This window comes from Colias eurytheme, chromosome 22 (assembly GCF_061535395.1).
Source record: "Colias eurytheme isolate Ceu_HAF_F1 chromosome 22, ilColEury1 Martin Lab GWU primary, whole genome shotgun sequence".
NCBI lineage: Eukaryota > Metazoa > Arthropoda > Insecta > Lepidoptera > Pieridae > Colias > Colias eurytheme.
The window spans coordinates 1,500,080-1,619,307 of NC_143001.1; the positions used below are offsets into that span (position 1 = coordinate 1,500,080).

Sequence of the window (119,228 nt, forward strand, 5' to 3'; positions counted from 1 at the left end):
ATGTTACTATGTTAACCTAACGTTTACCTAATAAGTTTAGTATGTGGATACATATATGATTTAGATTATCGTAAAAGGTTTATGTAGATACATACTAAACCTATTACCATATTGTAATACTGTGCTATTACTTTATCCTACTTCATCCGTGCGTCACCGTAAAATTGTTAACACCTTTACATTGTAAGTAATATATCTCGCGAGATTATAATCTTTCGAATGTGTGAACCATATAATGCGAAATTGTGCATTTTAACTAACTAACTTTGCATATATTTCGTCGTACCTATGACCTATCTATTTATATTTTGACATATGTATTTTGATGTTCAGGTTGTTGAGACTTCCATGAAATTCAAATGCTTTTGAATTTTGAAATTTCGATTTCTATCAATGAATTGAAAATTCAAATTCAAACATTTATAATACATATTTATTCAATAAGACTTCTTCTAGAAGCACTTTTGAATCCTCATAACATTTTTAACGTATGCAATCGATTCGGAAAGCAGTACCTATCTATTGAGAAGAAAAAACACAGTTTGATCTCACTAACTAGTATTATTCACTTTCTTTTAAAATATAATTATTTATTATTATAACATATAGTTAATGTGTGCAGTTTAGTTGATAAATTAAGTGGCTTTCTAAACATGATATTTTTGCACGCAACAAAGCGTAGTACAAATAAATAATAGAACAATGTAAGTAATACCAACTAAAATTACTTACTAATAACTAATTTGTTTTAGTATAAGGTTGGGTCGCCTAAGATCGGACGCATATGCCGAAAATTTTATACGTACTGTATTTTTTATTTTATTTCTCATGATTCGATGTCGTTTTTCTGTTGCGGTCAACTGTAAATTGATGACAAGAAAATATTGTTTAACCCCTAATTTTTTGGTTTGCGTAGATGCTATCTATCTAAGCAAATTTAGAGCCTAAAAAGCAGACTTTTTTCGACTTACCATAGTGAAGAAAATAACAGTTCGGCCGAAGATCGGACTATGTAGTATCTTCACTTCTATGCGTTTAATAATAATGTTAACATTAGGAAAACATCCGGACTTACGTCCATACATTGAGCATCAATGATTGAGTCAGGAAATTCCTCAAAAAATTTGACAAAGAAGTTTTTTTTTTTATTGCGTTTTTTTAGTCCGGTCTTCCCTCCTCATCCTAATTTAGTTTCTCAAACTTTTATCCTCCGTGTTCTAGGACTAAATAATGAAAATGTACCTAAGGTCTGATAGTCATAGCATCATTGGATAGTTAAATATATTAAAAGTTAATAATTATTGCGCATTATTGCATAAGGCACAGTCAAGAGCTAAACTTCGGTCCGATCTTCGGCATTGGGAGGGAAGATCGGATCTTGGGTTGTGAACGTCCTAGGCGTAATCAAAGTATACAGATGGAAAGAGGATTCGCTAATTCTGCCCCAAAATAATTAATTACATTATTTCAATGAAAGTACTCTCCACAATGAGCCATCAAAATTTTGTAGGTAAGATCGGATCGACGATTTTCGCCACAAAATACACCTTTTCTGCTGAATCACCTGTGTACACGTCCCGTCTGGTCACTGGCCGGCCGCAGAGTGAAGAGAGGGGCAGAACAAAATGGCGGATCTAGTAGTGTTGGTAACAGTAGAGAATATTGCCTAGTTTGCGAGTTATTCCATGCATCCGATCTTATGTCACATACGATCTTAGGCGACCCAACCTTAATTGGACATTTCTAAATAAAAACCTATGGATTATGATTATAATTTGTCGACAAGATGGCACAGCCCTTGTACTTAAATAATACCTATCAATTTGAGAAACACATCTTCGACGAATCACGAATGAACGAATGAATTAACAAATACTATTTCCAATATCTTTATTCTATATACTAATTAATTAGGTTCAGGTTTACAGCGTTCTTTAAAATACATTTCTACCGTAGCGTAGGTTTCAGTCACAGGATTCAGTCTATTAAAATATTAGTATTGGCTACAGATAACTAAACAGTAGCGATTGTTTATTGTATCTGTTATTCTATTCTGCCTATTATTTTATTTACATCAATTTCTTAGTAAATGACGATACTTTACATCTATATTCAAAACAATTCGCTTTCTTTTGAATAAATCAATGAAAACTATGAGAACTGCATTGAAAGTAGGCAAATTATACGAAATAATAATAGCTACGTATTTTTGCGTGACTGTAGCCTAGATACAAATCACAAACCATAAACGGTTTATTTTTTATTTTTTTATAAGACGTGACATTTTGGAAGTTTCACTGAGAACTTTCTATGAAATAAGTTTAACTTGAACTGAAATTGCTTGCTTACAACGCGACGTTCCTAAATCCTGAATATCCTGTCTACAGCTTTCGTAAATGACGTCATAGTCGCAATTATAAGTAAGTGATTAATTCCGAATTCGTAAATAATTATAACAATTTTTAAATTTGTGGACGTTGCGTTGGTACGTTATATTCAATTATTAATTACTAGCGGTCCGCCCCGGCTTCGCCCGTGGTTCATATTTCGCAATAAAAAGTAGCCTATGTCCTTTCTCGGGTATCAAAATATATCCATAACAAATTTCATGTAAATTGGTTCAGTAGTTTAGGTGTGATTGAGTAACAGACAGACAGACAGAGTTACTTTCGCATTTATAATATTAGTATGGATTATGCTTCCGGTGTAAAATTGTTACTAGAGAAATAGAAACTAAGTATTAAAATGGAATGTATTAATGAAAAACTTGAAAATAATCACGTAGGTACTGTGTAATGATGTACAAATTGTATTAGTTTAATTAATTGCTGCTATTTCATAAACTAGCGACACGTATAGTTTCTGGTTTTGTATTTACTGAGCCGTGACAAATTATTTAATCAACCTTTTTGGAGTTACGTAAAATTTCAAGTGTTATTTTCCTCACCAAGTGAACGCACTTAATAACAATAGTCTGAAAGTCTTTTGCCACAAATCAATTATAAGGCAAAGAGAGTATTGTAGGCCTAATTATATAACTATTTACAGTTTTTTTATATCAAAGTATTGAGTTCATTTTTAGCTCTAAATTGTGCTGAAACAACTGACATTTTTTTTAAGTTAGGTACATAATTTTCAGTAGATAGGTACAGGTCAGGATTGAGGGGGTAAATATTTGTAAAATAGATCTAAAAGTCTATTGATATTAATATAAAATAATAATTATACGTATATTAAAGCTTGTGAAAGCTTTACTTTACAAGGTACGGAACTAATTATTATTACAAAATTTTGCGCACTTTGTAAGTCTTGAACAAGTTAAAATTTTGTTTAGATGATTCAAGTTTTTAACTTAAAAAAATTAATATTAACAAAATTTAAATCAAACGAATGATCATATAAATCAAATGATTGACAAAATTGATAAAAAAACAGATTATATTACGATACAATAAATAAAGGGTCGAAATATAAAGGCTAATGAAGAACTATTTGTAAACAACCTTTTTATTAAGGAAGCTGTATTACTTCTGATTACTACATTATTATAATATATAAGATTGCCTTGAAAAATACAGTTTTTTGTAAATTTTCGAATGAATGGAAACTCCTGTATTTTATTAGTTTTTGTCTCGCTGATTACACGACCTGTTTTTATGAATTTTATTTGAATAATTATCTCAATTTATACAAGATTTATTATTCGGTGTAATCTTTTGTGATCATCTTTTTGATGTTCAGTGGTGTAAATTTCTATAAGGAACATAATTATTATATAAGTCGTGGCCGTGAATTTGGTAACGTGATTTTTTCCTGTAGACTGTAGAGAGTAACGAATAATTTTTTAATTTTTTTTCAAATGTACGTTTATTTTCAGAACTGATGATCCACCATGATATCTGGCTATCAAATCGGATATATTATTTTCTCCTTATATTAAACAATGACTAATATTACCTTTGCCGTGTTTGGCATATTTAATTTATAACAACAAATTGTTTCGTAATGAATTTCTTGCTTTGTCTTTTAATCTTTTGTATGTAATTATTTGTTTAAACTGTTATATTCTGCGATTAAATCTGTTTATTTTTTGCGTCTTTGTTTATTTTTAATTTTAATTATTCAAATATAAATAGTGGATTAATTTTATATTTAATTGACCTAATTGTACAGACCTCTAAAAATAAAATTTATCCTGTTCTTGTATACTTAATATTGATATTTTTTTCCCCTATTCGCCTCCCTATCTATTATATTTTGTCTTTATTGTTCTTGGTTATAAGTAGTACTTATTATATTCACTTGCATTGGTACACTATGGTGTTTTGATTGAGAAAGTCTTTACTAATGTCGGTCAAAACATGTTGGTTTACTGTATATTATGCTACCTTTTTACACGCATGCCTCAGAGATTTTCGGAGATAAACATATTTGTTAAATGAAACACGTGCCGGTTTTTCAACTCTCACTTTTGTAAGTCGTATTCAAGCCTCATGTTAATGATGTTAGAGATTTGATACAGGTAAAGTATTATGTTATCTGTGATAAAGACATAAATCATATGACATAAAATTAATAGGTAATAATGGAGACTGTCTTTTTGGGAAGGGAGTAGACCGATACGAATTGACGAAGGAATTGTGTAGATTGAGAAAAAAAATTTTAGAGCATTCAAATGTAATTTATTAACACATATAGGTAAGCGAAATCCTGCCCCCACAATTATATTTTTGTACACTTTCGTATTCTAATTCAAAGGAAGTAATTATACGTGACTCATCTAACTTTCAAGTAATTAAAATTCATTGAATTGCTTTTTAAAATGTAAGCTGCAGTTTTAAAAAAGAAAAATGTTTTGGCGGGAAGGCCATTACGTAACGTACGTAAAAAAGTTTGATTTTTTTCTCTCCTATGGCAATATTAGTATATAACACCTATTTGCCAGAGTCAAATAAAAAAAAAAAATTGCCGTTTCGGCGCGAAAATCTTTCATAACAATATTGGATGCAAAATAGCGTCAAGTTATTACTTAAGTATTAAATTAAATAATAAATACATATTGTAGATTGATTGATTATCTTTAGGTTAAGCTTTTGTTTGCAAGTCAGGGCTGGTTCATGGATCGGATAAGGCCATACGGAAGTGCAGAGGAAATAACAAGTTGCATTATTTATCTTGTGTTATCTGTTTTAATAGATTGTTATTTATCACACGCGTGTTTGTTTTTTGTTGATAATGTTCACAGATTGCTGCGATAACAAGGAAATTACCTAATTCTATTATTTAAAATTTAAAGAAGTTGGTGAACCTACATTGGTGAAAAAAATAACATTCATTATTTCTAGATAATAAAACCAACTAAAATTTCTGAATCAAACCTCTTGGCTCTTTCAAAGGAATTTAAATTTCCAAATACCTACGATGAATTATTTCACCCCTGCTTTGCTCGCTTTGTCCAAAACTCGAGAATTTTTAAAGCATTTTTATAGGAATAGACAGACAGCTTACAAAGACTGAACCGACTTGAACCGACTTTAAAAAATAAAAGATTCTCGATTCGGCAATCGGTTGCAGTTTTTTTTAACGCTGCAGCTGGTTCCTCATTATTTATATTATGTGATAGTAGGTAATCAATATTTTAATAATTGTAATCTGTGGTAATATTAATTAAGATGCAATTTATACATTATCGATAATTCTCGATATCGGAGTCAGAGCGGTCACGGCCGTGTCACGGACGCGTCGAGGTCAAAAGGAAGTGTCGCTTGACGCATTTTGCATGTAAAGTTTTTGGCAATTTATTTCATTTTATCTCTCTATGTTGAAGATTTTACAGTACTATATTTATGTGTATTTGTGATTGGGGTAATGTTAATTGCGTATTTTTTGTTGTAAGGGGAAAAGAAGATAAAATTTTCTGTAAAAATTCGTTTTAAACCATTGAGTTTGTATGTACCTAGGTACTAAGTAGTACATAGTACTCAATGGTTTAAACTTTAAACCCTGTATTATGAAAATATTAAAGAAGACATATTATATACAGTGCTTTTTATTTTACCTTTGTCATCCTGTTGTTAAGGTACATGTGTAAAAGTTAATTTTGTTCTTCTCAATTGCTATCGTCTATATTTTCTCACTTAAGGTTAATGCTACGGTCTGTTCCCAGCCAATGTCCCGCTAGTTAACATAGTTACTAGCTGCGCTCCGCGGTTTCACCCGCGTGGGCGTGGCTCCGCTTCTGTTGGTCATAGCGTGATGATATACCTATAGAGCCTATAAAAAAATAAAAGTAGCAGTACCAGTAGTTCTTGAGATTAGCGCGTTCAAACAAACAAACAGACTCTTCAGCTTTTTAATACCAGGTATACATATGTAGTTATAATAAAAATTAGCAACTTTTCATGACCGAATGGAATAAATTTTTTTTCGTTTAAGTATTTGTTCACAAAACTGCGTCAAAATGAAACGCAAATATCAACTGAGATTATTTTTGTAAACAAATCGAATAAAAGTATTACAAACGACTTTGCCCTTAGTGTTGACATTTAAATCCATTAGCAGGAGGATTCTCAAGCGGATTTACATCGTAAGATGAAACAAAATTGGACATTTAATAAATTGTAAATTTTTATTTAATTAACTGTGAAGATAAAAAGTAAAGTTTAATTTTTTAAAGTAGCTACAGCCTACAGGTACTTTATAATATATTGATTTTACTTCAATAAAATTAGTTTATGATCGAATGTTCCTTTATTATTTTTATACATAGTTTATACTAGCATATATTTTATACTAGCTGCACTTCGTGGTTTCACCCGCGTGTCTCCGCTCCTGTTGGACTTAGCGTAGGTAAAGATATAAAGCCCCATAGCCTTCCTCGATAAATGGGCTATCTAACACCCAAATATTTTTTCAAATCGGACATTATCAATCCTGAGATGAGCGCGTTTAAACAACCAAACAAACTCTTCAGCTTTATAATATTAAAAATAAAGTAACTATAGATTTATAATTTTATAAGAGGAAGGATCTATATTATAGGAAGGATCAAATTAAAATTTTTGTAAATCTTACCTTAGTAGGAAATTCCTGTTTGCCCAATCGATAATATTAGAAATCTATAAAAGTAAGTGCGTAGCTTCCTGTTTGTTACAGACGTTTTCCTTGCAATGGCCCTCAATTTTTTCCTGAGACTTTGCGATTCGGGGCGAGCATACTAATGTTCATACATTAATATCTGACGCACGTTTATATTTGCATAATTAAATAGTCATAAACTTATACTCAAAGAAAATACATTCGTTTGAAGATACAGCTTCTTCGAAAAAAAAGAACGAAGAAGCTGTATCTTGTTCTTATTTCAAAATTGGCGCCAATGCCAATTTTTTTTGCATTTTTTTTTTGAGAACTGACTTCCTTATAATTTATAATATTTCGTAAAATTATTAATGTGTACGTAATGTTTTGTTAATAAGTAATTTTGCAATTAATCGCGTTATTTTCACCAACTTATTAGAAAACTTATTTCATCTGCTAACTTTATGACCACTTCTATATATGTAAATGAAATGTCCCCAATGTATTCGAAAAATGTTTTTTTATTGAATTTCTTGACATAAATGTTCTTTTATTGAATTTCTTGACATAGGCACAGAATACTTAATAGTTGATACAGACAAAGGGTAATAATTCATACAGCCAACTTACATCATTTACCTATTTTTTAACATCAAGTTATCAACGTGTAAGTATCTAAAATTATGACTGATCAATAAATAAAATAAGAATCGATTTGTGATTGTGTATCATGTAATAAGTAGTTAGGTATTTATAACATTCCGGTTACGTAACGGTTCAACGATCTTTTTCTTTATTGTGTTGCTATTTTATTATTAGTATTTTAAGGCGACGTTTGATCTTATTTATTTTATAAAATTTATTTTAATTTGTTACTAACATCCTCTTGCGATATTTTGTTAAATGAAATAAATTTGACTGTTTGTAACTGTGTCGCATAAATATTTATGGATTTGTCCACTTATTTCAATATTCATATACATACTTAGAATAGAAATGAAATAAATACAAATTTACACGAACATCCTTCATGTAGTTTGCAGTTAGCAACACACAAATCAATACATTTAAATATTAATATTTAAACTTTTCTGTTAATTAAGTACACACATGCGAATACGAATTGCTTTCACATCGATTACTACAAGACATTCAGTCACTACAAAGGGCGGGCATTCGCCTTAACATAAAGATTGGTGTTGGGTTGAAATAGTTGACTTTCACCGATGGTGATCTACCCACTTACAAACATTGCAGTAATTATAGTACAATAACTAAAAGGATGTAAATAATTGCGATAATTTTTTTATGTACTTTTGTCAGATTACACGTTGTCTGGTAAAATTATTATTATAGTATTTAGGATCAACCTACAAATTACAATGAAATATAGGTTGACGATAGACACCTATGGGAAATTTAATGAATTCCAAAGTAAAAGACCATTTCCATATTTTTTTAAAAGTAAGAGTGGGTAAGGTAAGAAACCTAAATCGGAAAGCTAGTACATACCTATATATAGAAAAGACTAAAAATTTAAATACTCTTTTCGTTTCTTAAGGTATCTATCAAAATAAGTATCGCAATAATTTTATAGGTCGTAAAATTTACAAAACAAAATACCTAGCATATCATTAGTCCGGCTAATTTATTTATGGATATGTAAATGGATAGATTGTGAATAAAATATATTTAATCATAGTTTATCTTTATTTTCTCGACGATAATTTTATCAACAGCGTGTTTTGCTGCATAGTAAACATGCATTGTGCATCGATGTCTCCATGCGGTCAACGCATGCATATAGATGCATAGGAAAAGTTTAGTCATGATCATTACGTTACATATATATAAACAACTACTTACGTATTTCTACAATCATCCATGCGTGCAAAGTGAAATTGTTGTTGTTAATTATCAGAATCTACAACATACTATTGCAATATTAATTAAAATACTATAAAATTTAAATGTTATCATAACTGAACAATCGCTGCCAATATTGTTTTGTATTATTATGTTTATTTTATCATGATACTTAAGAAAATTGGTTTCAGAGCCATCTACCGTGAATTAGCAGTATTAAAAATGTACATAGCTTCCACTATTGCACACAAGATGTCACTGCACACATTCTTTGGGTAAATTATTCTACAATTAAATTAATACTGTTGTTTATTTTATTAAACTAATATTACTTATGTATAAATTCTTAATAAAAATTTAAACAAAAAACATATGTAGTTGAGAATAAACATTTTTCATTGAATGATATTTTTACTCACTTTTTCTAATATGGTAACACGACTGTCATCTTTAGTTTATGTCGCAACCGCTGTATGACAGCTGTGCTGTGTTAGAAAATTGGAAATTATGAAGTAGATTTATTTCTAAATTAGTGAGTTTAAATGACAGTTGGAAAAGAAACCATGGGGTAAGTTTAATGTTCTTTACACTGCCAGCGACTCTGGAATAATATGCACCGATTGAGAAAATTGGGAAAATTTCATTTCCCTGATCCTAGATATTTTTAGGGAGGGGATGCAAGTTACCCATGCAAAGGGATATTATAGGCCCTTATTATTAAATTATTATGATGTATATCAGCTTAAATCCTGCACGCTATTTGATAAATATAAATAGTACATAACTTATAATTTTTGCGCAAATATCTTTCGCAACCCGCAATTCGCACGAATGATTGCACTTTTGCATTGATTGTATCCGATTGAGCGCTCTTACCTCGGTAATAAGGACGAGGGTGCGAGCTCTCTCGGCTATTTATAATTCCCCGGTATACTTAGAAATTATAAGCACAGAGACTTGAGAGCAAAATGCAAATAAACCACTACTGGTTTCTTATCTTACATCTGGTACATACTTCAGTTGCTAAACTATTTTGTTTGTTTATAATAATGCATAATAAATACGTAAGAATATTAAAAGAATTATAACAATTTTGTATAAGTAGGTATACAATTTGAAATAGGACTACAACCCAAGAGCAGATACAATTACCTATATTGGTATTTGAGCTGTATGCTTTGAGTCTTTAAATTAATAATTAGATATTTATGTAGTACATTAAAATGAGTACATAAATGTTTTGAATATCAGTAAATTATAGTTAATCCGTCAGTCCTCGGATCACAGACACAATAGAAAATCTATTGTGTCTCGGCCCGATCGGGCCGCTCGGTGGTCAATGGGTTAATATACTCATTGAATATAAGTACTTATTATAAGTAGAAGTTTTAACATACTTTGAAAGGTTTAGAGATAAATTTGTGGAAAATATACTTTGTCTTAGCATGATAACAAATACATAACATAAATAACACCACACCCTTTAACAATTGAAACTTTTGAAAAGTAAATATTGTGTTAGGATTTTTATTCCAACAATATGTTGAATACATTTTTTATTAGAAACAAATACTGTGCTATAGTCCAATCATCATAATATAGTAGAAAACAAAGTCACTGTTTCTGTATGTCCATCCATATGAATGCTTAAATCTTTAAAACTGTGCAACAGATTTTGATGCGGCTTTTTTAGTAGAATAGAGTGATCGTCGAGGAAGGTTAATGGAATGTAATGTTAGTACAAAGCATTAGTTTGTAAGTTAAGGTGTTGAACATTATGCATGGAAGACTTCTTAATATGTATCTATTGGAAATTCCCTATTAACTAATTTATACTTGGATATAATACTTTTTAATACGTATGAGCAAAAAAAATTGGTTGTTTGTAAAGTAGGTTTACGATCGAGATGTTTACATGATAACATAATGCAGTGGCAGCGCTCGAGATGAGACGGGAGATCGGTCCGTCTCTCTCTCGTTATACCTGCAATCGCGCTCGTGAGGTTTTGGTGTGACACAAGTTTCTGAACATGTCACCTGACTAAAACGATTTTAAAAACGTTAAGTATCACGTTAAAACCATTTTGGACGTCCACTATACAAGATATTCCTCAACTAAGTAATTTTAAAAGCTTTGTATAAAATTTGGATAAGGGGTTATTAAAATGAATACAATTGTTAACATATTAATTTAATTTTTAACCAATTTTAACAAATTTTAAGTTGCTTTACAAATATTACAGTATGGTAAAATTCACAGTTAGATAAAAAAGCACTTGATTCTGTCTCGGTATCGTTGGAAAGACTTATCTAATACATTCCTTACATTTTGTTTTGTAACATGTCGTTATGACAGGTTTATCAATGTACACTCGACTGTACGGGATTTGTGCTAAATCTCAGGTATTTTTGTTACATTTGTAAGGTGGTCAAGTATAATTTTTCATTCATTTATAAAGACTGGAAATGAATAAAAAAAAATTTATAAAGAAAATGAAATGAAAAATTTTAATAAATAATTATACATTTCTATATATAAATATGTCTACATTAATATTATGAAGAGGAATTTTGTTAAGAGGAATAGTTATTAAAGAAAAAAAGGTGCTTGACCGATTTTGACGAAGTTTTCTTTATTTTTCTTATCTTACTTTCAGTAAATTATTATTCTGTGATGCCTAATGCCTATTCAACCTTCGACCTATCTATTTTGTTTATATTTACATACACTTTGTTTACCTATTTAAAAAAATGGCGACTTGATTAAAATCTATTTAAAGAGAAGCTTACGCGCGTAATTAAACACGCAAATACGCGTGTAATTCATCTTTGAAGCAGCGAAGAATAGGTTACAGGAATAGATTAAAAAGTTAAATGTATGTTGTTCCTGACTTTGTAGATGTGTTCATTATTTTGTTTTATTATGAAATAATCAAAAAAGTATATTCTCAACGAAGAAATTCTTATCTGCGTTCTTACAGTACGGAAATTAAAAAAGAAGTTGATTTTTTTTTAATTTCCTACTACATTTCCGTAGCACCGACCTATCTAGCACGTATAGTCAGATTGATTGACTTACAATAGCTTAGAAATAGGAGGAAATTAATACATCTTTCTATACAATATCATCTGGATGAATGAGATGAATCCCTATTTTCCTTGGTCATGGCATCACGCGTGCTTGACTGAACCGATTTCGATAATTCTTTTTTGATGTATTCACTGCATGCATTATTGTCGGGCAAAGGATCTTATTAAACTTAAGAAATTTTCTGCGAATTATTAAAATAAATGAGAAGGCAGGACGTCTGTCGGGTCAATTAGATAATTTATAAAAACATCATCATCATCATCAGCTCATATACGTTCCCACTGCTGGGACACGGGCCTCCTATGAGGGTACAGGACATAATCCACCACGCTGGCCAAGTGCGGGTTGGCGGATGACACATGGCCTCGAACTTTTGATTCTTCGACATGTCTTTATTTTATTTTATTTTTATTTTATTCATAAAAGGTACCTTACAGCTGTTGATAAGATAAATTATACTAATTACATATAAAAACGCCAATTACAAGGCACACCGATAATAGTAAAATTGTGTGACAAAAAACGGCAAATTACAAAGGTACAATAATTGTTTTCTTTTACTTTAACAAAAAATACAATTTATAAAATACCATGGGAGATTTACGCCTTGTTTTGGTATTATCATGGAGCAAGGGTGATATTATAAAGCATATTTTCAATACCGAAGTAGCATGAGCAAGTGTAAGTAGCCGTCTTCTAGTCAAGTGTGTAGTTACGTGAAGTTATTGAAGTTTCGATCTCAACACCAATTAATAAGGGATTTGCGTTCGAAATGTCTGTCTGGTTTCCATAGAAACTAACGAATGAGTATGACACACAATTACCGAGTTTTAACAAGGTCATGTGTCATGCTATTTTACTATTAGCAAGGACTCAATTATGCTCATTTGCACTTTACATAATGCGGTGTGATGAATAATTAATGGACTGTTATATTTTAAATTGAATCTTCCGTTTTTTGGAGATGGATCTCGAAAATTTGTTGATTCGTTTATGGAAAGATTTAATAAAATAAAATAATTAAAGATCGCCTGTCAGATGTTTTGAGTAAATTAAGTAGCTTCAGGCTAAGGCTGCACATACGATTTTTTCGGCGGCAAACCGCAAAATGCATCTGAGGTGCACATACTGTCAATTAAGCATATAGATATTAGTTCTATGATCTTCTTATTTTGGCGCAGATTCGCGGATTTTTTCCGCTAGCCAATTTTAAATAAGTCGCGGTTTTAAAATCAGGCGCGAGCAAAACCCATTTCCACTATACACAAGATTACGCGGTAAAAACTGCGGCGGCTTAGCCGTAGTGCGGCCTTAGTCTAATAATACTTTTTAGTTTATTATTTGTGATAGATATAGCCCTTTGTTCAATAATGGACGTCTCTAGATATACATATAGACTGGCTATTCTAAATAGCTATTTAGGCTAGCATTAAATTTACACTACCATGTAGGACACATTTGTTACTATTGTTATTATGTATTTTTGTAACGGCTACTGGACCTCAAAACACAGCAAACAACGATGCGAGTTATTGCAATTGTTTAAAACAAAGGATTAAATATATACATATTTCAACATATGTGTATTTCTGCATGATAGTGATACATATTGTTTATATATTATCATGTAATTTGAAAATTCGAATTAATCTTAACAAGTATTTCTCGTATATTTTACCTCTGTGACAAAAAATTAGTTATTATTATTGACCACGTTAACACAGGCATTGGCAGTTTTCCATCAACTGCTTATCGTCCACCACCTTCAGGAAACAACCTAATTTCAACTCGATTATATAAACTTACACCCATATCTCAAACAATCCACTTCTTATACTGAATTGAACATCTAAATTCTGACCGTCTACTAGTTTTTATAGCATTCAAATGCTTTATAAATGAGGTATTTTTAAATAATAGTGTAGTGTGAGCATATGCAAAAATACGCGGGTTCGAATCTGGCCTCGTAATGAATTTTTTTCTACTCTTTAAAAATTTTCTGACCAGTATCATAACTGGAAACTTAACACCCACTGTTCAATTTTCAGGGAGCAGCCAATCTTCACGTGCAAGGCGCACGTGTTTCACATAGACCCGAAGACGAAAAGATCGTGGATGTCGGCCAGCTCTGCGGCGGTGTCGGTGTCGTTCTTCTATGATTCCTCGAGGAATCTGTATAGGATCATTAGCGTGGAGGGGACTAAGGTGAGTTATATTTTAGGGTTAGATTTCCCCATAGTCCGGAGGCCTTTTAACAAACCCATTTCAAGAAATTTATGTTCGTCACTCCTTTCCTTATCCCCTTATCCATTAAAAGTGGGCAATACATTCAAAAAGGTCCTAGTTCTGTAAATGTTTATGTTATGATCGTGGTCGACTATCAAGAGACCCAGTAGTTTTTCGCTAATAAAAGTGATAAACATTTCTGTATAGCGGATAGGACTATGGGAAATGTTACCTAGATGGTTAGACTTTACAATATCTTACCAGCAATTATTGCAGAAGTACAATTGAGGTAGATATTGGTCACACTTCTTTACTTATTACAAATCGCATCTGCAGTTCATCGTATATAATATTGTGTTCGAAATATAATGTCCTTACGTTTTGTAAGGAATTCTGTTTTCGTTGTAAAGATAAACATTTTATATAGATAAAGAAGATAAATAATAACAATCATAATATGATAAAGACATCAATAACAGGGGAAGCCGTATTTCGGCACGAATTGGGTCACATGGGAAGTAGCCAGTGCTGCGGAAGCGAACGTTAAACTAGTATTCCATCATTATGATTTATGCTATCGTTGTACATATTTTGTATGAACGAGGCTGATCTTTCAAACCATTTGATATTGGTAACATATTTTCGTCGTGTTATTTAGTAGTGCAATTTTCCATACGGTCAACTTATTTGCTCGTTAAAATATATGATAGATTATTTTTACTAAATAACTATCTACTTAAATTTTGTTGTAGTAGGAATAATAATTATTTTCTTTTGCACTAAGAGACAAATTGTAGTTGGAAGTATATTGTCCAATTTATTTTTCAATATATAATTTTAAGAGAAATCTTCACCAATATTGCTAACCTTACATTTTAATAAATATATTTTTAAAAGTCCTTGAGATGAGTGCCTTCAATTAATACACGCTGGTGAACAAAATCTCTATTAAAATTTACAATATAAACATAATTTAAAGACGAACCCAGAACCGAATTAAAAATTCGTTTCCGGAAGCATAAAGGAATTTCGCGCCTTTATTAAAACCGCGTCGCCATACATCATCCGCGTTGTTTGTCCTTTTCTGACACCAGAGGACGCGACGAGCGCACTTGGCACATTTTATGAGTGCACCACGTTGTTTTGTTAGCGCTCTTAGTGTTTATTCAAATACAATTTTTCGTTGTTATTATTCGAATAAACACCAAGCGTAGTTGCTCAGTTGTTTGTTGTATCGATGTTGTTATACCTATATTAAGAAGAGCTGGAACGTCAACACATTTACACATTGCACATGTTAGGCCGGGAGATACTGACACAAAATTTCGGGTCATTTGTAACAGGATGGCGGTCTAGAGGCGTCTTAGTACGCAATGACAAAAAGAAAAATGATGGTCACAACGCTGGTACCGGTAGACTAGTCGCGTGGGCGTTAGTCACACTCGTCCGATAAATAGCGAAAGTCCAACGATTTGTAACACAAAAATTTTAGAATTTACCGATAGCCCTTAAAAAAGATGTAGGCGGTAGTGTCATGCCATACTTTTACGATGTGACTTACAGTCCGCCTTACCGACGTGAATGCGTTGATTTAAAAAAACAATTCAACCATTTGTACCGGGCTAACTTTTGCACAGGTAACCATCGTCGTGCAGCCATTTACTAAAATCGCCATGCCATACTTTTCGGACGATTCCAAATAGTCGCCATACCGCGGAAAATCTGCAAATTTTTGAATTTTTTTTTCTCGCCAAACGATTTGTACCACCCTACATTTTTTTTTCAACAACTCCTGAATGATTATAAATAGAAGTGTGATAATGCCATACCTGTGGGAGGTGGCGAATGTGTATAAGATTTTTTTCTTATTGTAAGATTTTATTCGTAGTTACACCGGAAAAGTATGGCATGACACTACCGCCTTCATCTTTTTTATGGGCTATCGGTAAATTCTAAAATTTTTGTGTTACAAATCGTTTGACTTTCGCTATTTATCCGACGAGTTCGACTAACGCCCACGCGACTAGTCCGCCGGTACCAGCGTTCTGACCATCATTTTTCTTTTTGTCATTGCGTAATAAGACCCCTGTAGAACCGCCATTCTGTTACAAATGACCCGAAATTTTGTGTCAGTATCTCCCGGCCTATGTGTAGCTTTTATTTTGCAATTGTTTATAAATACAGGGTGATGTCATTGGTGTAGTACGAATATCTAAAAATCTATGAAGAATTTTGTGATACAGTAAATGGAAGAATTATAGACTATTTTACAGTATTTAATAAAATCATTTAATTTTTTGTTCATTTTCATTAGAAATGTCAATTTTTCTCACCAATGTGGAAATTTGGATGATAAGGATCTTGTTAGAAAAATATAAATTTTGACTAAAATCGGCATTTTTTTTTCAAAAATCAAATAACTAATTAATAATCAGAGTTATCACCATTTACATTAATTTACAAACGATATCGGTTGTTCTTACTTAAAATTGAATACCAATGTCTTATTGCGGTATATGTTCTTTGGAAGTGTTCGTAAAGTTGTTGATCCGTAATTAAATTTTGCGCAAAATCTTTTAGAGCGCTTAGTTGTGACATATAGGTTTAGAGACATTTATTTTCAAAGAATTTTACAATTCACTTATTCTAAAGTTTCACAGTATTTTACAAAGTTGTACACCTTGAAAAAAAAAATTAAAAAATTTGCGGGTGAGTGGAGATTATTTTGTGCAATAATATCGTCTTATGACGGTATGGCTGTGTTCGTGAGGAATATTTACACGGATATAAAGCAACTAAATGTGACATCGATTGCATGAACTAAAATAAATATTAATTGTAAGTTTATTTAAAAATTAGAGTAAATAGTAATTTAGTGTTGACTTAGCTATTAAGTAATTTAATTAATACAATCTTGTTTTTTTTTTTTATAATATGTATAAGTATTAAGTATAATAATTCATAATATGATGTAATGATTTTTACTCTTTATTTTAAAATAATCATAAAATATGTATATACTTTTTATGTTATATTTAACACTTTATATTAGTTATATTAATTTATTTTTTGAAGTAATTTTACTTTTGATTTTTTTAAACTAGGTAAGTAAGTATGTGATCGTTGTTATTTTTATTTATATTGCTGATTTTATTTTATTCACTTATATTTTTAAGTTGTATACACGATAGTTATTTCAGGGCATATTTTCATTTTGTAGTATATGAAGTTTTAATTTCTTTTTGAATAATCCTAATGATTTTACTTGTTTTATATCTGTAGGTAGGCTATTATATATTTTAACTCCGTCATGAAGTAAATTTTTTGAGCCATAGTAGGTACGGGCTGGATGGATATTTAGGTGGTCAATACATATATTTTGTCGTAGATTAGAATTTCGCTTCCTCTTAGTTAAAGTGATATCTGTATGAATTTCCTTATTAAACAATTTTCGTATCAGAATACAAGTATTATAGACGTAAATTTGCGAAATATGCATTATTTTAGTGTCTTTATATATTTTCTTTGTTGGAGTGAGATAATTATAGCAAAAAAGGGTTTTTATTAATCTATTTTGGGCTATTTGTACTTTGTTCATGTTAGTTTTAGCGGATGTTCCCCACATCGGTATTAGATAATCTAAGTGGGATTTAATTAAGGAGTTATAAATTGAATATCGAACAGTATTTGGAAGACATTTTGCAAATCCTCTTAATGCACCAGACAATGAAACTATTTTTTTCCTGACTTTTTCAATATGCGGTTTCCAGGTCATATGACTATCCAATACTAGACCCAGATATTTTTCTTCATTAATCTGTTTAATTTGTTGATTATTTATAAAAAGAGGGGCATGTGTTGGAACTTTTTTAGATTTAGGTGAGAATATAATATAATTAGTTTTTTCAACGTTAATTGTCAGTAGATTATTTTGTAGCCAAGTGTTAAGGAGGGTCATATCGTGTTGAGCTTCCGATATCAAAGAGTGTATTGACTGTCCATAGTAGAATAGGCTGGTGTCATCAGCATATAGACTTATGTCACCTTTGAAGGGAAGCTCATATACGTTGTTTATGTATACTAAGAACAAAAGTGGACCTAGAATAGAGCCTTGTGGTACTCCATAACATATCGGCAAGGGATCACTTTGACATGATCCAATTTTGACAATTTTGACAACGGTTTGCGAGGTAGGATTTAATTAATTCATGTGCTGTTCCCTTGATACCAATGCATTGAAGTTTTGTTAGCAACGAGTCATGGCTCACGGTATCAAACGCTTTTTTTAGGTCCACAAAAATGCCGACCGCGATATTTCTATTGTCTAAATTACTAATAAGTTTTGTTATAAGATCTGACGTGGCTGTTAATATATCTGTTTCAGCTCCCTGACCTGTTAAAGCACCTGTAGCAGCTCCCTGTCCTGTAAAAGCACCTGTAAAAGCTCCCTGACCTGTTAAAGCACCTGTAAAAGCTTCCTGACCTGTTAAAGCACCTGTTACAGCTTCCTGACCGGTAAAAGTAACTATTATAGCTCCCTGACCTGATAAAACGTTTAAGCACCTGTTATAGCTCCCTGACCGGTATAAGCATCTGTTATAACTCCCTGACCTGTTAAGTCATCTGTTATAGCTCCCTGACTTGATAAAACATCTATTAAAGCTCCCTTACCTGTTTAAGCACCTGTCAAAGCTCCCTGACCTGTTAAAGCACCTGTCAAAGCTCCTTGCCCTGTGAAAGCACTTGTAAAAGCTCCCTGACCTGTTAAAGCACCTGTTAAAGCTCCCTGACCTGTTAATATATCTGTTTCAGCTCCCTGACCTGTTAAAGCACCTGTAGCAGCTCCCTGTCCTGTAAAAGTAACTATTATAGCTCCCTGACCTAATAAAACATCTGTAGCAGCTCCCTGTCCTGTAAAAGCACCTGTTAAATATCCCTGACCTGTTCAAGCACCTGTAAAAGCTCCCTGACCTGTTAAAGCACCTGTTAAAGCTCCCTGACCTGTTAATATATCTGTTTCAGCTCCCTAACCTGTTAAAGCACCTGTAAAAGCTCCCTGACCCGTTAAAGCACCTGTAGCAGCTCCCTGACCTATAAAAGCACCTGTTAAAGCTCCCTGACCTGTTAAATCACCTGTTACAGCTTCCTGACCGGTAAAAGCAATTATTGTCGCTCCCTGTCCTGATAAAACATCTGTTTCAGCTCCCTGACCTGTTCATGCACCTGTAGCAGCTCCCTGATCTGTTAAAGCATCTGTTAAAGCTCCCTGACCTGTAAAAGCACCTGTAAAAGCTCCCTGCCCTGTGAAAGCACCTGTAAAAGCTCCCTGCCCTGTGAAAGCACCTGTAAAAGCTCCCTGCCCTGTGAAAGCACCTGTTAAAGCTCCCTGCCCTGTGAAAGCACCTGTAAAAGCTCCCTGCCCTGTGAAAGCACCTGTAAAAGCTCCCTGACTCGTTAAAGCACCTGTTAAAGCTCCCTGACCTGTTAATATATCTGTTTCAGCTCCCTGACCTGTTAAAGCACCTGTAGCAGCTCCCTGTCCTGTAAAAGCACCTGTAAAAGCTCCCTGACCTGTTGAAGCACCTGTTAAAGCTCCCTGACCTGTTAAAGCACCTGTTACAGCTTCCTGACCGGTAAAAGTAACTATTATAGCTCCCTGACCTGATAACACGTTTAAGCACCTGTTATAGCTCCCTGACCGGTATAAGCATCTGTTATAACTCCCTGACCTGTTAAGTCATCTGTTATAGCTCCCTGACTTGATAAAACATCTATTAAAGCTCCCTTACCTGTTTAAGCACCTGTAAAAGCTCCCTGACCTGTTAAAGCACCTGTCAAAGCTCCCTGCCCTGTGAAAGCACTTGTAAAAGCTCCCTGACCTGTTAAAGCACCTGTTAAAGCTCCCTGACCTGTTAATATATCTGTTTCAGCTCCCTGACCTGTTAAAGCACCTGTAGCAGCTCCCTGTCCTGTAAAAGCACCTGTAAAAGCTCCCTGACCTGTTGAAGCACCTGTTAAAGCTCCCTGACCTGTTAAAGCACCTGTTAAAGCTCTCTGACCTGTTAAAGCACCTGTTACAGCTTCCTGACCGGTAAAAGTAACTATTATAGCTCCCTGACCTAATAAAACATCTGTAGCAGCTCCCTGTCCTGTAAAAGCACCTGTTAAATATCCCTGACCTGTTCAAGCACCTGTAAAAGCTCCCTGACCTGTTAAAGCACCTGTAAAAGCTTCCTGACCTGTTAAAGCACCTGTTACAGCTTCCTGACCGGTAAAAGTAACTATTATAGCTCCCTGACCTGATAACACGTTTAAGCACCTGTTATAGCTCCCTGACCGGTATAAGCATCTGTTATAACTCCCTGACCTGTTAAGTCATCTGTTATAGCTCCCTGACTTGATAAAACATCTATTAAAGCTCCCTTACCTGTTTAAGCACCTGTCAAAGCTCCCTGACCTGTTAAAGCACCTGTCAAAGCTCCTTGCCCTGTGGAAGCACTTGTAAAAGCTCCCTGACCTGTTAAAGCACCTGTTAAAGCTCCCTGACCTGTTAATATATCTGTTTCAGCTCCCTGACCTGTTAAAGCACCTGTAGCAGCTCCCTGTCCTGTAAAAGTAACTATTATAGCTCCCTGACCTAATAAAACATCTGTAGCAGCTCCCTGTCCTGTAAAAGCACCTGTTAAATATCCCTGACCTGTTCAAGCACCTGTAAAAGCTCCCTGACCTGTTAAAGCACCTGTTAAAGCTCCCTGACCTGTTAATATATCTGTTTCAGCTCCCTAACCTGTTAAAGCACCTGTAAAAGCTCCCTGACCCGTTAAAGCACCTGTAGCAGCTCCCTGACCTATAAAAGCACCTGTTAAAGCTCCCTGACCTGTTAAATCACCTGTTACAGCTTCCTGACCGGTAAAAGCAATTATTGTCGCTCCCTGTCCTGATAAAACATCTGTTTCAGCTCCCTGACCTGTTCATGCACCTGTAGCAGCTCCCTGATCTGTTAAAGCATCTGTTAAAGCTCCCTGACCTGTAAAAGCACCTGTAAAAGCTCCCTGCCCTGTGAAAGCACCTGTAAAAGCTCCCTGCCCTGTGAAAGCACCTGTAAAAGCTCCCTGCCCTGTGAAAGCACCTGTTAAAGCTCCCTGCCCTGTGAAAGCACCTGTAAAAGCTCCCTGCCCTGTGAAAGCACCTGTAAAAGCTCCCTGACTCGTTAAAGCACCTGTTAAAGCTCCCTGACCTGTTAATATATTTGTTTCAGCTCCCTGACCTGTTAAAGCACCTGTAGCAGCTCCCTGTCCTGTAAAAGCACCTGTAAAAGCTCCCTGACCTGTTGAAGCACCTGTTAAAGCTCCCTGACCTGTTAAAGCACCTGTTACAGCTTCCTGACCGGTAAAAGTAACTATTATAGCTCCCTGACCTGATAACACGTTTAAGCACCTGTTATAGCTCCCTGACCGGTATAAGCATCTGTTATAACTCCCTGACCTGTTAAGTCATCTGTTATAGCTCCCTGACTTGATAAAACATCTATTAAAGCTCCCTTACCTGTTTAAGCACCTGTAAAAGCTCCCTGACCTGTTAAAGCACCTGTCAAAGCTCCCTGCCCTGTGAAAGCACTTGTAAAAGCTCCCTGACCTGTTAAAGCACCTGTTAAAGCTCCCTGACCTGTTAATATATCTGTTTCAGCTCCCTGACCTGTTAAAGCACCTGTAGCAGCTCCCTGTCCTGTAAAAGCACCTGTAAAAGCTCCCTGACCTGTTGAAGCACCTGTTAAAGCTCCCTGACCTGTTAAAGCACCTGTTAAAGCTCTCTGACCTGTTAAAGCACCTGTTACAGCTTCCTGACCGGTAAAAGTAACTATTATAGCTCCCTGACCTAATAAAACATCTGTAGCAGCTCCCTGTCCTGTAAAAGCACCTGTTAAATATCCCTGACCTGTTCAAGCACCTGTAAAAGCTCCCTGACCTGTTAAAGCACCTGTTAAAGCTCCCTGACCTGTTAATATATCTGTTTCAGCTCCCTAACCTGTTAAAGCACCTGTTACAGCTTCCTGACCGGTAAAAGTAACTATTATAGCTCCCTGACCTGTAAAAGCACCTGCAAAAGCTCCCTGACCTGTTAAAGCATCTGTTAAAGCTCCCTAACCTGTTATAGCACCTGTAAAAGCTCCCTGACCCGTCAAAGCACCTGTAGCAGCTCCCTGACCTGTTAAAGCACCTGTTAAAGCTCTCTGACCTGTTAAAGCACCTGTTACAGCTTCCTGACCGGTAAAAGTAACTATTATAGCTCCCTGACCTGATAAAACATCTGTAGCAGCTCCCTGTCCTGTTCAAGCACCTGTTAAAGCTCCCTGACCTGTTAAAGCACCTGTAAAAGCTCCCTGACCTGTTAAAGCACCTGTTAAAGCTCCCTGACCTGTTAATATATCTGTTTCAGCTCCCTGACCTGTAAAAGCACCTGTAAAAGCTCTCTGCCCTGTGAAAGCACCTGTAAAAGCTCCCTGACCTGTTAAAGCACCTGTAAAAGCTCCCTGACCTGTTAAATCACCTGTTACAGCTTCCTGACCGGTAAAAGCAATTATTGTAGCTCCCTGTCCTGATAAAACATCTGTAGCAGCTCCCTGTCCTGTAAAAGCACCTGTTAAATATCCCTGACCTGTTCAAGCACCTGTAGCAGCTCCCTGACCTGTAAAAGCACCTGTAAAAGCTCCCTGACACGTTTAAGCACCTGTTAAAGCTCCCTGCCCTGTGAAAGCACCTGTAAAAGCTCCCTGCCCTGTGAAAGCACCTGTAAAAGCTCCCTGCCCTGTGAAAGCACCTGTAAAAGCTCCCTGACTCGTTAAAGCACCTGTTAAAGCTCCCTGACCTGTTAATTTATTTATTTATTTATTTATTTATTTATTTTGAAAACTACACAGCTTACAGTTTGACTTACTCTACTTATATCTATGATACAATACGCCAATTACGAGTTTTACAATTATTATCAATTATATGTATATTTAAAACAGTAACTTATTAAAGAGTGGTGAGTTGTGTGTGTGGGTGAGTGCGTGCGTGCGTTTGGGTATGATTGTGTGTATATATGTGTGTGTGTGCATGATTAAAATGTGTTAGGTACGTTAGATAATATTTTAATTACATTGGTTTTAAAACGATTGCGAGGGCAGTTAAATATGTCAAGAGTAGAAAATTTTTGATTGTATATCGAAGGTAGGCGATTAAAGAGTGAGTTCTTCATATATTGATTTTTTGTACGTGGTATAAAGAATAAAGGAGTATTACGTGTTCGAGTTAGAGGGGTGTTAAAATATATATTTTCTGTTAATTGGGGGCAGTCTAGTTTGTTGTTTAGGAGATCATAAAGAAACATAATATCTGAAAGAGTACGTCTGTCTTCGAGAGTATTCATTTTAAAGAAAATGCAGGATTCTTTGTAGTCCTTAAAGTTATGTTTTGCTTTAAAACTAAGATGCTTCATAAATATCTTTTGTATTTTTTCAATTTTGTCTTTATATTTTTTAAAAAATGGTCGCCATATTATACTTCCATATTCTAATATGCTTCTGACGTAACTATGATAAAGCATTTTTAAACACTGAGGGTTTTTAAAAGGTTGACTTGTTCTTAGGATGAAACCAAGGGATTTGTAAGCTTTACTGGACATGTACTCAATATGGGCGTCGAAGAAACATTTATCGTCCAGAAGGATGCCGAGATCCTTTACTGAAGTTGCTCTATTAATTAACTGATTATTGATACTATATTCGAACAAAATAATGTTACGTTTACGAGAAAAGCTTATGGTTTGGCATTTTTGAATGTTTACACCGATGTTATTAATTTTAAAATATTCTCCGAGATTATCTAGATCAGATTGGAGTAGATTACAATCGGCGGTACAAGTTACTTTACGGAAAATTTTGTTATCATCGGCATACAGTAAGCAATTTGAGTTCTTAATACAATGTGTTATATCGAAAAGGAAAATGTTAAAGAGTAAAGGTGATATATGGGATCCTTGTGGGACTCCAGAGGTGACGTTTATGAAGTTAGATTTATGACTTCCTATGACTACTGCCTGACGACGGTTTCTAATATAAGATATTACCCATCTATGAAGATTACCCTTAATACCTACAGCATTTAGTTTCCCGGCGAGAACATTATGGTCTACTCTATCGAAAGCCTTTTCGAGATCGGTATAAATAACGTCAATCTGAGCGCCGTCACTTATGTTAGTTAGTAAATAGTTAGTCAATTCTGAAAGGTTTGTGTTAACACTCCGAGACTTAAAAAATCCATGCTGAGATGAAGGAAGACATTGCTTACAATAGCTATACATAAAATCATTAACTATACTGTCCATAACTTTACCGAAAATATTTAAAATTGATATACCCCTGTAGTTAGTAATTTCATTTTTTGAACCTTTTTTAAAAATGGGGATTACACGTGCATCTTTCCATTGTTTGGGGTAGACACCTTCATCCAAAGATCGTTGAAAAATCAATTTTAAGGGAACAGCAAGCCCGTTTACGCATTTTTTAACAAATATAGCTGGAATCCCGTCTAAGCCTGCGCCCTTTTTACTATCTAGTTTTTTAACCGCATTTGTTATCAGTTTATCTGAAATTTTAATTGAATTAATTACGTTAGAATGGGGCTCCTCTGCGTATGGTTTGGGATCGTAGGAAGAAGATTGTATGAATACGCTTTGGAAAAAGCTATTAAAAGCGTTACATATATCTGCACCACAAGAATAAGTCACTCCATTATATACCATACGACATGGCAAGCTGTTGTTTTTGCGTTTGTTATTTACAAAATTCCAAAACTCTTTAGGATTATGAATTATATCTTTTTCGCACCTATTAATATAATTTTTAAAACATTCTTCTTGTAAAACTTTAATCCTATTTCTTAGTAAAGCAAATGCTGCGTAATCATTCGGGTTTTTAAATTTTTTCCAATTTTTATGAAGTTTAGACTTTTCTTTAATGATATTAATTAATGATGGGGTGTACCATTGAGGGTACTTAAAACGTCCTGAAACCCGCGCAGAGGGTACGTATTTTTCTATGATTGAGTTAAGCTCTTTGTAAAAACCATTAACTGCATCATCAACGGTCCCGTTAGTAAGAATTCGGTGCCATTCAATCTTCCCGAGTGCCGAGTTAATTGACATATAATCAGCTTTAAAAATTTTTTTTATGATCCGTGGATTATTACGAAGGGGTTTTATTTTATAGTTTTTGATGTTTATAAGTAACGGGGGATGAAATTTATCGATATTCACTAACGCTGGGTCGCATTGTTCGCAAATTAATGAAAGATTTGAAAAAACAAGGTCAAGAATATTTCCGCAACAATTATTAGTGAAGTTATACTGTGAGAGTCCGGATAAATACATAGAATTCATAAAATCGTCGGCGGTTCGCATCAAGAATGTATTAGAACTATTTTTATTCAAGTGCCCGTCAGGCGTCCACGCGAGAAAAGGTAAATTAAAATCTCCGATTAATAAAAATGAGTCATTCGGCCTCCTCGAATGGAAGTTAACGAAGGATTCGTTGAAGTCGACCAATATACTGGCCGCATTGGAATTCGGTGGAATATATATTGCTCCCACGTGAATATCCGCGTTTTTTGAATATTGATTTAATAGCGTACTACTTAGAACATGACCATGAATCGTAATCCAAATACATTCAACGTTACCAACGTGGGTCTCGTTTGTTAGAAATGCGGAATAACATCTTTTTATACAAATCATAACTCCGCCTCCCTTCATATTATTGCGTCTACGATCATGCCTAAATACGTCGTAACGGCTATCACATATTTCTGAGTCTAACACTCCCTCACACAACCAAGTTTCAGTTATAATTATGATATCATAATTGTTCGCTTCGATATTTTTGTAAAAGTTTGATAATTTAGTTCTGAGTCCACGAGTGTTCTGATAGTAAATGTTTAGAAATTTCATTTTTTAAGAATGTATAAAAGTGAAATCACAAGTAGAAAAAAAAAAAAAAAATAAAGTTGTTATGAGGGTGAATTGAAATTAAAACGCTGAGGACTCGAAGCAAGTTAAGCGAAACGGGTATGTGTGATTGGAGTGCAGCTGCTCGCAACCTTTTATTGAAAATTATCTGCAATATAATTAAATGTAATATTATAATATATATGTGTTTATAAATGATGTATGTGTATGTGTGATGTGTCGGTATGTTATACAAGAATATTATTAATATTATACAAATTTGAGATTTTACATTGATATAGTAATAATATAAAATAACAAAATGAACACTACAAATACGCAAAATTAAGTACATCAATAGTTTTTTGATAAATATTTTTCTAATTCTTCTTCGGTGCTTATAGCTATTGGGGGCGATTTTTCGTTCATGCGCATATAAATGGTACAGTTTTTTATCCATATATATTTGATGTTATTATCTTTCGCACGAAGTCGACATTTGTTAAATAGAATTTTATTCGCAATTGTTAAGTGTTCATTTATAAATATCTTTGATGAATTACCTTCAAATCCGAGGTCGCTAGATGTTAAACCCTTATTTTTATTTGCTTTGCGAAAGTTGGCTATTATATTATTTTTAATATTCCTTGATTTTAGTTTGGCTATGATTCTTCTTGGCTTATTGGGGTTTGAGTGAAGCGGCTGGACCCTGGTGATAAATTCGATGTCGTCTTTTTGTATGTTGACATTTATTGAAGTTGCAATTTGTAGTAGAAGTTGTGGAAGATCTTCTTTCGATTTTTCCGGCACACCAACAACTTCAATATTTAGGAAACGACATTGCTGCTGTGAATATCTGTGTTCTTTTTCAATAGTATTTGATTTTTTTTGCAGGTCTTTTATTAAGTCGTCACGCAATGCTAAATTTTTTTCTAGGTTAATAATACGATTTTCACATACTCCAATTTTTAATTTGAATGTATCTACTTCCTTTGTCAAATTGTCTATTATTATTAATTTAGAGTCTATATTATCTAGTTTTGTACTCAGCTCTTCGATTCTTTGAAAATCAATGCTTGTTTTTAGGTCACCTAGCTCCGAGCGTAACTGATTCACTTGTTGCGGTAGATGTGCCAAAGTTTGTAAAAGCGTTTCAATCCTTTCAAGGGCGGGCTGGTCAACCGACGATTCCGTGACTTTCTCTGTGTCGAGATCTTCAGATGGAGTAGGTCTTGGGGAGGCTATGTGTAATTTAGGTTTACATTCCGAGCATGTCCACGACGCTTGCCTGTCGGCTCCAAGTCTTCGCCAACCGATTTCCGTTAATGAGACACAGTTATAATGGAAATGTGTACGGCAAATGGAGCAATGTGCACCTTCTATGACTTTATTGTCGCAGCGTTTGCATGTTATGTTATTCATCGTGAAAAAGGTTGACAATCTATGATTTAGGTTGATGTTATAGGCATGAGATAACGACTCACCGGTGACACGCAGAAACGGCCGTTGTAGCAGAGAGCGAGTCAAAAAATATCGGACTTCTTCTTTACTCGAAGTGGAGCGGGAGGCTGTCGCCGTGATGCGTTCATATATTTAATGTATTACGGCGATAGAAAAATGATCAAAATGGTTATTACTATATGGGTCAGAATACTTTGTATATTGAGTTGTGATTTTATTTGCAACAATTAACACGTCCACTCTCAATAGTTACAGAATTACGAATGTGTTAATATATCTGTTTCAAACTCAAACTCAAACTCAAACATTCATTTATTCAATTAGACTACTATTTAGTAGCACTTTCGAATCGTCATTACATAGTATTTTAACATTTACCACCGATTCGGAAAGCAGTATCTATGGAGAAGAATCGGCAAGAAACTCCATAGTTGCTCTTTTAAATAATGTCAATAAATTTACATAATATGTAACTTATATCTACCTAACTACATAATATGCCAAAGAACTGTCCTGTGGTTTTTACGCGACAACCCTCCATGGGTCTTTATCGTCCATATATTCCTGAATACTGTAGTACGCTCTCTGAACTAGTACATTTTTTATGTAAGTTTTAAATTTAGTACTACTAAACTCTTTAATATTATGAGGAATTCTATTGTATAAGCGTATACCTTGACCCATAAATGAATTTTTAACTTTAGCTAATCGGAAAAATGGCATTTCAATTCTATTCTTGTTCCTTGTGCCATAATCGTGTCTATCTCCTACTCTTGTGTGTAAGTCAGAGCTTTTGTGTACATGCAAAATATTATTAAATATATACTGTGATGGTACAGTAAGGATACCAGTATTCTTAAAATGATCTCTTAGTGAGTCCCGAGCACGTAAATTATATATAGAGCGAATGGCTCTTTTCTGTAAGATAAATATAGTTTCTATATCTGCAGCCCTGCCCCACAGTAGAATTCCATAGGACATAATGCTATGAAAGTAGCTGAAATAAACCAATCTGGCCGTATCTTCATCGGTGAGATGCCTTATTTTTCGGACTGCATATGCAGCAGAACTGAGCTTACCTGCAGCGGTGTTGACATGGGCTCCCCACTGTAGTTTCTCGTCCAATGTTAACCCTAGAAATACAGTAGACTCAGTAGGATGCAATACCTCCCCGTTCAAGGTAATATCTCTGTTCAACTTTTTTACATTAGGAAGTAAAAATTCAACACAAGTGGTTTTTTTGGCATTTAATAATAAATTATTGGCAGTAAACCATTCAGATATGTGTAAAAGAGCACTGTTCACTTCGTCAACATTTGGGTCATGCCTATCCACATTAAAAATTAATGAGGTATCATCTGCAAACAGAACTATTTCACACCTATCCTGCAAATAATAGGGAAGATCATTGATATATACCAAGAACAAGAAGGGACCTAAAATTGACCCCTGTGGAACACCAATGTTAATTGACGCACCGCTAGAACGTTCTCCATTAACAACTACAGTCTGTATCCTATCATGCAGGTATGACGCTATGAGGTTCTGGGCTTTTCCTTTAATTCCATAGTGATTAAGTTTACGTAACAAAGTACAATGTTCAACGCAGTCAAATGCCTTGGAGAGGTCACAAAATATCCCTAGAGCATTTTTTGAGTTTTCCCATGCCTTATATATATGTGTTAGAAGTGCAACTCCAGCATCTGTGGTTGAGCGCCCCTTTGTGAAACCAAACTGTTTGGTGTGCAGTAAATTATTATTTGCAAAATGACTACTCAATTGGTTTAATATTAACTTCTCGAATACTCAAACTCAAACTCAAACTCAAACATTTATTTATTCAATTAGACTTCTTCTAGAAGCACTTTTGAAACGTCGTTAAGTACATATTTTTAACATTTACCACCGATTCGGAAAGCAGTATCTACGGAGAAGAATCGGCAAGAAACTCCATAGTTGCTCTTTTTAATCATGTCAGATTTACAATTTTACAAATTACATAATATGTAATATCATAATATGCCAAAGAACTGTCCTGTGGTTTTTACGCGACAACCCTCCATGGGTTTTTATCTTCCATATATTCCTTAATACTGTAATAGGCTCTCTTGACAAGTACATTTTTTATATAAGATTTAAATTTAGAACTACTAAACTCTTTAATATTATGAGGAATTCTGTTGTAAAAGCGTATACCTTGGCCCATAAATGAATTTTTAACTTTAGCTAGCCGGAATAATGGCATTTCAATTTTATTTCTGTTTCTTGTGTCATAACAATGTCTATCTCCTACTTTTGTGTGTAAGTAAGCGTTATTATGTACATATAAAATATTATTAAATATATACTGCGACGGTACAGTAAGGATACCAGTATTCTTAAAGAGATCTCTTAGTGAGTCTCGAGCACGCAAATTATATACAGAGCGTATGGCTCTTTTCTGTAATATAAATATAGTTTCTATATCTGCAGCCCTGCCCCATAGCAGAATTCCATAGGACATTATGCTATGAAAGTAGCTAAAGTAAACCAATCTAGCCGTTTCTTCATCGGTGAGATGCCTTATTCTTCTAACTGCATATGCAGCTGAGCTGAGCTTAGCAGCGGTGGTGGTGACATGGGCCCCCCATTGAAGCTTCTCATCCAATGTCAAACCAAGAAAAACAGTCGATTCCACAGGGTTTAATACCTCCCCGTTTAAAATAATATTCCTTTTCACCTTTTTTACATTTGGGAGGATAAATTCTACACAATTTGTTTTTTTTGTATTTAATAGTAAATTATTAGCATTAAACCAATTGGATATGCGTAAAAGAGCAGAGTTTACTTCGTCAACATTTGTGTCATGTCTATCCACATTAAAAATTAATGAGGTGTCATCTGCAAACAGTACTATTTCACACATATCCTGCAAATAATAAGGTAGGTCATTAATATACACTAAGAACAAAAACGGTCCTAAGATAGATCCCTGCGGAACACCTATGTTAATCGGCGCACCGCGAGATTTCTCTCCATTAACGACAACGGTTTGTACCCTGTTCTGAAGATATGAAGCTATGAGATCCTGAGCTAAACCTTTGATACCATAAAAATTTAGTTTCCGTAATAGAGTGGAATGTTCTACACAGTCGAAAGCCTTAGAAAGGTCGCAGAATATCCCCAAAGCATTCTTTGAATTTTCCCATGCTTTGTATATATGTGACAAAAGAGCTACTCCGGCATCAGTGGTAGAGCGCCCCTTTGTGAATCCATACTGTTTGGCGTGCAGTAAACCATTTGATGCAAAATGACTATTTAATTGGTTTAAAATTAGTTTCTCGAAGACTTTGCTCAAAGTTGGTAATATGGAAATTGGCCTATAGTTATTACTGTCTTCTTGGTCACCACTTTTAAATAAAGGAATAACTTTGCTAAACTTTAGTAAATCAGGGAATATACCACAGTCGCAACACTGATTAAATATAAACGCTAGTTGATTGGCAATGTTTTCTATGATATTATTTACTAAATTTACAGACATACCCCAGAGATCACATGTTTTTTTTAAATTTAATGTTTTAAAAGTTTTAACAATTTCATCAGCAGTCACGTGTCGCAATTCAAATAATTTGTTACACTCAGCAACGTGATCCCTCAATAAAGACTCTGCAAGCGCTGAAGACGAATTTAAATTCTTAGTTAAACTAGCAGGGACACTACTAAAGAAATCTTCAAAAGCAAGCGCAACATCAGCACTTTTGTCAATGACCCTACCAGAGTTGACAAGTTTTATGGTACTATCGTTTGATCGGATTTTGCCCAATTCACCATTAATAATTGTCCAAACCGTTTTAACTTTATTGTCAGAGTTGCGTATTTTGTCTCTGATATACAAACTCTTGGCAGTGAAACAAACTTTTTTAAATGTTTTTGAATAATTTCTAACATAACTAAGAAATGACAAGTCTTTGTTATATTGTTTCATACCATATAACTCGTAAAGAACGTTCCTGCATCTGTGTATACTAGGAGTTGCCCATTGGCTGAATGGTAAATCCTTGTTAATAGTTAAAGATTTAATTTTAAATATTTTTTCATATTCACTATGAATGAACTTAAAAAGATTTGTAAACATTTCACAAGGATTTTTATGAAAGGATTGATTATTCAGGTCAGGTAGTTTATTATCAATATTATTTCTAAATGTATGAATGCCTTTTCTAGTTATAGGCCTAACATTAATTCTTTTAAATGTTGGTATGCAATCCCATTCAAAAACTACTTTCTGGCCACAGTGATCCGAAGTTAGCGTGTTGAGAATATATTTTTCTAAACATTTGCAATCACAGTATATATTATCAATACAAGTTGCAGAAGTAGGTGTTATTCGTGTGGGCTCATCAAAAAGTTTATACAGATTAAATGAATGAAACAAATTAACTATTCGTGTTGCCGTTTGTGTGTGTGAAAGTAAATCAATATTAAAATCACCACATACTATTACCTTCTTTTTACTCCTGCCTAAACGCTTTAATATTTCTTCCATGACTGTCTCAAACAAATTGTAGTCACTGGAAGGAGGTCTGTATACGCAAACAATAATGTAACGCTCAAGCTCAACACAGGACAGTTCAATGGTGCGTTCTACAGAAAGGCTAACAATGTCAGTTCGTTCCTTGCATTTTAAACTATTGTGTACAAAAATAAGAGAACCTCCATGAATAGCATTTGTCCTAAAGTATATACTTTTTAATTTATAATTATCAATATTTATTAACAACTGACATTGTTTAAGCCAATGTTCTGTTACACAAAATATTTTAATTCTATTATGATTTAAAAATAATTCTATTTCTAATAATTTGCTAGCCAAGCCTTGAATATTTTGATGTACAATAGAAAAAGGCTGCTTAGCTGTTGTCTTACATACTAGTTTAAATCTAGCTTAGGGCTAGTTTGTCTATCAACACTTAACCTAGGTTGATGTATATAATTACTACTACATAAAATTATAGTAGATCGATGGTCTGCTACTGAACATGTATCAGACTGGTTAATAATTTTATATGCTATTAACATAGCAAGTTCTCTCTTATATCTAGATGGCAGATACACTGTATTCTTTGTCAAACAAAAAGATTTTGTACAAGAATTTATGTCAAAATATATAAATGCATCACTATGATGATTTGTTAAATTATATAATTTTAAATTAATATTATAGATAAATTTGTTTTGATTTTGTGTCAAACCAGGCAAATATGGCAATGTACACAACATAAATTTGCATTTTGTCTCACTACTAATTTTCAACATTTTTTGAAATCCTATATCAATGTCATGTTTTTTTAAATTAAAACTATCTCCGTATAATATAATAACAATACTATTTTCCTTAAAACTAAAATTATCTAACGAATTCATGATATATGTAAATGAACTATTAGGAGTGCAAAAATTGGTTACTTTATGCCCTAAGTTGTTAAGCAAAGCGCCAAATCCCTGACCTATATTATCTGACAACACAACAATTTTCTGCATGGAAAGATGTTTTGTTTTACTAGATGAAATTGTTGCCGTTGGTTGGATACTATGTATGTCAGTGCAGTCAATGGTCTTATGGGGCGACGGTTGCTCATTGTCACTTATGGAACACTGACATACATAGTTATTGGTCATGGACTCGAAGCGATCCATATTTTCATTGCTTAACTTTATTAAGTAATCTGCCTCTTTTATGTGTTCAGTAATTTGTAACTGGGCAGCACAATATTCTTGTTTGAGGTCATGTAATGTATCATTTAATGAGTCTATTTTCTCCTGAAGTTCAGTAGTTTCTACTTCATATATCATTTTATAATGTTCTAAGTCCCTATGATATCTATCTAACTCTTTTAAAAGGCTTTTATTTTTATTTTGCAAATGTGCTACATTTTTTAATGAAAACCTATTTCTAATAACTAATTTAGTGCGTTTAATAAACCTACTTAATTTGAGATATTTTTTTAATTTATTGTGTGAATTTAACTTGATTTTTCTATTGTTTTCAAAGCCACTTAACTGTCCACATTCAAGCAGTTCACCAAAAAGACTGTTGGATGAATTGCATAGCCGCTTGGAGTTATCCTCCTGAACCTCCATTAAACTGCATTCCAGTTCAACGATACGACTGAGAGCCTTCTCGTGGTCATTGGAACACTGTTGGAAGCTGTCAACAAGGTCTTGAAGGGCTGTACATTTGTTTTGGCTGTCCATATATTGAGTGTGGAGTTCAGCTAGCTCGGCCTTCAGACTAGTATTCTTATTTATTATTTGCTGGATTTCTACCTCGTGTTCCTCTCTTTCCAGCAAGAGTTGTTCACACAGGGATTGAGAAGCCTTTAAATCCTGTAGTGTGGCCTTTAGTTTGTTTTCCATATCTTTGGCCACTGCCTTGCGGGTCAGCATGTTGTAATTTTAGTTGCTGAAACAGGTGAAATAGATGTTAAAAAGTGTATATAATAATATGATGCAATTAAAACAATTTGCTTGTGTTAGATAGGCTTAATATGGTTTAATTATAAGAAAAGAGTAGATAGTGAATGGATAAGATATAGGTTTTGTATTAGAACTGAAGTATATTTTGTCTGGAGCTATTAGTTTTTGTCCTCTAAATTGCTTCCAACTTGTCAAGCAAAGTGAGACGATAACTATGCGCTCATGTATTTATTGTGACGTTACTCATAAAATATGAGCAGTGTTATTAGTTTAAATGAATGTGAATGTTGTGTGTATCTATAAATAAGATATATTAAAACTAGTACTCCCCTGGTTTTATCCAAGAAGAAATTCGAATTTGAATTTCCGTTGCCGTTGACATCCACGTTATACAAAACGCAGCTTCAGTCACGTAATTATACGTATTTCACATTAAATAACACTTGTACGTTGATAAGATAGTTAACTATTACTAATTTATACTGTTTTTACAAGTAATTATTGAATTTAATATGATTTTTTTAATTTAAAACTAAGGAGCTGATATTCACTCAGCTGTTGACATCTGTCATCTCTTAATATCTTACATACCCCTTACCCATATCTCTTAATACCTTACTTAATGTTGGTAAAATAGAGATAGGTCTATAATTGTTACAGTCTTCTTGATCGCCCTTCTTAAATAAAGGTATAACTTTACTAAGCTTTAGTAAATTAGGAAATGTACCATAGTCACAACACTTATTAAATATGGAAGCTAAATTTTTCGCAATATTTTCTATTATATTATTAACTAAATTTACGGACATTCCCCAAAGATCACAAGTATTTTTAAGATTAAGCGTCTTAAAGGCAGTAACAATATCATTAGCAGTTACGTGTCGTAATTCAAATAATGTACTGCACTCCGCAACATGGTCCCTCAAAAAGGTCTCTGCAAGTGCTGAAGACGAATTTAAACTATTAGTAATAGTAGCAGGGACACTACTGAAGAATTCTTCAAAAGCAAGCGCAACATCAGCACTTTTGTCAATAACCCTGTCATTATTTACAAGTTTTATGGTATTACTTGATTTGCTTTTACCCATTTCACCATTAATAATTGACCAAACTGTTTTAACTTTATTATCAGAGTCGCGTATTTTTTCTTTGATATACAAACGCTTTGCAGTGAAACAAACTTTTTTAAAAATTTTTGAGTAATTTCTAACATAACTAAGAAAAGATGGGTCTTTATTATATTGCTTCATACCATATAATTCATAAAGAATGTTCCTGCACCTATGTATACTAGCTGTCGCCCATTTACTAAATGGTAAATCCTTGGTAATATTTAAAGATTTAACTTTAAATATTTTTTCAAATTCTTTATGTACTAAATTAAAAAGATTTTTAAACATTTCACAAGGACTATTAGGATAGGATTGATCATTTAGTACGGGCAGGTTTTTATTAATATTATTCCTAAATTTATTAATGCCTTTTTTAGTTATAGGCCTAACATTAATCCTTTTAAATGTAGGTATGCAATCCCATTCAAAAACTACTTTCTGGCCACAGTGATCCGAAGTCAATGTATTGAGAATATTTTTCTCTAAACAGATGCAGTCACAGTATATATTATCAATACAAGTTGCAGAAGTAGGTGTAATTCGTGTGGGTTCGTTAAAAAGTTTATATAGATTAAATGACTGAAACAAATTAACAATTCGTGTAGCCGTTTGTGTTTGTAAAAGTAAATCAATATTAAAATCACCACATACTATAACTTTTTTTTTACTCCTGCTTAGACGCTTTAATATTTCTTCCATGACTGTCTCAAACATATTATATAGAAAAACACTGCTTAGCTGTTGTCTTATATACTAGTTTAAATCTAGCTTAGGGCTAGATTGTCTGTCTACACTTAATCTAGGTTGATGTATAAAATTACTACTACATAAAATTATAGTAGATCGATGGTCTGATACCGAACATGTACCAGACTGGTTAATATTATATGCTATTAACATAGCAAGTTCACGCTTATATCTATATGGCAGATACACTGTATTCTTTGTCAAAGTAAAAGATTTAATACATGAGTTAATGTCAAAGTAAATAAATGCATCACGATGATGATTTGTTAGGTTATACAATTTTAAATTCATATTATAAATTAATCTATTTTGTTCTTGTGTCAAACCAGGTAGGTATGGCAAGGTACACAACATAAATTTACATTTAGTCTTACTACTAATATCTAACATTTTTTTTAATCCTACATCAATATCCTTATTATTTATATTTAAACTGTCCCCATATAATATAATTACAATATTATTCTTATTAAAGCTGAAATGATCCAGTGATTTGATTATATATTTAAATGAACTGTTAGGCGTACAAACATTAGTAACTTTAAGCCCTAAGTTGTTGAGCATAGCGCCAAATCCCTGACCAATATTATCTGACAACACAATTATTTCCTGCTTTGAAAGGTATTTAGTATTACTGGTTGGAATTGTGGTAGTGGGTTTAACACTATGTATGTCTGTGTAGTCAGGCTTATGGGGCGACGGTTGCTCATTGTCATTGTTTGAACACTGACATACATATTTATTGGTCAGCGACTCAAAACGATCCATATTCTCATTGCTCAACTTAATAAGATAATCTGCCTCTTGTATATGCTCATTAATTTGCATTTGGGCAGAAGAGTATTTCTGGTTCACATCAGTTAACATTTGACTTAAGGAGTCTATCTTCTCCTTAAGTTCAGTTGTTTCTACATCATATAAGATTTTATAGTATTCTAGATCCCTATGATATTTATCTAACTCCTGAACAAGGTTTATGTTGTCTTTCTTTAGTTGAACTATCTTTTTTAAAGAACTCTTTCTAACAATAGATTGCGTACGCTTGATGAATTTACTTATTCTAAGATATTTTTTTAACTTCTTATGCGAAGAGAAATTGAATTTTTTAAAGTTTATAGAGCCACTTAACTGTCCACATTCAATTAATTCATCATGAAGACTACTTGGTGTGTTGCATTGCCGCTTGGGATTGTCCTCTTGCGCTTCCATTAAGCTACATTCCAACTCAGCGATACGGCTAAGAGCTTTCTCATGGTCACTAGAGCACTGCTGGAAGCTGTCCACAACGTCTTGTAGGGCTTTGCACTTGTCTTCACTATAAATGTATTTCATGTGTAGTTCAGCCAGCTCGGCCTTAAGAAGAGAGTTCTTTTTTATAATTCCTTGAATCTCTAATTCACTTTCATCCCGCTCTTGTATGAGTTTTTCACATAAAGATTGTGAAGCTTTTAAATCATGGAGTGTAGCTTTTAATTTATTCTCCATGTCCTTAGCTACTGCCTTGCGGGTCAGCATGTTGTACTTTTAAGTTACTGAAACAGATGAAAGGAAATGTATGAGATAATTATTCCTGAATACTATTATGATAGAACTGAATGTTGATATTAAGTGATTAACGGTATGATGTAGTAAAGAGTAAAGAATAATATTGTCTGGGGCGATAAGTTTTGTCTTCTAAATTGCTTCCAACTTGTCAAGCAAAGTGAGACGGTAACTTTTATGCCAATGTATTTATTGTGACGTAGCTCATTAAATATGAGCGGTGTTAGTATTACAAATGAATGTAGGTGTCGTATATAATTAAATATGAAATTTTAAAACTAGTACTCCCCTGGTTTATTGGAGAAGATGTTTGAATTCGGATAACCGTTGACACGTTGACCTCCGCGTTATACAAAACGTTGCGTAGATCACATAGAAGGTGTGTTTCACAATTATTTTCACTTTTATATCAATAAAATAGTTAATAATTACTAATATTTACTATTTTAGCACTAATTAATTAATTTTAATGTAAATTTAAAATCTAACAGCTGATGTTAACTCCGCTGTTGACACCTGTCAAGTCCAGCTTCAGATAAGCTCCCTGACCTGTTAAAGCACCTGTAGCAGCTCCCTGTCCTGTAAAAGCACCTGTAAAAGCTCCTTGACCTGTTGAAGCACCTGTTAAAGCTCCCTGACCTGTTAAAGCACCTGTTACAGCTTCCTGACCGGTAAAAGTAACTATTATAGCTCCCTGACCTGATAACACGTTTAAGCACCTGTTATAGCTCCCTGACCGGTATAAGCATCTGTTATAACTCCCTGACCTGTTAAGTCATCTGTTATAGCTCCCTGACTTGATAAAACATCTATTAAAGCTCCCTTACCTGTTTAAGCACCTGTAAAAGCTCCCTGACCTGTTAAAGCACCTGTCAAAGCTCTTTGCCCTGTGAAAGCACTTGTAAAAGCTCCCTGACCTGTTAAAGCACCTGTTAAAGCTCCCTGACCTGTTAATATATCTGTTTCAGCTCCCTGACCTGTTAAAGCACCTGTAGCAGCTCCCTGTCCTGTAAAAGCACCTGTAAAAGCTCCCTGACCTGTTGAAGCACCTGTTAAAGCTCCCTGACCTGTTAAAGCAACTATTATAGCTCCCTGACCTGCTAAAACATCTGTAGCAGCTCCCTGTCCTGTTCAAGCACCTGTAAAAGCTCCCTGACCTGTTAAAGCACCTGTAAAAGCTCCTGTAAAAGCTCCCTGCCCTGTGAAAGCACCTGTAAAAGCTCCCTGACCTGTTAAAGCACCTGTAAAAGCTCCCTGACCTGTTAAAGCACCTGTTACAGCTTCCTGACCGGTAAAAGTAACTATTATAGCTCCCTGACCTGTAAAAGCACCTGCAAAAGCTCCCTGACCTGTTAAAGCATCTGTTAAAGCTCCCTAACCTGTTATAGCACCTGTAAAAGCTCCCTGACCCGTCAAAGCACCTGTAGCAGCTCCCTGACCTGTTAAAGCACCTGTTAAAGCTCTCTGACCTGTTAAAGCACCTGTTACAGCTTCCTGACCGGTAAAAGTAACTATTATAGCTCCCTGACCTGATAAAACATCTGTAGCAGCTCCCTGTCCTGTTCAAGCACCTGTAAAAGCTCCCTGACCTGTTAAAGCACCTGTTAAAGCTCCCTGACCTGTTAAAGCACCTGTTAAAGCTCCCTGACCTGTTAATATATCTGTTTCAGCTCCCTGACCTGTAAAAGCACCTGTAAAAGCTCCCTGCCCTGTGAAAGCACCTGTAAAAGCTCCCTGACCTGTTAAAGCACCTGTAAAAGCTCCCTGACCTGTTAAAGCACCTGTTACAGCTTCCTGACCGGTAAAAGTAACTATTATAGCTCCCTGACCTGATAAAACATCTGTAGCAGCTCCCTGTCCTGTAAAAGCACCTGTTAAATATCCCTGACCTGTTCAAGCACCTGTAAAAGCTCCCTGACCTGTTAAATCACCTTTTACAGCTTCCTGACTGGTAAAAGTAACTATTATAGCTCCATGACCTGTAAAAGCACCTGCAAAAGCTCCCTGACCTGTTAAAGCACCTGTAAAAGCTCCCTGACCTGTTAAAGCACCTGTTACAGCTCCCTGACCTGTAAAAGCACCTATAAAAGCTCCCTAACCTGTTAAAGCACCTGTTGCAGCTCCCTGACCTGTTCAAGCACCTGTAAAAGCTCCCTGACCTGTTAAAGCACCTGTAAAAGCTCCTTGACCTGTTAAATCACCTGTTACAGCTTCCTGACCGGTAAAAGTAACTATTATAGCTCCCTGACCTGTAAAAGCACCTGCTAAAGCTCCCTGACCTGTTAAAGCATCTGTTAAAGCTCCCTAACCTGTTATAGCACCTGTAAAAGCTCCCTGACCCGTCAAAGCACCTGTAGCAGCTCCCTGACCTGTTAAAGCTCTCTGACCTGTAAAAGCACCTGTTACAGCTTCCTGACCGGTAAAAGTAACTATTATAGCTCCCTGACCTGATAAAACATCTGTAGCAGCTCCCTGTCCTGTTCAAGCACCTGTTAAAGCTCCCTGACCTGTTAAAGCACATGTAAAAGCTCCCTGACCTGTTAAAGCACCTGTTAAAGCTCCCTGACCTGTTAATATATCTGTTTCAGCTCCCTGACCTGTAAAAGCACCTGTAAAAGATCTCTGCCCTGTGAAAGCACCTGTAAAAGCTCCCTGACCTGTTAAAGCACCTGTAAAAGCTCCCTGACCTGTTAAATCACCTGTTACAGCTTCCTGACCGGTAAAAGCAATTATCGTAGCTCCCTGTCCTGATAAAACATCTGTTTCAGCTCCCTGACCTGTTAAAGCACCTGTAGCAGCTCCCTGTCCTGTAAAAGCACCTGTAAAAGCTCCTTGACCTGTTGAAGCACCTGTTAAAGCTCCCTGACCTGTTAAAGCACCTGTTACAGCTTCCTGACCGGTAAAAGTAACTATTATAGCTCCCTGACCTGATAACACGTTTAAGCACCTGTTATAGCTCCCTGACCGGTATAAGCATCTGTTATAACTCCCTGACCTGTTAAGTCATCTGTTATAGCTCCCTGACTTGATAAAACATCTATTAAAGCTCCCTTACCTGTTTAAGCACCTGTAAAAGCTCCCTGACCTGTTAAAGCACCTGTCAAAGCTCTTTGCCCTGTGAAAGCACTTGTAAAAGCTCCCTGACCTGTTAAAGCACCTGTTAAAGCTCCCTGACCTGTTAATATATCTGTTTCAGCTCCCTGACCTGTTAAAGCACCTGTAGCAGCTCCCTGTCCTGTAAAAGCACCTGTAAAAGCTCCCTGACCTGTTGAAGCACCTGTTAAAGCTCCCTGACCTGTTAAAGCACCTGTTAAAGCTCTCTGACCTGTTAAAGCACCTGTTACAGCTTCCTGACCGGTAAAAGTAACTATTATAGCTCCCTGACCTGATAAAACATCTGTAGCAGCTCCCTGTCCTGTAAAAGCACCTGTTAAATATCCCTGACCTGTTCAAGCACCTGTAAAAGCTCCCTGACCTGTTCAAGCACCTGTTAAAGCTCCCTGACATATTAATATATCTGTTTCAGCTCCCTAACCTGTTAAAGCACCTGTAAAAGCTCCCTGACCCGTTAAAGCACCTGTAGCAGCTCCCTGACCTGTAAAAGCACCTGTTAAAGCTCCCTGACACGTTTAAGCACCTGTTATAGCTCCCTGACCTGTTAAATCACCTGTTACAGCTTCCTGACCGGTAAAAGCAATTATTGTCGCTCCCTGTCCTGATAAAACATCTGTTTCAGCTCCCTGACCTGTTCATGCACCTGTAGCAGCTCCCTGATCTGTTAAAGCATCTGTTGAAGCTCCCTGACCTGTAAAAGCACCTGTAAAAGCTCCCTGCCCTGTGAAAGCACCTGTAAAAGCTCCCTGCCCTGTGAAAGCACCTGTAAAAGCTCCCTGACCTGTTAAAGCACCTGTAAAAGCTCCCTGCCCTGTGAAAGCACCTGTAAAAGCTCCCTGACCTGTTAAAGCACCTGTAAAAGCTCCCTGACCTGTTAAAGCACCTGTTACAGCTTCCTGACCGGTAAAAGTAACTATTATAGCTCCCTGACCTGATAAAACATCTGTAGCAGCTCCCTGTCCTGTAAAAGCACCTGTTAAATATCCCTGACCTGTTCAAGCACCTGTAAAAGCTCCCTGACCTGTTAAATCACCTGTTACAGCTTTCTGACCGGTAAAAGTAACTATTATAGCTCCCTGACCTGTAAAAGCACCTGCAAAAGCTCCCTGACCTGTTAAAGCATCTGTTAAAGCTCCCTAACCTGTTATAGCACCTTTAAAAGCTTCCTGACCCGTCAAAGCACCTGTAGCAGCTCCCTGACCTGTTTAAGCACCTGTTAAAGCTCTCTGACCTGTTAAAGCACCTGTTACAGCTTCCTGACCGGTAAAAGTAACTATTATAGCTCCCTGACCTGATAAAACATCTGTAGCAGCTCCCTGTCCTGTTCAAGCACCTGTAAAAGCTCCCTGACCTGTTAAAGCACCTGTAAAAGCTCCCTGACCTGTTAAAGCACCTGTAAAAGCTCCCTGACCTGTTAAAGCACCTGTTTAAGCTCCCTGACCTGTTAATATATCTGTTTCAGCTCCCTGACCTGTAAAAGCACCTGTAAAAGCTCCCTGCCCTGTGAAAGCACCTGTAAAAGCTCCCTGACCTGTTAAAGCACCTGTAAAAGCTCCCTGACCTGTTAAAGCACCTGTTACAGCTTCCTGACCGGTAAAAGTAACTATTATAGCTCCCTGACCTGATAAAACATCTGTAGCAGCTCCCTGTCCTGTAAAAGCACCTGTTAAATATCCCTGACCTGTTCAAGCACCTGTAAAAGCTCCCTGACCTGTTAAATCACCTTTTACAGCTTCCTGACTGGTAAAAGTAACTATTATAGCTCCATGACCTGTAAAAGCACCTGCAAAAGCTCCCTGACCTGTTAAAGCACCTGTAAAAGCTCCCTGACCTGTTAAAGCACCTGTTACAGCTCCCTGACCTGTAAAAGCACCTATAAAAGCTCCCTAACCTGTTAAAACACCTGTTGCAGCTCCCTGACCTGTTCAAGCACCTGTAAAAGCTCCCTGACCTGTTCAAGCACCTGTAAAAGCTCCCTGACCTGTTAAATCACCTGTTACAGCTTCCTGACCGGTAAAAGTAACTATTATAGCTCCCTGACCTGTAAAAGCACCTGCAAAAGCTCCCTGACCTGTTTAAGCATCTGTAAAAGCTCCCTAACCTGTTATAGCACCTGTAAAAGCTCCCTGACCCGTCAAAGCACCTGTAGCAGCTCCCTGACCTGTTAAAGCTCTCTGACCTGTAAAAGCACCTGTTACAGCTTCCTGACCGGTAAAAGTAACTATTATAGCTCCCTGACCTGATAAAACATCTGTAGCAGCTCCCTGTCCTGTTCAAGCACCTGTTAAAGCTCCCTGACCTGTTAAAGCACCTGTAAAAGCTCCCTGACCTGTTAAAGCACCTGTTAAAGCTCCCTGACCTGTTAATATATCTGTTTCAGCTCCCTGACCTGTAAAAGCACCTGTAAAAGCTCTCTGCCCTGTGAAAGCACCTGTAAAAGCTCCCTGACCTGTTAAAGCACCTGTAAAAGCTCCCTGACCTGTTAAATCACCTGTTACAGCTTCCTGACCGGTAAAAGCAATTATTGTAGCTCCCTGTCCTGATAAAACATCTGTTTCAGCTCCCTGACCTGTTCATGCACCTGTAGCAGCTCCCTGACCTGTAAAAGCACCTGTAAAAGCTCCCTGACACGTTTAAGCACCTGTTAAAGCTCCCTGCCCTGTGAAAGCACCTGTAAAAGCTCCCTGCCCTGTGAAAGCACCTGTAAAAGCTCCCTGACTCGTTAAAGCACCTGTTAAAGCTCCCTGACCTGTTCATGCACCTGTAGCAGCTCCCTGACCTGTAAAAGCACCTGTAAAAGCTCCCTGCCCTGTGAAAGCACCTGTAAAAGCTCCCTGACCTGTTAAAGCACCTGTAAAAGCTCCCTGACCTGTTAAAGCACCTGTTACAGCTTCCTGACCGGTAAAAGTAACTATTATAGCTCCCTGACCTGATAAAACATCTGTAGCAGCTCCCTGTCCTGTAAAAGCACCTGTTAAATATCCCTGACCTGTTCAAGCACCTGTAAAAGCTCCCTGACCTGTTAAATCACCTTTTACAGCTTCCTGACTGGTAAAAGTAACTATTATAGCTCCATGACCTGTAAAAGCACCTGCAAAAGCTCCCTGACCTGTTAAAGCACCTGTAAAAGCTCCCTGACCTGTTAAAGCACCTGTTACAGCTCCCTGACCTGTAAAAGCACCTATAAAAGCTCCCTAACCTGTTAAAACACCTGTTGCAGCTCCCTGACCTGTTCAAGCACCTGTAAAAGCTCCCTGACCTGTTCAAGCACCTGTAAAAGCTCCCTGACCTGTTAAATCACCTGTTACAGCTTCCTGACCGGTAAAAGTAACTATTATAGCTCCCTGACCTGTAAAAGCACCTGCAAAAGCTCCCTGACCTGTTAAAGCATCTGTTAAAGCTCCCTAACCTGTTATAGCACCTGTAAAAGCTCCCTGACCCGTCAAAGCACCTGTAGCAGCTCCCTGACCTGTTAAAGCACCTGTTTAAGCTCTCTGACAATAAAAGCACCTGTTACAGCTTCCTGACCGGTAAAAGTAACTATTATAGCTCCCTGACCTGATAAAACATCTGTAGCAGCTCCCTGTCCTGTTCAAGCACCTGTTAAAGCTCCCTGACCTGTTAAAGCACCTGTAAAAGCTCCCTGACCTGTTAAAGCACCTGTTAAAGCACCTGTTAAAGCTCCCTGACCTGTTAATATATCTGTTTCAGCTCCCTGACCTGTTCGTGCACCTGTAGCAGCTCCCTGACCTGTAAAAGCACCTGTAAAAGCTCCCTGACACGTTTAAGCACCTGTTAAAGCTCCCTGCCCTGTGAAAGCACCTGTAAAAGCTCCCTGCCCTGTGAAAGCACCTGTAAAAGCTCCCTGACTCGTTAAAGCACCTGTTAATGCTCCCTGACCTGTTAATATATCTGTTTCAGCTCCCTGACCTGTTAAAGCACCTGTAGCAGCTCCCTGTCCTGTAAAAGCACCTGTAAAAGCTCCCTGACCTGTTAAAGCACCTGTAAAAGCTTCCTGACCTGTTAAAGCACCTGTTACAGCTTCCTGACCGGTAAAAGTAACTATTATAGCTCCCTGACCTGATAACACGTTTAAGCACCTGTTATAGCTCCCTGACCGGTATAAGCATCTGTTATAACTCCCTGACCTGTTAAGTCATCTGTTATAGCTCCCTGACTTGATAAAACATCTATTAAAGCTCCCTTACCTGTTTAAGCACCTGTAAAAGCTCCCTGACCTGTTAAAGCACCTGTCAAAGCTCTCTGACCTGTTAAAGCACCTGTTACAGCTTCCTGACCGGTAAAAGTAACTATTATAGCTCCCTGACCTAATAAAACATCTGTAGCAGCTCCCTGTCCTGTAAAAGCACCTGTTAAATATCCCTGACCTGTTCAAGCACCTGTAAAAGCTCCCTGACCTGTTAAAGCACCTGTTAAAGCTCCCTGACCTGTTAATATATCTGTTTCAGCTCCCTAACCTGTTAAAGCACCTGTAAAAGCTCCCTGACCCGTTAAAGCACCTGTAGCAGCTCCCTGACCTGTAAAAGCACCTGTTAAAGCTCCCTGACACGTTTAAGCACCTGTTATAGCTCCCTGACCTGTTAAATCACCTGTTACAGCTTCCTGAGCGGTAAAAGCAATTATTGTAGCTCCCTGTCCTGATAAAACATCTGTTTCAGCTCCCTGACCTGTTCATGCACCTGTAGCAGCTCCCTGACCTGTAAAAGCACCTGTTAAAGCTCCCTGACTTGTTAAAGCACCTGTTAAAGCTCCCTGACCTGATAAAACATCTACTAAAGCTCCCTGACCTGTTAAAGCACCTGTAAAAGCTCCCTGCCCTGTGAAAGCACCTGTAAAAGCTCCCTGACTTGTTAAAGAACCTGTTAAAGCTCCCTGACCTGTTAATATATCTGTTTCAGCTCCCTGACCTGTTAAAGCACCTGTAGCAGCTCCCTGTCCTGTAAAAGCACCTGTAAAAGCTCCCTGACCTGTTAAAGCACCTGTAAAAGCTCCCTGACCTGTTAAAGCACCTGTTACAGCTTCCTGACCGGTAAAAGTAACTATTATAGCTCCCTGACCTGATAACACGTTTAAGCACCTGTTATAGCTCCCTGACCGGTATAAGCATCTGTAATAACTCCCTGACCTGTTAAGTCATCTGTTATAGCTCCCTGACTTGATAAAACATCTATTAAAGCTCCCTTACCTGTTTAAGCACCTGTAAAGCTCCCTGACCTGTTAAAGCACCTGTCAAAGCTCCCTGCCCTGTGAAAGCACTTGTAAAAGCTCCCTGACCTGTTAAAGCACCTGTTAAAGCTCCCTGACCTGTTAATATATCTGTTTCAGCTCCCTGACCTGTTAAAGCACCTGTAGCAGCTCCCTGTCCTGTAAAAGCACCTGTAAAAGCTCCCTGACCTGTTGAAGCACCTGTTAAAGCTCCCTGACCTGTTAAAGCACCTGTTAAAGCTCTCTGACCTGTTAAAGCACCTGTTACAGCTTCCTGACCGGTAAAAGTAACTATTATAGCTCCCTGACCTGATAAAACATCTGTAGCAGCTCCCTGTCCTGTAAAAGCACCTGTTAAATATCCCTGACCTGTTCAAGCACCTGTAAAAGCTCCCTGACCTGTTAAAGCACCTGTTAAAGCTCCCTGACCTGTTAATATATCTGTTTCAGCTCCCTTACCTGTTAAAGCACCTGTAAAAGCTCCCTGACTCGTTAAAGCACCTGTAGCAGCTCCCTGACCTGTAAAAGCACCTGTTAAAGCTCCCTGACACGTTTAAGCACCTGTCAAAGCTCCCTGACCTGTTAATATATCTGTTTCAGCTCCCTGACCTGTTAAAGCACCTGTAGCAGCTCCCTGTCCTGTAAAAGCACCTGTAAAAGCTCCCTGACCTGTTAATATATCTGATTCAGCTCCCTGACCTGTTAAAGCATCTGTAAAAGCTCCCTAACCTGTTAAAGCACCTGTAGCAGCTCCCTGAACTGTAAAAGCGCCTGTAAAAGCTCCCTGACACGTTTAAGCACCTGTTATAGCTCCCTGACCGGTAGAAGCATCTGTTATAACTCCCTGACCTGTTAAGTCATCTGTTATAGCTCCCTGACCTGATAAAACATCCATTAAAGCTCCCTGACCTGTTAAAGCACCTGTAAAAGCTCCCTGACCTGTGAAAGCACCTGTAAAAGCTCCCTGACCTGTTAAAGCACCTGTTACAGCTTCCTGGCCGGTAAAATTAACTATTATAGCTCCCTGACTCCATCCTATTGAAACTGTCCTGGCTTGTCAACTAGCTAACTAGTTTTCTAGCTTAGAAATGAATCTAGTTTTGTCTACACGAAGCCTTGCTAGCTGACTGACACTAGCTTGCTATCATAGCATAAAAAACTAGCTTTTTGGATCTCGGGCATAAGGGAAAAGCATTCCTAAGCATAGATAATATTTTATTTCATAGAAAAACTTCTTCCAAATTTACCACCTCAGTCAGTTTTAGTACTCGATAATGCGTCATACCACAACGTCGTATGAAGTGCCCACATCGAATTCAAGAAAAAATGACATGTTAGCTTGGTTGGACAAACATAATATACCATATCCAGAAAGAAACACAATACCTATTCTTTATGACATTATTAAAAAAAATAAGCCAAACTATACACAATTTTTACTTGATGCAATCCTCAAAGATCATGGACATAGTGTATTGCGCCTTCCACCATCCAGAACTCAACCCAATAGAGTTACTATGGGGCATAATTAAAGGGAAAGTAGCATCACAAAATGTGAACTTTATCTTGAAAACTGTGGAAGAATTATTTAGAAAGGAAGCAAATGCTATTAGTCTGGATATGTTTAGTGACGTTTGGAGAAAGACGCGAACATGAGGAAAGAAATCAATTAGAACCAAAAGTAGATAATTACACTGACTCATTTATAATAACATTAAGAAATTCCGACAACGAAACATCGAGTTCTTCGAGCGATGAAAGTTTCAGTGAAGTAGAAGATTACGATTATGATTAAATAGATTCTTCTTCTTCTCTATAGATACTGCTTTCTGAATTGGTGGTAAATGTTAAACTGTTATGACGATTCAAAAATGCTTCTAGAAGAAGTCTAATTGTATAAATGTTTGAGTTTGAGAAAACCAATAGTGTGAAAATTATACAATAAACATGTAGGTAACACATATTTGTTAGCGCGTATTGGTAGGTATTACGAACTTACTACAAATATAATATTTCTTAGATATCTTTACTCGACCAAAGTCAGGACAAGACTGCTCCGCAACTGCAGAAGACGTCCGTTATTTAAATCATTATCAAAACAACCATCCGTGTGTTGGGAGTGAGCGTACACGTGTTATTTGTATTGTTTTTATGACCTGAAATTTAATTATTATTTGATAATTGAATGATTATTAATACTTTTATCCAATTGATTATTATTAGAATAAATAATTAAGTTCATCAATTGATTTACTTTTAAATTATAATTTTACAGGTAAATTATGAGAGCTTTCATAATTATATTTGCATATATTTATCTACATCGCACCATTTTACAATTCAAGTCTAAAATGAAACTAGAGTCGCATTTATTTTTGAACATACTGTAAGTGAAATTGCATAAGTGTGAGTACTGTGAACATGCCAGCTTGACCGATAAAGTTGAAGGGTATTTTGAGATTTAGGGAGGAGAACTTTTTTGGGTTACGCGTTATTTGTTTTGGAATTGACTGAAATAAAAGGTTCTCAATTTGACTGTATTTTTATTTGGATTTGTTACCTCAGAATGTTCGATTGACTCATCAGATTTTTATGATTATTTTCTATATGAAAATGGTCCATTATCCAGTTGGTTTTATTTAAATTTTGACTAGTTCTGAGAATTTGAAGTTTTTTGTTAAAAAATAATTATAATTTTAATAATATAACTTGTAATTAGCAACAAGTATCAATTCTATGACAAAATAAAAAGTAAATTATTCTTCGTTTGTTTTGCGAATTAGGTTTCTGATATAAGTAGGTCGATATGAGTACACGTTGGTACTTCACAGTGTTTTCGTTAAAATAAAGAAGGGAATAATGAGGAGATCTAATGTGGAAAAATTTCACGTCTGTTTTTTTACCTAAGCTAGTAATTATATATTAAAATTAGGACACATCCGATCGTATTTATTTGCGTCAGTATCAGTAATATTTACAGAAACTTCGTCGTAGTGAAATAAATTTCTTGACATAGGCAAAAGTATCCACCCATATTGTTAACATAGGTGGGTTAAATGAATAAAGCAATTAAATGCATAAATTACAATTAACCACTATGTTATTATGTATTAAATATTAATACTTTATTAACTTGACGCACACATTAAAACACTCTAATCACCATTCCAGGCGGTAATAAACAGCACGATAACAGCGAACATGACGTTCACGAAGACGTCGCAAAAGTTCGGACAGTGGAGCGACGTGCGAGCGAACACCGTGTACGGGCTGGGTTTCGCGTCCGAGGCGGAGTTGGGGAAGGTATGTAGAATCTATACTAATATTATAATGCTGAAGAGTTTGTTTGTTTGTTTGAATACGCTAATCTCGGGAACTACTGGTCCGATTTGAAAAAATTCTTTCGGTGTTAGATAGCCCATTTATCGAGGAAGGCTATTCTTAATGTTAATACTATTATAAAGGCGAAAGTTTGTATGGATGTATGGATGTATGGATGTTTGTTACTCTTTCACGTAAAAACTACTGAACCGATTACAATGAAATTTAGCACACATATAAAGGGTAACTTGGATTAACACATAGGATAGGTTTTATCCCGGAAATCCCACGGGAACGGGAACTATGCGGGTTTTCCTTTGAAAACGCGGGCGAAGCCGCGGGCGGAAATCTAGTAGGCTATATATCATCTCGCTAAGACCAACAGGAGCGGAGCACTGCGGGTAAAACCGCGGAGCACAGATAGTAATGTATATAAAACAAAACAAAAGAAACACGCTTATTGATAGAATCAACTAAAAATATATATTATACAGCAAAAAAAATACATTTTATAGGCATATTAAAAGGATGGATAGCATGGCAATAGTGATATCTTCAAAAATGTATGAGAAATTTACGTATGATTTTTTTTAATATTATAGTTATACCAAAAAGAACAGTCTTTAGTCTTTACCTATATAAATAATGGGGTGAAAAAAGATGGATGGATGTACTCTGTCTACGCATAAAAGTTTGAGCAAATCTGAATGAAAATAAATGCGATGAAACAACTGACTAGAAATAAGTTAGGTGTAATGTAGTATTGCCAAATAAATAATTGAGGGTGGGAAAATTTGTATAAAGAGGAAATAACATTTACTATACTTGCTTTTTGGGACAAAGCGTGGGACAAACCTTTGTTACTATTGTTCAAAATTCATAACAGACGTAAAATCGATTATTGTGTTGTGTATGTATGTTGACAACGTTAATGTTCAACATGATTGTTCTGTGATTCATGTTCAACATGAATCACAGAACAATCTTGACATAGAAACGAGGGTACTTGGGTTACCTCGTGTTCTGTTATATTTTATTGTAATAAAAATTCTAATATGTATACATATCAAGTTGAGTTTAATTTTCCCCTCATAACGTAGAGTAAGAAATAAATGTATTTATATACCTTTTTATTTTATTTTACTGCTTTTATTTTATTAGCCAGTTGAATTTTACTTTCCTACTCATAATATTGTAAACTCGAAGGTTTGTAATAACGTTTGTTGTCAATGATGAGGATACATACAATTGATTGATGAAACTTGGGAGTGTGCCGTAGCTTATATGTATACCAAAACAACAATCTATAAAAATACGTGCTTTTTTCGTTATTCTTAGTAGTAATCATACATATACGTCGTGTTTGCAGTTCATCGAAAAGTTCCAAGAGGTGAAAGAAGCAATACAAGCTGCGCAATGCGGTAAACCGACCAACGGTTCCGGTGCGGCCACGCCAGTAGCGTCCGCTACTGCGTCGCCGTTGTTAGCAGCGCGAGCTGCGGGGGACGAACCGCCCGCACAGCTTTCGCCTGCACAGGTGAGAGATTTGCAGGGGAATAGCACGCACACTGCGCGGTGTGGTGTATGTACGACGGCCACGCAGCGCTCGCCGCGCAGGTAAGGGACTTGGTGGGTTGTAGTGTGTGTATTGTGCGGACAGGTGTAAAGCGCGTTGCCGCTAGCAGCATACGTTGCTGGGGACGAACCGCCCGCACAGCTTTCGGCTGCACAGGTATGCAACTACCTTAGTTACAGTACGCGCAATGCGCGGTCGGGTGTAAGTATGCCGTCCGCGCAGCAGTGTGTGTATTGTGGAGACAGGTGTACAGCCGCCTGCGCAGCTTTCGCACGCACAGGCGAGGGAGGTGGACGAGAACAGTGTGCGTGCTGTGTGGTCGGGTGTAAGAGTGCCCTCTGCACAGCGCTTGCACGCTTATATACGGGAATTGTGCGTGTGCAGAATGCAATTTTAAGAAAAAATCTAATACGAAGCTAGTTTGGATTCTGTGCCGATCACCCGTAAATGGGTAATTATATTTCTCTGGGTAAATATATATCTACTCTTTCGGTTTTATGTGTCTAAGTGACACCCTATGCCATATATTATGATGATCACGAGCCTGGTTCGAATCCCGCCTCGTGATCGTATTTTTTTTTATATTCTAAAAAAATCAGGAATGTGCGAGTAAAATTAAATAAAGTGAAATATAAATTATATGATTTTGTTGCAGCCAAAAACAGAAAACGACGAAATGAATGTACATCAGCGGGCGCATTCAGTCTCCTCTACTATTCAGGTATGCACATAAATATAGTATTTAAAATATAACATAACTTAATAAATAATACATGCCCAGAGTGCCTTTTAATTAATTTTGAATGGATTTTTTTATTCCTTTAAAATTGTTGTTATTCGAATATTATTTATTCAATTAGACTAGATTAGAATCGTCATTATATATTTTAACATTTACCACCGATTCGGAAAGCAGTGTCTACGGAGAAGAACCGAATAGATTATGATACTGTGGATTTTTCGCAGATATTATATTTACTATATTTCATTACAACGGTTTATTTTACCCACAGCACAAAAAAAAAAACAATGTTATCGACCAAGAAAATAACCACATTTAGGGCTTTCAAGACCGCCTCCTTGGTACAGTGGATGACGCGTGAGCGTAGAACCGAGGGGTCCTGGGTTCGATTCCCGGTGGAGACGAAGAGAAAAAAATGTCTCGGTCTGGCTGGACATAGAAGGCTGATCACCTACTTGTCCCTAAAGAAAACCGATCAGTGAAACAGGTGTATAATGCATCTGCCCCTTACCCCACTAGGGGACATGGGACTTCACTTAGAGCTATTACGCACTGTCGACCAGTCGCCGGCGACTCAGTCGCCGGCGACTGGTCGACAGTGCGTAATAGCTCTTAGGGCTTTCAAGAAAATTCAAAGCTTCTTCATGGCTAAACAAGCAACTACTTTGCTCGAGGTAAAGAAAACTAACTACAAATGGTTGAAGAATCATTATTTTACAATTAGCGTATAAGATATCTTATCGTAAACTTATCTGTAGATAAAAATACGACACACATTATTTAATCATGTTATACACAAATGTCTAGTTAACATTACTTACAATTCAAGTTTAGAAATTTCATAGTGAAATTTTAATTGTTAAAATAGTAGTATTTAGCGGATTATTATTATTAATTGAATTAGTGACTTTTTGTGCAAAAACAGTTCATATTGAGTTTGAGAATATTGCCCGTTCAAAAATAGTGTCATAATAGTGAATTATTGGAAAAATGTGTTCTTTTACACAGTGAACTTTGGTGATGAAAAAACGTTATTGACTTTACTGTAAAGACAATTTCTAGTGAAAAATACAGTTTTTATCACCTCAATAGTGTAACACACATAAGTGGACCTTTTTGGAAAAAAAAAAACACATAGTACACACACAAGTGGCCTAACATAGTGGAAAAAAAATTGTTTTTCAATTTTTCAATATCTACAAGTACACAAGAAGCCTTACATAGTGAAGGAATAAAAAATATTCACCACCACAGTGTAACCGACCAAAGTGGACTTTTCATAGTGAAAAAAAAAGACGGGTTGCACTCCGGGAGTGCCGGCAGAAGTGAAAACTTGAATTTTAACGTTCAGCATGTTTGATATTTTGGAATGGTATCCGTCTTACGCATGAAATATAAGGGCTTAAAAAAAAAAACATCCGTCTTACGCTTTTTCGATCAGGTCACGTGTCCTGACGCGAGTTTAAGATTTTATACCCAACGCCGCTAAAGAAGTTTTCACTTCAGAAAAATTTTTTTTTCAAAATTGTTTGTCATTTTTCGTCACTATCCCAATGCAGGGCGGTTACGCGACAGTGGGTCGAGCTGCTCGAGGTCCGCTAAGTTCTTCCGCGGGAACCGAACCCGCACCCCCCGACACAGCTGAGCAGCTGCGGTATGAAAACGATCGGTTGAAGCTTGCGCTCGCGCAGAGGTGAGTGTTTCTTGTATTGTATTGTATTATATACTCATCTATACTAATATTATAAAGCCGAAGAGTTTGTTTGAATGCGGTAATCTCAAGAACTACTGGTCCGATTTGAATAATTCTTTCGATTTTGGATAGCCCATTTATCGAGGCTATAGGCTGTTTATCATCACGCTAAGACCGACAGAAGCGGAGCCATGCGGGTGAAACCGCTGAGCGCAGCTAGTATTACATATTTTAATTAATGAAATCTGGAAGAGGTGTTTAAATAAAAAACAAATAAACAATAAAAAAAAGTTTATTACAAGATTTTTGTACAATACTTATTATCTACGAATTACAGTCTCATCAATTCAAGGGAATACAAAAATCACAAATAAATAGCGTAACAAGAAATACTCATTTTACAAGAGTCTACTCGTTCATTTTTTTTGTCTTATAAAGAATTCATAAAACTTATTCAACCAAAAGAATTAAAATTATATAACGATATTATATATTTTTACCAATGGTATAGGCCAATTTTTTTGCATTTTTTTCTATTTTTTGAAAACTTAAAGCAATATTTATAAAGTAATATAACAATTTTAATGTCGAATATCATAACGACGTTCATTAACAATAACAATAAGCATAAAAATATATAAAAATGTTCTTATTTTTAGTGCAAACAACTATTCTGCTTATAATGTTTATGGTAATTTTTCAGGATTGATCATTCAAGCCAATTTCGACTTTATATTATCATTAGGTTGATTATTCCAGATGACTGTAGGAGTATCATACGATAGCATACTCATTTGATAAAAAACTAACAAATCTAATTTTCTGTCCTATTTTCCACCGTTCTAAATCTTTTACTCAGAAAATAAACATAATACCATCTCATGTCATGCAAAACAAAAGAAAGAGACGGCTTATATATTTTCTATCTCAGTAAAGTTAGTTGACACTGTAATAGGCCCTTGCCTAAAATATATAAAGAATTTTTTTCTTAATTTTATTGTTAGTTTTTATCAAAAGAGTATTTTGCTTGTAAGAATTACAATTATTCGTTCGGAAGTTCTGTAAAATGACTAAATATATATTTTCTATAATATATAACATGTTCAAGACATTGATATAAGTATTGTCGATCAAATTACGTAAATAATACTGTTTGTAATATAAGTAATCAGTTATATCTAAAGCCATTTTGGGTTTCTGTAACACAGATTAAATGACGCGGAAGTACGATGGTGAAACAAAAGATCTTTTATGTTCTTTGATACTAGAATATTCTAGAATGGGATTGTTTGACAGACATGAATATTTGGGCCTGGTTAGTATGTCCATATAGGACATATTCAGTAGTAACGTAAGGGGCCTCTAAAACTTTTTAAAATCTAAATACACTGTATAAATTGTATGGATATTTTTTCCAACATGTAATTTAGCAAAATATGAAGTATTTATTTTAGTTTTGGTTTCTAGTCAGACATTTAAAAATGGTGTAATATATTAAATTAAACGTACCTGTAAACCTCTCTAAGTGACCTAACTACTATTGGTAGCTAGTATTTAGAGAGGTTTCAGGGCGTTTGTCCAACAAAAATATCCATTAACTAATATAACAAAAAAAAAGACGGGTTGCACTCCGGGAGTGCCGGCAGAAGTGAAAACTTGATTATTAACGTTGAGCTTGTTTGATATCCATCCGTCTTACGCTTTTTCGATCAGGTCACGTGTCCTGACGCGAGTTTAAGATTTTATACCCAACGCCGCTAAAGAAGTTTTCACTTCAATAATATGTCATTTAAAATCGCCAAAGTCAAGACAAAGGTTCATAAATTCAATAGCTTTATCGCTAAGTAAGACTCCATACATTAAATATAAAGTAATTCAATTCATACTATCTACTTAAAAACTCAGCAAAAGTGCCTAAAGTTCACATGATGTAGCTTACCCTAATTCTTATTCATGTCAGTATCCCCCTATTCTAGTACCAAAGATAGCCAATTTAATGTCTATGATCATAACCAGTCATAGGAACGAATCCGCTTTCATAGTGCTGTTGGAATTCTTCCTGATATTGTGGTTCGTATACTGGTTTGGCTACGTTAAATTCTTCATGTTCTATCTCTTGTTTGGGATGGCCAATTCTGTGGACGACAGCGTTGAAACCGTTTTTGTCATCTGCTTCGTATTCTACTATGCGCTTCGTGCCGTCTGTTTCCATTAGGGTGTAGGAGCCTGTGGGTTTAGTTTTATAAAACGTAAATATTTGGGTTTAAATTGGGAGATAGTATAAGTGGAATATAAATTGTGGGTAAGGATAAAATCCTTGATGAACTTGTAATAAGTCGGATTGACGAGTAATAGTAATTTTTTATGTTTTTTAAATGATACTGAAGGTATATAATGCAAATATTTATTTATAGGTCGAATTGGTATTTCTATAATTGCAAATACATTTAGGAAGAATTATTTGAATGACGTGATGTTTCATTATGAGTTTTTTATAGGATAAAGATATTAGAGTTTTTTAATTACCTTTAACTTTGTCACCATCTCTAGTCTCCCAATGTTCCTTTTCGTCGCCAGTGTGAGGGTCCTTAACCGAGTAGTCGAACGAGTATTTTGGGTGTGCCTGTAATTGTTATATATTGTATTTACTACTCATGTGAGTGCTATTTATTAATGCTGTTATTGTACTAGTAACTTGTATCAGTATTATACAATATTTTGTTATGTAATGATCCTGTTCATACTGTTGTTACTTCTCATAATTATTATTTATAATCCGTCGTGAATATCGCATGTTAGAATTGTCTGGTTATTAAAAAAAATGATAAATAGGAATTTAAAAAACCTTTAGGATTCACAATACGGCCATACGCTTTAGCTTGTTTTGCACTATATTTCATTCTGATTATTAACAGAAAACATTTCTTTAGTTTTGTATATCTTCGTATCCATTGTATGTTAGTTTTTAATTTGTACAGTGCAATTTGAAAATTTTTGTTATCCTTGGGCTAGATGCGGATTTGAATCCCGCCTCGTTTTCGTTTTTTTTGGTTGTTTAAAAATTTTCATCACTTCACAAGTACTACCAAGTTAATTACCATTTATAATAAAGAATTACTTACATGATAATCTACATCATATTCATCATTGTGCTCGTCCAACGCGTGGTGAACCAGTGGCTTGTGGTAGTCCTCGTAGCTTTCGAGACCGTAGCCTCCGTACTGGGCCATTGAGCAGGATAGTAGGGCGAATAGGGGTAGTAGTTTCTGGAAAGATATGGGTGTGTTAGAGATAATACCTATAGCTTTATTATCTTTATCCTTACTGATATTATACATGCGAATATGTGTTTGGTTGTTTTTATTCCACTACGCAACGTAGCGTTTTTATTGCGTAGCGTTGCAATTAGTAATGCATCTTATATAAATACCTATAAATCTTCTTCTCTGTTGCGTAGTTTTTATGATCTAAACATATAATATAGGGACAGATAGCGGGAAGAGCCTCAGTTTTATACTATGAAATGATATAGATTTTTATGTAATTATGATAATTTAAACTAAGAGTTCTAACACACGAACGGCAAGTTGTGAACGGCAGAGGCTACTTCAGCCGTCGACATTCACATGACCACATTCATATTGCGGCTCTAATAAAAACAACGATTTGTGGAAAAGCCATGGGCCTGCCTGCCTTTCTGGACTAAGAATTGTAATGAAGAAGTAACATTTGTTAGGAATCGTAACTCAATCAAATTTAATTGTTCTGACGTGACTCGTCTTTGTTTCCTTCAAGTTCTATTAATTCCAATCGAATAACTGTCATTATACGCATAACTTACATGACAAAAACTTAACGTTAATCTCCTTTAAATACGGTATTATTTAATTAATGAATTGTATAATACATTCATGAATGCACACGATAATTGTTTTGATTCGTGCAATCAACCTGTTTAATTAAATCATAATAGACTAGCGTAATATAATAGCTAATAAGATATAATTATGACGTCACAAGCCTTTATTGGGAACAACGTTAAAAGCTCTGAAAGGAAAGCTTTCACTGAAACTAGAAAATTGAGTTTTCATATCACTACATATTATAAAACAAAGTCGCTTTCTCTGTCCCTATATCCCTATGTATGCTTAAATCTTTAAAATTACGCAACGGATTTAGATGCGGCTTTATGTAATAGATAGAGTAATTCTCGAGGAAGGTTTTAGTATGTAATTTTTTAGGTTTTAGACAAGCGGACAAAGCTGCGTGCGGAAAGCTTGTTTATCAATATAGTAGTTATTCCGAGAACTAAGTATATTGTATAAGTACCAGGGCGTCATGTTGTTAAAAATAATATTCTGTATAAACTATTTATTAGCTTTGAATATAAAGCTTTTCGTGCCAGTATTCCAAAGTAACATTTGGAAAATACCACTCCAAAAATTGATTGGTAGATAATTCGATCAGTCATCATAATTAATATAGTTAAACAAACTAAAAAACACGCTTAAATTCATGAAAATTATTCTATTGTCAACGATCCTTTATAAAGTTAATAAAGTATAAAGTTCCTGTATAAAGTTTGAATTAAATCTGACCATTTAAAATGGGTCAAAATCGACTCCTGTTACTTACAAACGTACAGGTGAAGCTTAATAAAAGCGCGTTAAAAATGAAATAATGAATTCGTAAGTAGAGCTTGTCGAATGATCAAGCAATATTGATAATGACTTCGCAATTAACCCGCCATTGGTGACGTGAATTTGACTTACAGCGTTGGTGACCCCGGTCTCACGCACCGGGGTTTTTGACTACGAGTTTATCGGTAATTTACGGTTCATGCTACTTTTCATTGGGATAGATATAAAATTTGATCTTTTATTGTCAATAAAACATAGGTATTTAATAAATTAAATCTCTTTTATTAGCATAAGACAACATCTTTGAAATAACTAAAATTGTCAAGTATTTTAACAAAGTTTTTTTAAAACTCAAAAATAAAGCATCAATCTTAATTATTTAACAGTAAAATTAGGCTTAGTCAGTCTTATGACACTGAAAACATAAAATGAAGTAACATAAATGGTAATACTTCGACCAAAAAAAAAAAATACAACACTAAAATCACTCATCTTCAACAGCCAAACAACTAGAGCAAGTTATTGGTACTACGTGCGATCTGGTTCGAAATTATCTGGTTCGAAGTCACTTCCAGATTCACTTTCCGATGACGTTTGTAATCTGTCCTCATCAGATACTGCTTCTTGCAAAAGAGCCTCGAGACGACACTGATTACTTTCGTAAGACATGCTGAAACAGTGTTCACAATTTGAACAAAAAACACGGAATTTCTTGTAAAATATCGATCAAATCTAGCAAAACGCTTACTAATAATAGAATTATATGATTAAACTATAAATTACAACAACAGCTTTATCAAAATAAGTAAAATAAAAAAAATACACAATAACCATTTGACTTACTTAGTTGGTGACGCTGGTCTCACGCACCGGGTTGGGGCCAGAACTCAGTAACGTGTGCCCGCGTCGCTGTCGTGGGGTAGGGGTAGGGTAGGGGGCCCGAAATTAGGCAGCTACTCGAAACCACAGTGCAATTCGATAAACGGTGACAAAAATATTTGGGTTTCTTTAACTGCCCGGTCTCACAGACATATGAGGTCACCAATGGCGGGTTAAGCGTAAAAGTTTACGCTCATACGTGAAATGACATAATGTTTGACGTTTACGTGCATAATAATATTATGGCATTATGTGAAACGCCGCATCATTGCGTGAGCATTCGCATAATAATTATAGGAATGTCATAATTTCGATAAATGCAATGGTAATTGGTGCGTTTTATTGATATGAGTGGTTGGGGATTATTGAACTTATTGTCGCATTTTAAACGTTTTTAGCGAGTCGTAGGCATTTCGTTTGTCGTAGGTTTAAGGTACGAACTACGAAGCAGTAAGCGTGGCTTTGTGAAGATTTGTTTTAGGAAAGTGTAAAGCAATGTCCAGGTTCGGTACTGAGATGATAATCGTAAGGATTGCGAGAACTTTTTAATTCACATTTCAACGGTAATTACATTTTTTTTGTTGTTCGTAAACAGCATTGGTACGAATGTGATAATGATCCCATTTTAAAATAAAATTGCCTATTCAATCATAAATAGGAACAGTATGGCATCGTATTAACATATCTGAAAAGGTCTGCAGCAATTACAGAGTCAATTGACAAGGTGTAATTACAGTAAACAGGAATTAACAAATTACATTTCTTTTAAGAAATACGGCCATAAATATATAATAAGTCCGGTCGCGATGTCGTCGCGCTAAAATAATAATAGTTTCCTCAATCGAAATGAACTTTATTTCCTGTAAATCGCGTGCGCGTTGTTACGCCTCGGCAAATTGGATTTCACTTGACATCTTTTAATTCGTTTGTTACATGTGATGTTATATCATAGTGGAGTTGGCGATTAAATAATAAAATTGCTAATGAAGCTATGCAATACACTGGGGTTTTATTGTTTAGTATGCTAATAAGCGGAGCGGGTCTTGGGCCGTGGCATGTACTCCTTTTTACTCGACACTAAACATCTATAAGTAGTGTTAATTCATGTTATTTAATAGGTTTGAAGTATTTCGCGTCTAGAATTTTGCTTGTAATTTATTCTACTTCTAGGAAATCTACTTTATCTCTATCTCTCCACGTTACATTGAATACGAGGTAAACTAATCACTTTTCAAAAGCGTGCAAATCTTTTATTTACAAGAATAAGAAACAGCTTTTCCATCTTATAAGGTTCTTGAAAATAGAAAGACTTTACTGTTCTTCTAACCGAATATGATCACGACTGTCAAAATCAGTCACGATTTGCTAACCTGATTGATGATATAGGACATATGTATAGGCACAATAGTGCACTCCCTATTCTATCAATCTCATTCTCTCAGTCAGAAAAGTGCACATATATTATCCATACTAATATTATAAATGCGAAAGTAACTCTGTCTGTCTGTCTGTTACTCAATCACGCCTAAACTACTGAACCAATTTGCATCAAATTTGGTATGGAGATATTTTGATACCCGAGAAAGGACATATAGGCTTTTTTTTACCCCGGGAAATAGGATAGGTTTTATCCCGGAAATCCCACGGGAACAGGAACTATGCGGGTTTTTTTTTGACTGCGTGGGCGAAGCTGCGGGTGGAAAGCTAGTTATAAATAAAGTTTAAATCTATTTTTTCTCACGCCACTATCGGAAGCGCTTATCGCGCGTTTTGCACAAACTGGCGCGCCGTAGCGTGACCGGCCGCCGGAATGAAGCGATCAATTTGCACGATCCATTGCCTGACATATTTATTTAACTTCCGGATATTAGACATAGTAATTTTGTTTTTTTTTAAATAATGGATTGGTGTCTGAGATAGGAAGGTTCTAAAAACTGTCTCTGAATGAACTATACATCCATCGAGCATCAACTCGCTTAGATTAGTTAGATTGATTAATAATTTGTTTAGTTTGATTTAGATAGATCATCATTTTGGAAGAATACATCCAAATTTTACATACAAGTATTTTTTATTACATTTACAAATCGCAAGTTAAACAAAAACCTTATACATTCGGTTAAAATAGAAAAAGAAATATCAACACTGATTCCGTAGCAGTCATGCGTAGCTCAAAAGTAGAGAAGATAAATTTTGCCTGTCTTCAAAATTTCTTCGTGCCTATGAATGATTATTTGTCTTGTAAACGTTTTTAAATATCAATTTATATTGACCCGCACGATTAGTAGTAAGGATAGAAGATAAAGCTTAATATTTTTCAAAATTTTGTTACTTACCTAAAAAAAAATTCTGTAAATGGAATTTCTCATACGGCACGATTAAGATTAAGTTTCTATGTTAGTAGAGATTTAGTTTAACTAAGTTTCTATGTCACTAGTGATGTGTGATGAGTTAAACATTAATATCGCATTATTAAGATATTCTCTATAGTGTAATGATGTCATTATGGTGTTCGGTGTGTGAGTGAAATTTTGTTTCCATACGTTTTTTTGGTAGCAATAAGCATCGACTCAGCGGTTCGTAGCGTATGATATATCATATAATACATATTATGAATGAATAATACATACAATCTGTTTGTCTATTAAAATATTCAAGAGTAAAGAATCAGGTAGTGTGAATAAAAAAGCTGCCGAATAAAATGTACTTATTTTAAGATTAAACAAGTTATTGTTTTATAAAAATAGTTGCTTTATAAAATTAAAATTTTAGGTTTTTTTACTGGCTAACATGAAATTTATTAAAATATCAGTATGATATAAAATAGGAATTTAGTTGTTAATTTAGATTATCAATCAGGAATAGTTATCTCATTATGTTTTTATTTCTTGTATTGATAATAATATTAATTGGATATAAGATTTTATAAAAAAAAAACAATGCTTTTTCTATTGTAATACTCTAATATATTTAAATTAAAAATTACTCACAAGGAACTCCATTGTTTTTGCACACACACAAATAAAGCACTTCTCTATAATATTTCACTAACGAAAGTAAATTATTTTCAACCTACTATCAACTTATACGCATGTATATGCTATCCCTACTTTTTATATGCGTTCCGGGGATTGCTCATTGAACGGTGAGTTTTCAACTCTACATATATGGGAATAAGAGTTAATTTTAACAGTCAGTTTTTCCGTGGCCGTGTTTTATATTTTATTGATAAGGATTTCGCGATATTTGAACAGAGAAAGGATTGATGTATTGATTAATGGCTGGGAATTTTATTGTGAACCCTTTTTGGGTGGAAACTGAAAATCAATAGTGTTTGTGCCATCAATCTTCCGAAGAGGTTTAGTTTGTTCTATTTAGGATTGTGGATGAATATTAATGATGATTCCTTTGGAGATTAGAGTAATGAAAGTATTACTGCAGCATCTTTCGCGTTGGTTGTGCTTTTTTGATTGCGTTTATACTTGTGTGAAGTGTTGAAGACTGCTTGGGAGAAATGGCTTTGAGCTGAGAATTATGAGCTTATTTGAGAATGATAAGGCCGCCATTTCTCCAGTAAACTTTAGCATAGTTTTTTTCTGGTTTTTTGTAAGACCAACAAGAGTATGATAGAGAGTAAATCTTATATATAAAAATGAATCGCAAAATGTGTTGGTAAGCGTATAACTCGAGAACGGCTGAACCGATTTCGATAATTCTTTTTTTATTATATTCCTTGAAGTACGAGGATGGTTTTTACGTAGAGAAAACGTAAATATGTATGTACCACGGGCGAAGCCGGGGCGGACCGCTAGTCTTATATATAAAAATGAATCGCAAAATGTGTTGGTAAGCGCATAACTCGAGAACGGCTGAACCGATTTCGATAATTCTTTTTTTATTATATTCCTTGACGTACCAGGATGGTTCTTATGTAGAGAAAACATAAATATGTACCACGGGCGAAGCCGGGGCGGACCGCTAGTAAATAATAATTATTAAAGTTTATGTCGTTCATATACTCATTTCACATTTCAAAAAATTATGAGAAACCGAACGTCATTTTATTTGCTTTTTCTGAGGATTTAAAAATAATTAAATACTGATTGACTGATTGTCTGCGTTTCCTACTGTTCAAGTTATCAGTACCTACCTAGTCTATCGACTTTATACATTTGCAAGTCTTCCCTTTGAACTTGTTCTAGTATTCCATATCTTGCAGCTTGGTTGTATCGTAAATTATAGGAAGAAACTGTCTGTTTTCTTTGCAATAATTTCATCTTACAACTGTTGAGATTCCTTAGGGCCGTTTTGCCATTTTATCAGCATATTAAAATGTTATTGCGCAGTACAAAGAATTTACTGTCCATCAACGCGTAACGATCAATAACAAATTATTGTTTAAATAATAAAAATATTACAAAATGGAACAACTATTACAATAATCAGATGTATCAATAAGTAGAGTATAAAGTTTTATAACTTGACCACAATGCGTATTAATGTTAATTGTTATATGTTGCAAAAACTGCAATATATAGGTAGGTAGTGCATTGACTGTTTGAAAAGGAAGCTATAAAGATATAATTAACGAGACAACGATTGCGCGACATTAATAGTATGTAGAGTTTATGAAGCGTTTGTAATTGAAGCATACTCAAAAAATATGTACGGCCATTGTACCGCGTACTTGCTACCAGATATTTTGAATGGACTACTACGACACTATTATGAACATAAAACTCGTGTGTTGTTGTGTAAAAAGCAGTGGTGGCTCAGTGGTAAGGACTTGGGACTTCAAAACGATAAATCGGGCGTTCGAGACCAGGAGAGCTTGCAGGAAATAAATTGATATTTCAATAAATTGGTATTTCAATTTATCTGCGCAAGATGCGCATCATTACTGCTTGAACGGTGAAGGAAAACATCGTGAGTAAACCGAATAAGTCGAAGAATAAAAAGGTTGACATGTGACATCCGCCAACATGCACTTGGCCAGCGTGCTGAGTAGATAATTTTCTATTTGTCAATTTATTAGTGAAGCGTAGATCCTCCTCGTTTTTTGAACTCTTTTCTCTTCATTTTCACTACTTCTTAAAAATATTCATAATTGTTTGGTAAGTTCACGTAAAATAATTTATAGTAGATAATATATAACCAACATAAAGCAATTATCGGTACCACCCCCTGATATTATTATAACCGCATGGCCGCGTCTCTCATATAGCATAATCCGCACCAATTATATCCGTAACAGAGTGGGCAAGGAAATATTCCGGCATTATAATTTAATCGCTTCATCCATCATGTGTAGTGTAGGTATGTAAGTTGGATTGGTGTTATGAGACAGCATTATTTTATATAGCAGTTTAGTAAGAAGATGATAGTATTATGATAATTAACATTTACAGTAAGTAAAGTAAAAACACTTTATTGCACAGTACACACAAAAATAGTAATAATTTACATAAATAATAGTTTAAAACAAATGTACAATTTGGCTGTTTAGTTTTACTCGTTGGTTTGACTATAGAAGATTACGAGGTTTTATTATATTGGCCGGATAGAAATTTTTGATATTGTCAGTCGTGATACTGTACTTTAGTACAGTTTTACGAAGTTTTTTCTTAAGATCTTTTACTGATATAGGGTTTTGATGAAGTGAAACAATACCTATAGGTATATAATATATATACCTATTATATTTTGTAACTTCTACAAAACAATACAATGAAAATAAGTACATTCAGTAATTATTTTAACTATTGTAGATATGCGAAACACCTAATTATTTTGAAAGTCAGGGATTAATTATTTCCTTTATAATAATTATGTGTTCTTTGGTAACTTGAAGAGTTCGCAAGTAATTAAAAAGTTGCCAAATTTGAGGGTATTTCTGTTTGAAACTCTATGGGGTTAAGTAATTTAAGATGCTTGTTCTGTTGCTATGGCAACGACAATTAATTGCGGAAGTTGTTGTTTATTACTGATACCCACCTATTATACATTTTTGTATATAGTTTATTATACATCTTGTAAACAATTCGTCTTCTTGTATGTTTAATATTATAAAATTTACTTTGTTTATTTTGCACGGCGGGTGCAGGGTGGTATATTACTTATTAATTATTTGAATTGGTAACTTCATTTTAGAACAAAAATTTATTCAAAGTCAAATGATAAGATCATCATCATCATCATCAGCCTATTATGTTCCCAGTGCTGGGACACGGGTCTCCCGTGAAAGGGATCGAACCGTAATCCACCACGCTGGCCAAGTGCGGGTTTGTAGATGACACAATATGTCGTCGAACTTTTTGACATGTCGGTTTCCTCACGATGTTTTCCTTCACCGTTCAAATGATAAATACTTGGATTAATACTTCAATTCACCACACTCGATCACCATAATAATTCACGTAACAGCACTTATAGTGCAGTCGGGAAATTGTTCCATCTTCACGCTGTTTATTAGAATATCCGGAAAATTCGATCGTTATGTCACCCGTGCATTACATTGTTTCGTATAACGCAAGTATGTACTATGTAATAAATCGTGAATTCAATAATAGCTTGTATCATGTGAGAGAATTGTTTCTATAAAATATATTATACTAGCTGCGGTTTCACCCGCGTGGCTCCAGTCCTGTTGGTCTTAGCGTGATGATATACATATATGTATATTATATAGCCTATTAGCCTATAGCCTTCATCGATGAATGGGCTATGTAACACCGAAAGAATTTTTCAAATCGGACTAGTAGTTCCTGAGGTTATCGCGTTCAAACAAACTCTTCAGCTTTTAATATTAGTATAGATAAATATAATAAAAAGCGCGATGCGGAAATTTTAAGAATGAAATGAAAATATGTATATTTAAATTTAATTAACTTAGTTTGTAAACTGGGTTGAGTTGCTACGCCACTTATAAATGATAAATTTATTTGAACACAAGAGTCTTAGTACTTTTATTTCATTCAATTGTGATTAATAAAGCCTCCTATCATCTTATTCTTTACTAGAGGTCCGCCTCGGCTTCGCCCGTGGTACATATTTCGCAATAAAAGGTAGCCTATGTCCTTTCTCGGGTATCAAAATATCTCCATACCAAATTTCATGCAAATTGGTTCAGTAGTTTAGGCGTGATTGAGTAACAGACAGACAGACAGAGTTACTTTCGCATTTATAATATTAGTATGGATTTAAGATATCCCTTAACTATGTTTATTACAGGAAATATAATAAACAAAACAACGACTTATTTTCGTGACGTATGCCGCTACGGTCAATAACTCTTCAAGATAATGACTGAACTATTTTACGTAATTATTACAAAAAAAAAGAGTTTTAATACCGATGCGAAATGAATGGCCGTATCAATTGCACGTACAGAGCAATTAGAGCACATAGCGGGAATAATTCGAGATGTGCGCACACGCAGCGCGGGCGATCGATGACGTCACTCTATTGGTGGGTCTATACTCTATAGCCTCACTATCATATATCTTATATACCTATAAAATTCTCGTGTCACAATGTTTGTCCTCAATGGACTTCTAAACCACTTAACTGATTATAATAAAATTCGTACACCATGTGCAGTTCGATCCAACTTGAGAGATAGGATAGTTTAAACATGTAGATACCACGGGCGAAGCTGGGGCGGACCGCTAGTATATGTATATTCTGTGCTATGGGTAATGGTAATTTTGATGTTATTGGAAGTAAGATGTTTTCGGTTTTTTTCTGATATATGTACTTGGGTAAATTTTATAGGTACGTTTAGCTTTAAACGAGCTTCTATAATTCGAGATGTGCGCACACTCAGCGCGAGCTATATCCATAACTAGCTGCTCCGCACGGTTTCACCCCCGTAGCTCCACCCCTGTTGGCCGTAGCGTGATGTTATATAGCCTATAACCTTCCTCGATAAATGGGCTATCTAACACCGAAAGAATTTTTCAAATCGGACCAGTCGTTCCCGAGATTAGCGCGTTCAAACAAACAAACAAACAAACTCTTCAGCTTTATAATATTAGTATAGATACATGGGTTGATCCAAAAGTAATGATAATCGACATTAAGCAACTTGATTATTGTTAAAATATTTATGCATATCTCTAGATAGTCCTCTTAATAGAAAATGTACTTCATTCATTTTTTTCTAAAATCAGAATTTCCTTAGAAAAAAAAACTTTGACAACACCCTATCGTCTTTAAATTTCTTGCTTTCCAAGGTGTTTCTTGTGCCGAACAAAGAGATAGAAATCGCTAGGAGTTAGATCTGACAAATCGGGTGAGTATTCAAGCAGTTGCAGTACCGATTTTTGAATGGCAGCCATCGCAACTGACGCCTTGTGATCCGATCTTCTTCTCGACGGGTAACATTCTCGGCATCCAACGTGCGGAGACCTTTTTCATTTGTAATTAGTGTTTGAGAATGCTTTGAACGCTCAAAAACTAATTTCCTGTGTCCTCCACTATATGCCTGATGGTTATACTCTGATCCACCAACACGATATCTTCTACTTTTTTACATTATCTTCAGTGAGGGACGAGGATGGGCGACCTTTGCGATGTTCATCTTCCATGGATGATCTGACCTGTTTAAACTCCTGGACCCAGCGTGCAACGATGGAATATGGAAGAGCATACTCCCCCAATGTATCCACCAAGTGGATGTTTACGTCTTTGATACATATTTTTTTCAAACAGAGGTGCTCAATGATAACTCTAATCATTTATCGCCGCTTTTGATGCAATCTCTTCAACAGTTCGTATTCAAATTAATGTAACTCCTTGGAAACATAGCCTGCTGATAAGATTTTTTTATGCTAACTTAGTGAGTAAACGAGCAAGCAAAAAACATTTACTTTTTATTTTTATGTGCACAGGAAATACCCGATTATCATTACTTTTGGATCAACCTAGTAAAGTGGGAGTTATTTAGTTCTCAAATTTTTCTGATATAGGTAGGTTCCTGCTTTGATAAAAGTAGGCAGGTATTTTTCTGATGTAGTGAGTAACCTGCTAATTAAAACGTTGTTAAATTGGTGTGTTGTTTTGTTGAATACATTTTTAAGTTTACGTAAAATATGATTTTTAATATAATTGAGGCCATAAGATATGGAATTATGCGAGTGTTACATTATAAATTACGTCAATTTTAATATGTTTTTATAATCTAAATAAATTATAAGTCTACTATCTGTTGAAAATATGTTTTGAGCATTAGTAATATATTATTTATTATCTTTCACTCAGTAGTTGTGAAATCAATATTTTAAAGTGAGCAATTAACGTATTCAGAGCACTTAACAATGATTAATAAAATTTTAATTATCCATTTCCACAATGTATTTATTTTGCAACACATTGTGCATTTTAATAGCTCTTAATTAATAAAGTATATTATAAAACTAATGTAATTATATTGTATAATGTTTAATCTTCAACAAATTATTATAATTATAATCATAATTACAGTACTCCAAAATTAATAATGCGCATGCAAATCTTCGCTAATTGTCGTATTTCCAAAATGTATTTCATTTGACTTAACAAATTTTACTAAATTATGCATGAAGAAAATGCATTTAACCACTCTATATACATATCGTCTTCGGACGCTCCGGGAATATGACAGTTACCGAATAGTGACGAAGATTTCTATGCGCATTATCACTTTTGGAGTACTGTATGTACACGCATCCGTATTTTTATTTGGAACTTCGAATAGCGTATACGTACATTATCAGACCTTAGGTTTGTAGCTAGATTATATGATAGGTACTCGTAATATGTAAATGCAACATATAATAATATGTTAATTGTTTATTACCATAATTTGATCGGAATCGGCTCAGCTGTTTTTGCTTGTTCGAGGCACGGTTTTCACATTCATGTAAATAAAATAATTAAGTAGAATTTATTTTAAGAAATATTTTCCATATTTTAAGGTATTTCTATCATCTACAAAATGTAAGTAGATGTCTACTAGTTTTTAGTCTGTATCTTATGATATACAGTCTATGTAATTTCTTTTGATCAACAAAAAAAATTCTTACCAATTTTATATATGCCGCGGTAAAGCTATTGCAATTAGCATGCCTTCAAGCCACACCTCCGTGTCCGTCGGAGTGGGGAGCGTGAGGTTTTTTCGTTTTAATTAAGCGTTTGTAGCTTATAATTTACTTGTGAAATTGATAGACGGAAAACTGTCGTAAATAGCTTTATAAATTAGTAAGGATATTCTGTACGCTCTATTTAATATATGAATATTGTCGCATTAATCTTTAAATACCACTTTTGTCCCATATTATGTCATTTTCAAGTGCAGATATCAACACAGTTTATTGTGATATCAATTTTGTGTAATAAAGAATTTAAATAAATTATAATAATAATACCCTGAAATTAAGCATACTTTATACTTCAAAGGACGATTAGTCATATATTTGTGTGGAAATGAAAGAAAAATTTTGTATTCGTCTAATTCAATGATACATTTTCTTTGCAAGAAAACGATCAATCTTCAGTGCGCTGATAGTTCTTGGCTTTTTATAAGTCCTAGAGCAGATCCTCGTTGTTATATATATATCATTGGTGACTGGAGAATAAGTTCTATTTATCTGTTACAATTATTTATACTAGCTGTGTCTGGCGGCGTTACACGCATTGATCCGCTCCTACTGGTCTTAGTGTGATGATATATAGCATTCATCGATAAATGGACTATCCTACAGTGAAATAATTTTTCAAATCGAAGCCGTGATTCCTGAGATAAGCGCGATCAAGCAAACAAAAAAGTCTTCAGCTTTGAAATATTAGCATGGATAAGATACAGTATTTAGACAAAAGTAAGTAGATAGGTAAAAATTTAACTATAACAAAGTTTTAAAGTTTAGTTTAGATACCAGTTAATACTTAATGCATCGCTTAAAAGACCATACTCCGAAAAGCTGAGCAAGTCAAATATCAAATAAATAACTATCAAAAGTTTTATTAAATATCAATTGAGCACTCATTAATAAACAGTTTGTAAATATTATTAATAATAAAAATACAAGTATTCATAAATAACATTTATTAAATAATTTGCCCATTCACGAATTTAAATAGAATGACGGAACAGAATATTTTTATTCACCGCGATGATAACGTTCGCGGTATGGTTACGTGCAAAAAGCGCGAAGATTTGTTACGCAACGTTAAATATTGCGGTGTAATGAAAGTGTTTGCCGGTCACACTTGACCGTTTACGTGTGATGGCTGATGAGTGCTTATTTATAAAAATGTATGAAGAATATGATAGGAAATCTGTGTATAGTGGAACAAGTATAAGAGAGGTTTCGAGTAATGTTAGCTCGTCTTAAAACAATTTAAGCTACTGTGGAAACAGGATAATGTTTCAATAATATACTTTCCAATTCTATGTTATTTGTATATATCGATCTATGGTGAGCTTTAAACTACATGCAATGCGGGGTATATTAATAGAGACATTATCTCCAAAACGAAACAATTTCATCGTGTTTAATATTATTTATGCTATTTTTTAACGAATTGTATAATAATTATTATGATGTGCTTAATAAGCGTTCACGTTTATTATGTAATTATAAATCTAATCGAATACTATTTTGTATTAAAAAGAGTTCGTATTTTAGTGGAGAAATAGCAATTAACTACAGTACATTATGTCCATTTCAATTTCAGTTCAGCGAACGCAAAGAAATGGGAGGTCGAACTGGCGACCCTCAAGAGCAATAACCTTCGGCTAACAGCCGCTCTACAAGAGAGCACTGCCAATGTGGACGAGTGGAAACGGCAGCTTCACCAGTATAGGGAGGAGGTGGCAAGAGCGAGACATTACGCTGGCAAGGGTGAGTCGGAAACTATCATTCCGATCATTCCGTAACTATAACAGATATTAAAAACTTTAAACTAATATCTTAAGTACTTTACCTAATGAGTAAAAATAACACCTCTTAAAAATCAAACGAAATAGGTATATCGTATCAAGATATAATATTTTGTAAATGCCCTGCCAGTGCCCAGTGATTTGGCAGTAGAGTCAAATATTTCTGCAAAACAAAAATAATTCGGTGAAGGAGTGCCTCAATCTGCATATCCAAGTTTGAGCTAAATCAAGGGATTAAAATTAAAATAAGGATTTTTAATGTAAGAATAACAAACATCCGTACAAGTTTTCTCGTTTAAAATAGTAGCAGGATGTTGTAAATATAATACTTTGGTGATTTTTTTTCTTTTTCTACCTTCCTTTTTTATTTTTACAAATAAATATTGATATAGGTGGAGATGCCAATGAAGTGGAACAACTGAGACAGCGCGTTGCCCAACTCGAGGCGGAGTTGACGCAGAAGAACGAGGAATTGGCGCAAATCACCAAGTCCAAGAAGAGTGAACAGGTAAATATATATTACTAGATTTCAACAACCTTATTATCAAGATAGCGTTAATTGCACAGCATCCCTTTTGGTCTATACCAAAATAAACTTTATTATAAGCAAACAGGGTCTAAAATTGCTCACAACCACAATATTTCATTAAAATACAACAATGAACCTTATCATCTATACACAGATATTAAAATAGCACAACATGCAACGCATTCCAAAAAAATGTTGTGTGGTTTTATGAAACCACGGTAAAAGTGAAACTGTTCGAACGGTTCCGAACACTGCTTTGTGTAGCGCATGTCGCGTGACGGTCGAATGCCGAGTAGGTATACCTACTCGGCAGCCGCGATACACGCCACATGCGCTACAGACCAAAAAGTTTGAGACGATGTAATAAAAGTTTCACTTTAAAAATTATTCCATACAAATTTAATGATTAATTTCCATACAATTGTCAACCGTATCACAAGAACGCAGAGTTTATAATTGCACAAATACGTTAACCTAACCAATTTACTTCAATACAATACTCAATAGGTAATTGAAATAGAACAATGAACCTTATGATCTATACACTAAGTTTAAAATAGCACAACCGCGTCCCAAAAATTAATTCCATACAAATTCAATGACTAATTTTCAAACAATTCTAAACCGTATCACAAGAACGCAGAGTTTATAATTGCACAAATACATTAACCTAACCTGACAATTTACTTCCATACAATACTCAATAGGTAATTAAAATACAACAATGCACCTTATGATCTATACACTAAGTTTAAAATAGCACAACCACATCCCAAAAAATCAATTTCAATACAGTAAATTCAATTATTGCTGCCATACAATTGTCAACCGTATCATAACGACGCAGAGTTTATAATTGCACAAATACATTAACCAAACCTGACAATTTACTTCCATACAATACTCAATAGGTAATTGAAATAGAACAATGAACCTTATGATCTATACACTAAGTTTAAAATAGCACAACCGCGTCCCAAAAATTAATTCCATACAAATTCAATGACTAATTTTCAAACAATTCTCAACCGTATCACAAGAACGCAGAGTTTATAATTGCACAAATACATTAACCTAACCTGACAATTTACTGCCATGCAATACTCAATAGGTAATTTAAATACAGCAATGAAACTTATCTATACACTAAGTTTAAAATAGCACAACCTCGTCCCAAAAATTAATTCCATACAAATTCAATGACTAATTTTCAAACGATTCTCAACCGTATCACAAGGATGCAGAGGCGAAAATGGCGCAGAGCCAACTGGAGTTAGCGATGGCGGCGCAGGACGGACAGCGGCAGGTCATACAGGCACTGAACGATCAGCTGGCTAGGCAGATTGATGAGCTGGTAAGTTTATTATATGAAAAGCTTTAGAATAAAAAAAATTTTTTAATAAAAATTAAAAAAAAATATCTAAAATTTTATCTACTACTCAATGCTAATGACCATTTTATTTCTGAACAAACAATCCACCTTTCATATAATGTGTAGTATGTTGTACCCATAGAACAGTAAAGTAGATAGAAGTGTGATGTGGGCGTGGCCCACGTGTCAATGATAAGTTTAGATCACCTAACTTGCTCTCAGTTGTGCGCAGAAAAATATTCGAGTCGGTTGTCAGCTGTCAAACCTTTTTTCCATATTTATTCATTAATTAGGACGTGTTGTTCGGTATAAAGAGTGCAAAAATGATAGCAGACGAAATAATATCAGCAATGAAGGCATTTCATACCGTCGGTAAGTCTTATTTTAATTTATTTTAATTATATTTTATGTTATAACTTCGCTTGTCGTAATTTGTCAAAATTGTATACAAATATCTAGTCAAAATGAACCTTAATCCATAAGAAATTAGTACTATTATAGATTGAACAGCAAACAAGACTTTCTGGAATATTATTGCAATAAACAAACGAATGTCGCATTAGTGATGCTTGTGGTGCATATCGACAGTATCGATACTTTAGAAAAGACAAACATTATAAATATTAAATTTTATTTTATTTTTCCTTAGCTTTCATTTGTCTAATTTATTTATAGATTTCCCAAAGAGGCTAATTTAAAAGAGAAATGGATAAATGCAACGTGACGAGTTAACTGGATGCCGAACAGTACTAAGCGGTCTAACAAAGGCCACCGATACATCAAACCTACGGCAGTTCCAAGATTTAAAATAATGCATATTTTCTGTTTGTATTTTGTAAATATAGATTTATACTATTCTATTCCGTTTTTTATTTAATAATAATAATATAAAAAGACGTACTTAGTAGTAATAAACATACTCCAAAATGTGACGCATTATACTATACTCATATAAAAGAAAGAAAAAAAAATACACAAAAAATATTTATTTGTGAATTATCGATAACAAGGCTGACATCCCTCAGAGCATAGCATCAGTTAAATATCAAGTTAATGTCATTAATGCTGAGTGACACAAATTTCAACCTTATCTCTATGTGTTGCGTTTCAAATTTATATCTATCGAAAACTAACGCCCTCTGTTGTGGAGTAGCTGAATGTTTTCGAATTTGAAATTTCTGTGCAATGAGAAACAAAGCAGCTAATATACCTAGGGATGTTATACTAAAATAAACCGTAACATGGTGCGTTAGGGTACATATTGAAATGCTGAATTTATAACCTAAGTCAGTTTTTACTCAAATTAAGCTGTCCAATCAAAGGCATAGTTTACTTGTAGTGTACTGTAACTATCGGTTTAAATGTGTGGGTTTGGCGACACTGGTTTTCATACTAATTAGACATTACAGCACTTCTATATGTTTTTACTGTTCTGTGGTTGTACCTAAGCCTCATAATAAATTATATCAATAATTAACGATTTTTAAAAATTCTCCTGGCAAGAGAATTTTTAAAAATTGTTTCGTTGCATATATTTTTAAAACGGAATGTTTAATTTCAGCAAAATTTGCTATCTCCAATATTTCAAGTCTTGTAATTTCAGAAAAATTTTGCTATAGGTATCCAGAATTTTACTCTGTATAACATATACGTGTATTGTGTTTCCAGTCAACAATCCACCGCGAGATAAACACGGCGCTAGCGACATGAGGCGCGGCGCGCGCGGGCCCGGGCGCCGTGCCGCTGCCGCTGCTGCTGCGCGCTGTGCCCCCCGCGCTCACACACACCACACACGTGCATACAGGTGCAGTACATACAGGTGCAGTACATGCAGGTGCAGTACATACAGGTGCAGTACATGCAGGTACAGTACCGGGCCCGGGCGCCGTGCCGCTGCCGCTGCTGCTGCGCGCTGTGCCCCCCGCGCTCACACACACCACACACGTGCATACAGGTGCAGTACATACAGGTGCAGTACATGCAGGTGCAGTACATACAGGTGCAGTACATGCAGGTACAGTACCGGGCCCGGGCGCCGTGCCGCTGCCGCTGCTGCTGCGCGCTGTGCCCCCCGCGCTCACACACACCACACACGTGCATACAGGTGCAGTACATACAGGTGCAGTACATGCAGGTGCAGTACATACAGGTGCAGTACATGCAGGTACAGTACCGGGCCCGGGCGCCGTGCCGCTGCCGCTGCTGCTGCGCGCTGTGCCCCCCGCGCTCACACACACCACACACGTGCATACAGGTGCAGTACATACAGGTGCAGTACATGCAGGTACAGTACCGGGCCCGGGCGCCGTGCCGCTGCCGCTGCTGCTGCGCGCTGTGCCCCCCGCGCTCACACACACCACACACGTGCATACAGGTGCAGTACATACAGGTGCAGTACATGCAGGTGCAGTACATACAGGTGCAGTACATGCAGGTACAGTACCGGGCCCGGGCGCCGTGCCGCTGCCGCTGCTGCTGCGCGCTGTGCCCCCCGCGCTCACACACACCACACACGTGCATACAGGTGCAGTACATACAGGTGCAGTACATGCAGGTACAGTACCGGGCCCGGGCGCCGTGCCGCTGCCGCTGCTGCTGCGCGCTGTGCCCCCCGCGCTCACACACACCACACACGTGCATACAGGTGCAGTACATACAGGTGCAGTACATGCAGGTACAGTACCGGGCCCGGGCGCCGTGCCGCTGCCGCTGCTGCTGCGCGCTGTGCCCCCCGCGCTCACACACACCACACACGTGCATACAGGTGCAGTACATACAGGTGCAGTACATGCAGGTGCAGTACATACAGGTGCAGTACATACAGGTGCAGTACATACAGGTGCAGTACATGCAGGTACAGTACCGGGCCCGGGCGCCGTGCCGCTGCCGCTGCTGCTGCGCGCTGTGCCCCCCGCGCTCACACACACCACACACGTGCATACAGGTGCAGTACATACAGGTGCAGTACATGCAGGTGCAGTACATACAGGTGCAGTACATACAGGTGCAGTACATGCAGGTACAGTACCGGGCCCGGGCGCCGTGCCGCTGCCGCTGCTGCTGCGCGCTGTGCCCCCCGCGCTCACACACACCACACACGTGCATACAGGTGCAGTACATACAGGTGCAGTACATGCAGGTGCAGTACATACAGGTGCAGTACATACAGGTGCAGTACATGCAGGTACAGTACCGGGCCCGGGCGCCGTGCCGCTGCCGCTGCTGCTGCGCGCTGTGCCCCCCGCGCTCACACACACCACACACGTGCATACAGGTGCAGTACATACAGGTGCAGTACATGCAGGTGCAGTACATACAGGTGCAGTACATGCAGGTACAGTACCGGGCCCGGGCGCCGTGCCGCTGCCGCTGCTGCTGCGCGCTGTGCCCCCCGCGCTCACACACACCACACACGTGCATACAGGTGCAGTACATACAGGTGCAGTACATGCAGGTGCAGTACATACAGGTGCAGTACATGCAGGTACAGTACCGGGCCCGGGCGCCGTGCCGCTGCCGCTGCTGCTGCGCGCTGTGCCCCCCGCGCTCACACACACCACACACGTGCATACAGGTGCAGTACATGCAGGTGCAGTACATACAGGTGCAGTACATACAGGTGCAGTACATGCAGGTACAGTACCGGGCCCGGGCGCCGTGCCGCTGCCGCTGCTGCTGCGCGCTGTGCCCCCCGCGCTCACACACACCACACACGTGCATACAGGTGCAGTACATACAGGTGCAGTACATGCAGGTACAGTACCGGGCCCGGGCGCCGTGCCGCTGCCGCTGCTGCTGCGCGCTGTGCCCCCCGCGCTCACACACACCACACACGTGCATACAGGTGCAGTACATACAGGTGCAGTACATACAGGTGCAGTACATGCAGGTGCAGTACATGCAGGTACAGTACCGGGCCCGGGCGCCGTGCCGCTGCCGCTGCTGCTGCGCGCTGTGCCCCCCGCGCTCACACACACCACACACGTGCATACAGGTGCAGTACATACAGGTGCAGTACATGCAGGTGCAGTACATACAGGTGCAGTACATACAGGTGCAGTACATGCAGGTACAGTACCGGGCCCGGGCGCCGTGCCGCTGCCGCTGCTGCTGCGCGCTGTGCCCCCCGCGCTCACACACACCACACACGTGCATACAGGTGCAGTACATACAGGTGCAGTACATGCAGGTGCAGTACATACAGGTGCAGTACATGCAGGTACAGTACCGGGCCCGGGCGCCGTGCCGCTGCCGCTGCTGCTGCGCGCTGTGCCCCCCGCGCTCACACACACCACACACGTGCATACAGGTGCAGTACATACAGGTGCAGTACATGCAGGTGCAGTACATACAGGTGCAATACATGCAGGTGCAGTACATACAGGTGCAGTACATACAGGTGCACGTACATACAGGTGCACGTACATACAGGTGCACGTACAACCAGGTGCACGTACAACCAGGTGCACGTACAACCAGGTGCACGTACATACTGGTGCACGTACATACTGGTGCACGTACATTCTGGTGCACGTAAATACTGGAGCACGTACATTCTGGTGCACGTACATACAGGTGCACGTACATACAGGTGTACGTACATACAGGTGCACGTACAACCAGGTGCACGTACAACCAGATGCACGTACAGCCAGGTGCACGTACAACCAGGTGCACGTACAACCAGGTGCACGTACAACCAGGTGCACGTACAACCAGGTGCACGTACATACTGGTGCACGTACATTCTGGTGCACGTACATACTGGTGCACGTACATACTGGTGCACGTACATACTGGTGCACGTACATGCAGGTGCACGTACATACTGGTGCACGTACATACAGGTGCACGTACAACCAGGTGCACGTACATACTGGTGCACGTACATACAGGTGCACGTACATACAGGTGCACGTACATACTGGTGCACGTACATACAGGTGCACGTACATACAGGTGCACGTACATGCAGGTACAGTGTACACAGGTGCAGCGTACACAGCCGGTTTGCTTGATTGGTAGTGACCCTGCTTTCCAAGCCACTGGTCGTGGGTTCTATACCGGGGCTAATAACAAGCGACGATTGACAAGCGCCGATAAGCGCTTATAAGTTTCAAGCTTTCTTTCTGAATACGCCCTTAGACCACATCTTAGCTTTCCATCAGGCGAGATTGTGGTCAAGCGCTTCCCTATCTAAAAAAACTATTTACCTAATGTTGTAATGAGACAAATAAAGTTATATTTAATTATTTATTTCCACAGGTACAGCGCACACGCACGCCCCGGAGCCGCACTACGTGGCGCTGCCGCCGCACTACTGAACTGAGCTATCGGTATTCCGCGTGCAGGACATGTTCTAGCGTTCCATTTTTGAATTTGAATTTTTTTTTCGACTGGTGTAGTGTTTTTTTTTTCTTTGTGAACTGTTTTCAGCCAGTGATATAACCTGATAATTTTGTAGTTTTTTTTGGAGTACTGTTTTTTTTTCTGAACTTTTGTTTTCAGACTGATCTCGCGTGATGGGTTTTCACTATGGGCGTTGAATTTGAATTTTGTGTGTTTTATTCTGACGAGCATTTATTGGGCCAACGATGGCCATTGTGAAGAATGCCCATGATGTTAAGCGCAGATGCGGTCCAATTAGCGTTTTTGTTGCTTTTTTTATATTTTGTGTGCCAAGTTGGGATGGTTATGATTTTTTATAGGTGATATAGTTTTTTTTTGTAGAATTGTTAGATTTGATTTAATATTTAATTTTATAGCATTCAACTGCTTTATAAATTAGATTTTTCCCCGCCCGCCTCATGATGGAATTTTTTCTTATTAGTAGGTTGGGTTCGCAATATAATCTGTGCAATATAATTATGTGTGTGAATAAATGTTTTAATTTTTCTTTGCAATATGATGAGTTTGGTTTTTTTGGAAGTGTTTTTAAATTAGTTTATAATAGTTGTTTGTTGTGTTGAATTCTTACAATTTTAAAATGCATAATAATATGACTCGCTTCAATACAAATCAAAGAAAAAACAATTAATAAAAAAAAAATCGCAACCATCCCAATGCACACGGTTTTATATTTAAAAATGTATTTGTTTTTAAATATTTAAAATACATTTTATTTGTATTATTCTTTTTTTCGTCCAATTTTGTGAACTAACCGTGACAATCATAATTTATAACTTTCTCTTTGCCAGATTTATATTGTATTGTATAGAAACTTTTCTCATATTTTACTTATTTCTATGTAGATGTTTTAATTTTGAATTATATAGTTTTTAATGCTGAATTTGATTATGAAATATGAATATTAATTTCTAATTCCTGTAGATACTATTGGTCAAACTAAGGAATTTCAATAGTCCATTTGCATTTTTTTATTTATATCATTTTTTTAATATGCACTGGTTTATTATATTTTGAAACATGTTGCAATACGATACATCCTTATTATCATCTAAAAAAATTAAGCTCATATTAAAAGATATAACTTTTAAGATCCAAAAGTAATAAAAAAGAACTAGAATATTCAAAAACATCATTTAGAATTCCTTTTTCTTAATAAAAAATAATTAAAACCTTCTATGTGCAATTTAATCTTTATATGTATTTCAGTTTTAGAATTAGATTTATAAAATGTTTTCAACAAAAAGTTCATATTATATCGTAGTGTTCTAGTGAATTTTTAATACGTATTTTTTTCTTATTAGTATTTTAATGTTTTACAATATTGTACCCACCTCTGTTTGTAAATAAATTTATTATTTAATTATTATCATTATTAAAAATTAACGTAAGTTTTTATGTATGTAACATGAACCTGCGTAGCGGAATATCGATACTCTATAGCATTTTATTAGTAACTTAAGTACTGTTAGCAAAATAACGAATTTAATTATTATAGGGAAATTTGAAGTTTTTTTTTATTGCACACCATACAAGATAGCTTTCACAGCTCAATATATAGTATTTTTTTAATTTAAAATAGCAATTTGTTAGTTTTTTCCGCGTATATATTTTTATGAGGCTTAGTTATTTTGCTAACTGTACATATTTTATTGTCTTTATATTTCGCGATTGTGTCATTATTTTCTAGTTTATCATTTTAATTAAGTTTTACATTCAATCGCGTCTATAAATCAATAATATTAAAATATTATTTAGTTTGTCTCTATAGTTATTGTACCCTATGAAGTTTTAATGTAGATAATGAATGTAGATGTGACAAACATACTGTAAGATTATTTATTATATATATAATTATATATTAAATAATATAGCTCTTCCTCGAACTTTGATCTGTTTCAAGTTTCTTTGTAAATTTAGGTGTATCTGTTAATAATTATTATAGTGTACCTATTGAAATCTAACTCGAAATGTCTTAGTGAATTTAGATATTTTTACGTGTATGGGACTCTTTAAATTTATCCTTGTCGTATTGATATGGAAATATGGAAAAATATTGAATGTTATAAGAGGTTTATAAGATTTTCTTTGTGTATTTCAGATTAATGTAATTTAGTGTTATAGATATACTTACTCTAGAAGTATATTCTCAATATTCTTTAGTTTTTTAGGGTGTAAAAATCTTTGGAAAAACCGAAGATCGTTGGATAAGATATAAAATATGCTTTAACCCATTGACCACCGAGCGCCCCGATCGGGGCGCGACACAATAGATTATCTATTGTGTCTGTGATTCCGGGGACTGATGGATTAAAATTACATTAATCGCGTATAAATAATATCTTGTTGGGGTGAAGACATTTTATCCAAAACATCTCGAATATTCGATACGCACGGATAAATTTAAAGAGTCCCCGAATTACCATTTCCTAGTCGTAAGTTTAAATGTCATCTGTATCCGTCTACCAGAGATAATTATTTCCTTCTATTTATTTATTTATTTTATTTCTTTACAAAACCCTGTATCGAATAGATCCCTTAGCAAATTAGAATTTCGCACGGATAACATACCACAGACTAAAAAAAAAATGGCGCGTTTTACCGCCATATTGTCTATGTACATCTCTATAATCTATGTCTGCATATGTTATCTGTGGCGGAGTGAATAATAACGAAAACAAACGATATCATTAAAAAAGGCTGAGGACAAACAATTTTTTAAAAATAAAATAATATACAACTGTGGTATTTGGTACGTACCACTTAAGTGCAAAATGGTGATTTTTGAGTATGAGCGTTTGAAAGTTTTCACGGTTGCTACCCTGTTGCTACAGATCGGAATAAACTCTTGAGTAAAACAAATTTATGATATTTAAATGTCTATTATGTTCAAGTTTTGAACACTTACAAAAAAAATAAAAAAAATGTTCTAGTTCAAGAGTAATTGTTACTTAACATGTTTGTACCAAAAGAAAAAAATGTGAAAATGATGTGAAAATGTCTAAAACGTGTGTACTTAAGTGGATTAGAGCATATTTATTTGTACTCTTAATTAGTATTTATTCCTATTTTTACCTTAATTGAAAGGATTTTTCATTTTTTTTTTCGACGGAAACATAAACAGACATCAAAAAACAAATATTATGGGGAAACGTCTTCCATACAAATAGATTTAACCATATATAAACACAAAAACGAATAGGAATGTGATTTGCCACAAATAAGTACTCATAAAAAAGCCAGGAAATATTGTGATTTTCGTGCAATATGCAATTCTCTGATACTCTCTCTACAAAGTAAAATCCTAAAAGTAGTGTGTGTGTGTGTGTGTGTGGTTCAGAAGTCACGGTAGTTCGCTTGCCTGCCGTGCTAGATGCTGCGGGATCGATCCCATCAACCGACATGTACCAATGTGTCTTTTTCGGATGCATAAGTAGAAACTCTAATAACCAGAGATACATCTTCTATAACAAGAAAACATCATCATTTCTAATAACAGGAAAACATCGTGATGGCAACCGGGATTTTGGTCTGAAATCACCAACCAGCAGTGAGCAAGCGTGGTGATTACTGCTCATGCCTTCTCCTTGTGAGAAGATGCCCTTACCCTGCAAATAGTAACGAGCTGGATCAAGTCAAATAAAATTTGTTTGTAAAACGTACCATTACAACATTCATTCATAGTCGTCATCACTGTCACTGAAAGTCATAAGATTGTTTCTAGTCGGACCATGAGACAATGATTTGAAATAATCATCATAAATTGGATCACTTATTGGCAGGAGATCTAAGAGATCTTTGAATTTCAGAGCATCGATATGGATAGGCTCATTAGAGGCCAATGGCAAAGCCACTTCGGAGACTTCTCTCTTTTCTCAGTTCTCTTAAAAGAAATACAGAAACTCTTCATTTTTACTGAAAGAGTATTTAAAATCTACGTGCTGTTTTTTTTATGAATGAATCTTTCAATATCTGCTTAACAGGCAAGATATTATACCGTTTTTGACCTGGACAACACTGAATATAAAATAAGCTACTCTACTTCTTCTGCCAAACCGTTAATAAAATGCCATAAGCATGATGCGATTTCATCCGCACCTCTTTGAGCTATTCCTTCATATATAACATAATGGAATGTTCGTTTAGTAGTAACTTTGCGGATTTTTAAATTAAAAGTCCAAAGTTTATTTTATAAAAGGCTACAGATGCAGTTAAATTTGGAATCTGTTAACAAACAGCCTTTATCTTTTAGTTGCATAGTGAAATGTTGCCTTATGCTCCGATTTTTCTAAATCTATTCTAATCTGACACGAAAGAATGAATTTGAAGAGACAAAGAATCAAACCTTGTGCATGTAGGTATCGTTACTTGGCTTTTTAAACGTTTACCAATCTTTAATTCGATTTAAAGATTGGTAAACGTTTCTGAACACACTAAGTCTAAGAGATCTTGCATCACATGCATGTTTCTTTATAGATAACTAGTGGTCCGCCCCGGCTTCGCCCGTGGTACACATTTCGCAATAAAAGGTAGCCTATGTCCTTTCTCGTTTATCAAAATATCTCCATACCAAATTTCATGCAAATTGGTTCAGTAGTTTAGGCGTGATTGAGTAACAGACAGACAGACAGAGTTACTTTCGCATTTATAATATTAGTATGGATGGGCTTCAGACCTAATGTCTGAAGATTTAAATTATGTGCCAAATAACGTTATATTTAAGTAAGGGAGACCGGAGAAGACCTGTTAAGTTCACAAATAATTTTATTTGATTTGGTACAAATAAGTTAAGTGATGATAATAATTATTCAAGTTTGGTCTAATTATGTTAAGTGCTCTTACGTTGTAAATGACCGTTCGTTGATTGAGTATTCGTTTTACAAGTCTATGTTAAGTTATATTAATATATTTGTATCAAATAAAAATATATTTTTTTGTACTTAAGGGGTTTTGATACAACCTATTTAAGGTATTTCTACTATCAGTAGGCTTATGTGACATAGACCAAACGAAAGAGGACGTTTTTATCAGTATAGATGGCCAGAAAACAAAAAATGGCCATTTTTGCACTTACGAGGTATATACCAAACACCACAGACAATGTCTTCTAAACAGGGTATTTCGTTTACTGTTTGTGCGTTTTATGAGACACGTTGTTATTCGATTTTGAACTTCGCTAAAATTAACTTCCCGCTTCGTGCGTGAGTCGTGGACTGGTTGCGATACGATTTATCGTGTCCGTATCGTTGAGTAGAAAAATTTACTATTATTGTTAAACTATGCTATGACTTGCTTTTTCTTGTTTTAGGATTTTAGATTTGGGACATGTATTATGTAGTTTTAATCCCGATTCTGAACGTGAAGAATAACTCTAATCCTCACTATTTCATGATTAACTGCAAAATTCATAAAAAATATGAAAATTATGACGTTCTTTATGACAAAAAACATGACATTTTTCATACTATATTATTCTAAAATTTATAATTAACTCGGTTTTACGACTCACGACACAGCCCTACAGTTTAGGCGTTTCCCTACTGAGTGATTATTGAAATTTAAAACTACGTGAGTGTGTCTAACTCTTTAGTAGATATATCTTGTAGGTGTAAGTTTCGTTGCTATATATGCAAGGTTGTTAAGTGTATACATGTTATGGATGAAAAAGAAGTGCGACAATTTTAAAATATAGGTAAAAAATAATAATATAAATAAAAAAAATGTAGGATTTTAGTTATCTCTTCTGTAAAAGACATGAGTTATAAGCTTAATGATAATATAAGTAAAAAAGTGAGATTGGCTTAAAGCGACACGTTGAAATGTGGCTATTTAACCAGAATTGACTTCAGTTGTCTCTTTTTCGCACAAGATAGTTGAATCTTGCCATCTCACTTTGACGTCTTATCGTGTGTGTGTTAGTGAACCGTTTTTAAAGATCAAATGTTGTGTATTTACACTTTTTACTTATAATATCATTTATAGAAATATAAACATAACTACATAATTACTCGAATCTATTTTATACCTTTTACAAATTTTAAAAACATGGATAAATCAAGTTTTTAAAAATTGCACGCACTTCTAATTCATATCGTAACATAGTCACAAATAATTTTATTTTGTAGTCAAAGTTTGATGTTGGATTCGTGTTTATTGATAACTAGATTTCCGCCCGCGGCTTCGCCCGCATTTTCAAAGGAAAACCCGCATAGTTCCCGTTCCCGTGGGATTTCCGGGATAAAACCTATCCTATGTGTTAATCCAAGTTACCCTCTATATGTGTGCTCAATTTCATTGTAATCGGTTCAGTAGTTTTTACGTGAAAGAGTAACAAACATCCATACATCCATACATCCATACAAACTTTCGCCTTTATAATAGTATTAAGATTAAGATATTTCATGACTGTATGTTTGTATGACATATTATTTTACATAATGTATCACTTAATAAAAGAAAAATAAGACAATTTTACTATATGAGGCTATTTACTTTTAGGTATTGATTTATAAATGATTAATTAATAAAATAATAATTTAAAAATCTTCAAGGTTTTTTTATACATTATTGTCAGTCAGAAAAGCTTGTATGTTTCTTAATTAAAGTAATACGAATCCAACAATCAACAATGCTTTAAGGGGATGTCCACTTGGTTTTTCTATATTTTGTTAGATATTGCATAATCAATGTAAAATAAAATAAAAACTATTTAGAATATTATTTAACTGTTTTATATTTAAAAGTTGACTGATCTCTAGCAGGCAAAACAAATAAATTGATGATATTATTTATCTATAAAACTTGAGCAAATGGCATTTACAAATAAAATTAGTTTTTATTTTCTGCAAATGTCAGAAATAGAAATAAACTTATTGCACTAAAGAATAAGTGGACATCCCTCGTATATAACGTTAAGCTTAGAAAAATATATATGTTCTATGTATTTCAGTATTTATTTGTAAATGTATAACGTTTTACACATTATTATTGAGTATAGTGAAGAAATTATGTAGACACGATTGATCTGTTGCTATTTGAAAGTGTATTTAATGTAATTTTGTAGTTTAAGTGTTGTTTTCGTGATTTGTGAACTTGTGACGTAAGAGAAGGTTTTTAGGAGACCTCAATAGCTGCTTAGATTTTGTAAAATGTTGCTTAAAATTGATTATTTTTTTAGTATTTAGTAATATTTCGTATCTTCGTTCGTATTTTTCATTGTATAAGATAGTTGCAAGAATAATTAAACTCTAAAAAGTAAATGGAATATCATGTGGTCAATTGGTAGGTAAATTTCAGTTTTCAAATATGCAAGTCTAGTATCCTTATAATTTTAGAAAAATCCTAGGTTTTCTATTAAAAATACATGCCAAAAGAGCCTTTCACTTACGTCACTGCTTCATAAATTTGGTATGTAGTTTGAAAAATGTAATCTGGCTGGGAGATGACATTTTTGTTATCGAGATGAAAATATAAAGTTAATTGTACCAAAACAATCGGTCCGCGGCAACCCACCGATGTGTATGTTTGCCTGTGCCAATACCGAGAACCGATAGCCCGGACCGATGTATGGTGAATAAATAGGATAAAATTTGTTGTATTGTAATCGCATTTAGGGTATAATTCAATATTGTATTATGTGGTCTGCGTTGTTGGAAATAAATAAATAAAACAACAAATCAACAGTTTGGAATGTATTTATTTATTAAATTAATTGTCAATAAAGTATAAAAATGTGTTTAAAATTTCCTATTTTTAATTGTAGGTAAAATAATGTTGTTAACACAATGCAGACTATGTTTTACGTTAACTTCCATTAGATGCGTAGTCGCTGTGAGCTACCATGTGCGTATTAACAATAAATAAATGAATTAATATCAAATTATTGTGTGCAGTTTTATTTATACCAACCATAGTATTTATCATATACTATGTGCTCCGCGCGGTTTCACCCCCGTGGCTCCACTCCTGTTGGCCATAGCGTGATGATATATAGCCTTTAACCTTCCTCGATAAATGGGCTAGCTAACACCGAAATAATTTTTCAAATCGGACCAGTAGTTCCCGAGATTAGCGCGTTCAAACAAACAAACAAACTCTTCAGCTTTATAATATTAGTATAAATTAAAATGTTTGTCTGAATGTACTTAATAGAATCGTAAACGAAAGATTTCTGAAGTATCGTCGACACTGTAGCACAGACGAAGTTGGGGGGCAAAGCTAGTAATATAAAAACACGATATTCTGGTCTGAATGTATGGCTGTTTGTAACACATTAACGGCTGAAACAGCACAAACTGACACAAAAACTTAAAGGGAAAATTATGAACATGATTTAATCATCGGGGTAAACTGCGGGGCACAGCTAGTTTAATTATCCATATTATCATGGATATTATACTATTTCTAAAAATAACCATTCAGAATACATCATCATAACGTAATTCCACGAAACTGATGAACCGATTTTCTAGTCGTTATTCGTTAAGTCTAAATATATTTTCAACTTTAAGCGCATCACACACGGTGAAGATACTATGTATAATATTTTATGTAAAGATTCTCTAATATAAAATATTACGATAAGCTCGTGAGGGATTTGAACCCCCGACCTTCTCTATTATAAATAGATGGATGCTCTAACCACTGAGCTAACGAGCCATATTTATAATGTGTGAATAATGCATATGTTTAAATTACAAATTACGTTAAACAATACGCGATAGCACAGACTAATAATAATATACTACGGCGATAGCCAAAGATACAATTTTGATAATGAAATTCTGTGAATAGATCAATAAGAGTGTGCCCGTACTTTTGCATACCCGTTCAGTATATTATTATTAGTCTGTGCCCGTACTTTCAATTTCGCGGGTAAACTAGTTGTGCAGCTATTTTCAAATCTTCCTCGTGCAGCTACCTTGCCCAGCATCGGTGGAAACGATAACTGTTTCACAGCTCAGCTATTACATCTTCGCAGTACAGCTGCATATTAGGTACCTACTGCTGCAAATTATCTGGTGGAAAAGCATCATTGAAATCGGATAGTTATTTACTTTCGATAATTACTTAATAATTAAATAGTAATGAATCAAGAAAAACATGAATAAAGAAATGTTAACTCGACACAAACAAACGAACATTAAATTGTAAACAATTTGCTAAATAATAATAATTCAAAGTTTTTTTTTAATATTATATTCTTTCTTTTATTTCTTTTTTGCGCTATCCTTATTCTTCTCACATTTCCTTTCCTACCAGGTTGCCTGGCAGAGATTGCTGTGTAGCAATAAGGCCGCCTATTGTGCAAAATTTTTGTACCTCACTAATTTGTACCAAATTTCCTATATTGTTTTGTACAATGAAGTGTTATAAATAAATAAATAAATAAATAAAAGTTACGTGTGTATAAAAAAAGACGTGTGGCACTCGGGGACTGCCGCGGTAAAGCTATTGCATGCTAATGCTATGCCTTCAAGCCACACCTCCGCGCCCGTCGGAGTGGGAAGCGTGAGGTTTTTCGTTACAAAATTTCTGGATTCGGTCCCCGCGCTCAAGGCCCGCGATAGAAGCTATGCAATAGCTTAAAAATACAAGAGCTCGTGAGGGAATTGCACCATCGTCGGAACAGAGAAGCTGAATTATCCTTTCATTAGATGCTATAGTCGCTAAGCTAACGAGAGTGAAAATCGAGTCTATGAAACTAAAAGCAATGTCGAGCGTTTGTAAACTGCGAAACCAAACCTGCGCAAGATCCAATTTCATCGATTTTGAAGTGTTTCGCCAGGTTGAACTGCCATCTGTTGACTTATTACCGGGAAACCAATAACCACTGTTCTTATAATACGCGTGTTTGCACGCATTGTATTAAGGTTTTTGCAGAATGATTATAGATGGAGTTTTATCGATTTTATAAGGGATCGAGTTTTTGGGACGAGGTTTTTTTTGTAACTTTATTATATAATATTATATAATTAACTTTAATTCATTGTAAAATGTAACCATAGGCAATATAAAATACTAGGCACAACTAAAAGGTGAGTTGCAACTTGAAACAATCAGCTTTATACGTAGGTACTAAATATGTATAAAAAGTTGACTGGCTTAAAAATAAACCTCATTTATCAAATAATTGATAAACAATTTAAAGCTTACTTAATCCAATATAAAAAATAAAAAAAGAACAGCTCGTGAGGGAATTGAACCCCCGACCTTCTCTATTAACATTTAAATGGATGCTCTAACCACTGAGCTAACGAGCCGATGACGCAAATTGCGAATTTAAGGCTCTTGTTCGAATTTGTGACGTCATACATTAAAGCACGAAAGTTATATAAATATGCATACTTTTTCGTTAAATACCTTCATTTTGGTGAAAATAATAAGCTGATATTATAATGAAATGAAATAGGTAATTAGGTATATGGATTTTAAAATTAATGAATTAAAAAATTTGATGATAAACTGCCGGAATTTTTATATTTTGAAGGTGACGGAATTTGTAGGAAAGTTAACAAAATATTATATGTGATCTATATCTTATATTGTTAATAATATGAGTGTCTCATGGGAAATCACTGGACGCTCAGAGTAGGTAGTTGTAGTTGTAGATAAGGTTCAACTTGGGTCATTTTGAGCTTGTCGTTGATGAATCAGAGGAGACATAATTTGTTTTTGTACATGTGATACTACAGTATTATTATATCTATCTGTGGTGATACTGATATCATTTGCAATGATTATTCATGTCCTGATGTGTCATGTAATGTGTTCGAAAATATACTTACGCTAAAGTTATTTGCATTGAAATTAAAATAATTTGGAAAATCCAAAAGTGCACGCCTCATAATTTTTTTTTAATAAATATTTATTAATTATTATTTTTGTTTATTTAATAACAATTAAACCACATCGAATCAGACCCTGAAAAATGAAAGGGTTCTATTCCTGAGCATACTCAAGCGTAAGAGAAAAAAAAAGACTCGATTAGTAAAGTATTTCGGTCGCTATCGTGTTAACAAGAAAAAGGATCCGCACATACAGACACACGGACGTCCAAGACAGAACTTTTTTAAACTGTTTTTTAACTAGTTTAAATAACAAAAATGACATCAAAAATATCATGAACGTTAAAAATAGTGTTTTTTCTTAATATGTGTGTGTATGTATTATCTTACAAGTGCAATGTATGATACATAAAGACATTTTAAGTTTGAAAAATCAGATGTTTTGCGCGAAGTGACAGTAGTACCCACCTCAACGCTTCGCTTATGAGGCGTGCAATACAGTGTAAATAGCGTAATCATTTTTTAATTGTAACTAACTATACTTTAGTTACAATTAAAAAAGTACTAGAGTTAAACTAAAGAGCGGGAAAACCGGAAAAGTTTAGCTTATCCTCCTGGGGCCTGCGGTCATATATATATTACATAAACAACAAAAAAATATTTCAACGCCATCTTTTGCGTATATGCAGGAATAATACCTCAAATCGATGTAGTGGTATGTCATCCACTATACTAAACGGTTTTTGGTTTTTTATGTGACAGTGATTTGAAGTATTCTCATTTCGAAGTTGACGATGGCTGTGCGACGGCAAACACGTGGTCAGTAATCTTACATTTCTAGTGGAACTATTAGTATATTGCAGTATATCTTTGTATATCTAATTATAATAGATATTATTTCTGCAACCGCAATAGTTATTTTGTAAGATAAATCTAAAACTTGTGAAAAATATGAATGTTTTCTTTTATGTCATACTGGTAAGACATTTGGTCTCAATTCTTGCCAAATTGGTATTGGTTACAAGGGCCCCATGTATTACCTATATGACATTCTTTAGTTTATCTTACAGATTTTATTATAATTTTCAAGAATTATAAGATACTGAGATCTACCAACACCTAGATGAGTAAAATATTGACATATATGATGGACCTATGGAGTTTCTTGCCGGTTCTTCTCCATAGATACTGCTTTCCGAATCGGTGGTAAATGTTAATACTGTTATGACGATTCAAAAGTGCTTTTAGAAGAAGTCTTATTGAATAAATAAATGTTTGAGATGAAGATAATGCCCCAAATGATACCGATGAAGCCGCCCAAATACCAGAAAATGATTCTTCTTCCATTCGTCCAATGAGTATGAGTCATGTCAGAACAGAATCGTCACTATGTATGTCATCTTCAGTTGTTGGCAGACCATCTCGGGGACGCACATGACGTGGACCAAGCATTAGAGGAGGCTGACCGAGAGGATGGATTAGAAATAAGACCTAGGGGTGGACGTGGCAATATAAATACACCGCCGCGCCGGTGCAAAATACTTGAACTGGCCGTTTCTCACCCTTAAAAATACCTATCTTTGAACAAAGGTACAAAAAATAGACACAGAACAATGGATAGAATAATAAATATTTAGATTCAAGTTTAAAAATATATAATAACTAAAAAATCATGTAGTTTTTCTTCATTTTCATAAACTTATTACACTTGGAACTGGGACCCCCTGTAATATATACTTATATGACATAAGGAAAATCCAAGTTTTCCACGAAAGATTTTTTTTTCCATTTTTTTGAATATCTATAATTGCATTAGAACAGATACAGCTAATTTTTATTAAAAAAGAAAGAAAAAAAAATCCTGGGTCTCAGGAGGATGGTAATCTAGACGTAATCTTTATCTGTAAAATTGAGATATCCGATTGGGACATAGTTACAATGAAACAGACATACATATTATGTTAAACTTATATCACCGTTAGTTTTGCGTCGAAGGTTAAAAATAGGTTCGCATAGGTACTTCCATATAAGGAACCTGTTGTAAGCTTCCTTCGTATCATGTTACAATGTTTCGATTCATTATTTTGGTACATTACTGCTTTAATGACATTTATAATGGTTAGGGAGCCAGGTGCAAATTTGGTTCATTATTTCCTCTCAAGAGATAATTCGTCAGACGCATGAGAGTATAGTATTATAAAGCCTCGTGAACGTCAGCTGGCGCTCGGTTGGGGGGGTGAGCGGTTGTAGCCTCCTACGCACATAGGAAAAAAAATACATTCATTCATTCATTTCCTCTCAGCTAAAAATTTGTCAAATTGTAGCTAGCCCAATATCTCAACGAAAAAAAATAGTCAGCTGGTTACAACATGGTGTATTATACGTCAGCTGGTGTCTCGAACATGAAAGTTAAATTTAAAGAAAAATTTATTTTCCGTTATTTCCTCTCAAACAAAAATTTACCTGATGATAGCTTATATGTAACTGTGGATAAATATATATGTCAGCTGGCTGTATCTTGGTGGAAAAACCGTCAGCTGATACGGGAGGCTACAACCGCTCTTCCCCCCAACCGAGCTCCAGCTGACGTTCACGAGGCTTCATAATACTATACTTTGATGCATTTTACTAATTACCGCTTGAGAGGAACTTGGTCATAAAATCTGCTGCTGGCTCCCGGACGTTTTATCACTATGACTTGATCTATTCACAGAATTTAATTGGCTATCGCGTATTGTGTGACGTCATATTTTGTAAAAACATATCTATGCATTATTCACGCCGTACAAATATGGCTCGTTAGCTCAGCGGTGAGAGCATCCAGCTAAAACATATGCATTTTGAGGAGGTCGGAGGTTCAAGTCCTTCACGAGCCGGTCTTTTTTAGATCTAAAATTTACATGTTATGCACAATTGTCTCTATTAGAACAATCATTTGAACAATAGAAAAGCCTTCATAACGTAGATTGATTTAGATTTATTTGGTTCATCAAGGCTTTCATTAAAATTGTCTATTAGCTTTTACTTATATGTATATTATTTACAAATTTCTCTTTTTATAACAATTAAATTTTCTAAAGCCAATATTTGTAGAACTTCTTTTAAAAGTGTGTAGTTTGGTGGCGTCTATGTTTTCATAGTGTTCAAAAATCAAAAGTAGCTCGAAATGGTTCGTGTAAATATACCTACACAAGCCGCTACCTAGCCAAGGATCTTTCTCTATATGTTTTAACTCTAAAAGCCCTAATTTATAACTTAAATGTACCTTTGTGGTATGGCCGTTGTGCCAACTTCAGATGGCGTACATGGATTCTAGTCAGGTTACAATCTTCTGGCTAAGATATAGGGGGGATTCCGTGACACCGTAAGACACTATTAATTCCAGTGCGGGAAAAAGACAGCTATAAAGATCGCCTAGCGCTATCACATTCCCACACTAATTGATCTATTCACAGAATTTTATTATCATAATTGTATCTTTGGCTATCACGTATTGTATGACGTAATTTGTAAAAACATACCCTTTATTCACGCCATACAAATATGGCTCGTTAGCTCAGCGGTGAGAGCATCCATCTAAACAAACGTCTTTGAGGAGGTCGGAGGTTCAAGTCCTTCACGAGCCGGTCTTTTTTGGATATTACCCGAGATGCGCAATTGCCGCTATTAGATATTAAAAATCAATAGCCAGGTCACAATGTACTAGCTAACGGTGCATTTACATCCTACATAACTACTATGTCAAATTCTTTTAGTGTCAACAGGCGTAGAGAATTCTTTCGTTGTTCTTAGTACGTTTAGCTTGCTAAAGCTTAAGCTTCTGAAAGATCTTCAACAAAATGTCTTAGTAAACTAAATTGTTATAAAAGAGAAATTGTTAAATAAGCTAAACATAAGCTTTAACATAACCAACCAAATAAATATAAATTCCATCTACGCTAGGACTGCTTTTCTATTGGTACGGGATTTTTTAATGAAAGCCTTTTACCTACCAAATAAATTTTAATCATTCAACGTTAGGACTGTTCTTCTATAATCTATTGTTCAAAAAAGATTGTTCTATGTCCAAAAGGAACAAATTTAGGGCTTCTTTTCTATTGCTCCAATAAGAGTTTTGATATCTAACAGCGGCAATTGCGCATTTCAAGTAAATTTAATATCCAAAAAAGATCGGCTCGTGAAGGACTTGAACCTCCGACCTCCTCTTAAGACTTTTGATTAGATGGATGCTCTCACCGCTGAGCTAACGAGCCATATTTGTATCGCGTGAATAATGTACATATAATGTGTTTTTAAAAATGACGTCATATAATACACGATAGCCAAATAATATACAGTTTTGATAATGAAATTCTGGGAATAGATAAATTAGTGTGGAAATGTAATGACTAGACATCGGATTATATGCATTTGCATATTTGCATATATGCAAATGCATAAAACTCTCCAATTACGGCGTTAGTGCATATTTTAGCCTTTTTCCCCAATCGTGCATATTTCGTTAAGTAGCGGGAGTTTTGATTGGTCGACTAACCCTTATTAGCCAATCAGAACGCTCAGCAAGTAAAAAAACCCTATTTTGGCATGGTAAAATGGCAAAAAATTACAAAATGGGCTCCATTTTAAGTAAATTATGAGCCATTCAAAATAGGGCTAGATTACCCTTTTGGGGCTAAAAACTTAAAACACGGGTTGAATTCCAAAAAAGGGCTAGATTTAGCCCGGAAAAGTCTAAAGTGGCAACACTGGGCTCGCGGGTGATAAACGTCACAAATTTGCGCTCGAAAATTTGGTAAAAATGCTTAATTGTATATTGGCACAAAAACTATAGGTACTTAATTTCAAGAAAATTTCACTGTTTTTGTACAATCTTTGATTTAAATATATAAAAATAAAGGTTTTTTGATTTTGTATTGTGCATATTTTAGGCATATCAGTCGTTTTTAGTGCATATTTCGGCCTTTTTTAGTGCATATTTGCATGCATATTTTGGCATTTTGTTAGTGCATATAATCCGATGTCTAGTAATGACCCTAGGCGATTTATATAGCTGTCATTTTTCCAAACTGGAATTAATACTGTCTTACGATGTCATGGTATCACTCCTGTATCTTACGGAGCATTAACATCGAACGTAGGTACATATAGCTAGAGTATTATTTCATGATCTTTAAGTTTAAACGAAAACTTGTATTCAGTGTTGTTCAGTATAAGAACATTGCATAGAATCTTTTCAAACGTACTAAGAACAACGAAAGAATTCTCTACGCCTGTTGACACTAAAAGAATTTGACATAACTAGTATGTAGGATGTAAATGCACCGTTAGCTAGTACATTGTGACCTGGCTATTGAATTTTAATATCTAATAGCGGCAATTGCGCATCTCAGGTAAAATTTATATCCAAAAAAGACCGGCTCGTGAAGGACTTGAACCTCCGACCTCCTCTTAAGACATTTGATTAGATGGATGCTCTCACCGCTGAGCTAACGAGCCATATTAGTATCGCGTGATTAAAGGATATATTTTTACAAATGACGTCATACAATACGTGATAGCCAAAGATACAATTTTGATAATAAAATTCTGTGAATAGATCTATTAGTGTGGGAATGTGATAGCGCTAGATGATCTATATTGCTGTCAATTATCCACACTGGCCACTGGAATTAAAGGTGTCTTACGATGTCATGGAATCCCCCCTATATCTTAGCCAGAAGATTGTGACCTGACTATTATCCATACGCCATCTGAAGTTGGCACAACGGCCATACCACATATTTTAAGGTACATATAAGTTATAAATTAGGGCTTTTAGAGTTAAAACATATAGAGAAAGATCCTTGGCTCTACATTTGATAAGTGATTTTTTTCAGAGTGCAAGAGAGTCTTGGCAACATTTAACAAGCAAGGCCTGTCAAGCCAAGTTCAAGTAAAAGACGACTCAGCGCCTTGTGTAGGTATATTTACACGAACCATTTCGAGCTACTTTTGATTTTTGAACACTATGAAAACATAGACGCCACCAAACTACACACTTTTAAAAGAAGTTCTACAAATATAGGCTTTAAATAATGACAGCTATATATAAATCGCCTAGGGTCATTACATTTCCACACTAATTTATCTATTCCCAGAATTTCATTATCAAAACTGTATATTATTTGGCTATCGTGTATTATATGACGTCATTTTTAAAAACATATTATATGTACATTATTCACGCGATACAAATATGGCTCGTTAGCTCAGCGGTGAGAGCATCCATCTAATCAAAAGTCTTAAGAGGAGGTCGGAGGTTCAAGTCCTTCACGAGCCGATCTTTTTTGGATATTAAATTTACTTGAAATGCGCAATTGCCGCTATTAGATATCAAAACTCTTATTGGAACAATAGAAAAGCAGTCCTAAATTTGTTCCTTTTGGACATAGAACAATCTTTTTTGAACAATAGAAAAACAGTCCTAACGTTGAATGATTAAAATTTATTTGGTAGGTAAAAGGCGTTCATTAAAAAATGCCAATAGACATTTTTTAATGAACATGACATTTTGTTGAAGATCTTTCAAAAGCTTTATTAACAAAATGTCTTAGGGCCGATTTTTCAATGCTCGGATAAAACTTATCTGTCCAATAAAGTATTACACGATAATATTAAAATGTCACGTAAACTGTCAAATACGGGCAATTAGAATACGTTTTTAAAATGGTAGTTTCATACATTATTCGACGAATAAGTTTTATCCAAGCGTTGAAAAATCGGCCCTTAGTAAACTAAATTGTTATAAAAGAGAAATTGTTAAATAAGCTAAACATAAGCTTTAACATAACCAACCAAATAAATATAAATTCCATCTACGCTAGGACTGCTTTTCTATTGGTACGGGAGCTATCAACGTTTTAAAAAAAGTCATTTTAGTATAGTTGGGTTTTTGATATACTGTTTCTCTTGCTATTTTGGTTAGAGTCCGGTCTGTCTGGCTGGCGGTAGTGGTTGCGTTTATTAGTGCGCATCTTATCTGCACAGGAAAATATCCGTAATTTAAAGTCATTTATTAAGGTTTAATTTTTAATCTTTTGTCTTTAGATAGATCCATCAGACATAATTTTTTTATTGCGACGTTTTTTTCGTTGTTAATTAGGTGCCAGACGCAATTTTTTATTTGCCGGACTCTAACCGAAATAGGAAGAGAAACACTATATCAAAGAACCAACTATACTAAAATTCTCTCTTGTCAACGTTGGTACTTGGTAGCTCCTATACGATATTGTTGAAATAAGATTGTTCTATACCCAATAGACCTGCAAAAGGAACAAAAGCGCATTTCAAGTAAATTTTAGATCCAAAAAAGACCGGCTCGTGAAGGATTTGAACCTCCGACCTCCTCAAAGTCCTCTGTTTAAATGGATGCTCTCACCGCTGAGCTAACGAGCCATATTTGTATCGCGTGAATAATGCATATGTTTTTACAAATTACGTCATATAATACGCGATAGCCAAAGATATAATTTTGATAATTAATGATAAAATACATAAAACATAGAACCAATTATTCTGTATAAGCTTTCCAAATGCACAGAAATCCTTACAGACTACGGTCGTCAAATACCTACCATAAATGCATAACTATCCCCTCTTCACGTCTGCGGACGTATCGGGAGATAATATCTGCCGACGCATCTGGGACAAACGACGTCATATAATAGGCGATAACCAAAGATATAATTTGGATAATAATTGATAAAATTAATTAAACATAGAACCAATTATTCTGTATAAGTTTTCGGAGCGTACAAGTAAACTTAGGTTTAACATAGATAGTTATAAAGGTATAATATATTGTATAAAAAGTATTGTACTTTTCTTCCCAAAATTACACTGAAAATAACATTTATATTGATAATTAACTTTTAAAACATATCTTTTTATGCTACGTTTGTTGCGCTCTTCTGCTCGTGCCATACTCCAGCTACTCGTATCTCTGCTTTTTTCAGTTAACATAACATGATTCCATATCTAATAGAGACAATAATTGTGCATTTCAAGTGAATTTTATACCCAAAAAAGACCGGCTCGTGAAGGACTTGAACCTCCGACCTCCTCTTAAGACTTTTTAGATGGATGCTCTCACCGCTGAGCTAACGAGCCATATTTGTATCGCGTGAATAATGCATATGTTTTTACAAATTACGTCATACAAAAGCCAAAGATAATACTTTGATAATAATAAATGATAATCCTCGTGGACAGGTACTAGTCATTTGTAAGAAACAGGATACTCTGTTGGTCAAAGTTCGACCTTATTCCACAATTGAGTATTTGAATTAAATTTTTTTTTGTGATAAATGGAAAGATTATATATTAGTTTTATAACAAAACTGTTTTTATTTTTATTTTTTTTGCAATAATTCAAAAGTTATTTCAAAATAAAAATTAGTCTTTGAATCCAGTACCGAAGACACGCCGACAACTCCCGAAGCGTCACCCGAGCGCGTGTGACGTCATAATGTTAGTTTTCACTCATTGCAGTTGATAGAAAATTAAATATAGTTTGAAAAACTAAACAGGATAAAAAGATAAATTCATGAAATTATTGTATTGTTACCGGGTTTTTATAAGTATATAAAATTTAAATTAAATCCGTCGGTTTATAGTGGGTCTAAATCGAATCGAAAGGAGAATTGGTTACATACAAACATATGTTTTAAGCTGATCCTGGCGATCCTTATCAGGATAAATCTTCTTATATATAAAAATGAATCGCAAAATGTGTTGGTAAGCGCATAACTCGAGAACGGCTGAACCGATTTCGATAATTCTTTTTTAATTATATTCTTTGAAGTACGAGGATGGTTCTTATGTAGAGAAAACGTAAACATGTACCACGGGCGAAGCCGGGGCGGACCGCTAGTTTATGATATTATTGTATTGTCATCGGACCTTGATAAGTGTTCAAAATTTGAACAAAATCCGTCGGTTTTAAGTGGGTCAAAATCGAGTCGAAACTTCGAAACGAGTCGGTTACATACAAACATACAGGTGAAGCTAATAAAAGCGTGTTAATAATAAATACAGTGTTTTGATCTATTTAATTTTGTTGTCATTATTAAATTACATATTAATTATATTAATTGTTGATTATATTATTTAAATTTATATTAAAAATGGCGAACCTCAAAAGTTATCGTTTTGTACCATTATATACGAATACTACAAAGGCAACTCCTGACAAAAATCGGTGATCATAAATATATCAACATCAAGAATATTATTCGTAACTAACTAACTAATTCGGAACCAACTAACAAATCGTATGTAAACGCTATGTACAGTGCCACAAACTTATCTGACCCGGTGGCAAAAACTGGAACTACGTGCCGCCATTTTGAAATGTCACATTTTCACAGACTTTTCATACGGAATATTTTGTTTATATAAAAGAAAGCGACATCAGTGACACTGTCACCGGGTCAGATAAGTTTGTGGCACTATACTGCAGTTAATAATAGCTATAACATTATGACGTCACAACTGTGGTGACCAGTCATGGCGCGTTTTTAGTCACGTGATTCTAACTTAAATTTCATCAATTTTTAATTGCTTATAATTAACGGAAAAAATTTTTTTTGTAAGTTATTTGCATTAAATATCAATATTATTAATAATAAAGTTTCAAAATACATAAAAAAAATCAATAATTTTTTTTAATTCAAATACTCAATTTTCAACTGCGACCAATGTATATAACTAGTAATGACTAATGCTAGAACAACCACATCATAATATAAATTTTATTGTAAACAACACATAGATATCAAACGTCATTACGGCAATTGGGCACTTTGAGATCCGTACGCATAGATGACTCACTGCTAATTTGTACACTGTTTTAGTGGCAGCTGATTGAAGAAGCTTTCTCTTTTCTATCTTGCACGATAGACTAACATGCAGCATAATTGTTTAGATTGGTTGCTGTCATGCAAAAGCTTAAAGAGTTTCATGCACTATAATCAGGCATTCATTCACATTCATTCATAATATGCATGTTTTGATATTTTTAGACGCTCATGCCAATTCACGTAAACGCATTTTTCTACACTGGGATTAATATTGCTTTAAGACATCAATCATCATGGCTTATGGTATCTCTTCGGGGTAATCTAACTAGAATATCGATGAGAACAGTGATGTTGTCAAACTACAAGCTTTATAAAGAACTTCCACAAAATATATTGGCTTATAAAATTAATTTGTTAAAAAAAGTGAAATAAAACGGACTTTGATGGGTGCTAAATGTTAAAACTGTTATGACGATTCAAAAGTGCTTCTAGAAGAAGTCTAATTGAATAAATAAATGTTTGACTGAGTTTCAGTTTCATGCGGCTTCTTTATTGATAGTTAAAAAACTAAAAGTTTTTGTGTATCATACTTTTTTAGCTGGAAATCACAATAATATTGCAAATAACAGCTTTTAAAAATCTCTTTATACATATAAGATGCGTTCGTTTCGCTCTTCTTCTGTCTCTCATGTCATACTCCAGCTACTCTTCTGCCTGCTTTTTTCAGTTTACATTACATGATTCGATATCTAATAGCGACAATTATTGCGCATTTCAAGTAAATTTTTTGTCTAAAAAAGATCGGCTCGTGAAGGACTTGAACCTCCGACCTCCTCTTAAGACATTTGATTAGATGGATGCTCTCACCGCTGAGCTAACGAGCCATATTTGTATCGCGTGAATAATGCATATGTTTTTACAAATTACGTCATACAATACGCGATAGCCAAAGATATACTTTTGATAATTATTGATAAAATACATAAAACATAGAACCAATTATTCTGTATAACCTTTCCAAATGTACAGAAATCCTTACAGACTACGGTCGTCAAATACCTACCATAAATGCATAACCATCCCCTCTTTACGTCTGCGGATGTATCGGGAGATAATATCTGCCGACGCATCTGGGAAAGGTATAGGAGGTTTAGGAGGAGGTCGGAAGTTCAAGTCATTCACAAGCCGACTTTTTTCACCCCAATAATAATTTCACATAATCTATGTCAGTACCTTATAATGTACTGTTATTCGAGGATTTCATTTAAATTAGGTTTAACATAGATAATATTATAAGGTATATTATAAGGCTCGGCGTAGATATACCTAGCAAAGCGCAGCGCAGCGCATTTTTAATTGTCAAACTATTCTCGGCATTGTTCTCCTTCGAATAAATTCAAACTCAAATAAAAACAATATATTTCCGAGAGCATCACACACGAAAAGTGGCTCGATGCGATTTTTTAAATTTTATTTCAATGACATTGTCGATAATAATAGTTTGACAATAAAAAATGCGCTGCGCTTCGTCAGGCCTAAGAAAAGTAGGTATTTTACTTTTCTTCCCGAAATACCCCAGAGACAAGTGAATTAAACCTTTAAATCTAAATTAACTTTTTATAACATTTAATTTACTAAGATAATATTTTGCGGAAGTTCTTCCAGAAGCTTGTAGGTTGAAGACACTATCTGTTTTCATATAGTAATAAATACATAATAATAATCCCACCAAAACATTTTCATGCAAAATGTTGTCACGACTTTCTTGTACCTACTCTGGAAAAGTTCTTAGAACGAACGTAGAGCCAAGCATCCTCTGCACATTTTAACTCTACAAGCCCTTACTTAACAAACTGTATACTTTTTAATATGTGGCATGGCCGTTTTGCAAACTACACATGGCGTATGGCGTCACAATCTACTGGCTAAGATATAGGGGGGATTCCATGACGTCGTAAAGCAGTATTAATTCCAGTGTGGAAAAATGACATCTTTATAGATCGTCAAGCGCCATCACATTCCCATACTAATTGATCTATTCACAGAATTTCATTATCGAAATTTTATCTTTGGCTATCGCGTATTGTTTAACATAATTTGTAAAAACATATGCATTATTCACACATTATAAATATGGCTCGTTAGCTCAGCGGTGAGAGCATCCATCTAAAACGTCGTGTTAGAGGAGGTCGGAGGTTCAAGTCCTTCACGAGCCGGTCTTTTTTGGATATAAAATTTACCTGAGATGCGCAATTGCCGCTATTAGATATTAAAAATTAATAGCCAGGTCACAATGTACTAGCTAACGGTGCATTTACATCCTACATACTATGTCAAACTCTTTTAGTGTCAACAGGCGTAGAGCATTCTTTCGTTGTTCTTAGTACGTTTAGATTGCTAAAGCTTAAGCTTTTGAAAGATCTTCAACAAAATGTCTTAGTAAACTAAATTGTTATAAAAGAGAAATTGTTAAATAAGCTATACATAAGCTTTAACATAACCAACCAAATACATATAAATTCCATCTACGCTAGGACTGCTTTTCTATTGGTACGGGAGCTATTAACGTTTTAAAAAAAGTCATTTTAGTAAAGTTGGGTTTTTGATATACTGTTTCTCTTGCTATTTCGGTTAGAGTCCGGTCTGTCTGGCTGGCGGTACTGCGGTAGTGGTTGCGTTTATTAGTGCGCATCTTATCTGCACAGGAAAATATCCGTCATTTAAAGTCATTTATTAAGGCGTAATTTTTAATCTTTTGCCTTTAGATATATCCATCAGACATAATTTTTTTATTGCAAGACGTTTTTTTCGTTGTTAATTAGGTGCCAGACGCAATTTTTTTTTTGCCGGACTCTAACCGAAATAGGAAGAGAAACACTATATCAAATAACCAACTATACTAAAATTCTCTCTTGTCAACGTTGGTAGCTCCTATACGATATTGTTGAAATAAGATTGTTCTATACCCAATACACCAAAAGGAACAAAAGCGCATTTCAAGTAAATTTTAGATCCAAAAAAGACCGGCTCGTGAAGGATTTGAACCTCCGACCTCCTCAAAGTCCTCTGTTTAAATGGATGCTCTCACCGTTGAGCTAACGAGCCATATTTGTATCGCGTGAATAATGCATATGTTTTTACAAATTACGTCATACAATATGCGATAGCCAAAGATATAATTTTGATAATTATTGATAAAATACATAAAACATAGAACCAATTATTCTGTATAATCTTTCCAAATGTACAGAAATCCTTACAGACTATACGGTCGTCAAATACCTACCATAAATGCATAACTATCCCCTCTTCACGTCTGCGGATGTAACGGGAGATAATATCTGCCGACGCATCTGGGACAAACGACGTCATATAATAGGCGATAACCAAAGATATAATTTGGATAATGATTATTTATTAAATTAATTAAACATAGAACCAATTATTCTGTATAAGTTTTCGGAGCGTACAAGTAAACTTAGGTTTAACATAGATATAAAGGTATAATATATTGTATAAAAAGTATTGTACTTTTCTTCCCAAAATTACACTGAAAATAAAATTTATATTGATAATTAACTTTTAAAACATATCTTTTTATGCTACGTTTGTTGCGCTCTTCTGCTCGTGCCATACTCCAGCTACTCGTATCTCTGCTTTTTTCAGTTAACATAACATGATTCCATATCTAATAGAGACATATATGTGCATTTACACACACATATTTACACACATAATTGTGCATTTCAAGTGAATTTTATACCCAAAAAAGACCGGCTCGTGAAGGACTTGAACCTCCGACCTCCTCTTAAGACTTTTGATTAGATGGATGCTCTCACCGCTGAGCTAACGAGCCATATTTGTATCGCGTGAATAATGCATATGTTTTTACAAATTACGTCATACAAAAGCCAAAGATAATACTTTGATAATAATAAATGATAATCCTCGTGGACAGGTACTAGTCATTTGTAAGAAACAGGATACTCTGTTGGTCAAAGTTCGACCTAATTCCACAATTTTCAACTGCGTTACACTGCATTAATTATTGAAGTGAATCGGATGCGACCAAGCAACCAATGTATATAGTAAAATACTAGAACAACCACATCATATAAATGGTAGACAACACATACCTAGATATCAAACGTCATTACGGCAATTGGGCACTATGAGATCCGTACGCATAGATGACTCACTGCTAATTTGTACACTGTTTTAGTGGCAGCTGATTGAAGAAGCTTTCTCTTTTCTATCTTGCACGATAGACTGACATGCAGCATAATTGTTTAGATTGGTTGCTGTCATGCAAAAGCTTAAAGAGTTTCATGCACTATAATCAGGCATTCATTCACATTCACATAATATGCATGTTTTGATATTTTTAGACGCTCATGCAGCATGCCAATTCACGTAAACGCATTTTTCTACACTGGGATTAATATTGCTTTAAGACATCAATCATCATGGCTTATGGTATCTCTTCGGGGTAATCTAACTAGAATATCGATGAGAACAGTGATGTTGTCAAACTACAAGCTTTAGAAAGAACTTCCACAAAATATATTGGCTTATAAAATTAATTTGTTAAAAAAAGTGAAATAAAACGGACTTTGATGGGTGCTAAATGTTAAAACTGTTATGACGATTCAAAAGTGCTTCTAGAAGAAGTCTTATTGAATAAATAAATGTTAGACTGAGTTTCAGTATCATGCGGCTTCTTTATTGATAGTTAAAAAACTAAAGGTTTTTGTGTATCATACTTTTTTAGCTGGAAATCACAATAATATTGCAAATAACAGCCTTTAAAAATCTCTTTATACATATAAGATGCGTTCGTTTCGCTCTTCTTCTGTCTCTCATGTCATACTCCAGCTACTCTTCTGCCTGCTTTTTTCAGTTTACATTACATGATTCGATATCTAATAGCGACAATTATTGCGCATTTCAAGTAAATTTTTTGTCTAAAAAAGATCGGCTCGTGAAGGACTTGAACCTCCGACCTCCTCTTAAGACATTTGATTAGATGGATGCTCTCACCGCTGAGCTAACGAACCATATTTGTATCGCGTGAATAATGCATATGTTTTTACAAATTACGTCATACAATACGCGATAGCCATAGATATAATTTTGATAATTATTGATAAAATACATAAAACATAGAACCAATTATTCTGTATAAGCTTTCCAAATGTACAGAAATCCTTACAGACTACGGTCGTCAAATACCTACCATAAATGCATAACTATCCCCTCTTCACGTCTGCGGATGTATCGGGAGATAATATCTGCCGACGCATCTGGGAAAGGTATAGGGTTTAGGAGGAGGTCGGAAGTTCAAGTCATTCACAAGCCGACTTTTTTCACCCCAATAATAATTTCACATAATCTATGTCAGTACCTTATAATGTACTGTTATTCGAGGATTTCATTTAAATTAGGTTTAACATAGATAATATTATAAGGGATATTATAAGGCTCGGCGCAGATATACCTAGCAAAGCGCAGCGCAGCGCATTTTTAATTGTCAAACTATTATCGGCATTGTTCTCATTCGAATAAATTCAAACTCAAATAAAAACAATAAGTATATTTCCGAGAGCATCACACACGAAAAGTGGCTCGATGTGATTTTTTAAATTTTATTTCAATGACATTGTCGATAGTAATAGTTTGACAATAAAAAATGCGCTGCGCTTCGTCAGGCCTAAGAAAAGTAGGTATTGTACTTTTCTTCCCGAAATACCCCAGAGACAAGTGAATTAAACCTTTAAATCTAAATTTACTTTTTATACCATTTAATTTACTAAGATAATATTTTGCGGAAGTTCTTCCAGAAGCTTGTATGTTGAAGATACTCTCTGTTTTCATATAGTAATAAATACATAATAATAATCCCACCAAAACATTTTCATGCAAAATGTTGTCACGACTTTCTTGTACCTACTCTGGAAAAGTTCACAGAACGAACGTAGAGCCAAGCATCCTCTGCACATTTTAACTCTACAAGCCCTTACTTAACAAACTGTATACTTTCTAATATGTGGCATGGCCGTTTTGCAAACTTTACATGGCGTATGGCATCACAATCTACTGGCTAAGATATAGGGGGGATTCCATGACGTCGTAAAGCAGTATTAATTCCAGTGTGGAAAAATGACACCTTTATAGATCGTCTAGCGCCATCACATTCCCACACTAATTGATCTATTCATAGAATTTCATTATCGAAATTGTATCTTTGGCTATCGCGTATTGTTTAACATAATTTGTAAAAACATATGCATTATTCACACATAAATATGGCTCGTTAGCTCAGTGGTGAGAGCATCCATCTAAAACGTCGTGTTAGAGGAGGTCGGAGGTTCAAGTCCTTCACGAGCCGGTCTTTTTTGGATATAAAATTTACCTGAGATGCGCAATTGCCGCTATTAGATATTAAAAATCAATAGCCAGGTCACAATGTACTAGCTAACGGTGCATTTACATCCTACATACTTTGTCAAATTCTTTTAGTGTCTACAGGCGTAGAGAATTCTTTCGTTGTTCTTAGTACGTTCGAAAAGATTATATGCAATGTTCTTATACTGAACAACACTGAATACAAGTTTTCGTTTAAACTTAAAGATCATGAAATAATACTCTAGCTATATGTACGTTCGATGTTAATGCTCCGTAAGATACAGGGGTGATACCATGACATCGTAAGACAGTATTAATTCCAGTTTGGAAAAATTACAGCTATATAAATCGCCTAGGGTCATTACAATTCCACACTAATTATTTATCTATTCCCAGAATTTCATTATCAAAACTGTATATTATTTGGCTATCGTAAAAAGACCGGCTCGTGAAGGATTTGAACCTCCGACCTCCTCAAAGTCCTCTGTTTAAATGGATGCTCTCACCGCTGAGCTAACGAGCCATATTTGTATCGCGTGAATAATGCATATGTTTTTACAAATTAGGTACGTCATACAATACGCGATAGCCAAAGATATAATTTTGATAATTATTGATAAAATACATAAAACATAGAACCAATTATTCTGTATAAGCTTTCCAAATGTACAGAAATCCTTACAGACTACGGTCGTCAAATACCTACCATAAATGCATAACTATCCCCTCTTCACGTCTGCGGATGTATCGGGAGATAATATCTGCCGACGCATCTGGGACAAACGACGTCATAATATAATAGGCGATAACCAAAGATATAATTTGGATAATAATTGATAAAATTAATTAAACATAGAACCAATTATTCTGTATAAGTTTTCGGAGCGTACAAGTAAACTTAGGTTTTACATAGATATAAAGGTACAATATATTGTATAAAAAGTATTGTACTTTTCTTCCCAAAATTACACTGAAAATAACATTTATAATTTATATTAATAATTAACTTTTAAAACATATCTTTTTATGCTACGTTTGTTGCGCTCTTCTGCTCGTGCCATACTCCAGCTACTCGTATCTCTGCTTTTTTCAGTTAACATAACATGATTCCATATCTAATAGAGACAATAATTGTGCATTTCAAGTGAATTTTATACCCAAAAAAGACCGGCTCGTGAAGGACTTGAACCTCCGACCTCCTCTTAAGACTTTTTAGATGGATGCTCTCACCGCTGAGCTAACGAGCCATATTTGTATCGCGTGAATAATGCATATGTTTTTACAAATTACGTCATACAAAAGCCAAAGATAATAGTTTGATAATAATAAATGATAATCCTCGTGGACAGGTACTAGTCATTTGTAAGAAACAGGATACTCTGTTGGTCAAAGTTCGACCTAATTCCACAATTTTCAACTGCGTTACACTGCATTTATTGAAGTGAATCGGATGCGACCAAGCAACCAATGTATATAGTAAAATACTAGAACAACCACATCATATAAATGGTAGACAACACATAGATATCAAACGTCATTACGGCAATTGGGCACTTTGAGATCCGTACGCATAGATGACTCACTGCTAATTTGTACACTGTTTTAGTGGCAGCTGATTGAAGAAGCTTTCTCTTTTCTATCTTGCACGATAGATTAACATGCAGCATAATTGTTTAGATTGGTTGCTGTCATGCAAAAGCTTAAAGAGTTTCATGCACTATAATCATATTATTATCTATTCATTCACATTCATTTATAATATGCATGTTTTGATATTTTTAGACGCTCATGCAGCATGCCAATTCACGTAAATGCATTTTTCTACACTGGGATTAATATTGCTTTAAGACTTCAATCATCATGGCTTATGGTATCTCTTCGGGGTAATCTAACTAGAATATCGATGAGAACAGTGATGTTGTCAAACTACAAGCTTTAGAAAGAACTTCCACAAAATATATTGGCTTATAAAATTAATTTGTTAAAAAAAGTGAAATAAAACGGACTTTGATGGGTGCTAAATGTTAAAACTGTTATGACGATTCAAAAGTGCTTCTAGAAGAAGTCTAATTGAATAAATAAATGTTTGACTGAGTTTCAGCTTCATGCGGCTTCTTTATTGATAGTTAAAAAACTAAAGGTTTTTGTGTATCATACTTTTTTTAGCTGGAAATCACAATAATATTGCAAATAACAGCTTTTAAAAATCTCTTTATACATATAAGATGCGTTCGTTTCGCTCTTCTTCTGTCTCTCATGTCATACTCCAGCTACTCTTCTGCCTGCTTCTTTCAGTTTACATTACATGATTCGATATCTAATAGCGACAATTATTGCGCATTTCAAGTAAATTTTTTGTCTAAAAAAGATCGGCTCGTGAAGGACTTGAACCTCCGACCTCCTCTTAAGACATTTGATTAGATGGATGCTCTCACCGCTGAGCTAACGAGCCATATTTGTATCGCGTGAATAATGCATATGTTTTTACAAATTACGTCATACAATATGCGATAGCCAAAGATATAATTTTGATAATTATTGATAAAATACATAAAACATAGAACCAATTATTCTGTATAAGTTTTCCAAATGTACAGAAATCCTTACAGACTACGGTCGTCAAATACCTACCATAAATGCATAACTATCCCCTCTTCACGTCTGCGGATGTATCGGGAGATAATATCTGCCGACGCATCTGGGAAAGGTATAGGAGGTTTAGGAGGAGGTCGGAAGTTCAAGTCATTCACAAGCCGACTTTTTTCACCCCAATAATAATTTCACATAATCTATGACAGTACCTTATAATGTATGTACTTTTTATTCGAGGATTTCATTTAAATTAGGTTTAACATAGATAATATTATAAGGGATATTATAAGGCTCGGCGCAGATGTAGCAAAGCGCAGCACAGCGCATTTTAATTGTCAAACTATTATCGGCATTGTTCTCATTCGAATAAATTCAAACTCAAATAAAAACAATATATTTCGGAGAGCATCGAAGCGTCACACACGAAAAGTGGCGCGATGCGATTTTTTAAATTTTATTTCAATGACATTGTCGATAATAATAGTTTGACAATAAAAAATGCGCTGCGCTTCGTCAGGCCTAAGAAAAGTATTGTACTTTTCTTCCCGAAATACCCCAGAGACAAGTGAATTAAACCTTTAAATCTAAATTTACTTTTTATAACATTTAATTTACTAAGATAATATTTTGCGGAAGTTCTTCCAGAAGCTTGTAGGTTGAAGACACTCTCTGTTTTCATATAGTAATAATAATCCCACCAAAACATTTTCATGCAAAATGTTGTCACGACTTTCTTGTACCTACTCTGGAAAAGTTCTCAGAACGAACGTAGAGCCAAGCATCCTCTGCACATTTTAACTCTACAAGCCCTTACTTAACAAACTGTATACTTTTTAATATGTGGCATGGCCGTTTTGCAAACTTCACATGGCGTATGGCATCACAATCTACTGGCTAAGATATAGGAGGGATTCCATGACGTCGTAAAGCAGTATTAATTACAGTGTGGAAAAATGACATCTTTATAGATCGTCAAGCGCCATCACATTCCCACACTAATTGATCTATTCACAGAATATAAATTTATAAAGAATAGAAAAAATTCGATCACGAGGCGGGACTCGTTTAAACTTAAAGATCATGAAAGAATGCTCTTGCTCTAGCTCTATGTACGTTCGATCTTAATGCTCCGTAAGATACAGGAGTGATACCATGACATCGTAAGACAGTATTAATTCCAGTTTGGAAAAATGACAGCTATACATATAAATCGCCTAGGGTCATTACATTTCCACACTAATTTATCTATTCCCAGAATTTCATTATCAAAACTGTATATTATTTGGCTATCGTGTATTATATGACGTCATTTTTAAAAACATATTATATATTGTACATTATTCACGCGATACAAATATGGCTCGTTAGCTCAGCGGTGAGAGCATCCATCTAATCAAAAGTCTTAAGAGGAGGTCGGAGGTTCAAGTCCTTCACGAGCCGATCTTTTTTGGATATTAAATTTACTTGAAATGCGCAATTGCCGCTATTAGATATCATGGTCCGGGAGCCAGCAGCAGATTTTATGACCAAGTTCCTCTCAAGCGGTAATTAGTAAAATGCATCAAAGTATAGTATTATGAAGCCTCGTGATCGTCAGCTGGAGCTCGGTTGGGGGGAAGAGCGGTTGTAGCCTCCCGTATCAGCTGACGGTTTTTCCACCAAGATACAGCCAGCTGACATATATATTTATCCACAGTTACATATAAGCTATCATCAGGTAAATTTTTGTTTGAGAGGAAATAACGGAAAATAAATTTTTCTTTAAATTTAACTTTCATGTTCGAGACACCAGCTGACGTATAATACACCATGTTGTAACCAGCTGACTATTTTTTTTCGTTGAGATATTGGGTTAGCTACAATTTGACAAATTTTTAGCTGAGAGGAAATGAATGAATGAATGTATTTTTTTTCCTATGTGCGTGGGAGCCAGCTGACGTTCACGAGGCTTTATAATACTATACTCTCATGCGTCTGACGAATTATCTCTTGAGAGGAAATAGTTAACCAAATTTGCACCTGGCTCCCTAACCATCAAAACTCTTATTGGAACAATAGAAAAGCAGTCCTAAATTTGTTCCTTTTGGACATAGAACAATCTTTTTTGAACAATAGAAAAACAGTCCTAACGTTGAATGATTAAAATTTATTTGGTAGGTAAAAGGCTTTCATTAAAAAATCCCGTACCAATAGAAAAGCAGTCCTAGCGTAGATGGAATTTATATTTATTTGGTATATAATATGTTTAGCTTATTTAACAATTTCTCTTTTATAACAATTTAGTTTACTAAGACATTTTGTGGAAGATCGTTCAAAAGCTTAAGCTTTTGAAAGATCTTCAACAAAATAAATTCCATCTACGCTAGGACTGCTTTTCTATTGGTACGGGAGCTATTAACGTTTTAAAAAAAGTCATTTTAGTATAGTTGGGTTTTTGATATACTGTTTCTCTTGCTATTTCGGTTAGAGTCCGGGCTGTCTGGCTGGCGGTAGTGGTTGCGTTTATTAGTGCGCATCTTATCTGCACAGGAAAATATCCGTAATTTAAAGTCATTTATTAAGGCGTAATTTTTAATCTTTTGCCTTTAGATAGATCCATCAGACATAGTTTTTTTATTGCAAGAGCTTTTTTCGTTGTTAAATAGGTGCCAGACGCAATTTTTTATTTGCCGGACTCTAACCGAAATAGGAAGAGAAACACTATATCAAAGAACCAACTATACTAAAATTCTCTCTTGTCAACGTTGGTAGCTCCTATACGATATTGTTGAAATAAGATTGTTCTATACCCAATAGACCAAAAGGAACAAAAGCGCATTTCAAGTAAATTTTAGATCCAAAAAAGACCGGCTCGTGAAGGATTTGAACCTCCGACCTCCTCAAAGTCCTCTGTTTAAATCTCACCGCTGAGCTAACGAGCCATAGTTGTATCGCGTGAATAATGCATATATGTTTTTACAAATTACGTCATACAATACGCGATAGCCAAAGATATAATTTTGATAATTATTGATAAAATACATAAAACATAGAACCAATTATTCTGTATAATCTTTCCAAATGTACAGAAATCCTTACAGACTACGGTCGTCAAATACCTACCATAAATGCATAACTATCCCCTCTTCACGTCTGCGGATGTAACGGGAGATAATATCTGCCGACGCATCTGGGACAAACGACGTCATATAATAGGCGATAACCAAAGATATAATTTGGATAATGATTATTGATAAAATTAATTAAACATAGAACCAATTTCTGTATAAGTTTTCGGAGCGTACAAGTAAACTTAGGTTTAACATAGATATAAAGGTATAATATATTGTATAAAAAGTATTATAAGAATAAGAATAAGAATAAGAAGGGCGTAGGGATGTGACGACCCCATCGCCCGCGGTTGGAATATCTATTGTCTACGTGACAACAGATATTCCACCCGTGCAATCAGTCAACCCGCAGGACACCTTGTGGCGGGGTGTCGGGGAGTAGCGACCCCTCGGGAACCGAGTGCTCCCGGGGGAGGCCCCTGTCTTCATCTCCGGCTCGCCTTCACCGGCCGGTCGGAGTGAAGCCTGACGAGGACAGGACCCCCACCTCTGGCTTGCCTTAACCGGCCGGCCAGAGTGGAGTCGCGAGAGCTTTTAGCTCGAAGGGTGGATGCGAAGCGTAAGTGGCGAGTGGGCACGTGATGCTGGACCCTCAGGGAGCGCGTGATCGTAGTTTAAAGTCCAGGGACGCCTCTCCACCCTTAGCTGCTCACAATATGTTGCCCCCTTGTCGCACTATTGCAGCGACTTATTTCGGGGGCCCATACAGTGAGAGGGCGAGTCACCACCTGCCAACATATTTTTACTTTCTTTTAGTAGAAAGGCAGGTGCCATAGTTTTCCATAGTCCCCAGTACCAGTCCATTTAGCATCCCAATCCATAGCCCAATTATTAAATTTCCATATCCTGCAATAGTCCTACATCGGCCGCGGACTGCCCAGGGCTGTATCTCTATAGTGCAGTCATGGGCAGGCTGCGGCTGGTGTCCCACAACACATTAAAAGTCTCGAAAGGGCCTCTGCGTGTTGGATCCGTGTCCCCACGTAAGCCTTCCAAAGATCCGGGTACCGTCCTTCTGGTGGTACCCGAGTATTATGGAGAAGAGAAGAATAAGAATAAGAATAATTTATTTCGCCAAAAGCCAACAACGGATATAATGAAAAGAATAAGGAATACAAAAAACACAGAAAAAGACAAAAGTGTGGCAGACCTTTAGCAAAAAGGGGACCAACTCAGTATTAAGCTGTGCCTTCAACAGCACAGCACTGATTTTCAGTGACCCCCAATGTTTGAAGTACAGCTACAGACCGAAGTATAGAGGGATAGAAATTATATTAATAAAATAAACAATATTGCACGTTATAAATATTATACATATAAATAGAAGGCATAGGAATGTACATATACTAGAACATTAAGAAAATAGTAATAAATAATAACGAAAATAAAAAATTAATAAACATACATACAGATAAATAGACACAAAAGAGAGATGCTACATTCTACAGTAGGTTACGGTTGTTTTTTAAAAATAAAAGCAGCAACTTTATTTTTGAAGTTATTAATGCAACGAAGGTTACGTAAGGGTGGAGGCAAGTTGTTCCAACACTTCGTAGCATTATAACTGAAACTGCCTCTGAAAGCGGTTGTGTGATGTTTGGGCACAATAAGTAGCTTTTGACTCATACCCCTGGTTTGACAAGCGATTTGCGTCCTTTATCCCTACAAAAATGAAGCCTCTGGTAAAGGTATGTTGGACGCTCATTAATAATAATCCCAAAAAGAAACTTAGAAAAATGCACTTGACGTCGGCTTTCCATATTTAAAATTTTAGCTTCATTCAAAAAAGGACTGACGTGATGGCGCGGAGGAATATTCCAGCAAAATCGTAAGTATTGTACTTTTCTTCCCAAAATTACACTGAAAATAAAATTTATATTGATAATTAACTTTTAAAACATATCTTTTTATGCTACGTTTGTTGCGCTCTTCTGCTCGTGCCATACTCCAGCTACTCGTATCTCTGCATTTTTCAGTTAACATAACATGATTCCATATCTAATAGAGACATATATAATATGTGCATTTACACACACATAATTGTGCATTTCAAGTGAATTTTATACCCAAAAAAGACCGGCTCGTGAAGGACTTGAACCTTCGACCTCCTCTTAAGACTTTTGATTAGATGGATGCTCTAACCGCTGAGCTAACGAGCCATATTTGTATCGCGTGAATAATGCATATGTTTTTACAAATTACGTCATACAGAAGCCAAAGATAATACTTTGATAATAATAAATGATAATCCTCGTGGACATGTACTAGTCATTTGTAAGAAACAGGATACTCTGTTGGTCAAAGTTCGACCTAATTCCACAATTTTCAACTGCGACCAATGTATATAGTAATACTAGAACAGTTCCACATCATAATATAAATTTTATTGTAAACAACACATAGATATCAAACGTCATTACGGCAATTGGGCACTTTGAGATGACTCACTGCTAATTTGTACACTGTTTTAGTGGCAGCTGATTGAAGAAGCTTTCTCTTTTCTATCTTGCACGATAGACTAACATGCAGCATAATTGTTTAGATTGGTTGCTGTTATGCAAGCCCTTAAATGCACAGATTTATTTATTGTGATAAGAAAAATATATGTATTACATATAGGGGTAACAAATACGGGAAAAATAGTAAAAAAAATATTTATGTTATTTTATTATATATATTTATCAAAAATCGTATGGTATCATTTTTGATACAACATGCATTTAATACCTAATCAAGTATTCGCGACCCTTAGATTTCGGGTTTTTGTTATGGGGTTTTCTATTTTCAGGAATAATGAAAACCGTTTGCAAAGTAATGAATTATTTATTATAATTAAATGTGGAACTTATTTAAACAATCAGAATTTTTTTTCGAACACAGAAAAACTTTGCATTATTCACATTTGATGCTACTTAGAAGCTTACACCCTGGCATCATACACCGCATGCGATTATCCATGCGTATTTGTTTGTGATCAGTACCATCGTGTATAATATCTGCCGATGGCATTACCTGAAGGGTATTCCTCCGTTTAGGAGATGGTTCCTCTATAGTACTGCTACTACTTGGTCGACCTCGTGCAGGTTGGGTGTGGGTTTTATATTTACATAGAACATCTGCAAATTCTGCTAAATTCAATATATTTTTCGCAGCTATGTTTTTTTTATAGCATACCTGTTTATATAAGATCCACGAATTTATAACTGTCAAGTCAAGAAGGTGATGGAATAGCCTAATATGATATGGGCCGAAAGCCAAATTTAACGTTTGGGTAATGGTATACAGACATGAAGATCAATATCCCCATATATTTACGTATCTCAACGTCAGTCACACAATTAGGACGATCTGGTTGCTTTTGAACGGAGTATCTGTTCGATTCTTCAGTGATATTGCTGATGAAATCCGGAGTAAAATAATAGGAGAAAAATTGAAAAGGCGTTTCGAGTGTCATTATTGATGCAGGAAAATCATTACAACCTTGAAATCGTATGTTATCTTCTTGGAAAATAAGTGACTGCTTTTTCCATATAAGCCTTTGCACTGATGTGCATTGATTGATGACCCTGTTGAGTAGTAGCCAACCAATTCGTGATAATATTGATATCACGAATTGGTTGGCTACTACTAGTAGTATTATTACTTATACCTGGCACAGGGTCATCAAACTATGCAGGATCTTCTATCAAAGGAGGGTCTTCTATCAAAGAGGGGTCTTGCACATCGGCTACAGGTTCAGATTGTTCATTGTCTTCCAGTACGGCTCGCAGCTCTGCAGTAGTTAGAATTTGTTCAAAATCGTTTTCATCTTCTTCATTACCATCCTCGGATAAGTAACCATCTTCTAACTGGCTTAAATAATCTTCAATATCTCTATCGGTAATTCGTTTACGTTCCATTCTACAACAAAATGCATAAAAAGGTCAAACCCGCAACCAAGCAAAAATGTAACCAAATCAAAGTCCCAAATGCATGATGTCTCATTTTTGATACAAGCAAAAAAAACAATTTTTTTATTTATAATGCGAAATTCGAATGAAAAATATTATGTTACCATGCAATCAAAGTACTTACCTATAATAAAATATTTTTTTTATCTGGATTAGCTTCAAGATTTATTCAATAATGAGCGATGAAAACTTTCAAATTCACTTGTTGTTAAAATTTGTAACTGTCAGCGAACAATGACATATGAACGCATTACGAAATGGCGGACCAATCACAATGCTTTACTTTTTCGTTCAGAAACTACTATTATTTTACATTATAAGTCAAAATTATGCGTAATAAAAATTTAAAGGGCTCTGAATCGTATAAAACTTTCCGTTTCGTTTTTGATACAATATGCATTTAAGGGTTAAGAGTTTCATGCACTATAATCAGGCATTCATTCACATTCATTCATAATAATATGCATGTTTTGATATTTTTAGACGCTCATGCAGCATGCCAATTCACGTAAACGCATTTTTCTACACTGGGATTAATATTGCTTTAAGACATCAATCATCATGGCTTATGGTATCTCTTCGGGGTAATCTAACTAGAATATCGATGAGAACAGTGATGTTGTCAAACTACAAGCTTTAGAAAGAACTTCCACAAAATATATTGGCTTATAAAATTAATTTGTTAAAAAAAGTGAAATAAAACGGACTTTGATGGGTGCTAAATGTTAAAACTGTTATGACGATTCAAAAGTGTAGAAGCACTTTTGAATCGTCATAACAGTTTTATTGAATAAATAAATGTTAGACTGAGTTTCAGTATCATGCGGCTTCTTTATTGATAGTTAAAAAACTAAAGGTTTTTGTGTATCATACTTTTTTAGCTGGAAATCACAATAATATTGCAAATAACAGCTTTTAAAAATCTCTTTATACATATAAGATGCGTTCGTTTCGCTCTTCTTCTGTCTCTCATGTCATACTCCAGCTACTCTTCTGCCTGCTTTTTTCAGTTTACATTACATGATTCGATATCTAATAGCGACAATTATTGCGCATTTCAAGTAAATTTTTTGTCTAAAAAAGATCGGCTCGTGAAGGACTTGAACCTCCGACCTCCTCTTAAGACATTTGATTAGATGGATGCTCTCACCGCTGAGCTAACGAACCATATTTGTATCGCGTGAATAATGCATATGTTTTTACAAATTACGTCATACAATACGCGATAGCCAAAGATATAATTTTGATAATTATTGATAAAATACATAAAACATAGAACCAATTATTCTGTATAAGCTTTCCAAATGTACAGAAATCCTTACAGACTACGGTCGTCAAATACCTACCATAAATGCATAACTATCCCCTCTTCACGTCTGCGGATGTATCGGGAGATAATATCTGCCGACGCATCTGGGAAAGGTATAGGGTTTAGGAGGAGGTCGGAAGTTCAAGTCATTCACAAGCCGACTTTTTTCACCCCAATAATAATTTCACATAATCTATGTCAGTACCTTATAATGTACTGTTATTCGAGGATTTCATTTAAATTAGGTTTAACATAGATAATATTATAAGGGATATTATAAGGCTCGGCGCAGATATACCTAGCAAAGCGCAGCGCAGCGCATTTTTAATTGTCAAACTATTATCGGCATTGTTCTCATTCGAATAAATTCAAACTCAAAAACAATATATTTCCGAGAGCATCACACACGAAAAGTGGCTCGATGCGATTTTTAAAATTTTATTTCAATGACATTGTCGATAATAATAGTTTGACAATAAAAAATGCGCTGCGCTTCGTCAGGCCTAAGAAAAGTAGGTATTGTACTTTTCTTCCCGAAATACCCCAGAGACAAGTGAATTAAACCTTTAAATCTAAATTTACTTTTTATAACATTTAATTTACTAAGATAATATTTTGCGGAAGTTCTTCCAGAAGCTTGTGGGTTGAAGACACTCTCTGTTTTCATATAGTAATAATAATAATCCCACCAAAACATTTTCATGCAAAATGTTGTCACGACTTTCTTGTACCTACTCTGGAAAAGTTCTCAGAACGAACGTAGAGCCAAGCATCCTCTGCACATTTTAACTCTACAAGCCCTTACTTAACAAACTGTATACTTTTTAATATGTGGCATGGCCGTTTTGCAAACTTCACATGGCGTATGGCGTCACAATCTACTGGCTAAGGCGCGGGTCAAACACAAGCGGCGCGGGCGCGGGCGTGCCATAAGCGCACCTCCTGAATCTGTTTTGCACCACGTCCTTCTTATACATTTTGTATGAAAGAATTTTGGAAAGGCGACGAGGCGGCACGCCACGGTTGCGCCGCGGGCGTACCGCAGGCGTACCTCAGGCGCGCTTCCCCCATCGCATCCAAATAGAGGTCAATTCACGGTCATACACAATCAAAAACAAATCGGGTGGTAGGAGACGGTAGCCTGTCAGTCAAAAATGTGTTTTCTCTGTGTGGAATTATACAGGGTGTCCCACTGTTGGTATACTAAGCTCAAAGGAGGTTATAGTTTTGCATACGCTGAGTACGTAAAAAATACTTATAAAATTCCAGACGCAGTTTTTTTTCAAATAGATGAATTCTTAAAACTCTATGTGTACACCCTCTTATCAAGCTACCCGCCCAACTTTGATACCAGCACGTGACCTATCGTTTAAGATTATGTTTTCATAGACAAAATGCTCACATTAGCAAAGCGGTAAGTATATGCCGGCTGTGCGAAGCTAGAGAAGAAAACATGGATTTCAGGAAAAAAATAGCAAAAAATTTTTTGGTGTTATTTTGTTGTTTAAGTATTTTTTACGTGATCAGTGTATGCAAAACTACAAGTCCCTTCGCGCTTAGTATACCAATAGTGGGACACCCTGTATAGAGCTGCTATTACATACCCTTCTTCGTTTTGTTTTTAAAGGTGAATTGAATTAATCGATGAAATGGTTTACACAGGTGACAGGTGATGGCAGTAGGGAAAGTGAAAATGAAGAAGAGCATAATGAAAGTTCCCATGTATTTACAATGTCAGAAATAAAGATAATCCTGATTTTGATTGTGTTTTTTATTTATTTGTAATTGTAATAATATTGTGGAATGATCAGTAGGTACTGTAAATACTTTTGAACTGAGATTTTAATGATAAGATTTATATGGTTTAAATGTAAACCTGTGTTTGAAAACCATATTTTATCTATACTAATATTATAAAGAGGAAAGGTTTGTATGTATGTATGTATGTATGGTTTACACGCATAAACTAGGTACTGGACCGATTTTGATGAAATTTGGCACAGATAATCTTTAGACCCTGAGAAAGAACATAGGCTACCTTTTATTGCAAAATATGTACCACGGGCGAAGCCGGGGCGGACCGCTAGTACAATATAAATTTTGTGTTATTTTAGCCTTCTTTTCTTCCATCATTACACCAATACTACTTTAAAATTACTTTAAAAGTACTATAAAATTTTCCAAGTAAATTCCAACATTTTCAACAAAGATATATTTGCAATCGTGGGGTTATCCTCGCTATTTACTAACAAGGAATTATCAAAACAAAATCGTTACTTTCAAATTCTTTTAGCACAAAAAACATAATTTTACTAAATTATGCATGAAGAAAATGCATTTAACCACTCTATATAAATATCATTTTCGGACGCCAACAGCGCGCCCGATGCGCGCCGGCAGCGCGCCCGAGGCGCGCCGGCAGCGCGCCTGAGGCGCGCCGGCAGCGCGCCCGCGGCGCGCCGGCAGTGCGCCCGCGGTGCGCCCGATGCGCGCCGCGCCGCTTGTATATGTCCCGCGCCTAAGATATAGGGGGGATTCCATGACGTCGTAAAGCAGTATTAATTCCAGTGTGGAAAAATGACATCTTTATAGATCGTCAAGCGCCATCACATTCCCACACTAATTGATCTATTCACAGAATATAAATTTATAAAGAATAGAAAAAATTCGATCACGAGGCGGGACTCGTTTAAACTTAAAGATCATGAAAGAATGCTCTTGCTCTAGCTCTATGTACGTTCGATCTTAATGCTCCGTAAGATACAGGAGTGATACCATGACATCGTAAGACAGTATTAATTCCAGTTTGGAAAAATGACAGCTATACATATAAATCGCCTAGGGTCATTACATTTCCACACTAATTTATCTATTCCCAGAATTTCATTATCAAAACTGTATATTATTTGGCTATCGTGTATTATATGACGTCATTTTTAAAAACATATTATATGTACATTATTCACGCGATACAAATATGGCTCGTTAGCTCAGCGGTGAGAGCATCCATCTAATCAAAAGTCTTAAGAGGAGGTCGGAGGTTCAAGTCCTTCACGAGCCGATCTTTTTTGGATATTAAATTTACTTGAAATGCGCAATTGCCGCTATTAGTGACATATCACACTAGCGGATTGCGAGCGGTTTCAAAGCGGAGCGGGTGCGCAACGAATACGTTGCGGTTGCGCAGCGAATTCGTTGCGGACGCGTGGCAGATGCGCAACGTTTACGTCGCAGTCATGTACACTCATTAAC

General features: G+C 35.5%; 3 protein-coding genes and 1 non-coding gene across 4 annotated transcripts; 1 reads left to right on the forward strand and 3 right to left on the reverse strand.

The window, feature by feature from the left end:
- Positions 1-9,395: 9,395 nt before the first annotated feature.
- On the forward strand, positions 9,396-74,389 carry homer (protein). Its single transcript, XM_090115225.1, has 10 exons — positions 9,396-9,511; positions 14,083-14,239; positions 49,078-49,209; positions 50,597-50,764; positions 51,459-51,524; positions 53,105-53,238; positions 70,473-70,639; positions 71,070-71,185; positions 72,444-72,560; positions 74,247-74,389. The coding sequence occupies exons 1-10, from the start codon at positions 9,486-9,488 to the stop codon at positions 74,286-74,288; spliced, it is 1,125 nt and encodes a 374-aa protein (XP_089971351.1). The 5' UTR covers positions 9,396-9,485; the 3' UTR covers positions 74,289-74,389.
- On the reverse strand, positions 29,579-34,680 carry LOC149898545 (uncharacterized). Its single transcript, XM_090115211.1, has one exon. The coding sequence runs from the start codon at positions 34,133-34,135 to the stop codon at positions 32,618-32,620; it is 1,518 nt and encodes a 505-aa protein (XP_089971337.1). The 5' UTR covers positions 34,136-34,680; the 3' UTR covers positions 29,579-32,617.
- LOC149898546 (uncharacterized) lies at positions 53,515-61,892 on the reverse strand. Its single transcript, XM_090115226.1, has 4 exons — positions 61,748-61,892; positions 56,361-56,504; positions 55,765-55,861; positions 53,515-55,464 (listed from the first exon to the last, which is right to left on the reverse strand). The coding sequence occupies exons 1-4, from the start codon at positions 61,757-61,759 to the stop codon at positions 55,232-55,234; spliced, it is 486 nt and encodes a 161-aa protein (XP_089971352.1). The 5' UTR covers positions 61,760-61,892; the 3' UTR covers positions 53,515-55,231.
- Positions 74,390-86,565: 12,176 nt separating the features above from the next.
- Positions 86,566-86,642, reverse strand: TRNAI-UAU (transfer RNA isoleucine (anticodon UAU)). Its single transcript has one exon. It is a non-coding gene; the product is annotated as a tRNA-Ile (tRNA).
- Positions 86,643-119,228: the final 32,586 nt, after the last annotated feature.

Coding starts and splice junctions, on each gene's coding strand:
- LOC149898545 (XM_090115211.1), bottom strand. CDS start 34,135: ATGCTGACCCGCAAGGCAGTGGCCAAAGATATGGAAAACAAACTAAAG.
- LOC149898546 (XM_090115226.1), bottom strand. Junction 55,862..56,360: donor AATATGATGTAGATTATCAT/GTAAGTAATTCT, acceptor TAACAATTACAG/GCACACCCAAAATACTCGTT. Junction 55,465..55,764: donor AGATGGTGACAAAGTTAAAG/GTAATTAAAAAA, acceptor CTAAACCCACAG/GCTCCTACACCCTAATGGAA.
- homer (XM_090115225.1), top strand. CDS start 9,486: ATGACAGTTGGAAAAGAAACCATGGG. Junction 14,240..49,077: donor TTAGCGTGGAGGGGACTAAG/GTGAGTTATATT, acceptor TCACCATTCCAG/GCGGTAATAAACAGCACGAT. Junction 72,561..74,246: donor CTAGGCAGATTGATGAGCTG/GTAAGTTTATTA, acceptor TTGTGTTTCCAG/TCAACAATCCACCGCGAGAT.